The sequence below is a fragment of the Bos indicus x Bos taurus genome, chromosome 16 (assembly GCF_003369695.1).
Source record: "Bos indicus x Bos taurus breed Angus x Brahman F1 hybrid chromosome 16, Bos_hybrid_MaternalHap_v2.0, whole genome shotgun sequence".
Lineage (NCBI taxonomy): Eukaryota > Metazoa > Chordata > Mammalia > Artiodactyla > Bovidae > Bos > Bos indicus x Bos taurus.
The window spans coordinates 71,194,856-71,316,751 of NC_040091.1; the positions used below are offsets into that span (position 1 = coordinate 71,194,856).

Genomic DNA, 121,896 nt, shown 5'->3' on the forward strand with positions numbered 1-121,896 from the left:
AAATCTTTCTGCTGCCACTAGAAAGACTGATTTTCATGTTCCCAACAAGTTCTTTTTTTTTTTTCGCTTTACTGTGAAACATGTAGGATCTTCATTCCCTGACCAGGGATCAAACCCACACGCCCTGCATTGGAAGCACAGATTCTTAACCACTGGACCACCAGGGAAGTGCAAGGCATTTTCTTAACAAACAATAAATGAACAGATTAATGAATGACATCGGTTATCTGATTTGCACCCTATAGCAACCCTTGGAGGCAGACCAGATGGTTATCATTAACGGCATTTACAACTGGGGAAACTGAGGCACAGAAACTACATGTCATCACACAAGTTTGCAGCGACCAACCAGGGTCAGAGCCCTGTTCCCCCATCCCCCCGACCCAGTGCTGCACCGACACCCACTGCTTGCCCCTTTCACTCACCTGCACCCTCTCAGCTACCCCTTGGGGTTCAGCGGATCAGACCAGGGGAAAGCACAGGGATCACATGGGCAGATTTGCCCCCCACAGGCTCAGGAGTGTGGGGACAGTCATGGGCTTGTCTGTCCGGTTGCTGCTGTGGCCTCGTCCCTGGGATCACAGCCTTCTGCGGGGCCTCTCCCATTTCACTCCACTCCACGCAGTGCAGGGACAGCACCAGGGGTCAGAAGTCACATCAGAGCCTCCACTGCAGGTAAGGTAAGACCTGTGGGACACGCACAGTGACCTTTCACCTGCAGTAGGTTCGGTTCAGTTCAGTTCAGTTCGGTCGCTCAGTCGTGCCCGAATGTTTGTGACCCCATGGACTGCAGCATGCCAGGCTTCCCTGTCCATCACCAACTCCTGAAGCTTGCTCAAACTCATATCCACTGAGTCGGTGATGCCATCCAACCATCTCATCTTCTGTCGTCCCCTTCTCCTCCTGTCTTTAATACTTCCCAGCATCAGGGTCTTTTCCATTGAGACAGTTCTTGGTATCAGGTGGCCAAAGTATTGGAGTTCCAGCTTCAGCATCCATCCTTCCAGTGAATATTCAGGACTGATTTCCTTTAGGATGGACTGGTTGGATCTCCTTGCTGTCAAAGGACGTGGACTGTGGGGGCAAATCTGCCCACGTGATCCCTGAGCGTTCCCCCGGTCTGACCCGTTGGACCCTAAGGGGCAGCTGAGAGGGTGCAGGTGAGTGAAAGGGACAGGCAGTGGCGTTGGTGGAGCACTGGAGTCGGGGAGCTGGGGGAACGGGCTGGCAGGTAGGGCCCATGTTAAACGTTAAGTGCCCTCCTTGACCTCATGACTGGGGAATTCGAGAAAGGAGAATTCCCTGGGATTTGGAGATGGGATACACCAAAATTCTGGAGCATCTCCACTGATGGTCTGATGATCAGAATTGGGGGAGCTCTCCTGACACCCATGAAGGCTTTAACCTCAGGAGTGGTTTCAAGGCCTTGAGATACTGGGAGAGCGCCCTGCCCCCTGAACCCTACTACCAGTCTCTGTGCAGCTGTTGCTTTAGCGTGAAGTCCTGACCCCGAGGAGGAAGGGCAGTGCTGTTTTGTCGTATATTAGTTGTTCAGTCGCTCAGTCACATCTGACTTTGCAACCCCAGGTACTGCAGCACACCAGGCTACCCTGTCCTTCACCATCTCTGGGAGCTTGCTCAAACTCATGTCCATTGAATCGGTGATGCCATCCAACCATCTAATCCTCTGTCATCCCCTTCTCCTTCTGCCTTCAGTCTTTCCCAGCATCAGAGTCTTTTCAAATGAGTTGGCTCTTCGAATCAGGTGGCCAAAGTATTGGAGTTTCAGCTTCAGCATCAGTCCTTCTAATGAATATTCAGGGTTGATTTCCTTTAGGATGGACTGGCTTGATCTACTTGCAGTCCCAGGGACTCTCCAGAGTCTTCTCCAACACCACAGTTCAAAAGCATCAATTCTTCAGTGCTCAGCCTTCTTTATGGTCCAACTCTCACATTCGTGCATGACTACTGGAAAAACCATAGCTTTGACAATACAGACCTTTGTCGGTAAAGTAATGTCTCAGCTTTTTAATATGCTGTCTAGGTTTGTCATAGCTTCTCTCTCAAGGAGCAATCATCTTTTAATTTTGTGGCTACAGTCACCATCTGCGGTGATTTTGGAGCCCACCAAAAAGAGGCTTGTAACCACATGTTAGTTACACACCTCTTATTATCCTTAATTTAACTGATCTTTCCCAGAACAATTTGTTTTTTGGGGAGGGGCTAATGGAGGAGTGATGGGGGCATGCCTAGAGCTACTAGCCACCTGTGGTTGTTTAAATTTCAGTTCAGAGAATTCCCTGGAGGTCCAGTGGTTAGGATCCCTCACTTCCACGGCTGGGGCCCCAAGTTCAATCCCTGGTTGGGGAGCTAAGTTCCCGCAAGTCACTGGTGTGGCCAAATAAATAAATTTAGGTTTATAAAAATAAGATGAAATTTAAAAATTCCTCACAAGTTAAATGTTTGGAGTGCTCCCTAGCTACTGCATGGCGCCTCACAGATATGGGACATTTCCATCATCACAGAGAGTTCCACTTTCTGGAAGGCAAGAGGCTGACCTTCTCTACCTCCTGACCTTGGTGAAACTGGGAGGTTCAGGACAGGAAATGGGCTGTGTGTGTAGGGGGGGGGGGTGAGTCTGAGGTGGCCCAGTCTTCTCAGTGGGGAGGGTTATGGTTTGGGGGAAGTTGTCACCTTCTCACTCACTCACATCTCACAGCATCACAGGCCCTGCACCCAGGGCCCAAGGAGCCACAGACACATGGGAAGCATCTGGGGGTGAGGGGTGCAGAGGATGCTGGGGGCCCAGGGCAGTGAGCCGGTGGCTGGGGGAAGGTCACAGTAGGGGGGACTGCAGAGGCCCAGAGGATGCTGGGGGCCCAGGGCAGTGAGCTGGTGGCTGGGGGGAGGTCACAGTAGGGGGGACTGCAGAGGCCGCAGTGACTTAACACCCAGCACCAGCACCCTGCCAGCACAGTGCAGAGTGGGGAGCTGCAGGGGGTGGCCTGTGCCCCTCTCCCCCCCCACCCCAGGGTCACCAGGACTGGGAGCAGCGCCCCACTGCCTCTGCACCCACCTGCTCCATTAACCTGGTGGTTAATAATTAATTTCTCCTCCTGTCACACAGGACGCAGACAGGGAGGCAGCTGGGAGGTGCGTCCAGCTGCTCCTTCTGCCAGGGTAGGTGAGGACAGGGCAGGGAAGGTCAGGGGTGCCCGCCTGGGTAGGGGTGGGTGTGTGGAATGGGAGGTGGGAGGATTGGGAGGATGGGGAGGGATGGGGGTGGGGAGGGAACCGTTCACTGCTGGACACCTCACAGCGCCTCCCTCCTGGGTGCCCTCCCAGCCTGGCATCCGGATGCCACGCACTGGCCTCCTCTGATCCGGGGCTCATCCAGGGCCGCCTCCCTATGCCAGACTCTGCAGGACACTTTCATGTAAGTGACTGGTTTCACCCCCACCCCCATTTTCCGGATGAACAACCTCAGTCTATCGGAGGTGAGGTGCCCCAGGCTCGCAGTACAGACGCAGGGCCAGGAATGAAACCCAGAACTTTCAGACATAAGCCCAGTGAGAATTTACTTCCCAACAACCGCCCAGCTCCGGAAATCCTTACACCCCAGTCTACCGGGTTAGCAGCTACCAGAGCAGAGGAAATACGGTGCGCACTGCCCAGGCCTACAGGCTCTCTTCTCCACCCACTCCAGTCATTACTGCAGCCTTAATCAGTTAGGAGATCCTGCCAAAGACCCATGCCAAGCTTCCAGGGATATTTATAGCTCGTGTCATAAAATGCTCCTTTGGGCTGAAAGCGATTGTTCGGTGAGGCATTTCGTTTCAGAAGTCAGTCTCCCAACAGCGGAGCCATCCCATGTGTGGCCGAGACTTCAGTATGTGGGTTCGTGGGCTTTGGCCTTTGGGGAGTAGAAAGACCAAGGGAAAAATTTATTGACAAAAAATCAAGATGGAAGTATTTGAAATGAAGTTGAAAGTTCCAAGAAACAAGATTAGGCCTCCCCGTCTCTAGGGTAAAATGAGGCATTCAGTGTCCAGCCCGCTCTGGAGCAAGGAGTGGGCCTACCGGCGTCTATGGGGCGGGCCTCACCATCCTGGACCCAAGGGCACCGCCGGGGCTGAGGTTCAGGGCAGGCAAGGTTCGTTTCCCATCCTCACCACAAGATGTCGCTGCCGCTCAAATTAGAGAGCACTGGACTGGATCAGTCCATCCTAAAGGAAATCAGTCCTGGGTGTTCGTTGGAGGGACTGATGTTGAAGCTGAAACTCCAATACTTTGGCCACCTGATGTGGAGAGCTGACTCATTTGAAAAGACCCTGATTCTGGGAAAGATTGAGGGCAGGAGGAGAAGGGGACGACAGAGGATGAGATGGCTGGATGGCATCAGTGACTTGATGGACATGAGTTTGGGTAGACTCCGGGAGTTGGTGATGGACAGGGAAGCCTGGCGTGCTGCGGTTCATGGAGTCACAAAGAGTCGGACACGACTGAGCGACTGAACTGAACGGAACTGGACTGGACCAACTTTTGGTCCCAAAGACAGAAGCTCTGGGTGTGGGCCCAGCAATCTGGGTTTTTGACAAGCCCTCTGGATTCTGAGGCAAGCTAAGTTTGAGAACTGTCGATATAGGTTCTGACCCTCTGCCAGCCAGCAGGGCTCCCCACCCTGCGCCCCCTACCAGCCCAACAAACGGTGCTCTTCCTTTAGTTTTTTGTTTTTTTTTTTTTTACAACCCCATGCAGCCCACCAGGATCCTCTGTCCATGAGATTTCTGGGGATCTTCTCGACCCAGGGATCAAATCTGCATCTCTTACATTGGCAGGCAGATTCTTTACTGCTAAGCCACCAGGGAAGCCCTCTTTCTTTAGTTCTACTTCAGCTCTGACCTGAAGCTTTTGTTTACCTAGAGAGTGCCCCCCATGCCTTTCCTTGCAACTCCTATAGAGGTGTGTGAATTCCTGACATGCCCTGACTCCCCCCAGAGAGACTCACCCCTGCACCAACGATGCAGCTTTCCATCCTTCGCATGAATCTGTCCAGATTCAAAGTCCTTGGAAAGCATATGTCCAATTGTCCAGCTGTGGTTTTGGGGACAGCCTTGGCTGGAGAAGAGCAGGATACCACATTGACTCTTGTCAATAATGACTGTATTCACAGGGGAAAGAGGTCATTGTCCAACAGAAGATAAATCCCAATTGATTTTTTTTTTTAAGTACATCATGGAAGGAGGAGCATTTATACTTATTTATGAACTCTAAGCTCTGGTTGTGGCAGACAAGACTCCAGGTGGACCCCTGCCTTGTCCCCACCTCCTGTGTTCACACCTGGAGCCCCGAGGGGAGGGCTGTTTGTTTTGGGGGATGCCCACGCTGAAGTACTTAAGGGTAATGGCGCATTTTTGTCTGAAGGTTGTTCTCAAATGACATAGGCAAAAGACCAATGACAATGGATTATATGGAAAACTAGAAAAATGGAGGAAGTGAGCAAATGAAATGTTAGCAGTTGTGGAAATCTGGGTGAGAAGGAAGGATATGGAGTTCTTTTACCACTCTTGCAACTTTTCTTTAAATTTGAAATTACTTTAAAAAATTATGAGCAAAAGAAACCATATGCAAAAGAGAGCACACTGTATGATTTCATTTGTATCAGTTTCTAGAAGAGGCACGACTAATCTATGGTGATAGAAATCCAAACGGTTGTTGCCTCTGGGGAGGGTGGGGAGTTAACTAGAAGAGGCAAGAGGGAACTTTCTGGGGTGATAAATGTTTCTATATATTGACTCAGAATGTTGGGCATACAGTGTAAATACAACTATTAAAACTCAGAGAATGGTACACTTAAAGTTTGTGCACTTTATTATGTATAAATTATGCTTTGATTAAAAAGGATGCAGGGAAAATACATACATGAGAGGACAAACAAATCTAGAAATTGGTCCTTGAAAAAACCAGTAAAAATGACAAACTTCTGTTGATGCTGATTAAGGTAAATAAGTCCAACCTCAAACTGACAGCCAATATCAAGAATGAAAAGGAGCATTCTTACAGATAAAGCTAACCTCAGATACGCAGATGATACCACACTTACGGCAGAAAGTGAAGAAGAACTAAAGAGAGTCTCTTGATGAAAGTGAAAGAAGAGAGTGAAAAATTTGGCTTAAAATTCAACATTCAGAAAACTAAGATCATGGCATCTGGTCCCATCACTTCATGGCAAATAGATGGGGAAACAATGGAAACAGTGAGAGACTTTATTTTCTTGGGCTCCAAAATCACTGAAAATGGTGACTGCAGCCATGAAATTAAAAGATGCTTGCTCCTTGGAAGAAAAGCCATGACAAATCTAGACAGCATATTAAAAAGCAAAGACAAAATAAATAAATAAATACATTTAAAAAGCAGAGACATTACTTTACCAACAAAGGTCCATCCAGTCAAAGCTATGGTTTTTCCAGTAGTCATGTATGGATGTGAGAGTTGGACTATAAAGAAAGCTGAGCGCCGAAGAATTGATGCTTTTGAACTGTGGTGTTGGAGAAGACTCTTAAGAGTCCCTTGAACTGCAAGGCGATCCAACCAGTTAATCCTAAAGGAAATCAACTGGGTGATGTTTTTGCTTTGGTCCTGTCTCTTCATTCTTTCTGGAATTATTTCTCTACCCTTCTCCAGTAACGTATTGGGTACCTACTGACTTGGGGTGTTTATCTTTTGGTGTCCTATCTTTTTGCCTTTTCATACTGTTCATGGGGTTTTCAAGGGAAGAATACTGAAGTGGCTTGCCATTCCCTTCTCCAATGGACCATGTTTTGTCAGAACTCTCCACCATGACCCGTCCATCTTGGGTGGCCCTACACGGCATGGCTCATAGTTTCATTGAGTTAGACAAGGCTGTGGTCCGTGTGATCAGTTTGGTTAGTTTTCAGTGATTGTGGTAGTCATTCTATCTGCCCTTTGGTGGATGAGAGGCTTATGGAAGCTTCCTGATGGGAGAGACTGACTGTGGGGGAAACTGGGTCTTGTTCTGATGGGCAGGGCCATGCTCAGTAAACCTTTAATCCAAATTTCTGTTGATGGGTGGGGCTGTATTCCCCACCTGTTGTTTGACCTGAGGCCAACTATGGTAGAGGTAATGAGGATAATGGCCACCTCTTTCCAAAGGTCTCAGGCACGCACTGCTGCACTCAGTGCCTCCAGCCCTGCAGCAGGCCACTACCAACCCACGCCTCCCCAGAGACTCCTGGACACTCACGGGCAAGTCTGGGTCACTCTCTTGCGGGGTCACTGCACCTTTCTCCTGGGTCCTGGTGCACACAAGGTTTTGTTTGTGCCCTCCAAGAGTCTGTTTCCCCAGTCCTGTGTAAGTTCTGGTGGCTCTGTGGCGACCTCCTCCAAGAGGGCTTGTGCCATACCCAGGTCTACTGCACCCAGAGCCCCTGCCATTGGGGCAGGCCACTGCTGCCCCGTACCTCCGCAGGAGACGCTCACACTCAAAGGCAGGTCTGGCTCAGACTCTGTGGCATCCCCTGGTGAGCACAAGGTTTTGCTTGAGCCCTCCGAGTGTCTCTGGCAGGAATGGGGTTTGATTCCAAACGTGATTTTGCCTCTCCTACCGTCTTGCTGGTCTTCTCCTTTGTCCCTGGACATGGGGTATCATTTTTTGTTGGGATCCAACATTCTCCTGTCGACAGTTGTTCAAAGCAAAAACAACACCCAGTTGTGGACATGACTGGTGATAGAAGCAAGGTCTGATGCTGTAAAGAGCAATATTGCATAGGAACCTGGAATGTTAGGTCCATGAATCAAGGCAAATTGGAAGTGGTCAAACAAGAGATGGCAAGAGTGAACGTCGACATTCTAGGCATCAGTGAACTAAAATGGACTGGAATCGGTGAATTTAACTCAGATGACCATTATATCTACTACTGTGGGCAAGAATCCCTTAGAAGAAATGGAGTAACCCTCATAGTCAACAAAAGAGTCTGAAATGCAGTACTTGGGATGCAGTCTGAAAAATGACAGAATGACCTCTGTTCATTTCCAAGGCAAACCATTCAATAATTCAGTAATCCAAGTCTATGTCCCAAAAAGTAATGCTGAAGAAGCTGAAGTTGAATGGTTCTATGAAGACCTATAAGACCTTCTAGAACTAACACCCAAAAAAAGATGTCATTATAGGGCACATAATGTCATTATAGATTTTCATTATGGGGGACTGGAATGCAAAAGTAGGAAGTCAAGAGATACCTGGAGTAATAGGCAAATTTGGCTTTGGAGTACAAAATGAAGCAGAGCAAAGGCTAACAGAGTTTTGCCAAGAGAGCACACTGGTCATAGTAAACACCCTCTTCCAACAACACAAGTGAAGACACTACACATGGACATCACCAGATGGCCAACCCCGAAATCAGGTTGATTATATGCTTTGCAGCCAAAGATGGAGAAGCTCTATACAATCAGCAAAAACAATACTGGGTACTGACTGTGGCTCAGATCATGAACTCCTTATTGCAAAATTCGACTTAAATTGAAGAAAGTAGGGAAAACCACTTAGGTATCACCTAAATCAAATCCCTTATATTATACAGTGGAAGTGAGAAATAGATTCAAGGGATTAGATCTGATAGATGGAGTGCCTGAAGAACTATGGACAGAGGTTCATGACACTTTACAGGAGGCAGTGATCAAGACCATCCCCAAGAAAAAGAAATGCAAAAAGGCAAATTGGTTGTCTGAGGAGGCTTTACAAATAGGTGACAAAAGAAGGGAAGCTAAAGGCAAAGGAGAAAAGGAAAGATATACCCATTTGAAGGCAGAGTTCAAAAGATTAGCAAGGAAAGATAAGAAAGCCTTCCTTGGTGATCAATGCAAAGAAATATAGGAAAACAATAGAATGGGAAAGACTAGTGATCTCTTCAAGAAAATTAGAGATACCAAGGGAACATTTCATGCAAAGATGGGCACAATAAAGGACAGAAATGGTATGCACCTAACAGAAGCAGAAGATATTAAGAAGAGGTGGCAAGAATACACAGAAAAACTATACCAAAAATATCTTCATGACCCAGATAATCATAATGGTATGATCACTCCCCTAGAGCCAGATATCCTGGAATGCAAAGTCAAGTGGGCCTTAGGAAGCATCACTACAAACAAAGCTAATGGAGGTGATGAAATTCCAGTTGAGCCATTTCAAGTCCTAAAAGATGATGCTGTGAAAGGGCTGCACTCAATATGCCAGCAAAGTTGGACAACTCAGCAGTGGCCACAGGACTGGAAAAGGTCAGTTTTCATTCCAATCCCAAAGAAAGGCAATGCCAAAGAATGTTCAAACTGCTGCACGATTGCACTCATCTCACATGCTAGCAAAGTAAAGCTCAAAATTCTCCAAGCCAGGCTTCAATAGTATGTGAACTATGAACTTCCAGATGTTCAAGCTGGATTTAGAAAAGGCAGAGGAACCAGAGATCAAATTGCCAACATCTGGTGGATCACTGAAAAAGCAAGAGAGGTCCAGAAAAACATTTTCTGCTTTATTGACTATGCCAAAGCCTTTGATCACAATAAACTGTGGAAAATTCTTCAAGAGATGGGAATACCAGACCACCTTACCTGCCTTCTGAGAAATCTGTATGCAGGCCAAGAAGCAACAGTTAGAACTGAACATGGAACAACAGACTGATTCCAAATCAGGAAATGAGTATGTCAAGGCTGCATATTGTCACCCTGCTCACCTAACTTATATGCAAAGTACATCATGAGAAATGCTGGGCTGGATGAAGCACAAGCTGGAATCAAGATTGCCAGGAGAAATATCAATAACCTCAGATATGCAGATGACACCACCCTTATGGCAGAAAGTGAAGAGGAACTAAAGAGACTCTTGATGAAGGTGAAAGAGGAGAGTGAAAAAGCTGGCTTAAAACTCAACATTCAGAAAGCAAAGATCATGACATCCGATTCTATCACTTCATGGCAAATAGATGGGGAATCAATGAAAACAGTGAGAGACTTTATTTTGGGGGGCTCCAAAATCACTGCAGATGGTGACTGCAGCCATGAAATTAAAAGATACTCACTCCTTGGAAGAAACGTTATGACCAATCTAGACAGCGTATTAAAAAACAAAGACATTACTTTGCCAACAAAGGTCCATCTTGTCAAAGCTCTGGTTTTTCCAGTAGCCATGTATGGATGTGAGAGTTGAACTATAAAGAAAGCTGAGCACCAAAGAATTGATGCTTTTGAACTGTGGTGTGGGAGAAGACTCTTGAGAGTCCCTTGGACTGCAAGGAGATCCAACCAGTCCATTCTAAAGGAAATCAGTCCTGAATATTCATTGGAAGGACTGGTGCTGAAGCTGAAATTCCAATACTTTGGCTACCTGATGCCAAAACTGACTCATTTGAAAACACCCTGATGCTGGGAAAGATTGAAGGCAGGAGGATAAGGGGATGACAGGGGGCGAGATGGTTGGATGGCATCACCGACTCGATGGACATGAATTTGAGTAAGCTCCATGAGTTGGTGATGGACAGGGAGGCCTGGCATGATGCAGTCCATGGTGTCACAAAGAGTCGGACACTGAGCGACTGAACTGAACTGAGGACAGAACAGCAGGACCAAAGGAGAAACAAAAGTAGGGGAAAAATAAAAGATAAAGCCAAGAGAGAGGATAGCTAGCAGAGCAAGAAAGCGTTTGTTGTTAAAAGTTGGTGAGCTGTTGGTTTGAGGCTGAAAACGTTATATTTATTGTTTGTTCTGTGCCAGGCTCTTTGTTCTAATCTCTTTTAATTCTCATAGTAACCTACAAGGTAGGTAGTTTTATTATGATTTTGTTTTACAGATGAAGAAATTAAGGTTTAGGGAATTCCCTACCATCCCAGTGGTTAGGGCACCACACTTCCCTCCTGGTCAGGGAACTAAGATCCTGAACGCCCTGGGGCACGGAAACACTGCTCCATCCCTGCTCCCCAGCTGCCACACACCCCTCTCCCTACCGGGGGGTGGGGTGCTGGGGGGGTGGGGGACGAAAGATCACAAAGGTAGGAAGACAGACCTGGGTTTCAAACAGTTGGGCTAAGAGCCTATGAAATTACCCCTAGGCCAAGTGTGCAGGGCTGAGAGGTGGCCCTGCCAGCATTAGTGAGCTTCCATTGAGATACCATGACATCAGAAGCACTAGAATGGTACTGCATTGATTAAGAGCTCATTCATTCACAAATAATTCTTGGAGGCTTGCACTGTGATGCATGCTCAGGGAAATAACCATGAAGGAGACAGATAAGGCTTGAGTTTGCATTCTAGTGGGACAAGTAGGGACAGATAATAGCAAAAAGAATACATAGCCACTTCAGATGGTAGTGTTGTGACGAAAATAAAACATGGTCGTGGAGCTATCTGGGAGGGGGCTGCGATTGGGTACGTGCATTAGAGAGTGTCAGGGAGGAAATGGCCTTGTTTTTCTTTTTGGAGCAGAGAAACAAGAACAGCTGTGAACGTCTGGTGGAAGGATGCCCCAGGCTACAGGAAGAGAAAGGGTGGAGGCAAACCCCAGGGGCTGGAGGAGGAGGCTGGGGGGAGCCTCGTTCAGCTTCCTCATCCCCCACCCCCTCCTGCGAATTTTGGGATTCTCTACATTTCATGACTCTTTCCCCATCTTTCCCCAGTTTGTCCAGAAAAGCTACGAGTGGCCTTGGCAGTCTTGCCTTGGAGAAGGGGGAGGTGCTGACCCATGTCACAGGCGCATGGTCTATCCTGGTCTGGTCCAACTGCTCATCTCCAGGCAGCCCCCGGCTTCTTCCTGTGTTCCTTTGAAGAACGATTCTGCTGTCTGTCTGTCTAGAGAGGCTGTGGCAGGTCGGCCAGCCTCCTGCAGGGAGGGGGCTTGAGGAGACATGAGCATCGTCTCATCTCCTCCGCAGTTCCTGGGTCCAAGCCGCCATGGTCCTCAGTGTTCACCTAGCTGGGAATACGTGTACTGGGACAAGGGTAGGTGGGAGAAGGGAAGGGAGGGTAGGAAGGGTAGGAAGTCCCTACCTGTGGCCTGGGACTGAAATGGAAAACTGTACTAGTGTTCTTTTGCTGTGTAACGGTAGTACCACAAACTTAGCTGGGTCCTCAGCTTAGAATCTCCAGGCTACCATCCAGGTGTCAGCTGGGATGTGTTCTCATCTGAAAATGTGACTGGGGAAGACTCTGCTTCCAGGCTCAATCAAGTTGCTGACAGAAGCATTTCTTTGAGGTTCTGAAACTGAGGGCCCTGGTTTCTTGCTGGCTGGAGGCCCCCATCAGCTCCTAGAGGCTGCCAACATTTATGAGAGTCTGCCCACAGATCCTTGCCATGTGCATCTCCCTAACATGGCTGGGTACTTCATAAACCCACTTAGATCCAACATTACCATCCAGTCTGTAGACCCTAGCCACCTTTGATTGTTTCCTTGCTACATACTCTACAAAGTTCTGGGTTCATTTGTATGTTTCCTGTCCAGACCTCTCGTTTGGTGGCTCAGAGGTTAAAGTGTCTACCTGCAATGCAGGAGACCTGGGTTCGATCCCTGGGTCAGGAAAATCCCCTGGAGAAAGATATGGCAACCAACTCCAGTATTCTTGCCTGGAGAATCCCATGGACGGAGGAGCCTGGTGGGCTACAGTCCACGGGGTTGCAAAGAGTCAGACACGACTGAGTGACTTCACTTTCACTTTGCCCAGACCTGGAATCAGCTTCTTTCCAAGAAACCATTCGTTTCAGGGATAAATGTAATTTTAAGACCATGGTCTGGTCTAAGAACTGTCCTTTTTTTTTTTTTTTTTGCCACACCACACAGGTTTCAGTATCTTAGTTCCCCAACAGGGGTTAAACCCGTGCCCCCTACAATGGAAGCCCAGAGTCAACCACTGGACCACCAGGGAAGTCTCTAGTCTGGGTCTTAGTATCTATTTTTTTAATTTAGTTTGATCTTCTATTGCATATAATTATGAAAAAGAAAGTGAAAGTTGCTCAGTCATGTCTGACTGTTTGCTACCCCATGGACTATACAGTCCATGGAATTCTCCAGGCCAGAATACTGGAGTGGGGAGCCTTTCCCTTCTCCAGTGGATCTTCCCAACCCAGGTCTCCCCCATGGCAGGCGGATTCTTTACTAGCTGAGCCACAAGGGAAGCCCAAGAATACCGGAGTGGGTAGCCTATCCCTTCTCCAATGAATCTTCCTGATCCAGGAATCGAGCCAGGGTCTCCTGCGTTGCAGGCTGATTCTTCACTGAGAATATCAGGGAAGCCATAATTGTATATAAATACACATGTATTAACCAATGTGTGTGGTGCCTACTGTGTATGAGACAGTCTCTGGCAGAAGATGCATCACCAACAAGCATCGTTTGATAGCACCAAATTTCAAGATCCCAAAGTGGGAAGCTGCCCTAGGACCCTGGGGGACTGGGGCCTCAGTGAACCTCTGGGGACACAGTGGCCCTGTGTGTGATGAGTACAATAGCCTGGTCTCCCAGCTGGAGCCTGGGCTTGAGTGCCTCTGTGTCTGCTCGGCTGTGGGGGAGGGCGGTCCGAGAGCAGGATGATGCCAGTTAACGGGGGCAGGTGGCTCTGGTTGCCACATGCACTGGCTCAGGTGTCCTGGGGACTGAGGCGGGCTGGAGGAGCTCCGCTGAGCTCTCTGAGCAGCCTCTCAGGTGTGGCACCTGACTTCTGTGTTAACAGGTAGGTGCCTCAGGGTTCAGCAGGGAATTCTGAGTGCTGCAGTTCAGGGCGTCCCTTGTCTGTTCCCTCAGATGAGAGATCTGGGGGTGGTTGAGTTTGCCCCCATGAATAAGGGTTGAGAAGGAGGAGGCAAGGAGGGTGACTGGGGGCAGCTCGCTGGACAGTTCTGTGGACCTGGGGCTCTAGGTCAGGTTGCATGGAGGTGGGCAGGATGGTGGTCATGTCTAGTGTTGGCTCCTTGTCTCACAAGTCATGGGAATGAGGCCCTGGCCACAGGTCCAGCCCCCTTAGGAACCAGGCTCCATCCCTGATCCATCACCTCGAGCAGGCCTGTGGTTCAGTGCAGCCACTGCCGGAACCACGGGTCACAGCTCCAGCCCCTGGTGTAACACAAAGGCTCTGGCCTTCAGAGCTGACCAGTTTCAGCTCTGAACCTTTCAACAGCCATCCCCTGAGCTTTCGTTTTCTCACTGGCAAAATGGGGAACAAAGAATACCATCGTGGGGCCACTGTGAGAATGCGGTTGCCTGAAATTCCATGGCCTTGCAGAGGCCAGTCGTGATAATGATAAGGACAGAATGAAGCGACAAAATAGGTGATTAATAGTTCATCCCACCTGGGGATTGTAAGTAGGAAAATACGGGAGACCCCTGTAAGTTAATGATTACTTGGAAAAGCAGTCTTGTGTAGCAACAAAACCATGCAACAGAAGCATGGGACATGCCCCCAAACAATAAAACAATAGTAGAAAACAAGGCCTACAACCTGCCCATGGTGTCATCAAGTAAGTGACCCCCAAAAACAGGCTCTGTGCACACAAAAAGCAGTCACTTATGAAAAATGACTTTTCAAAATGAAAGTCCTTCATTATAATGAGACCCAAAAGTATTTTCCCCAAGTGCTATGACAGTCTTGGCCAGACCATCTAGGGAGGGGTAAGTAAGCTTCCCTGCCCTTCCTGGTGGAGGAACTGATGGTGGAAACATGACGTCTCCTCAAGAAAGACAAGGAATGTCTTCCCCCTCTGCACCCCCTACTTTTCCTTTGATTATAAAACTAGCCCACTAAGTTCTCAGGGCGTGGCATTTCTTAACCGTCCGCTGATAAACCTCACAAGTATCCTACTCTAATAAATCACTTATCTACCTCTTTGCTCTTGTTGAATCTCCTCTGCTCTGAGACATAAAGGACCACGGTACTGGAGCTCTTCGGAGCCCCTCTGAAATGACACCAGTTGGTTTCACTAGGGTCTCAAAAAGGGCCCGGCCCTTCCTCCTGTTATAGTGTTAAAGAGACTGAGCACCATGTGAGCAGCCTTGGGTCTCTGCAGGAATTGTAAAGTCAGACAGCTCCGGGAGCAGGCAAATAACCCATGTGTGTGATGCAGCAGCCACAAGAAGGTGGGGGGACGGAGTGGTGGGAGCCTCACTAGGGGCATCCAGGACATGGCTGCCAGTCGCACTTCATTGTAACATCTGGGTTTGCACAAATAAACACCGGCCAGAGTGATGGTTCCCCAAGATTCAAGGAGGACACTGAGCCTCCCCCTCCCCCGAGTCTCACAGAGCCCCTGGGCTTCCCTGGTGGCTCAGATGGTAAAGAATCTGCCTGTATTGCAGGAGACCCAGGTTCAATCCCTGGGTTGGGAAGATGCCCTGGAGAAGGAAATGGCAACCTGTTTCAGTACTATTGGCTGGAGAATTCCATGGACGGAGGAGCCTGGTGGGCTACAGTCCATGGGGTCTCAAAGAGTTGGACATGACTGACTAACACTTTCACTTTCCCAAATACACATGGGCCAGAGATGAGTTTGAGTAAGCTCCAGGAGTTGGTGATGAACAGGGAAGCCTGGTGTGCTGCAGTCCATGGGGTTGCAAAGAGTCGGATATGACTGAGTGACTGAACTGAACTGAACTGAGAGTGATGGTTCCCAAGATTCAGGGAGGATTCTGAGCCTCCCCACCCCAAGTCTCACAGAGACCCTAGGTCAGGCCCTGAAAACAGCCCAGGGAGCAAAGCCTCTTTCTGTATATAGTCTGGGACCTCAGGGGTTGGCCTAGGAGTTTAGTGGGAGAAAACAGGATCCCAGCTGAGTCCTCCACAGCCAGAAGCTGCCCCTGGGGACAGGTCTGAGTTCTCTCCAGTGGCACCTCGTTGTCCCGAGGGCTCCGGCAGAGTCTGGGGAGGGGGCTGGGAACGAGGGAGCCAGTTCACTGCCCTGCTGCTCCCCCCAGAACTAAGGTCTGTACTGTTGGGGTGTATGTTGTTAGAGTTAAGGAGATGGGCTGAGGACTGCTCCTGAACACGCCAGTGCAGTGACGCAGAAACTGATCTGTGGCAGGCAGAACCTCCCCAACCAGGGATTGAACTCATGCCCCTGAATTGCAAGTGTGGAGTTTTAATCTCTGGACCACCAGGGACGATCTAGCTGCTGTTTACTTAGGAGCTATTCTAAGCAGAGCAATGCAGAAGATGCTTTTCATACACATTTCCTTTTAATCCTCACAGCAGCTCTACAGGGAAAGTATCAACAATTCCCAATTCTAGTTGAGGCTCAGAGAAGTTGAGACACAAAGCTAGGCTCACACAGCCAACAAGTGCTCAGCCTTGGTTTGAACCTAGAGAGAAAGAGACTTTGAACAGGCCCCCATGGCTCACCGGAGGATATCCCAGGAGAATGAGAATGGTTCTGGGTGATTTATCCCAGACACCAGGGAGAAAATGGTTACTGAAACTTCTTGAACTCAGAGGGTGAACCCTGAGAGTTCCTGACGGCTCCAGCACGCAGGACTCTGTCTGCCCTCCTCATCAGGCTCTGTGAGAGAGGAGCAGTATTTGTTAGTAAAATGAGACCGAGGACGGTGAAGTGTTTTGTAAATTTCCAGGTGCAATGTAAATTGCAAGATGATTGCAGCTTATTTTCCCTCATGGGCATAATTACTGTAACAATGAATTATGAGATTGGATTTCTTTTTTTAAAATACTTATTTATTTACTTGGCTGCCTCCCGACCAGGGATCACACCCACGTCTCCTGTGTTGGGAGGTGGATTCCCGACCCGTGGACTACCAGGGAAGTCCCTGAAGTTGAATGTCTATGTTTAGTCCTTCTTTGGTGAAGTCACAAAACAAATAGTCCTGTAATCGTGGTCTTGTGCAATTTGTTTTCACCCTGTGTAGTGTAGTCCAGATAGTTGGCAGTACACATTACCCAAGAGAGGTTTCCTGAGTTTAAATACAGGAAGAGGCTTCAGTTCCTACCAGTTGAATGATTATGTGCATGTCCCTTTTCAGCCTGCTGAGAAAACCAAGTAAGGCAGGCAGTCTGAATACAATTACCCTTTGAAGAAATGAGCAGGCTCAAAAGAAGCTCTTCAGTTTTCTCTGAGCTTCATGTATGTCAATAAAATATGTGAACTCAGTGGAAACAGAGAAGCTACCAGCTAGGAAATAAATGGATAAAGTTCTTTTTTGCTTCAAGAGTCCTTTTTTATGTAATACTCTGGGCCTGCAATTTGCATCTTCTGAAAAGAACTCTAGCACATGCGCAGTCCCTATCCTCACCCAGGCTAATAATGTAATTCCACCTTGACACGGGTGTCTCTTCCACGCTCTTTACCTCCTTTCTCCATCCCTGGGCACGCCCACCATGATCGGGTCTGCTGTTTCTCACAGGGTGGGAACCTAGAAGCATGTTTTGTCATCATGACTATCATGACTGGATCAAGCCTGGGATACCGAGGTACCTTAATTTGTACGTAGCCCCTGCCCCCACAATTGTTGGACAGCTAGATTGCTTCCGCTGTGCAAGAGTCTAAATCTTAACTTTTCCAATCCTTGTTTCCGGTTTCCTCTCCATGAAGTGTCCAGAGACTCTAGGCATCTGGCAGCTTCAACAAGGCCCTTGGCCTCCACCCAGAAGAGAAAGCAGCCTCTCAGCCCAGCGAGGAGCATGCTGGTGCCTCAACACACAGTTGCCACTCGCTTTGCTTCTCTTGGGGTGGATTGGATAGCTCTGGTCTTTCTGCTTTCCTGACTGCTTTGGCAGCAGGAGGTTAAAGCACCTTTGGCTTATCTTCTGGGAAAAGATCCCTGAGCACTGGAGAGCCTGCTGCTGCCTTCTGGCAACTTCCAGCAGCCAGCACCGGGTCTGCTACAAGACGGGTGCTCAGCCTCAGCTCACAGTGATACCACATGTCCTGGCTCCTTCATCAGCCCCAGATTTCAGGTTCTATCCCACCCCTCCTGTCTCTAGGGGCCCTCCTTCTTCAGCCCAACAAGTAAATCTATAACTGGGAGATGGCTGAAATATTTCCTCTTCTAAGCAGGCTTCCAGGATTATGAGAAGAGTAAATAACATGGATTTCCCTGGTGGCTCAGACGGTAAGGGAACTGCCTGCAATGCCGTAGACCCAGGTTCGATCCCTGAGTGGGGAAGATCCCCTGGAGGAGGGCATGGCAACCCTCTCCAGTATTCTTGCCTAGAGAGCTCCCTGGAAAGAGGAGCCTGGTGGGCTACAGTTCAGGGGGTCACAAAGAGTCAGACACGACTGAGCAAAGAACACTTTCACATAATATGGAATTCTAGTCCACACACATACCACCTCACCCTCTCTAGATAAACACACTTGTTACACGCAGAAAATGAGATGCGTCTGGTGGCCATGGCTGAGGCTTAAGGTCTACATGCCCACAGGCTTCTGCCTGATTTGTGGATACACCAAGGCAGCAGCGGGCAGGGCAATGGTTTGGAAGAGAAGAGCCTGGTTGTTTGTGGGATTTGCTTTGTTACTCACTTGCTGTGCTGTCTGAGCTAGTCGCTTGCCCTTTCTGAACTCAGTAGGTGTGGGAGGGCAGCCAAGCCCCCTGCTGCTCTGGGATTCTCAGGAGAACAGCCCAGGGTCAAGAGCGAGGTGTGGATGATATGGGAGAGGCAAGGGAGCCGGGAAGCCAGGGGTTGCTCTAGGGGCGGGAGGTATATCTCTGAGTCTCTGCAGCACCCCCAGCGCAGCAGCACATGGCCTGGCTCCCTCCTCCTGCTGGGGGCCCCTGAGGACACCGATGAGCCTGCCTACTGCATCTCCACCCTTGGCACACAGCCCTGGTGCCAAGTCATCCTTTGTTGGGGAAGTGGATGAGGGCTGGGATGTGCAGGGAGGGGCAGAGGTGGTGAAGCAGAAACCGAGTGCTTGGAGTTCCTAGAGGGAATTCTAGCCATTTATGAGTCTATCGGAGAACATCTCGGGGGAAAGTCTTCCAGAGAGAACTGTTCTCAGCCCTTCAAGAGCAACGGCAAGGCGTCCACTCTGATGGGCAGGGAAGATTGTATTAGATCAGCCTTAATCTTGTCCTTGGCATGTCTTCTCTATAAAAAGCTGCTGTGGGAGGAGATGCATCACTGATGTGGGAACCCCAGGAGGACAGGGTCACTCAGTGCCTCAAGCCTCACGCTGGGCTTACCTCCCAGCATCCCTGGATATGTGAGCCCAGCCCTCCCAGAAGCGGCTCCTGAGAGAGGCAGCCTGGTTGTGTGGAGGTGGGGTGTCCAGGATTCAGAGACAGGATCCAGCAGAAAGGGGTGCACTGGTGGTGGCTGGAAAGACAGGCTGAGCAGAGTCAGTGTCCAAAGGAAACTGACAGAGTTTGCAGTGCAAGACACAATGAAAACTCCCTGATTCATCTTGTCTACAGAATCTTCTATGAAGAAGACTATAAAGAAAGCTGAATGCCAAAGAATTGATGCTTTTGAACTGTGGTGTTGGAGAAGACTCTTGAGAGTCCCTTGGACTGCAAGGAGATCCAACCAGTCCATCCTAAAGGAAATCAGTCCTGAATATTCATTGGAAGGACTGATGCTGAAGCTGAAACTCCAATGGCCAAAATACTTTGGCCACCTGATGCAAAGCACTGACTCATTTGAAAAGACCCTAATGCTGGGAAAGATTGAAGGTGGGAAGAGAAGGGGACGACAGAGGATGAGATGGTTGGATGGCATCACTGACTCGATGGACATGAGTTTGAGTAAACTCTGGGAGTTGGTGATGGACAGGGAGGCCTGGTGTGCTGCAGTCCATGGGGTTGCAAAGAGTTGAACATGACTGAGCCACTGAAGGAAATGATAGAATCTTCAGTAAACTCTGGTTTAGAAGTTTAGCTTCTTCCTGGAGACTGAGGGAGGCACTGAGCCCTGGGTTGAAGCTCTCACGGAGCGAGAACAGCCTCTGCACCCTGGGGTGGCAGCTCTGGGGGTACTGCTCCCAGCCCAGTGCTCCAACGGCAGCATCCCCCAGTGACCTGCGCCACCTCCCTGCTGCTAATGCTTCTTCTTTGGCATCATTCTGCTTGAAGTCTTGGTGGCATTTAACGTCACAAACCACGCCTCCATTCTTGGCTTTTCCTCTGGAGCCATCCCGGAAGCAGAGCCTGAGATCTCGGTGCAGAGCCCAGGATTTGGGAGGTGACTTGGGAAACAGGAGTGAGGAGGGCACAAGGAGAGTGAGACAGGAAGGCGGAGAAACCACCTAAGAGTGTGTTTTCAGGGCCAATCCTGAGGAAAACAGGGTGCAAGCCCCAGGAAGCCCCGGGACTTGGGACGGCCTGCCTTCCAAGGACCGTCCCCCTGGTGGGTGGGGATGTGGGATGTTTCTTTGCCCGCTCGCATCCCCCACTGGTTGAAAATCATCCCCAGTGATACTGAGCTCCTCACACTTGGGAACAACACTTGTTGGTGGGCTCAGTGTGCTTCCCAGGCCTCAGGGGCTTGTGAGCCTGGGCTGGGGCCTTGTCAATTAAAGGAACCTCTGAGTTCAAACAGAACTGCCTGCCAGAACTGCCCTCTGAGTGGATGGGGCCCAGGGGGACGCAACGTGGATGCGGGCTGCAGAGGACCGACACCGACCTCGACCTCCCATCCTCAACCTCTCTGGGGTGTTTCCCCTGACCTCCTGTCAGTAGGCACCTGCTAACTCTGCATGATCAGCACTTTCTTTCTTTCCTTCTTCTTCTTCTCCTTTTATTTATTTTTAAAAATTATTTATTTATTTGGCTATATTGGGTCTTGGTTGTGACATGCGAGATCTTTGATATTCCTCGCAGCATGTGTGATCTTTAGTTGTGGCGTGTGGGATCTAATTCCTCGACTAGGGATTGAACCCAGGGCCCCTGCCTTGGGAGCGCAGAGTCTTAGTCGCTGGATCACTAGGGAAGTCCCCGCACTTCTAAAAGTTCACAGACTTCCTATCACTTGGGCCATCACAGGATCATGACTGGACACTAGGGAGACACATGGGAGAAGGCAATGGCACCCCACTCCAGTACTCTTGCTTGTAAAATCCCATGGATGGAGGAGCCTGGTAGGCTGCAGTCCATGGGGTCGCTAAGAGTCGGATACAACTGAGCGTCTTCACTTTCACTTTTTACTTTCATGCATTGGAGAAGGAAATGGCAACCCACTCCAGTGTTCTTGCCTGGAGAATCCCAGAGACGGGGGAGCCTGGTGAGCTGCCGTCTATGGGGTCGCACAGGGACACGACGTCTATGCCATCTATGGGACACGACTGAAGCGACTTAGCAGCAGCAGCAGCAGCAGCAGGGAGACACATTACCAAACAATGCCCACTTAGCTCTCCGTGGTTCCTTAGAGCGCTGCGGTGGGAATGCAGCAGAAACAAGTGCACAGGGTTAGGTTCCCAAGCCCTTCTCAGCCCGCCCCTCTGCTGGGCCTGTAAGTCAATCCCAGGCTCTCTTCCAGTCCCATGTGAGCTGAGTCAGTCCCCTGTGTCCAACATCGAGCGTCTCCCTTGACGCAGATGACCCCCAGATCTTTATCTTCAGCCAAACCCATCCTCCCTTGTGGCTCAGTTGGTAAAGAATCCGCCTGCAATGCAGGAGACTTGGGTTCGATCCCTGGGTTGGGAACTTCCTCTGGAGAAGGGAAAGGCTACCCATTCCAGTATTCTGGCCTGGAAAATTCCATGGACTGTATAGTCCAAGGGGTCTCAAAGAGTCGGACACGACTGAGCAACTTTCACTTTTTCACTAAATCCATCCTCCATGTGTGGGGCTGGTCACTGGGTCTGTCTTCCTGGGAGTCATGAAGACACCTTGTCCTCCCCATCCACACAGCCAGGGGACCCCGAGTCAGTTTCCCCTCCTTTCTGCTCCTCCCCTAGGGTATTGTGACTCCCCACCATCAAGTCAGGATTCCCAGACAATTCCACCCTCTCCATCATCCTCCATGCCAGTCAGGGCACTATTGCGGGAGCCAGGCAGTGTACTAACTACCAAGCTGCTACTATTGGTCTGGACTCACCAGCATTCTTCTTTGGAAACTGATTTCAGAATCTACATTCAGATCCACATGTGACAATTTGTTTCACCCTGCGCATCACAGCGGCTCCTTGTCTTTCACTAACACCACCTCTTTTCCTTCCTGGGCCCGAGGCATCCCTTCAGGCCCCACGTCAGTACCCACCCAGAGGGCCCGCACCAGCTCGTGTCATTTCAGGTTTTATCTCTCTAACGCAGGACACATCCTGGCTCCCCTCTCCTGTTGATTTGCTGGTACTCAGCCTCCTCCCAGAAGCATTTCCGGGTTGAGCAGAAGTGGCTTTCCTGCTTTCTTACCCCTGGACCTGGACTGGCTTCCCACACTGTCGAGTGCCCAGGCTCCCAGACCACCCTCCCACAGCCCCCACATCACCTGCTTCCGCTGGCCTCTGCACATTCCCACCTGTGGGTGACCTCAGCCCCTCACAGTCCACTCCTGTCTACTTATGTCTGTGGTCTGTGGGTCCTCGAGCCTGTGACAGCTCATCTCAGGCTCAGGAGGACAGAGGCAGGTCCAGGGCATTTGCTGGGTGCAGACAACAGGCTCAGGGTGCTCTGGCTGCCACCTTCTCTAAATGCATTGACCTCTCACCACACGCTGGGGCTTGGGCTCCTAGCCCTCGAGCAGTCCTTATTCTGCAGGGAAGTTCAGCCAACAATGTGATGCTCCACTGATTCTCATTATTTGCAGTAGTCATGTTCTGAATGTCACTGCCAGCCCTGAACCACCGCTTCTAAGGGAAACACACGGTTAGGTTCCTGTGAGCCTCTGGTCAGGACATTTTCATCAGCCAGTCAGTACACAACCTTGTCTTCTGTGTATTTCTGTTCAAAGACTCCTTATTTTTGTGCACTGTTGATTCATTAACATTGAACTCACAGCCAACAGCAATATAACTTGCAACTTAATGCCTAAATGAAGTGCATCTAAGCCATGCATTCTCTCCTTCTTGTACTTGGTAATGGCAGACAGCACTTCAGCACTGCACCTGGGGACCATTTTAGACAGTGAAATCACCAGCAAAAGGCACAAAGTGGACACTAAATAGGCCAGGGGAAGGATATTTATTGACTGTCTGAGAGCTAAAACAGGAAGACAGGAGATGGCCTCGTTTCACTTCAGTTGGGAATGTCGAATTTTTAACACTTTGCACATGTCCAGAATGGCCGCAAAAGTGCCTCGAGTATTGATTTGGGGATTACAAATACATTTTAGTGAGTAGACAGCTTTGCAACTGTGAGTAATGAGGATTGATTGTATACACAGAGAGAAGAATGAAACTTTGGAGACTGGAGAGGAGGGGAAGCTGGGCAGACAGGAGGTTCACTGAGGCTCACCACTGGGGTAGATTTTCAGGGATGAGTAAGACAGCCCCCCGGACCCCCAGCGTTTGGAACAGAGTGTGCACTGCGCACAAAAGCATGAGACAAGATGGGGTAGAGTAATTGTTTCTTTGGGATGAAGATGGAGTAACCAGAGGGGACCCATCAAGAAGATCTCTGATGTCCAGGAACCAAGGAAGGCAGAGAGTTTCCACATCCATCTCTTCCTACAGGGTTTGCACTAATCATGAGAGCGCCAATCACTGTGAGAGAGAAACCCAAAGTCTTAGTGTTTGACCCGATACACTGCTTGCACATAGTAGAGCTCAACATGGATGACTGATGGGTGGCCTGCCACATAGTAATTTAGGGACCTGGGCTCTTTCAAAATTGGGGCTCTACCACCCTCCGGGGCCTCAGAGTCCTTACGGACCATCAGCAGGTGGGAGAAAGAGGGGCGGTGGAAAACTGCACAGAGTGTTTCATAAGTCAGGCCTTCCATCCACATTTCATTGTCACGTGGTCCTGTATGGATGTGAGGGAGGCTGGGTAATGGGGTCCCTGGTTGGACAGCAGCTTCCCCAAAGCATGTCTCACTCTGGAAGAGGGGCATGAATCTTTGATGGACAGCCAGTTTTGCCCAGGCTCTCAAGATCAGTCAAACCATAGGGCAGAACCTAAAAGAAGTCAGTGGTGAGTGAATTCCATAGAAATCGGGCGTCAAGGTACTGTCTAGCACAGGGTAGATGGTCAATAGACACCTAGTGAATAAATGAATGAGAGATGTATTATGTCTCTCTCCTTAGTTCCCTTTCATTATTTTAGATAAATAGTTAGATGATACAGATTAAGGGAAAAAAAAACACAACAGTGTGAGGCAAGATGGAGAAGAGGGGCAAGAAGGAGAGAGTAAGGAAGCAGGGACTTAAGCAAGCCAGCTGGGAGAAGGCGAGGTTCTCATTTGCCTGCAGTCATCCGCAATGCTTCCTCCGGCTGGAGAAGGAAATGTGGCCACAGGAGTGGAAAGAGGGCTGCCCAGAGGGAGGAAAGAGAAAGTGTTAGCCGTTCAGTTGTGTCCAACTCTGCGACCCCATGGACTGTAGCCCGCCAGGCTCCTCTGTCCATGGGATTCTCCAGGCAGGAATACTGGAGTGGGTAGCCATTCCCAGGGAGGCACAGGTAAATGTGCATCTGGTCTGTGCCTGTGACTACTATGTCACTTTTATCTCTCTGTTGGCTCTGAAAACCCAATGCATGACAGAGCGCATAGAAATGGTTTGGACTGGCGCCCACTGCCTGGAAGGAAGCCAGGGAGGAGGGAACGGGAAGAGCAGCCCACGGCACAGCCTGACATCTGGGATCAGCGCTCTCCTCCAATCTCCTTGCAGGTTTTAATCCAGTCCTGCACCCAATGGCTTTGTAATTCCACATCTCCAATTTATTAATCAAATGCCATCTGTGAGGCAATGTCACAGCCCTGCTGGTGTTTCTCCATTTGAATGGTTGCTGAATATTTAACTACACTTCAGCGACTTCGAGGGATGCCAAATGAGAAAAAAAACCACCACCACTTTCTCTCCCCAGTCAAACTCACACTCAGTGTGGATAATCACAAAGCCTCCACAGGCTAACGGGTGAAAAGAGATGAGCAGTCGGCACAAACACCACGCTGTCTTTGAGTTACGGTGTCAGGGCGGCGGGCGAGGGACAGAACTAGGAAAGCATAACCCCCCTCCTCTGGGCCTGTGTCTATGTCACTGAAAAGTAGAGGGAAGGGGCCAGCTGTGTCAGGAGGGGAGGACGCTGAGAAACTAGTCATCTGTGTGTGCGTTCCCCAGCGTCACAGGTCAGGAGTCCTTAGCACAATGCTGCAGACGGATCTTCCTTTAATGGCTCCGAGCTGGGATGATCTCAATTACATTAATTGTGTGCATGTGTATATGTGTGTGTGTGTGTGTGAGGGTGAGGTTTTAAGCCTAATCCATGGGATGAATTTTTTCATTCAAATAGAATGGTCTTTAGTTGACCCAAGATTACACAGCAGGAAGAAAAAGGCATTTAGCGCCGAACTCTAATTCTGTCCCTGCTCTGCACTCTCCTGTAAGAATTCTATGTTCTTCTTTTAAATAATTCTTTTTTTTTGGCTGTGCCTCAAGGCTTGAAGAATCTTAGTTCCCCAACTAGGGATTAAACACATGCCCTCAGCAGTGGACGTGGAGAGTCCTAACCAAGAATTTCATCTGACCCAGCCTCAACGGGCCTTGGCTGGGAAGTGTGGAGTGAGAGGGGTGAGGAAGGGAATTGTGAACCCTCAGCCGGCATCTGGTATCCTGGCTGCACAGAAGAGTGCTCTGGACATCCGTGCTGCATGAACGAATTTGTGACTTAGTCACTGGCCTCTTCTTACCGCTTCTAGCAACTTTTCCAAAGAGAAAGCAGAGCCTTCTCATCCTGCTGGTCCCCTCCCCACCAGCATGGAAACGCCTTGGAATTTTTGCCCTTGTGTCAGCATAGTGGTGGTATGTTCAGAGGTGGGGACTCCTGGTTACCTGCGCCAGGTTGCTCTGGCTGTGGCTTATCCTGGGTGTGGAGGCCACCATGGATCTGTGAGTGTGAGGAGGTCAACTTAAGCTCCTCAAAGTGTGGGAGTGTCCTATCCCCAAGGGACCTTCCCCATCACTGGGACTGTTGTGCTGTGAACTGGTCAAGAGAGGTGTATGACCCAGCTCCTGACTCCAGAGCCCTGCTTGAGCAACTGAAGAGAGGGGAAGGCAGATCTATCTAATGCATCCAGCCACAAAGGAAGAGCAAAGCGGCCTAGCACTCAGGGACAAAGACAAAACACGCAGGCAGGCAGGTGAGTGGAGAGAGGTGGTTCATCCTGCATGGCTTGGTTTCTTCTTGGTGACACTTTCTGCTTTGTTTTCAATACACTCAGGACTAGACATATCCAGAAGTCACTCTACTGCCTGGCACCTGGTACTACCTGGTACGGCATCACTTGAGATCTATTACAAGGCAGCTTAGTGCCCACTAGGGCACCCCGGACAGGGGCCGGCATGGGTTTCTAATTCTGATGGGGGCAGGCTGGCCCACACGGGGCCCATAGCTTGAAAAGTCTGCATGTGACAGTGTGCAGGGCACAGAGACAGGCAGGAGGCCCAGGGGTGAGTGTGGGACTCGGGAGAATAGCAACAGGAGGAATAGCAACGGGCCCACTCCTGCCAGCCCCCATCTCATCTCAAAGTCAATAATCACAGTCTACCCTCCCTCCTCTGCTGGGATTATTTCCTCAGCCTTGCCCCTCCTCCAGAGCATCAGAAGAAGAACTCTGTGTACTTGAGCTTGCCTTGAGGGAAGGAGAGAATTTTCATGAGCCAAGAGTGGGGCAGGTGAGGGGTGGTGATTAAAGGTGAGAGTTCCTGCCCTCGGCACCTGAATCACTCCTCAGAGGGAGTGGGTGGAAAGAGTGTGCTCTGGCCAGGAACCATCCAGCTGGTAGCTGGAGACATCTGCTCTGAGCAGGTCCTCCTAGGGCTCTACAGAGGGTGCAGCGAGCATGCCCTGGCTCCCCAGCTTGTGCCATCCCGAGCGCCAGCTGGAGGAGGCCGGGGCGGAGAAGGCCATCTGGACACGGGCCGCTCTCACCCCCTGGGTCTTCTCAGGTGACTGTCAGGTCAGATAGACTCCCTCTTCAGATAATACAGCTCAGGTGGAAGAGGCTTAGGTAGGTCTCCACGGCAACCACCAATCAGGAGCTGGGCTGCCTTGGGGTTCATCCGAGGAGCTGTGTGGTTCCAGCCTCTGGAGACACACACACAAATATTGCAAACACCAGCCCAGGGTGGATCCCTCCTCTGATCAGCATTGTTTTCTCTCAGCACAACTTCTGAGAGATAGAGGAGGAGGAAGCACAAGGCGGCAGCCCGCAGCACAAGAGGAAGAGGAGGGAGGTGTTTGGATGTAGTTTCCCTTGACCCTGTCCTCCCGTGGCCGATGAACTTTCTGTCTTTCCCTGAAAGGATCCAGACACTCTCGTCTCCCAGACAGGGAAGCAGAATCAGGACCCCCTGAGACCTTCACCTCCACAGAGCCTGACCTCAGAAAGCCAGGTAAGAGGGTCACCTTTCCAGGGGACAGAAGTTACAGCAGTGGCCGGCTGAGCTGAGCTGGGTAGATGGGGACAGTCCACCGCGCTGTCTGAGTGTAGGACCCCGACGGCCACAGGGAGGCCCCGACTGTCTTTGTCCCATAAGAGGCGGCAGACTCTGCAGCATCCTCCTTGCCATGGCCTGGTCCCTGCTTCACAGACTCACAGGAAGTCATGGCTTCTGTCTACTCTGGAGGCAGCAAGCCTGTCAGGGAGGACCCAGCCCAAGGCTTCTCCCTTCTGCCTTTACGGAGATGATCCACCTAGGGGGAAGCAAGTGTGTCAGCTGCTCAGTCGTGTCCGACTCTGCAACCCCTGGACTGTAGCCCACCAGGCTCCTCTGTCCATGGGACTCTCCAGCCAAGAATGCTGGAGTGGGATCTTCCCAACTCAGGGGGTCAAATGGATCTCCTGCATTGCAGGAAGAGTCTTTACTATTTGAGCCACCAGAGAAGCTCAAGAGGGAAGCGAGGGGAAATGCAAATTAGAGTTTCTCTCCTTGATTTGAGCCTGCGACTTGAGAACCACAAAGTGTGAGGCTCAGAGCAGACTCTCAGAACACGACAGTGACCAAGGTGATGTGGGCGATGTCTGGGCCTCAGTTCCTTTGACTGCAGAGCTGCCCGTGAGTCCCCAAGATATGTTTGGGAGAACAGGCCTGGATGGGGCTTCAGGGACAGGATCAGGCTTGGGAAGGAGCATCCGCTATGGGACCAGCCCTCTCCTACGAATCAGTTGGAGGGAGATTTCTATCATATAAAGAGCAGGGCCCTCCCCTCAGGCAGAGTCTGGGGAGCAGAGTGTCCCCCAAGACAGTGCCCAGGGCGTCTCCCCTGGGACAGTCACCAGGGTGACTCTTCACAGAAAAAGCAAAGGGCTTCTCTCCTAAGACAGGGACCAGGGCGTCTCCCTTCAGCCAGGGAGCAGAGTTACTTCTCTCAGAAAAAGACCTGGGTTCTCCCTTCAGATAGAGATCAGGGCAACTTGTCTCAGAGAAAGACCAGGGCATCTCCTCTCAGAAAGGGACCACAGTGACTTCTCTTAGAAAAAGGCCCGGACTGTCCCTTCAGACTGTCCCTTCAGAGTGTCTCCCCTCAGATAAGGACTGTGAATTCTCCTCTCAGACAGAGACCACAACAGCTTGTCTCAGAAGAAGACTAAGGTATCTCCTCTCAGACAAAGACCAGGGTGCTACTATCATATAAAGACCAGGGCTTTCCCCTCAGACAGAGTCCAGGAACCTCCCCTAAGACCGAGAGAGCATGGCGTCTCTCCTCAGAAAAGGACCAAGTCTTCTCCCCTCAGATGGAGACCAGAGCCCTCCCTTCAGACGCAGACCAGAGCCCCTCCCCTCAGATGAGGACCATGGATGGCATATCCTCTCAGATAGAGACCAGGGCAGTTTCTCTCAGAAAGAGACCAGGGTGTTTGCCCTCTGACAAAGACCTCCAAGGGGCGAGCTGGACCTGAGCACTCATCCCTCTCCTGTTTCCACTCCTGCCTCAGTCTGAGGAGGACTGACTGCCTCATTTCTTCATTCGTTCATTCATTCACTCAGAAACCACTCATTAGGGCCTACTGCCTCCCAGAAGTCTCAACAGACACAGCTCTTCTCCTCATAGAGCTCATAGCCGAGTCAGGGAACGAGAAATACAACCAAAGAAGAGAGATGTATATTTGTTAGAGATGCTGCGATGAGAGATCTGCTAGCCTCTGCAGGGCAGTGAGAGGCAGGCTGCAGCATCTTAAAAGATGAGCAGATGTTTCTCGGGTGGGCAGAGGCCCACAGGACTGGCTAAGTCCCGCCTGGCTTGGTGGATTACAGGCTATTTTTCTATGACGCCAAAGAGAAATAAGGTAATTTGTACTCTGTGAAGTTGGTCTTGGCAAAAATAAGGCTGGGAGGAAGGTGGGTCGGCAGAGGGAACACAGATTCTCTGCACGTGCTTCTTGGAGGCCTCTGCCCCGCCCTCGGGGCCGGCTTCCACAGATCCTCGCGGCCTACACTCCAGAGCTGCTGCTCTGGGCTCATGGGTTTTGAGGGGCGCACAGGGCAGCCCCTGCCCCAGCCTGCAGACGCCTGGCTCAGCTGTTAGGGCCAGCTTTAGAGACAGGACTGGGTGGGCAGTTTTGTCCAGAGAAAACAGCTTCCCGGCAGAAAGTGCACGGTCCTTCCCTGGATGGTGAGAGCCTGGAGGCCTCGGTCCCCACCAGAGGCAGATGGTCTCTACACCTCTGGTGGGGGGCGAGGGTGGGTCAGAGCCTTGTTCCCTGTTCCACAGGCACACCCTGCATTGTTCCCACCTCAGAGACACCCCTGGTCCCCTCCTGTGCTAACTGCCAGGAACCAGACTCCTCCTGCCCTCGAGGGATGGGGCTCCTTTCTCCAGCGTATCAACAAGCTACAGCTGGTGCCAGTGTCACCCAGGGAGCCACGGAAAAGACATTATCCTCAGGGATGTTCAAAAATAGGCTGAAGGGAAGGCTCAGAGCTTGTGAGGTGGGAGGATAATGAAGCAGAAAGGAAGGGAAAGGAAGAGCAGAGAATGGAAGACAAAGGACTTGGGGAGCACAGCCCCAGAACAGGTGAGAGGTTGCTGGGACACGAGACTCCACCCCTGAGTTCTCCCTTCAACAGCTCTCCCAGTGCCAAGGCCCAGCAAGTCAGGAGCTGGACTGGGGTCAGGTTTGCCCCAAGCCAAGGGTCCTTGACCCTTTGGAAGTGTGTGAAGCCTGTGGGTACATTCTCAGTGAAATGTTCCTCAATGCATACAATTAAATTCTTGCAATTACAAAAGAAACCACTGTATTGAAAGGCAGCTATTGAACATTTTTTCCCTGAAACTGGACTCCTATTGAAATATTTTTAAGCAATTTGAGATACAGTAATATATGTGCCTCTGTGAAAGTCACTCAGTCATGTCTGACTCTTTGCAACTCCATGATCTATACAGTCCATGGAATTCTTCAGGCCAGAATACTGGAGTAGGTAGCCTTTCCTTTCTCCAGGGCATCTTCCCAACCCAGGGATTGAACCCAGGTCTCCTGCATTGTGGGTGGATTCTTTACCAGCTGAGCCACCAGGGAAGCCCACAGATAACTGGAGTGGGTAGCCTATCCCTTCTCCCGCAGATCTTCCTGACCCAGGAATCAAACCTGGGTCTCCTGCATTTCAGGCAGATTCTTTACCAACTGAGCTATCAGGGAAGCCCTGTAGCCACACGTAAAATAGTAAACTCTAGTGGCAGGGCTAATGAGTATGATTTCACAGCCCTGACGAGCACAAACCATATTTCAAGAATAACAACTTTAAAGTATTATGAAAAAAGAATCTGACCTCTGAGGGAGATAAAACCGCCACAGGTGTACTGACACTGCCGTACTCGGGGGCCAGTATTCATAACTGACAAAAATATCACATTTCAGTTAAAGATAGAGGAGATAAAGATATTTTTTTTCCTATCCAAGTTTTAAAACTCTGAATTCTCCTGAAGCCCTTGCACCAAGAGACAGTCATAGACGCAGACCAACCAACTTCTTGTTAGTTTACAAAGCACTTAAAGGGACATTACCTTGCCTTTTTTGATTGGTTGTGAGAACTTTTACATTTATTTTCGACGGCACTGGGCCTTTATTGTTGCACGCAGGCTTTCTCCAGTTGTGCTGAGCGGGGGCTACCTTCACGGTGGGGGCTTCTCACTGCAGTGGCTTCTCTTGTCGCTGAGCCTGAGTTCTAGGTGTGTGAGCCTCAGCAGTTGTAGCACACGGGCTTAGTTGCTCCAAGGCATGTGGAATCTTCCTGGACCAGGGATGGAACACACGTCCCCTGTCTTGGCAGGCAGGTTCTTATCCACTGTATCACCAGGGAAGTCCACATTACCTTATTTAGTCTTCATAGTAACTTGAAGTAGGTACCTTATTACCCCATCTTACAGATGGGGAAACTTGGAGCAATGAAGGCAACTTGGGAAGGCAGTACAGAGTGGGAGCGGAAGGGCATAGGAGTTGAATTTAGGATTTCTCTGCTAAAACCTTGGCTCTCCTCACTACACCAGCCTGCCTCACCTGAGCTGGTGAGGAACCAAAGGGCAGTGGCCTGTCCCCTACTGGATGGCAGCACCCTTCCAGACAGCACAGAGATGGCTTGTCTCCTTGGGCTCACTCCTGCCTTGAATGCACGCTCCTGGAGGGAGCCCCAGACCTGCACCGGGACAGGTACACTGCACACACCCCCACCCGTGTTTACTGAGTCTCGAGCTCGTCATGAATCAGAATTCAGGCCTGGGCTTTGGTCTCGCCCACCCAGAGCCTCCCAGCACACGCCACCGTTCACTACCTCACCACCACCCCCAACTGTGGAGAAACACCACAGCACTACTCACGAGTCAGGTCTAAACTGTGGGCAGAGGTGCTGAGGGGCAAGTCAGCCGCTAGATAGAATAGACTGAGAAGGCTTCCTGCAAGAAGTGAGCTTTGAGCCAGATGTATTCCAACTTGTAAATTATAAATCGCTCAAACACGCAATAAAATTGGAATAATAGTGCAAAAAAACAGTCATAAATTCCCCCTGGACAAAGTGATTGTTAGTATTTTACCCTACCTGAATGCACGTGTGTACCTGGACATGTGGCATCATCTGAACGACTGGAATGTGAGACCTTGTAGACAATCGTTGACACTCAGCCAGGAACACTCCAGCATTGCCTCCCAAGATTGCACTATTTGTCAAGATTCCCCTAGAACCATAATTACCATTTTTTCCCCCTTCCTGCCGGAGAAGGCAATGGCACCCCGCTCCAGTACTCTTGCCTGGAAAATCCCATGGGCAGAGGAGCCTGGTAGGCTGCAGTCCATGGGGTCGCTAAGAGTCGGACACGACTGAGCGACTTCACTTTCACTTTTCAGTTTCATGCATTGGAGAAGGAAATGGCAACCCACTCCAGTGTTCTTGCCTGGAGAATTCCAGGGACGGGGGAACCTGGTGGGCTGCCGTCTATGGGGTCGCACAGAGTCGGACACGACTGAAGTGACTTAGCAGTAGCAGTTCCCTTCCTGCTAGGAGGTGCCATGTCATTTATTGAAAACAAAACAAAAACAAAACAGGGCAAACACATTTCTTAATAAGTGTCGTTTTTTAAAAGTTCTGTTAAAACATATGGGTCAAGGGGAAGTAAAAATAATCAGAGGATCACTGTAGGAAAAACCTTTAGGTCTGGCACTGGGAGACCTCTGGAGAGGAGCAGTGGGAGAAACTTCATGTTCTGAAGGGTAGGAGCCCCTCAACTCCCTTCTTCCCTCTCACCCGCTTAATCCCACCAGAAACTACCAAGATGCCCGGAATAAAAGGTTTCAAGTTCAATAGTCACACTCTCTCCAAATACAAAAAGCAGGTACAATTCAACTCAACACAGAAGCTTGTGTGCAAAGTTACGGGAAACTGAGACACTGTATAGAAAGTTAGGTTAATGATGATTCTGTGGTTTTGTTTTGTGTGTGTTTTGAGGGTGTGTCTCTTCCTCTGTCACCTGAACTCAGCAAAGAAATGGTTATCCTGATGAAATATCAACAGCTGACCCACAGTAAAAACGGATAAGTTCTAAAAATTAAAAAAAAAAGCATAATTACCAAAAAAATATCTGTCACTGTTCCTCCCTCTGCATTTTGCTTTTTTAAACTTTTGCTTTTTTAAGTTTTTGATTTTTTTTTTTTTTTTAATTCTGAAAAGTAGACAGTAAAACAGCTCCTGGAAGAATTTACAACCAACTGCATGAGAGTCTGGGAAGCTGAGGGGCTAATTATCATTTTTATACCCTAGAAAAGCAACACCCATTCCCTAACATACAGCTCACACTCAGATTTTCCCAGATGTCCTAATGTTTTAAAAACACAGATTCAAACAATGCTTGTGTGTTGGATGCAAATTGCAGGTGCTGTTCCCTGAACAGCAAGCAGATATTCCTCATGGGAAGGTTCTGGAATCACTTGGCAGGATTTGAGCGGGAGCGAGGGCTTTAGCTGGGAGTTTGGCTCTGCCATGTGGGTTAATCCAACGCAAGGGAGGGGCAGAATCCAACTGGGCAAGACCTCCTAACAGCAGTTCTGATGAACCTTCTGGGTGTCTTTAGTCTTAATCAGACCACAACCTGCCATCATGTGCTTCCCAACACAGACTCAGGTCACGGGGAGGCCCGGGGATAAGCCAACCAGCCACCTCTGGCATTGTCTAGTCTGCCTGCCTCTCTGTTTCTGCATTCCCTCCTTCCCTCTACCTCTCCACCTCTCCCTTATGTCTTCCCTCCTTCCCTCCATCTCCCCCTCCCTCTCTCCTCTGCCCTTAAGAGCTTAATCAGACCTGTTGGAGAGCCTCCAGGAGAACAGCTGGCACCAGTGACAGATATAGCTCCGGCAGAAGTCTTGTCTCTGTTACAGCCTCCAGCCTGGGCTGGGAGGCAGGGATTGGGAGGAGGAGAAAATTCAAAACACCCCACCCCTCTCCACCCTCTGAGAGCCCAGCCCCTGGGCCAGAGAACCTGAGAGCCCACCGAGCCTGGGACTCAGGCGGGATCCCCGCCCAGGCTCTGCCATCTGCCGTGGGCTGAGCACCCCATCTCTGGCAGCCAACTCGAGTCAGGCTTCCACCCGGGAAGAGGGCACCCGCCCCATCCTGGTCTGCACTCTGGCTTCCCCAACCCAGGGCAAGGAGCCTGGGGGAGTCCAGAGATGTGCCCACCCTGAGGTCACATCCCCTCCAGGTCAGGCCTTGGGTGCTGAGATCCAGAAATCCTTGCCTGGACAGTCACCCGCCCACTTCCAGAGCTGGAGCAGGACCCCTCCCTGGTGGGAGCAACATCATCGTGGGAGCAACCTTAGGTCTGAGGGAGGCTAAGAGGCCCTGTTGGCAGGGATGTGGGTGGGCCTGGACATGAAGCTTGGCATCTCCCTGCATGTCTGCAAGGCCCCTTGGGCTGAGACTAGAAAGAGGGGACCGGCTAAGGGCCAAGAACTGGCTCAACCCACATCTCCACGTACCAGCAAAGAACTCCACAGAGTCCAAGAATTCTCAGCTTGAATCAGACCCTCCCAGTTGTTATGAAGGTTTATTTGACAAGGAAGAAAGAGAACGTATTTTATTGAATAGTTCATTAGCTTAATTTGTAATTTGTGAATATTTAAACATATGGTATGCAAGCCTCTATCTGCAGCACTGCCCCAAGGCCCTGGCACATGGGAGCCATGGGCCTACTGCTCAAGCCTGGTGCCCTTACCAGGCCTGGAGTAGATGTTAAGAGGTCAGTTTTCCTGGAGACATAAGTTATCTCCAGGGTTTTCTCACCTCCTCTTTCTGTATGTTTCTCCCTGCTGCAGGAAGACCTTCCAAGACCAAACCATTCTCCTTTCAACTTAAATGTAATTCCAGACTAAGAAGAAAAAAAATGCCCTTAAGGAGGGCAGTGCTTGACCCAAAAATGAATCCTTCAAAATGGGCCTTAGGAAGGGGGAGAAATTTTGGAATGGGAAGGGATTGTCTAGGTAGATTTCTAGCCCAGCTACACACACACCCACACACACACACACACACACACACACACACCCCCACAGCAAGGACTAAAGCCCCACAGGGCAACTCTATCCATTACTCTGGTATTTATTCAAACAAGTTAGAAAGCAAGTGTCACTCCATTTATTATGGATGTCTGCTGAACACTGGGCTTCCCAGGTGCTGCTAGTGGCAAAGAACCCACCTGCTAATGCAGGAGACGTGGGTTCGATCCCTGGGTCAAGAAGATCCCCTGGAGGAGGACATGGCAACCCACTCCAGTATTCCTGCCTGGAGAATTCCAAGGACAGAGGAGCCCGGCAGGCTCCAGTCCATGGAGCTGCAAAGAGTAGAAAAGGACCGAAGCGACTGAGCACACACTGAACACTTGCTACAGGCCAGACCTTGTGCCTGGCTCTGGGGCCTGGGTAGGATGATGCTCAAGACCTGGGTCCTCGCTCTGGCTGGAGAGGGACACACAGGCCATCATGGTTCGCTGTGCCATGTTGGACTATGCCATGATGGGGTAAGCACAGATTACCTGGGAGCCTGGTCAGGGAGGATGGGGAAGGCTCCTAAAGGAAACAGAGTATGAGCTAAGAGCTGAGGTGGGGCTCATTCAGGAATTGAGGATGTGCAAAGCCCTAAAAGCAAGAGGCAGCAGGGTGCATTCAGGGAATGGAGGGTGGGGTTGGGGAGGGTGTTAGGGGAGCATAGGGGTAAGGAGAGGTTTGGTGAGTCATGAAGCTGAAGATGTAAACAGGAGCCACATGATAAAGGGTCTTGAAGCCACTTAAGGGGTCTGAATCTAATCTGGAGGATAATCAGGAATTGTTGAAAGCCTTTAAGCACCCCAGGGTTTAAATCTAGGATGATGCAAAGATCTTCAATCTAGACCCCTTTGCTATTGAAGGCCTCGCTCCACATCACCTCAAATATCATCAAATGAATTCACATTATAATTATTTTTTAATAAAAATGTAGAAAGGAGTTTCATTACTTAAATTTGAAATTTTTATTAATTTCAATTTTGTAGATCTCTACTTATATTTTGAGGCCAGTGACATTTTGGGGGGATGGGGGAAGACAGGTCCTTATACAGCTCAGAGACCCCATGCATGGTGTTATGGTATCTAATTGATCTCAGGTGGCCTCGGCCTGCAGTGACTTGAAGCAAGCCTTCGGCTCCTGGCCAGAGACTGAAGTCAGGCCACAGACATGAAAGCACCGAATTCTAGCCACTAGACTAGTGGTCAGTGACAAGGCCGTGGTTCTTCAGCTTTGCAGAAAAGAACTCCCTCCAAGATGGAAAGTAGTGAAATAAGTATTTATTAGGAGGAAAAGAGTATAGTACATATGTATAGACACAGACTCAGAGAGAGTCACTGAGGCGCACCCTTGTGGTAGTTTCAACTACTTTTATGGGGCATTTCTTCCAAGTTTCCTTTGGCCAGTCATTTTGGTTTGCCTGGTTCAGAGTCCATATTTAGTATATCTCAGGATCCTCCCAACCAGGGATCAAAGCTATGCCCCCTGCAGTGAAGGCGCAGCCTCTTAATCACTGGACCATCAGGGAAGTCTTGTGTTCTTTTAAAAAAACACAAGCACTCCAGGAAAAAATTACACATTCAGTTACAACATCTCTGCCTGACTGATCAGATCCCCTGGCAGAGAGATTCCTGGGGCCTCAGGGCTCTCAGGACAGAGCAGAACCCACCCCCATCTCTCAGCCCCTTCCCCACACTATTGCCCAACTACATGATTCTGGACATATAAAGCAGTGAAGACCAAGAAGAAAAAGTGCTAACTGCCCCTGATCCCAATAGCACAGTCTGATGGTCTCTTCTTCCCTCCCAGGCTCCCAGAAAGGCATCAGGATATGTAATCTGAGGCCTCCATGATGGTGATACACTCAGACTAAGTGGAGGATGAACACTACTATATTTCCTAATTGCTAAGAGAAGTCGTTGTTTTCTGCATGGGCAGATAGGAAGCTTGATTTGTGCCACTCCCAGAAGCTACTGATACCCCACAATCATTTTCCTATTTGTGTTTGATTCCCCAACATCAACAATTCATTTCTTTGGGCCAACCCTCTCTGGTGCAGGGTGGCAGGAAGGCTGCCTAAAAAAAAAGATGTGAGTCTTCAGGAGGTGACGCGTGCCTCATCCCCATGTTCTTGTGAGTTCACTGAACCTCTTTTGTCTGCATCTAGAGGGTCTAGGCAAGAATAAGACCATTGCTGCATGCAAGGGGGAGCACCTTGGAGGGGAGAAGGGCATAGGAAGGGGAAGCGAGCCTCCTCAAAGACCCAGTTCAGGTTTTAGCCCAGGAATGGAGCTCACCTTCACTGTTGTCAGAGGCATGAACCCACTTCCAGCAGGCAGCAGGGCATGCCTGAGATGGCAGTCCATTCACTCATTCACGTGTTCATCCATCATTCACTTATCCATCCATCTAGTCATTCAGTCATTCACCAAACCTATACTGAGCAAGACCCTGTGGGAATATGATGAATTAGGATCCCCTGTCACACCTGATGCTTCTTGCACACATCTCACCTTGTACCATGGCAGGATCTTCTATCTGGGATATCTGCTCCATCAGTCCATGTGTCTTAAGGCTGCACTCACCATTCAGCCTTCTCTCATCCACAAGGCTTTTCAAAACCCCTTTCATTATCCAGAGTCACTCCTTCCCCATCCCTACCCCAGCAGTACTGACTCCATGCTTCACCAGTCACATTTACCTCTTTCCACTTAAATTATGGCTTTTACTCATCAAGTCTTGTATCTGCTGGAGGGCAGGGTCCAGACATGCTATCATGCTTGTGTTCCTCCGCAGATGTGTACACTGTGCTTGATTAATGCTTCTGCCTGATGAATGATGAATAAGTGAATGAATGGTGGGTAAGTTGTATCATTTACAGGACAATATCAGTCCCATACAATCTTCAGCTTTTTTCAGCAACAGATTGGGGGCATTTCCTGTTATGAAAACATCTGTTCTGAATGTGTGTGTTTATTTCCCTTTAAACCACAGGGATAAGATTATGCTCAGCCATACAGCATTGTTAAAAGGTAAACTGAGGCATATTAAAATTTTTTAAAAGTTTATTTGAGCAAAAAAAGTCTGTTGAAATCTAGCAAATATCAAGGAGCTCTGAGGAGCTGTACCAAATGAAACACTTTTATAGTCAGAAGGGAGCGGGAACAAGGATGTTAAAGCAAAAAAAGCAAATTGGTTGCTGCAAAGTTATTGTCCTTTAGGCACTGGCAGAGGGCTATCAGGCAGATTACTTAACTAGTGCTGATCAAGTGATTCCTGTGAGAGGCGAAACTAAGTCTAGGTTTGGTGACGTGGGGGTTAGCATAAGGACTCCATTTGGGGCCTGTTGCCTTATTTTTAACAGTATGTTTCCATCTTTGTTTGGAGTGACCAAGGATCTGGAAGCTCAATCATCTGGACGCTTTAGAGACTTTCATGGCCATGAGATTATCTTACTTTTATGCGGTGCTTGGAGCTTCCCAAGTTAATTCACAACTGCTTCTCACAACACCACGACTTTGTCTTACAGACTTAGAAACGATTGCTCAGAGAGGTTAAGCGTCTTACGTCTTACCCGAGGCCGCCCAGCTGTGAAGGGGGAGGTCTTCTCACTCGGGCCTCAGCTCTCCCCGCCTCACCCCGTTCTCCCCACCTTGGCTGACAGAGGGGCTGAGGAAGACGCACTCCTGCCCCGCCTCGGCAGGGCCTGGAGGCCATGTCCCTGCTCCCGTGGCTCCGGGGGAACGAGGCGCCGCCACGGCCGTCGCCGCGGAGCCCGGCGGAGATGGTGCTGGAGACGCTCATGGTGGAGCTGGCGGGGCAGATGCGCGAGGCTGAGCGGCAGCAGCGGGAGCGCAGCCACGCGGTGAGGAAGGTCTGCACCCGCGTGGACTACAGCTGGCTGGCCAGCGCGCCGCGGCCCGCATACGACCTCAGCCCCGGCGAGAGGCTGCAGCTGGAGGACGTCTGCGCCAAGATCCACCCGGCCTACTGTGGGCCCGCCATTCTCAGGTAACTCCAGACATCCTCAGACAACTCCAGACATCCTCAGGTAACTCAGGTAACTCCCCGCCGTCCTCAGGGAACTCCCACCACCCTCAGACAACTCCAGACATCCTCAGGTAACTCAGGTAACTCCCCGCCGTCCTCAGGGAACTCCCACCACCCTCAGGCAACTCCAGACATCCTCAGGTAACTCAGGTAACTCCCACCATCCTCAGGTAACTCCCCACCATCCTCAGGTAACTCCCCACCATCCTCAGGTAACTCCAGACATCCTCAGGTAACTCTAGACATCCTCAGGTAACTCAGGTAACTCCCACCATCCTCAGGTAACTCCCCACCATCCTCAGGTAACTCCAGACATCCTCAGGTAACTCCCCTCAAGGCACCGGGCAGGGATGCTCCGCTCCCGGAGGTGTGCGGCCTGGAGCCCCAGGAACTAATAATCTCACGGAAATGGAGCCCGGGGCCTGGATGAGCAGGGATCCGTTAGAAGGAGCAAGGCAGGAGGAAGAAAGAGGCCATGGTTGCCAGGTCAGTGCTAGAGGCTGAGGGAGGCAGGAGGCAGCTCCCAGAGACACGTGAGCTTTTGAGGTGTTTTTCAGAAAAGAACCCACGTTTATTTGCAATAGAAACCACGGTCTGGAAAAAAAAAAAACTATTAGCAAATGTAGAGTCTTTGTTCTGTTCGGGGTCACACCAAGAAACCAGGTATTACATGAACTTGCTAGCGGTGGTTCTTTCTGGAGCTCCAAGCCAGAGACCTTGGAGACAGAGGAAACAGCTTGGGAACATACGCAGGAATCTCCGAGAACCTGGGGCCCTGGGGAACCGCACTCCTGGCTGCAGCGCAGACAGGAAGTAACCAGGAGACTGATGAGCAGAACCAAACAGCTCGCACCCTCAGCCAGGAGGTAGCGGGGAGCTATGGAAGGACCATCACAGGGCGGTGAAACCATCGGATGTACATTTCAGGGAGATCACGCGGGCCAGTGAGGCCAGAAAAACCCCAGTGGGCTCCCCTCACTACATCGATAACCCGAAGCAGCTACCAGTATCTTTCCCTGTGTTAGTGCATTAATCTCACCAAAAGAAAAAAATAAATAAAAAGTAGCTGTGACCCCAGTTTACAGATGTGGAAGCTGAGTCTCATGGAGGCCAGGAGTAGCAGAGGTGGACCTCAGTATGGGCTGGAGCGTTAGGAGGTGGGGTGGATTTCTGACTCAGAAGAAGTGGGCAAGTGGAGAAGCTGGGAATTTCCCACTGTGGAGGTGGGGGGGGGGGGCGCGCATGGACGCCCTTGGGGTCGCGCGCTGCCACACCCACCGCAGCCCTGCCTTGTCTTCCGGCCCCCCGCACCCAGGTTCCGGCAGCTGGTGGCGGAGCAGGAGCCGGAGGTGCAGGAGGTGTCCCGGCTCTTCCGCTCGGTGCTGCAGGAGGTCCTGGAGAGGATGGAGGAGGAGGAGGAGGCGCAACGGCTGACGCGCCAGTGGAGCCTGCGGGCCCCCCGAGGCACCCTGACCACCTTCAGGAGCCGTGCGCGCATCGCCCCCTTTGCCAGCGACATCCACACCATCTCCGAGGACGTGGAGCGGGACACGCCGCCGCCGCGGGCCTGGAGCTTGCCCGAGTTCCGGGCACGGAAGGAGGACTGATCCTGCCTCCCCTGCCCGGGGCGGGGCCCCCTCTGGGAGGATGTGATAGACTTGGACCATCCCGCGTCCTGGAACCTCCCCACTCTGCCCCGACCCCGACGTGGGGCCAAAATGACTGCCCATCCCAAGATATGCCTGTAAGACAGAGCAACCCCTCCCCGCCCGGCCTCTCCCACTGACCGCCAGGCCTAAAGTCAGGGATCGCAAGTCGGCTGGAGCAGCCCTTTCCCTGCCCCGCAGAGATTTTTGAGGGTCTCAGCAGACAGACCACCACCTCTTCCCCATCTCCTGCTTCTGTCTAGAATGGAAGAGTGGCCCTGCCTTTTGCCAAGTCACGAGTTCTCACTCCAATTTAAGGATGTCCCATCACCCCCACTCCCTGGATAGTGATGAGGGATGACGCGTTGGCTGGTGGTTATTCTCTGCTGGTGACTGTCGTGCACCCCACCACAGCCAGTGGGTCCCAGCCTGGTGGGTGGGCAGAGCTGGAAGGGACCACCGGTCCACTCTCCTCAACTAGTGAGTGAGGAAACAGGCTCAGAAGCGGGCGGGATTCTGCCACCGTTAACTGCAGCCTGATCCCCTTGGGCCGTGAGCTTGTTCCCTTACACAGGTATCTCTGCCCCTGAATCTGTGAGTCCTGGACTATAATGCGACAAGCCCAAGGGCTGATCTCCACCTGCCTGTGGTCTGACCCATCTTTTACCTTGGCACTGGTATGGGGGTCTGAAGTAGCTGGGGGCAGAGGTGGGTTGCTATTACCCCACCCCACAGTGTCATCATGTGGGAGGGGCCAGTCCCCAGCAGAAACTTCCAGAAGCTAAGCTTCAGGGCCTTTGGACTTGCTGCTCCAGAAAGTCAGGTGTTTGACTCCAGGGTCCCTTCTCTACCTGGTTGTGCCTGCTCTTTGACTTTCTTCAGAGAAGTGATGTCCAGACTTGTAACTGACCTCAAGGTACCCAAGTGAAATATTCCAGAACCTCCCCACAGGCTTCACTGTCCTTCCATTTCTATCCCAGTTAGATCTTGGTGATGGGCATATGATTATCCAGCGTGTGGATCAACAGTGGCAGACGTGGAAGTCCAGGCAGCCTCCCCACATACTCTGGGCTGAAGTTGGGTGGGTGGGGGATGGGTGGGAACATGTCTGGCCCCAATTACCAGTGTGTGCTCAGAAAATCCAAGTGGGTTTTAATATTGTGTGCACTAAGTCACTGCAGTCGTGTCTGACTCTCTGCCACCTTATGGACTGCAGCCTGCCAGGCTCCTCTGACCAAGGGATTCTCCAGGCAAGAATACTGGAGTGCGTTGCCATGTACTTCTACAGGGGATCTGCCTGACTCAGGGATTGAACCTGTGTCTCTTTTGTCTCCTGTAATGGTAGGCAGGTTCTTTACCACTAGTGCCAACTGGGAAGCCCAGGTCTAAATAAAATGCCAGAAGGAGACAGTTCAACAGCGGGGGGAAATCTGTATATTCCCTGACCACACTTAGTGGGAAAAAAGTTCTTTTTATGATCTGGTTTTGGATATTTTCACTCAGATCTGGACAAGAGAATTATAGGATGGTGGAAAACCTCTCATCCAACGCTAATAGGATGAAAGAGTTAATTGACTTGTGAACACGATTGGTGAAAGTTGAGAATCACTTAAATAAACATACACATCTAAAATATCTTACATATTCTAAGACATAAAGATGTTCGTTCAATTGCTAAACTTTTAATGTAGACTGAAGCTGCGTTCACTTTTTTTGGTGACATGTGTGGGTTGTCTGATGGGAGTTCTGCACTTACGTTTTATTTTTTGTGTGTACTTTAATCATAACAACAAGAACAACTGGTATAAACAGATTTTGGCCTCTCATGAAAACCCTTCCTGCCCACCTCAATCAAGACAGACTGACCCCCACCAGCTTCAGACCCCAGTCACCTACTGGAGGAAGTCCCAGCTGGCAGCACTCAGACCCATAAGTTACTCCTCTGGATTCAGGTCATTAAATGGAGTAGTGAGACCTAAATTTCTGGTTTTATAAACCCAGTGACAACAAATGAAAGAACAAAATAGTTTGAGAATCTCCTTTTGAGTGTTGTATCCGGAGGAGATGGGTTGAGTCTGCTCCAGACTGGGTAGTTTCTTTGCATTCAGCTCAACACCACTGGCCACTAGAGGGAGTCAAGTGGGTGTGGGAACCACTTCCTGATAACATTTTCTTTTGCTGAGCTGTTTGTTTCTGTTTTTCACTTGTTGCGCCTTATGAACATTTTCAGATACAGAAATGTAGAGAGGAAAGTGTATGGAGTTTCCATATGCCCATCACCAAGGCTTAAAAGTTAATAACATGTTGCCATATTTGCTTTTCTACTTTTTGGTGAAGTATTTAAAAGTAAATCCTAGACATCATAATATTTTACCCCTGAATACTTCAGGATGCACTGCAAAGGAATAAGAAAATTTCCTGTGTAACTACAGTAGAATACTATCACCCTTCCCCAGATTAACAGTAATTCTTTAGTATTATCTAATGCCCAAACCACATTGAAATTTCTCTAGCTTTTCCCAACCAATGATCTTTGCAGTTTATTTCTTTGAATGAGGATCTGATTTGTTTTATTCTTGGTCATATAGTGTTTATTTAATTCCACAATAAAGTGTTGGTTAAAAAGAGTGCTTATGAAACATGAGTGTTAGTGTGTGGTAAGTTAATGACGGCACATAAATGATAACAATTCTGCAAATTAGCCTACGGATGCTCTTTACTCAGATACTGTTTTATTCTTCTGATTAAAGTTCTTCCAGAGCAACCAAGATTTTCTAATATCTTGAAAAATAACATCAAAAATAATAATGACAATTATTTGTCAAAAGTAATTTGACTTTCATTTGGTGAAAATACTCTTCACATTTATGTATCTTATTTTTTGAGACATTCATGCAAATGGCAACTGTAAACCTTATCCTCTTTTCTTGCCATTTAGAAACAAAACACTAAAATTTGTCAAAATAACTTGAGGGAAATCTCAAGAATTCTAATAGTAGGTAATGAAAAAACTATCTTTTGATGCCATCAACACATAGTGAAATTCAGTCTGTCATTTTTTTTTTCAGGATAAAGAACTATTTGTATATTTATTTAATAAATTCTTGTATAGCTAAATATTGTCAGTCTGTCTTATATTCATGTGTTTCTCTAACAAAACACAGTATGTTATTTGAAAATTCATTCAACCTAAATGACAAATCATTTTTAGACAGTTATTTAAAATCAGTTTAACACCTTGCATCATTTGTTAAATAGAGAAACTGGCATCTGTTTCCTTATGAGTATTATTACATATTATATTAAGTTTGCCTTATTATATTAAGATGCTAATCTAAAAATAAAAACCATGACTTTATCATAATCAAGGCAGAAATAGCAAGATTATTTTTTAAAGTTTCTAAAAAATGTCCAAGCGTTTTTTTTTTTTTACAAAGAAAGGCATTCACGAGCTGACCAAAGTTGGGGAGTGTTCTCTAGCACATCTGATTGTGTTGCATTCCAGTTCCAGTTCCCTTGCTGGAACAAATGCAGCATTCCCAGAGCCCAGCAGTTGGCAGTCCTCCAGCCGTCTCCCCTCCCAGCTAGCATTCGGTGCGGGGAGGATTCCACTCCAGGAACAAGCCATTCCTCTCCACCTAGCCAGAATCCTGAGGCTAACAGCTTAGAACTGCTTTCGGCTTGGGCTTGCTGGTAGGGAGCCGGGGGCCTCTGAGAGGCTCTCATAAAGTATCCAGGATCTGGAACACAGGGCAGCGTGGATCGAGGTCAGCCTTTCCTGGGTAGAAAAGAAATCAAGCCAGCAGGCAAAGAAGCTGTTCCAACATGTGGCTTCATGGATGTGAGAAATACATCTTTACCCAAATGAGCCAGCCCAACAATATTGCTATGAGTAGAAATGGCTTCTTCATCAAGAAAATTCCAAAGGTTAATCCAGGGCTTCCCTGTAGCTCAGATGGTAAAGAATCTGCCTGAAACACAGGAGACCCACGTTCCATCCCAGGGTCGGGAAGATCCCCTGGAGAAGGGAATGGCAACCTATCCAGTATTCTTGCCTGGAGAATCCCATGAACAGAGGAACCTGGTGGGTACAGTCCATGGTATCGCAAACAGACACGACTGAGCGACTAACACCACTACTACTATTAAGCTTTGAATGGTTTACCTTTACCATTCACCCACCTTATCTCATTTGTCTGTGACCCTGAGAGGAAGAGCGTTATATTTTGTCGCAGGTTACAGGCAAGTGGCCCGCCTGGAATGGAAGCCAGAGTTCTCAGGATTACAGATCCTATGTGCGCCTAGCTCCAGCTGATGGTATTATGGATGAGAAAACTAGAATGTTCCTTCAATTATCTAACCTTCTGTTGCCATATCAATCTTTTGCCCTATATACACAGGAGAAAATAAAACAATAACCACTGCTCTTTGTCCCTAGTAGGAAGATAGCTCCTTGTTAATCTGCCTTCTGAGGAACTTTCCATTTTGGTTGGTTTTCTCTCCGTCACTTCATCTCTTCTTAAAATAAGATTTCCTACCTTTTACCCATGAACAGATTTTGCTCTGCCTCAGAGAGGACAAAGGCATTTGATAGTGCAAATGAACTCGTTGGGACTTTTGGGCTGCTGGAAACTGGATGATGTTTCTCCCAAAGTGATTCTCCCATTTATGTCTTTGCAAATCCCTCAGCTCTCTGAGGCTCTTGTTTCTCATCTAAGAATGTTGTCCTGTCTGCTTCCCAGAATTGTGGCGAGGTTAAAATAAGATCAAATACTTTGCCAACTATAAAAGAACTTTCAAACGTAAGATCTGCCAGTTGCTCATGACAGTCCTCCCTTCAGTGAGCACAGATTCCAGACAGTTGATGGAACACACACCGAGGAGCAGTTGTCATCGTCCTTCCTCTGAAATAACCAGACCCGGCCCTTTAATCATTGTTCCTGAGCCCTATTTCCCTATTCATCTAGATCTCTGGTTCTCAAGCTTGGCTGCACATTAGCCCACTGCAAAAGCTTTTAAATATTCTGGCAGCAGCTGCCCTCCAAGGCAAGTAAATCAGGAATTCGGGGTGAGGCCCAGGCGTCCATCTAAAGCTCTCCAGGTGATTCCATCACGCAGCCAGGGCTGTGAACCCTGACTGTTGTTAGGTTACTCTTTCTGGGGGTCTCAGGACATTTTCTGTTGTCACATCTTGAATCTATCTGAATCTACCACATGCCTGAATGGTTTCATCTTAACAGGAGATGGAGGCACTTTGGAGCAATTGTTATTACTAAGACCATGTGTTATCTTATGTTTGAGACGGATGGTTGCAAGGTTGCTTATCACATAGATGTCTCTCATCTTTGCTTAGTAGTATCAGGAGATACTTGGAGGTGAGATGAGATGTCTCTTGTAGAGAGTGCTGCAAGTACCATTTTATTGCAGCTGGAAAGATGCAGAAGATGATGGAATCAGTGCTGTTTCTTACCAACCGGAAAGAATATAATCATGTAGGATGACAATTATCTGGTGTCTGTTGTAGAAACTATTCATGAGGTTGTATGAGAGAGACACAGAGAGACAGCGTGACAGAGAAACAAAGAGTTAGAATCCACTGTGTGGAAGGGTGGTGGGGAGAGACACTACTCACCCTTTCTTCCCTTCTTGTGCCTAGTGTCTTGACCATGAGGCAGCTGGCCAAGGTGAGCGAGCGGGGAGAGGTGCGGTCACCGGGTCACGCTTTCATCCCAGGGCCATCTTCGCACACAAGCCAGTGCTGGAAACCAAGCCCCTCATCTGCAGAAGGCCCCCTGGTGGTCACGGTTGGGCTCAGCTAAAGAGTCCATCAGCTGGCTGCAGGGTCCCCAGGGGTGAGCCCCGCAAAGGTCGTCCTCAGCCCCAAGCAGCCAGCAACACCCACCATTAGCAAGTCTGCTCGGAAGGACAGGAGGCCTGGGCAGCAGCTGCTGCAGCCCAGCTACCCAAGTGGGGCATCTGCTCTGTTATCTACAAGCTGTGTGACCTTGGCCAGCTATTTAACCTTGTGGAGTCTGTTTTCTCATTTGAGTAGTAATATTTTCATGATGCTGGGGTGGCAGGGATGAGCTGGGACGAAGGCACGTGAATGAAGCACTGCAGCCCAAGGGGCTTATTTCCTGCCTCCCTCCCCATGTGTTCAGAGGCCCCTGGCTGGGGCAAGAGGCACATGTGTTGCTCTGCACCTGCTCACCTGCCCTCTAGATGGCCAGGGGCCTGTCCCCTTGGCATCGGCTCTGTGCCCCAGGCTCTGTTTTGGGCACCTTCCTTTAAGAGCACATCACACTTCCTCCCTTCCGCCCGTTTTCTCACTTGACCTCCACACTAACCGTGGGAGGTAGATGAGGCAACAGCGTTGTGTCCAGTGTACATCCAGGAGCTCAGTGACTTGGCCAACTTCACACGGCAAAGCACTGCCCAGAGCAGCGAGAAAACCACCTACCGTCTCGGAACACCTACACTGTGCACCAGGCCCTGGCACCTCACTGACCCTCACAAACGATACAGCCAAGTAGGCACTTTTCTCCCCACTTCAGAGATAAGGAGGCAAAGGTCTAGATCATTCGTGGCTTTCCCCAGGTTGCACCAGAACTTGAGCCCCTCTCTCATCGGCTGCAGAGGCCACCCTGTCTCTTTGGCAGAGACTTGAACCTACTTCTCTGGATTTCTGGAAAACTGCTTTCTTCCCAGAACAGTCCTATCCACCAAGCACAGCCTAGCAAGCTCAGAGCTGTGGCCAGAAGCACAGCCCTGGACATTTCAGTAACGCCTTCTCTTTGGAGATTTTTCTGCCTAAGATAACGCATTGCCTGATGCTGAACAACCCAGAACGTATATCTCCCATGACTCAGTCCTTTGATGGTCATAATCAGTTAATCTTCAGAAAACTAGCAACACAGCCATGTTCTCAAAGGAGTGCTTCAAGGGAGGAGAAATATAAGACTCCCTCTTCCCTTGACCTTTCCTCTTCATGTGTATAGTTATCAGCCCTGGAAATCTATATTTTTAAGTGTTTTTCAAGTGGTTCTAATGCTCAGCCAGGATTTTCAGACTTCAGGAATCAATAGGTCCTGACCTATTGAGTGGTTCATGGAATCATGGAATGTGTTCATGGAATCATGAATCATGGTTCATGGAATGTGTTAGATTGTGACCAGGAACTTTTAGAAGAAAAACAACTAAGTAGAAAATAGTGTGCAGACACAACTGAGTGTACACACACACACACACACGAATAAGAATTACTTCATGAAACTTTTGCCTTGATTATGCATCTGTGTATATATGTATATGCACATGTATATGTTTACTGGCCCACCACATAAACTGTATTTCTGTGGGTCACAAAAGGCATTTGGAAAATTCCAGCTATTTGGTGTTCATAATCTGTTTGCCATTGGGATTGATTATATTAACAGTTCTCCTAGGACACTTTACACTGTTAAAAATCTATTAAAGAGCCCAAAGAGCTGTTGTTTATGTAGATTATGTCTATCAATATTTACTTTATTCGATACTAAATGGAAAAAAAAAAACCTAATTCCGTTAAAATAACAACTAGAAATCCATTACATTTTAGCATAATAACATGTTTTTAATTACATGTTTTAAAAAGGAAGAAGAGAGGAGAGGTTGCGAGAGGGCTCGGTCCCGCGGTAGGGTGGACCTGAGGCCGGGCACCGAGCCGCCTTCCCCGCAGCTGCTCGGCCCCCGCCCGCATCATGATTTGCAGTCCCATTAGTAGCACCTCCGAAAAGGAGACACTAAGCCTGCTCTGGGGCTGTGAACTAAACCAGGAGCGGCCGACTTGGACCTTTTTTTAAAAAAAAAAAAAAGGAAGAAGAGTGCTATTGTTTTTATTTTATATGTCTGTATGTATCCTTAATGTCTGGGATGATGGGCACACCCTGAGGTGACCCAAATGAATCAGGTGAATGAGGGAGAAACTGTTACTTGCTGCTGCTTCTTTTTTTTAAAATTACGGTATAGTTGGACTTCTCTGGTGGCTCAGTGGTCACCAGAGAACCTACCTGCCAGTCACGAGACACAAAAGATGTGAGTTTGATCCCTGGGTTGGGAAGATCCCCTGGAGTGGGAAATGGCAGCACACTGCAATATTCTTGCCTGGGAAATCCCATGGACAGAGGAGCCTGGCAGGCTACAGCCCATGGGATCGCATAGAGTCAGACGCGACATTGCAACAGAGTGCACACACAATGGGAAGCTAATACAGATTACTTCTTATATCAGCTTCTGCATTCACTCTGCTGTGGTAAGTTGTTTTCATTGAAGTATATGAAGAAAATCCATCCTCACACAGACATTTAGATAGAAAAAGGAACCATATTTTAATAGCTTCTTCAGATCCTCTCCTGTGGAAGAGGGGACTAGAGAATTATTTTTTCATGGGAACAGTTTCAGTATGAGATGATAAAAAAGTTCTGGAGATACAGAGTGGTGATAATTGCGTAACTAATGTAAATGTACTTCATGCCACTCAACTACGCACTTAATAATGGTTAACAAATTTCATGTTGTGCATATTTTACCACAGTTAAAGATAGAAATAAATTGCCCATGATTCAGAGACCAAAAAAGAGTTAGTTGCAATGTGGAATCTGAAATCATATCCATTTTCATACTCTGTCATGCTAAAATCCATTAGTCTATCTTGTACTTTAAATGGCTCTTTTGGGACTTCCCCAGTGGTCCAGTGGTTAAGAATCTGCCTTGCAATGCAGGGGACTCGGATTAAACCTCTGGTCAGGGAACAGAGATCCCATGTGCCAAGGAGCAATTAAACCCGTGTGCTGTAACTATTGAGCCCATGCACAATGCACTCTGGAGCCTTCATGCCACAACTAGAGAGCCCGCCTGCTGCAACGAAGACCCAGAGCAGCCAAATAAACAAGTATTTAAATGGCTCTTTTACCTGTGCATGACTGTGTAACATCACGCGTTGGTAATCTGAAAAGTACTAGTTTACTGAATCAGGCAGATCTTCAAAAAGTTAATTATACAATATAAAAAGCTCATATTTGTTAATATCACTAGTAATCTCATCAGGAAAGTCATTAAGTCTGGAGAAACTGTCAAACTCAGTGTAAGAAAAAAACGAGGAAAATGAGTAGCGGATACAGGTTTTCCAAAATCCTCATTTTTTTCCTGAGTACTCAAATTTTGTCATTGGCAACAATTACAGTCAGATTACATCCTTGAAGTGACAAGCTCACTTCATTTATTCTAGAGAAAACATCTGCCAAATACTCATCTGGATAATCATATTTGTCAGTCCTCTTTCTTCAAGTAACAGTAGTGTTCTGTGAAAAAAACCAGCTATTTCAGCTCAAAACTCCCAACAATCACATGGGGCTTTTCCCTGAAAAACTATTGTACTTCAGTACACAGTACGCTGTGCGCAGTTCCTATTTTGTCACACAGAATACTGGAGATGAATACTCAAGGGTTGAGTTTAGTAAAATGAATGACTTTTACTGCCTCACCAAGAGCATTCTTTTTGAAACTGGCTGGCTTTTCTTCCTTCCTTTCTTCCTTCCGTCTTTTTCTTTTAGTGCATGACAGAGAAGAACACATTAGCACTGTTCGGTGCCACTGCACTGATTCACGCTAAGGTCTCAGCAGAAAACTGCTGGTAAATAAAAACCCACCACTACTTTTGTACCATCACTGCAAATGTTAACACAGTGAAAAAGTAAAATAACCTTAGTATTTTTATGGAAGCATGTTTGATCTCTCAGACCCCCTGAAGATGCCTTGGGCCCTGGAAGTCCAGACCACACTTTATAGAGCTCAGCTTTTTCGCATGAACCACAGCTGTTCCTCCACCCCAGCGGCAGTGCCCATCCCCAGAGGAAGTGCTCCAAAAAGGGACCAATGCATTACGTTTCTCAGATTAACCTCTGATGGGGCTCTAGCAGCAAATATTCTTTAGCTATCTCTTGCCATACTTTCTCTTGCAGTTCAGTTCAGTCGCTCAGTCATGACTGACTCTTTGCGACCCCATGGACTGCAGCATGCCAGGCTTCCCTGTCCATCACCAACAGCAACTCCTAGAGCTTACTCAAACTTATGTCCATCAAGTCAGTGATGCCATCCAATCATCTCATCCTCTGTTATCCCCTTCTCTTCCCACCTTCAATCTTTCCCAGTGTCAGGGTCTTTTCTAGTGAGTCAGTTCTTCGCATCAGGTGGCCAAAGTATTGGAGTTTTAGTTTCAGCATCAGTCCTTCCAATAAACCTTCAGGACTGATCTCCTTTAGGATGGACTGGTTGGATCTCCTTGCAGTCCAAGGGGCTCTCAAGAGTCTTCTCCAACACCACAGTTCAAAAGCATCAATTCTTCAGCACTCAGCTTTCTTTACAGTCCATTCTCACATCCATACATGACTACTGGAAAAACCACAGCTTTGACTAGATGTAGATGGATCTTTGTTGGCAAAGTAATGTCTCTGCTTCTTAATATGCTATCTAGGTTGGTCATAGCTTTCCTTCCAAGGAGCAAGCATTTTAATTTCATGGCTGCAGTCATCATCTACAGTGATTCTGGAGGCCCCCAAAATAAAGTCTATCACTGTTTCCATTGTTTCCGTATCTATTTGCCATGAAGTGATTGGACCGGATGCCATGATCTTAGTTTTCTGAATGTTGAGTTTTAAGCCAACTCTTGAGTACTCTTTCTAAAACATAGATTGGTTGTTCTCATGATTCAAAACCTCTAAACAGTGTAAGATAAAGAGGGCATCTTAAATCAACAGGAAAGGCTGGATTATTTGGTAAACAGGATACTTGGGTAAACATTTGGGAAAGTTTTAAAAAATTATCTTTCATATATATCAAAATAAGTCCAAACTGATTATTGCTCTAAATATTAAAAATCATAAACTAAGAAAAAAGATAATATGTATCTGAGCAGAGGATGCAAAATGTTTTTCTACCTAAATATACCCAAGTAGAATCCAATGGGAAGACCTAGCTTCCAAAGGCCATAGCCAAAGTCCATTGAGAAGAGGGTGAGGAAATGGGAGGGGCAAAAAGGTACTTTACCTTGTTACCCATCCCAAGTCCCCCAGGAATAAAAGGACTGAGCTGAGGGGGCACCTCAACCTGACCACTAGTTTTCTTTGATGTCATAGACCTGTCTGCAAACATTCTACTTTGTGGCCTTGGCTGGGTGCAGGCCATATTTCCTATTTGCTCTGCTGCTGGCTCTTAGCTCAAGTATGAAAGACCAAATTCTTCAAACAAACAGTGATTAGGGCTGCATAACATATGAAATGTCAGATTGTAGGAAAATTGAATGCTGCCATGCTCTAAGTTGCTAACAGTGACTGGTTTTTATTAGACAGTGAGATGGTTTTTATTTTCTATGCGTTTTTAAGTTGGTTAATCCACCACACATTTATTGAGGCCCCAATGGCACCCCACTCCAATACTCTTGCTTGGAAAATCCCATGGACGGAGGAGCCTGTTAGGCTGCAATCCATGGGGTCGCTAAGAGTCGGACACGACTGAGTGACTTTACTTTCACTTTTCACTTTCCTGCATTGGAGAAGGAAATGGCAACCCACTCCAGTGTTCTTGCCTGGAGAATCCCAGGGACGGGGGAGCCTGGTGGGCTGCCGTCTATGGGGTCGCACAGAGTCGACTGAAGTGACTTAGCATAGCATAGCATAGCACTGTACCAGGTGTACAGTCCCTGTGCCTATGACAGCATCTGAAAGTGAAAGCGAAGTCTCTCAGTCATGTCTGACTCTTTGCAACCCCAAGGACTGTAGCCTGCCACGCTCCTCTGTCCATGGGATTCTCCAGGCAAGAATACTGGAGTGGGTTGCCATTTCCTTCTCCAGGGGAACTTCCTGACCCAGGGATCGAACCTGGGTCTCCCACATTGTAGGCAGACGCTTTACCATCTGAGCCATAAGGGAAGCCCAAGGAAGCATAAGCATATAGTAAAACTCAACATTCAAAAAACAAAAATGATTGCATTTGGTAACATTACTTCATGGCAAACAGAAGGGGAAAAAGAGGAAGCAGTGACCGATTTTCTTTTCTTGGGACTCCAAAATCACTACGGACAGTGACTGTAGTCATGAAATTAAAAGACGCTCACTCCTTGGAAGAAAAGATATGACAAATATAGACAGTGTATTAAAAGCAGAGACATCATTTTGCTGACAAAGTTCTGTATAGTCAAAGCTATGGGTTTTCCAGTACTTATGTACAGATGTGAGAGTTGGAGCATAAAGAAGACTGAGCACCAAAGAAATGATGCTTTTGTACTGTGGTGTTGGAGAAGACTCTTGACAGTCCCTTGGACTGCAAGGACATACAACCAGTCCATCCTAAAGGAGATCAACTCTGAATATTCATTGGAAGAACTGATGCTGAAGCTGAAGCTCCAATACCTTGGCTACCTGATATGAAGAGCCAACTCACTGGGAAAGACCCTGATGCTGGGAAAGACTGAGGGCAGGAGGAGAAGGGGGCGACAGAGGCCAAGATGGTTGGATGGCATCACCAACTCAATGTACATGAGTTTGAGCAAACTCTGGGAGATGGTGAAGGACAGGGAAGTGCTCATGGGGTCACAGAGAGTGGGACAGGACTTAGCAAATGAACTACAGTAACAGAGCACAGGGTCAGTCAGTCTGTTCAGTTGCTCAGTCGTGTCCGACTCTTTGCGACCCCATGAGCTGCAGCACACCAGGCCTCCCTGTCCAACACCAACTCCCGGAGCCCACCCAAACTCATGTCCATTGAGTCGGTGATGCCATCCAACCATCTCATCCTCTCTCGTCCCCTTCTCCTCCTGCCCTCAATCTTACCCAGCATCAGTGTCTTTACAAATGAGTCAGCCCTTAGCATCAGGTGGCCAAAGTACTGGAGTTTCAGCTTCAACATTAGACCTTCCAATGAACACCTAGGACTGATCTCCTTTAGGATGGACTGGTTGGATCTCCTTGCAGTCCAAGGGACTCTCAAGAGTCTTCTCCAACACCACAGTTCAAAAGCATCAGATCAAAGGAGAAATAACTTAAAAAAGAATGAAGGGATGGTGCCAAAGCAAAAACAACACCCGGTTGTGGATGTGACTGGTGATAGAAACAAGGTCCAATGCTGTAAAGAGCAATATTGCATAGGAACCTGGAATGTTAGGTCCATGAATCAAGGCAAATTGGAAGTGGTCAAACAGGAGATGGCAAGAGTAAACGTCGACATTCTAGGAATCAGTGAACTAAAATGGACTAGAATGGGTGAATTTAACTCAGACGACCATTTTATGTACTACTGTGGGCAGGAATCCCTTAGAAGAAATGGAGTAGCCATCATGGTCAACAAGAGAGTCCAAAATGCAGTCTAATGTCTAAGTCACTTCAGTCGTGTCCAACTCTGTGCGACCCCATAGATGGCAGCCCACCAGGCTCCCCCGTCCCTGGGATTCTCCAGGCAAGAACACTGGAGTGGGTTGCCATTTCCTTCTCCAAGGCATGAAAGTGAAAAGTAAAAGTAAAGTCGCTCAGTCATATCCAACGCTTAGCGACCCCACGGACTGCAGCCTACCAGGCTCCTCCATCTATGGGATTTTCCAGGCAAGAGTACTGGAGTGGGGTGCCATGGCTTGGATGCAATCTCAAAAATGACAGAATGATTTCTGTTCATTTCCAAGGCAAACCATTCAATATCATGGTGATCCAAGCCTTTGCCCCAACCAGTAACACTGAAGAAGCTGAAGTTGAATGGTTCTATGAAAACCTACAAGACCTTTTAGAACCAACACCCAAAAAAGATGTCCTTTTCATTATACGGGACTGGAATGCAAAAGTAGGAAGTCAGGAAACACCTGGAGTAACAGGCAAATTTGGCCTTGGGAGTACAGAATGAAGCAGGGCAAAGGCTAATACAGTTTTGCCAAGAAAATGCACTGGTCATAGCAAACACCCTCTTCCAACAACACAAGAGAAGACTCTACACATGGACATCACCAGATGGCCAACACGAAAATCAGATTGTATTCTTTGCAGCCAAAGATGGAGAAGCTCTATACAGTCAGCAAAAACAAGACCGGGAGCTGACTGTGGCTCAGATCATGAACTCCTTATCGCCAAATTCAGACTTAAATTGAAGGAACTGGGGGAAGCCACTAAACCATTCAGGTATGACCTAAATCAAATCCCTTCTGATTATACAGTGGAAGTGACAAATAGATTTAAGGGACTAGATCTGATAGACAGAGTGCCTGATGAACTATGGACAGGGGTTCATGACATTGTTATGAAGAGGAGACAGGGATCAAGACCATCCCCAAGAAAAAGAAATGCAAAAAGGCAAATTGGCTGTCTGAGGAGGCCTTACAAATAGCTGTGAAAAGAAGAGAAGTGAAAAGCAAAGTAGAAAAGGCAAGATATACCCATTTGAATGCAGAGTTCCAAAGAACAGCAAGAAGAGATAAGAAAGCCTTCCTCGGCGATCAATGCAAAGAAATAGAGGAAAACAACAGAATGGGAAAGACTAGAGATCTCTTCAAGAAAATTAGAGATACCAAGGGAATATTTCATGCAAAGATGGGCACAATAAAGGACAGAAATGGTATGGCCCTGACAGAAGAAGAAGATATTAAGAAGAGGTGGCAAGAATACACAGAAGAACTGTACAAAAAAGATCTTCACTACCCAGTTAATCACGATGGTGTGATCACTCACCTAGAGACAGACATCCTGGAATGTGAAGTCAAGTGGGCCTTAGAAAGCATCACTACGAACAAAGCTAGTGGAGGTGATGGAATTCCAGTTGAGCTATTTCAAATCCTGAAAGATGATGCTGTGAAAGTGCTGCACTCAATATGCCAGCAAATTTGGAAAACTCAGCAGTGGCCACAGGACTGGAAAAGGTCAGTTTTCATTCCAATCCCAAAGAAAGGCAATGCCAAAGAATGCTCAAAGTATGGCACAATTGCACTCATCTCACATGCTAGTAAAGTAATGCTCAAAATTCTCCAAGCACATGGTGGGGATGCAAAATATTACTAAGCTCAGAGTCTAGATGCCTGATAAAATGGAACACTCAAGGGTCTGCCTGAGGAGAAGCTCTGAAAAAGTTCTTAAAGGTCACATTTCCATAAACAGGGACCTTTTAGAATTCAGAAAAAATTCTCAGAAGCAACTAAAGGGAGAATGATCAGGATTTGTGAAAGAGGAAGGGGTGAGTCCAACAGCTTTGGAGCCAGCTACACAATGGATTCAGATTTCAACCCCAGGCAAACTGTTACCCAGAGCAAATTAACTTTCCTCTTCCTCAGTTTCCTCTTTTCTCAGTTTCCTCTTCCTCAGTTTCCATCGCATCCTATTTGCGATGATTAAAAAAAGAACGCCTGTTAAACACACAGATCAGTGGCTCTTAAGATATTCTTTTCGTTAATTGTTGCTATTAGTTAAAAAGGAAGGGGTTTTTTAGAGGGGAGGAGGGGCTCTGCGCTGAGAGGGCTGGTCCCTTGGTAACCGATTTAGTTAGAAAACGGGAAGATTCTGAAGCAGAAAGTAAGATCGCATTCCTCGGGGCAAGAAGGGGTAGAAGTGATGGTGGGAGCCTTCCCACGGTGTATAAGCAGGACGAGGAAGGGCTGAGACGAGTGTGCACAAAGAACACACCCTCCAGAATACAAGTGAGAGGCTGGCGACCGTTTCAGATCACCGAAGAGCTCACGGAAAAGGACACAGCTTCTGGGGAAACCTCGAGCGCTGGGAGTGGCGGCAGACAGACCTGGAGGGGCCCAGACGCCAGGGAGGGACTTCACAAGGAGGTGATGGAGGGGGAACCTGCGACCTCTTTCCCGCCGCAGCTCCGACTGGGACAGTCACGTACTGGAAACTGCAGGGGGCGGGAAACGACCTTTCTGGGCGGGAAGGGCAGCCGCGACGCAATGAAGCTGAGGAGGCAGGACGGCGGCGCCGCGCCGTGCCAGGGGCGGCCCGCGGCGTCTGGGGCGCGCACGCGTCAGGCGGCCGGAAGCGCCCCGCCCACCACGCGGAGCGGGGCGGAGCCAAAGGGCCTCTTCCGGCCTCTGGGCCCCCTGCGGGGGCTGCTCGCGGGCTGACTGGAGACTGTTTGCCCACTCGTCAGGAACCTCAAACCGGGGGCGGGTTCTGTCACAGGTTGTCACCAGACGGCAACGTTTCCCCGGAACTTGCTTGGGATTCCGTTTCAAATCTGTAATAGACTGTCGCCAGATGGCAAAGTTTTCGGTAGATTTGCCCAGATACGGTACTTGTATAATATGGAGACGTACCATTGAGAAAGGTGGGGTTATTTCTCCGGGAATTCAAGGCTTCCCTTGTTGTTCTGGTTAGTCTTAGTCTGTTAGTCTTAGGTTTTGAAGAACTGATGTTTAAAGTCATCAAGATGTGGTGACTTTTTAAGGGATAAGTTTGTTTGTTTTTTTTCCCCTCTGGAAAGTACCCATTTCATCTACATTTTCAAACAGTATTAAATTGTATATGATATTAAAATTTTTGATCTCATATTGTTCTTAATTCATTCTTACATATTGATGTCTTTTTTTCTTTATCAGGTTTATTGAATCAACTTTATTTTATTGATAACCTCTATCGTAGAATATTTTCCTCTTTCATTAATGTGCTTTCTTTAAGTTCTTCCATCTTATTTCTTTGGTTTATTTTGTTCTTTGTAGAAAGCTCAGTCTTTATAATGTTTAATATGAAATGTTACAAACATGTATAAAGTTACAGGGAATAATATAATGAACACTTATATACCAGCCACCTAACTACTGCATTTTAGCACTTTTCCATATTTGCTTCAGATTTTATCTTACCTATTCAGTTAGAGCCTCCTGGGAACCTTTCTGCAATTTCATTCTCCCTTTCTTCCTCTCCAAAGGATGTTCTGTCATTCCCATGAAAGCTTATATTCATATATATATATATATGTATATATATATATAATATAGTATTATTTCATATATATATATGAATATAAGCTTTCATATATTTCATATATATTTCATATATATATATATATGAATATAACATACAGTATTGTATGGGAAAAGCAAGAGAGTTCCAGAAAAGCATCTATTTCTGCTTTATGGACTATGCCAAAGCCTTTGACTGTGTGGATCACAATAAACTGTGGGAAATTCTGAAAGAGATGGGAATACCAGACCACCTGATCTGCCTCTTGAGAAATCTGTATGCAGGTCAGGAAGCAACAGTTAGAACTGGACATGAACAACAGACTGGTTCCAAATAGGAAAAGGAGTTCGTCAAGGCTGTATATTGTCACCCTGTTTATTTAACTTATATGCAGAGTACATCATGAGAAACGCTGGACTGGAAGAAACAAGCTGGAATCAAGATTGCCAGGAGAAATATCAATAACCTCAGATATGCAGATGACACCACCCTTATGGCAGAAAGTGAAGAGGAACTCAAAAGCCTCTTGATGAAAGTGAAAGTGGAGAGTGAAAAAGTTGGCTTAAAGCTCAACATTCAGAAAATGAAGATCATGGCATCTGGTCCCACCACTTCATGGGAAATAGATGGGGAAACAGTGGAAACAGTGTCAGACTTTATTTTTCTGGGCTCCAAAATCACTACAGATGGTGACTGCAGCCATGAAGTTAAAAGATGCTTTCTCCTTGGAAGGAAAGTTATGACCAACCTAGATAGCATATTCAGAAGCAGAGACATTACTTTGTCAACAAAGGTTCGTCTAGTCAAGGCTATGGTTTTTCCTGTGGTCATGTATGGATGTGAGAGTTGGACTGTGAAGAAGGCTGAGTGCCGAAGAATTGATGCTTTTGAACTGTGGTGTTGGAGAAGACTCTTGAGAGTCCCTTGGACTGCAAGGAGATCCAACCAGTCCATTCTGAAGGAGATCAGCCCTGGGATTTCTTTGGAAGGAATGATGCTAAAACTGAAACTCCAGTACTTTGGCCACCTCATGCGAAGAGTTGACTCATTGGAAAAGACTCTGATGCTGGGAGGGATTAGGGGCAAGAGGAGAAGGGGACGACAGAGGATGAGATGGCTGGATGGCATCACTGACTTGATGGACGTGAGTTTGAGTGAACTCCGGGAGTTGGTGATGGACAGAGAGGCCTGGCGTGCTGCGATTCATGGGGTCACAAAGAGTCGGACACGACTGAGCGACTGATCTGATCTAATCTGATCTGATTATTTCATATGTTTTTTAAACCTAACATAAATGATACCATTGTGTAAATTTTGTTGTATTTGTGAAAGTTATTCATGTTGATTCATGTGTTTCTAGTTTTTTTTATCTTAAGTGCTGAGCATCATAGGACTATAAAGCAATTTATCCATTCTCCTGTTGCTAGTAATTTAATGATTCCTGATTTATGCCATTATGGTATGAATTAATGGCCATACTTGTACACGTCTTACTGGGCCCATGGCAAGAATTTTTTGGTACATGTTTAGAAATGAAATTGTACAATTCAACTTTCTTTGAAATTGCCATATTGTTCTCCAGCACTAGCAGCAGTTTACCCTTCCACCAGCCATGTGATGCTCCACGCCCATGGCATCCCTTGTTTGCTGGGAGCTTTTCCTCCCCCTTGTTCTTTGCTATTATAGACAATCCTGGAGGAAACTCTTATATGTGGCTTCTGGGCTTGTGCAAGAGCATCTCTGAATATATACCTAGTTGTTCTGCTTTGTTTTAGATGAATATTTAAAAGCATATACCTGTGTCCCCCATGTTTGAGATATTTCCTCTTTTAATAGTAAAACTTCACTCGTTGTTATTTATGTGTTTGGGTTTAATTCTAACTTGTTTTTTCTGTGTATCATACTTCCTGTTGTGTTCATCTCTTCTGTGTTTGGTTTGATGTTTCTTTTTCCAGTTTATTTTTTTCTTTAATGGTTTGGAAGTTAAACATTCAGTCTTTATCCCAGTGGTTATTCTTATTATATTTTAACTCATTTAATTTTATATATTTTTAGCAGCATGTAGAGTTAATCAGTACCCATATGAGGCAGCCTTGCATAGTAAGAGTGGAGCCTCTGAAGTCAGACTGCCTGGATTCAGATCCTGGCTTTACCATTTGTTAGCTGTGTAAACTAGAGTTTATTACATAACTTCTCTGTGTCCATTGCCTCATCTGTAAGCAAGGATAAAATTGCATATACCCAATAAGATTGCTGAGAGGATTTGCATGTTAATACATATTGGGTGTGTAAAATTCTTAGGACAGTACTTAGTACATAGCACATAGCTCTCTCTAATCATCAGTTTTTTTCAACTATGAAATGGGCATTATACCTGCCTAACAGATTTGTTACAAAGATTCTGTGCATTAGTGTTTATGCACAATTCTGTGTAATACACTGAGCACTTTTCATGCACTTGAAATAGACATGGTGTTTGCCTTCAAGGGGTTTGTGATCTAGGAAGGGCACAGACTTGTGAAAAGAACTGCGGTATGGTGTAACCTTAATACTTTCCCTGTGACCTCTGTGTCCCCTTCTTATCTGTGCTCTACACAGAGCATTTTTTTAGAACACGTCAATCAGATCATGCCTTCCCCAGCCCAAATCAGGTCAACTTTCACTGCACTTCACATAAACCACAACCTCATCACCGTGACTTCAGCACTAGATTCTGGGCACTGCCTCCACTTCTAACCTCGTCAGGTGTCACCCTTCCCTCTTCTAATGGGCTCCCACCACACTGGCCTCATCTCAGCTCCTTAAAACAATTCTTTATTTATTCCTTGGTGCCCTCTGCCCCGAATTCTCATACCATCTGCTCCCCTCAGGGCTCACTCATCTTTCAGGTCTCAGCTTGATTCAGTTACAAACTGAATCAAGTTACAAACTTGGTTAGTTACAAACCACAGGATCCATTCTGAATGTGACAGGGCCTTCCTTAACATTATGTTGCCCACAGAAGCTCCAGGAAGACCACAGAGGCCGGCTGTGAATATAGCACAGCCAGGTGTGACACCAAGACACACAAGAGGCAACAGCAAAAATCCATCACAGTGGCCACAGTCATTTGACAGCAACAACACAGCTTCTAGAAACACAACCTACAGAAGTAAGGACGGGCTTCCAGAAACTCTGCCTCCAGTCCACTCACCACTGGGAAGTCAGAATCTGGCAAACCTTAAAAAAAGAAGTTGAGTCTTTCCAACTTCATCTTTCAAGTTGAAGTTTTGCCTCACTGCCTGATGGTTGGGACCTGGGCCACTTTCCTGTGCTGCAAAGGAGGTCAAGGAGGCAAGCTTCCTCACAGGAAATTGCTCAGATTTTATAAGGGTGTTCCAAAGTGCTAAGCAGCCAGGAAACATGTCACCCGAGCACTGACTATCATGTTACCTTCCCTGACAACCCAGAGTGTGTACATATCCTCCCCATCCAAAGCCATTACTCCTTCACTGTAGTCTGTCATTTTCTTGAGGGCATTTATCACAACTTGTATTGTTCTATACTTATCCTGGAGCCAGAGTCTAAGGTCTAAGGAGTTGTATTCAAGCAAGTGTGACTCAAACAGCCAAAATAACTTAAACATGTATTTTCAGTTCAGTTCAGTTCAGTCACTCAGTCATGTCCGACTCTCTGCGACCCCATGAATTGCAGCATGCCAGGCCTCCCTGTCCATCACCAACTCCCGGAGTTCACTCAAACTCATGTCCATCGAGTCAGTGATGCCATCCAGCCTTCTCATCCTCTGTCATCCCCTTCTCCTCCTGCCCCCAATCCCTCCCAGCATCAGAGTCTTAACATGTATTTTAGTCTTTTTTTAAAGTTAAATTTTATTGGAGTATAGTCGCTTACAACGTGCTGTTAGTTTCTGCTTTATAGTAAAGTGACTCCATTATGTGTGTACACATATCCACTCTTTTCAGATTTCCTTCCTACTCAGGTCACCACAGGGCACTGAGTAGGGGTCTCTGTGCTCTACAGTAGGTTCTCATCGTGCTGTGCTTAGTTGCTCAGTCGTGTCTGACTCTTTGTGTCCCTGTGGACTGTAGCCCGCCAGGTTCCTCTGTCCATGGGGATTCTCCAGGCAAGAATACTGGAGTGGGATGCCATGCCCTCCTCCAGGGGATTTTCCCAACCCAGGGATTGAACCCAGGCATCTTGCAGGCGGATTCTTTACCCTCTGACCCACCAGGGAAGCCCAGGTTCTCATCAGTTGTTTTATACATGGTAGTGTATATGCGTCAGTCCAAATTTCCCAATTTGTCCCATCCTGCCTGTCCCCCTTTGTAACCATACGTTTGTTCTCTACATCTGTGACTCTATTTCTGCTTTGCAAACAAGTTCATCAGTACCATTTTTCTGGATTCCACATAGACGCGATATTACACAACACTTGTTTTTCTCTTTCTGACTTACTCTACTCTGTATAACAATCTCTAGGTCCATCCACATGTCTGCAAATGGCACTATTTCATTCCTTTTTATGGCTAATATTCCACTGTATATATACCACATCTTCTCTATCCATTCCTCTGCTGATGGACATTTAGCTTGCTTCCATGCCCTTGCTATTGTAAATAGTGCTGTGATGAACTCTGGGGTGCACGCATGCTTTTGAATTATGGTTTTCTCCAGATACACGCCTAGAAGTGGGATTGCTAAGTCATATGGTAGTTCTATTTTTGTTTTTTTTCAGGAATTTCCATTCTGTTCTCCATAGTGGTTGTAACCAATTTATATTCCTGCCAACAGTGCAAGAGTGTTCCCTTTTCTCCACATCCTCTCCAGCATTTATTGTTTGTAGATTTTTTGATGATGGCCATTTTGACTGGTATGAGGTGATATATCATTGTAGTTTTGATTTGCATTTCTCTAATAATTAGTGATGTTGAAAATCTTTTCATGTGTTTGTTGGCCATCTGTATGTCTTCTTTGGTGAAATGTCTATTTAGGTCTTGTACCCATTTTTGATTGGGTTGTTTGTTTTGATATCGAGCTGCATGAGCTGCTTGTATGTTTTGGAGATTAATCACTTGTCAGTTGCTTCCTTTGCAAATATTTTCTCCCATTCTGAGGGTTGTCTTTTCGTTTTATGGTTTCCTTTGCTGTGCGAAAGCTTTTAAGTTTAATTAAGTCCGATTTGTTAAGTTTTGTTTTTATTTTCATTATTGTAGAAGGTGGATTGGAAAAGGTCTTGCTATGATTTATGTCAAAGAGTGTTCTGCCTATATTTTCCTCTGAGAGTTTTTTAGTATCCAGCCTTACATTTTGGTCTTTAATCCATTTTGATAAACATGTATTCTAGTCTTTAACATGGGTCTCTTGGAAGAATAAAAGCATCAGTTCCCATTGAACTGTTCTTTAATTCTCCCCAGTCCCACTTAAGTGGGCTGCTTTGGCTTTTCTTTATAAATTTCACCTTGGGCTCTCCCTTCAAGTGTTTTCTGCCTATTCTCTTATTTAGCATCATAAATATGCAGAATGGTCTGAGAGATACATGTTTCTGGCAGTGAGTGGAGGCGGGGGAAGTTAGGAGGCAAAGTCTATCCGGACAACTGGGAACATGCACACAGTGGGCATTTTGGTTCACTGCTGTGATGATCTCCAGATTATGTTTTATGAGGACAAGGATGACATCTGTTTTATTTGCAGCTAAAGTAAAATCTGACAAAAATATAGTCAGTTAACATTTGTTTTCTGGGAAAAAAGAAAAGTACAGGAAGTGAGTTATAGACAAGGAGGTATACAGCTCAGAGCAAGGGCTCCTGGCCTAGTGGAGGGTAGGGGTTGAGTGCAAGGGAGTAAGGGCTAGTTTGAGAAGGCATCTTGGAGAGGTGAGGCCAAAGCAGAATCTTAAAGAGCAAGAATCCACCAGGCAATGGAGGAGGTGAGGATGGAGAAGAATATTCTAGATAGAAATGAGCACAAGCACAGACAAACGTCAAAATGGCTTAGTATGCTGTTGCTAAATCAAGGCAGAATGGTCAGGAGGTGAGGCTGGAGAGGCTGAAGCAGGTATGCAGGGCCTTGCCTGCCAGGCCAGGGAGGCTGGAGTCCTGTGGGTGATGGAGCCACAGTGGGTGGGTGAGGTGGGGAGTCACCCTTGAATTTTCATTTTAGAGATTATTGGGTGTCAATGTGAGGCTGGATCTGAAAGAGGCAAAAGAAAATATAGCGAGAACAGTTGTGAAGCAAAAACTGTAGGCCAGCAAACAGGGCAGTAGTAGACAGGAGGGATATGGAATAGTAGAAATAGTTTTAAGACATTGTTTGGAGGTTCAGTTGGCACACTGGCTGGGCGACTGGATGGGGAAAGTCGGGGGGAATCCACAGTGTCCAAGCTCTGGCATGGATGCTTACGTCACTCCCCGAGGGAGAACACACACGGGAGTCATGGGTTGGTGGTGGTGGAGAGTGTGGAGACCTCCCATTCAGTTTTGGTGAAGTGTACTTGAAGGTACTCACGCGACCTCTGTGCTTAGATATTCAGCAGGTACTTGGACAGAGGAGTCTTCAGGGAGATGAGGAGTTCAAGGATGCTGTGGAGTGCCCTGGAAGTGACTGCTGTTCTCAGCGGGGATTTGGCCCTGCTGACATTCACTTCTCTTCCCATCTCCCTTGGTGTCTAACTCTGATCTCTGACCTCTTCTCCAAGTGCTTGGCAGGCTGCTCTTCCTCCTCCCTAAAATGTGATGTTTCCAGGGAATTTCACCACCCAAGTCCTCTTTTGTGCATCCATCAAAGCTTTCTCAGAATTCTTATGTAAGGTGAAGGCCCATGTCTGCAACCACTTTCAAGAGAAAAGAGGTTGTTGCAGCGTGGACTGATTGTCCAAGGGCCTCCACAAAGGGTTCGTGGCACTCTGTTCCATTTGTGTGTGTTCAAGATAGGTGCTGGGAATGGACCCTGTGACTATTTCTTGTTTCTCTGAAATCATCATATTTGGAGACCAAGCGTCAGAATTCAGATCTGTTGAGGTGTGTGAGTGTGTACTCCACCTCCATACCCTCCTTGAATCCTGCACGCACCTTTCTCAAGGTTGTTAACTCCCCGTTTATGCCTGCTGTGTCGTTTTCTTTTCATCAGAAACTGAATCAGGCCAAAGTGGAATAAATTTAAACCTTACAGATACAGAATAAAAATAACTGTTTGGATCATAAAAATGGAAAAATAATTTCCGTGGATCAATTTCCTTACAACAAAATTCACAACTCTTATTTTGTGAGAGAGAAGTGCTTTTTATTATAGAATACCTTGTTCTGTGTTCACTGTTTGAATGATGAAGGGACTCTGAGCTTATAAGCAAACCATGCCATAAGTCATACTTTTCATGTAGAGAAGTTGGTTAAAACACAAAATCAGTGTTTTGATAAATTCACTTTGAAATGTTTTTCACATCAAAGGCTTAAAACTAGTCACAACAGTGTGCTCTTCCTGCTCCTCAGAACACAAGGATGACTTTGGACCAGATGAGAAACACTGCGGACCAGCACACAGAACCACCAGCATCCAGCTGTGTGGTCTACAGAAAGACTTGCTGACTTTGCCTGAGAGGATGGGCTGACCGCCAGCTGCACCCGAGTTCACCAGCACCTGCAGGGTGGTTCTCTACCAGATTTCTTCTGTGAACTCAGGGCTTTGAATTTAACCCTTTGGGAAGATTTGTGTAGTATGAGTCTTTGATATCTTGAAAATTTCACAGGGAGAGAGGAAGAAAGTTCCAACTATTCCAGAAGTCACTGGTATCAATCATGCTGCTTCTGTGAGGTCAACTGATCAAGATTTGTAACGTGTGTGCTTGCCTGTACACGCTCAAGGGAGCCAGCCTAGTGTGGGTAGTGCTCAATGGCATAACAAGAGTGAAGGCCCAGGAAAACTGGGTAGTTTTGGGTTAAGCTCAGGCTTATCAAGAGTCTAGGCTTCCCTGGTTGCTCAGGCGGTAAAGAGTCTGCCTGCAGTGCGGGAGACCCAGGTTCGATCCCTGGTTCGGGAACAGCCCCTGAAAAAAGGAATGGCAACCCACTCCAGTATGCTTGCCTAGAAAGTCCCATGGATGGGAGCCTGGCAGGCTACGGTCCATGTGGTTGCAAAGGTCAGACATGACTGAGTGACTTCACTTCAGGCTTATCAAGAGTCAGGGCTTCCCTGGTGGCTCGGTCACTAAAGAATCCGCCTGCCAATGCAGGAGACGCTGATTTGATCCCTGGGTCAGGAAGATCCCCTGAAGAAGGAAATGGCAAGCCACTCCAGTATTCTTGCCTGGGAAATCCCACGGACAGAGGAGCCTGGCAGACTCTGGTCCATGGAGTTGCAAGAGTCGGACACGACTAAACTACTACCACCATGTCAAGAGTCAGGAGGGCTTTGTGTAGACTTGTATTTACACTCTCAGACCCATACGGATAGACATAGAAGAACACGTGCTTTCTGTTCTTCACAAAGTACTCAGGGCTCTGACAAGAAACATCGTAAGTTTACATAAACGCCAATTTTCAAACCAATTTATGAACTCAAAATTCTACTCAAAAAGAAAAAGACACTCTTCTTAGCCATCGATTTCAGATGGGAGTTCTGATTTCCAGAGGAAATTTTAATGGTGTTATCCCTAGGTTTTAATTCCTCTTATCCATATATGACACTTTCTCCATCATATACTAAATTCTGCCCATCCTAATATTAATTTGCTATAATTACCAAAATATCTGTAAACTATGTTTAAACATGTATGTATATATTAAGTTGAATCTTCTGAAATTGCTAACACTTGATCATTTTGTTTGTAAATAGTTCTGTCATGTGGTTTGACCTAATAACTTTAGCTGGATGGCTGTATCTCTCTATATATATACTATGCAGTGTTTTCTGCTTTACTTCAGCAGGAAGAATGAAAATACTTACTTTATTCACAAGTTCTTATGCAGCCTTGCAAAACTGTGCTTGCTGACTACTGGTAAATTTCATGAAAGTATTAAAAGTGTAGTAGCTTCCACAATACAGTATTTAACCCAAAAAAGTCTGATCCAAACTGGGTATACTGACTTTGAAGTACACTACCCATCTACTTGGGCTTCCCTGGAGGCATAGGTAAAAAAATCTGCTTGCCATGCAGGAGACACAGGTTCAATCCCTGTGTTGGGAAGATCCCTTGGAGGAGGAAATAGCAACCCACTCCAGTATTCTTGCCTGGAGAATTCCACAAACAGAGGACCCCAGTGGGCTGTAGTCCACAGGGTCGCAAAAAGTTGGACATGACATAGTGACTAAATAACAACAACCACCCTACTTAACTACTCAACTGAAATAGCCTACCCTAAAAGATAGCTTTTGTAGGCTTAAGGTCAGTTCTAGAATCCACAGGCCAAATATAAAAATACCAAAACACTTTCGATTAGAAGTTCTACTAATACATCTGTGTCCTCAAAGACATTTAATATTATAGAAGACTGAGACCCTGAGACCCCACACTAAGCACCAGTTAAAGAGGTATGCTTCAGTCCTTACGTTTAAGGAAGTTAACGTCTTTGAAGAGATATAAAAATATAAATAATGAGAAGATAGTCTGAGTATTATAAGTTTCAAACTGGGACAATAAAATGTAAAAAGAAGACAGCACTTGAGAAACCTTAAAATGACTTCATACGTTAAGGACAAAAAGCCAAGTACAAATATGTACTGAGCCCAGATTCAGTCCCTACATTAACCACAGGTTCTGGATTCAAGGAGTCCTTTTATCCCTCCAGAAGCAATGATTAGAGATCCTCCAGGTCAGTTAAGTCCACAGCCACTTTCAAGAAGAGGGTATCATCCTTAATGTAGGTGTTCTTGGCATTCTCCAGAGTGGAATGAGCCACAAAGCGAGGACAGCCGGAGGCGATGTTCATCTCCCCGTCGGGTCTCTTAAAGCTGCTGCTGTTGGGGTCCGCCTTGAAGGTCTCCATAATGTGGTTCTTTTTGCCACTCTGGTCCAGAAGCATAAGGGTCACCCTCTGCCTGAACGGCCACTGCAACAGTGAGTCAAACTCCCCTCGCATCACCACAAAGTACAGAGACAGGTGCGTCCCCTTCCCAGACCCGTCCCCGTTCAGGTAGGCTCTAGCGCAGAGGCGGTAGCCACACCGGCTGGTGTAGAAGGGCTGGCTGAAGATGGATACTGTGTGTCCGTCCAGCGCCTCCTTCTTCTTCAGCTTGTAGTCTGTCACCTTCCAGATGAGCTTTCCGTTATAGCAGGCGCTTTCTAGCAGTTTAAATCGCTCTTCGTTTTTATTCAGCTGTGCTTTATGAATATTAATGTGGGCATCATGTTTGTTAGTCTCCCCTTCCAAAACAACTGCAAAGAAAAAAAGATTCTGAAGGCCTTAAAGCTGTCTTTCAAATATGCCCAAAATGAAATTTGGTTATCCAAAGAGAATCAATAGAATTCTGACATTCCCAAAACGAACTGAATTCAATGTCCACCAATGTGACATCCATGTTAATAATACTGACTCCATGATTCTCATGTCTTGGAAAGACTGGCCCCAAGAAAACCCCAATGCGTCCTCTTGAACTGAAGCTCCCTGAAGTGTAGAGAAGACCCACTCAGCACGCGTCTAGCAGGCTTTGGCATGGTAAGCCCCACTACATTCTAACTGGGATGCTTTCAAATAGCCAAACGTGTCTCTGCTTTTCTATACTTGAAACAATGTTCCCTACCACATCTTTCCCCTAGCTTTCTCATTGTCTGCTCTCCTTAACAAACCATCATTCCCTATTCTTGGAATTTCCTGGCCTGTTTCCACCCTGTCCTTGTTCCAGTTCCCACTCAGGGCCCTTCATCATTTTTGTCTGAGTGCCCAGAACCTCATATTGTTCTGCTTCACAAATACCAGACTCAGCACTGTGGACCCTGGATGGCTGTGCCTCTCCACTGGCCCATTTTCTTGTTTCTGTGAACACATGCAGAAGTCATGAAGCACGAGAAGGGAAGCAGAAGACATTAGACATACCTAGTCTTTGGTCATTGGTTTCCAGCAGGGTGATTTTCTGTTTCACTGTATCAATTGCTTCCACCAAAGGCTTCAGATCAAATTTACTCTGTTGCTGGTTAGCCATTTGTAGTAACTGACGCACCTGAACTTCTAGCCAAGCAGACTTGTCAATGTGACTGGCAAGAACCTTTCAGTACAAAATAGATCAACACGTCAAAAAAACATGAATGATTCTTTGAGATCACATTTTTTCATCTCAAACATTTCACCTTGAATTAACCAATTAATGCAGTGAAAAAAATGCACGGTTCAGAAGAGAGAGGATAGGATGTCAGAGAGATGAATCACCTAATACCTTCCTCCCCGCTCTACAGTATCTTGGCTCCTGTTTCAAATCTTTGAACTGTTCTTCACCTGAGTCTTACTTCTCCCTTGGATTTTCCCCTCTTGGTTCTTTAGCCTATCTTTGTATTTATGTTCTCCCTGTCTGTCCTCTTGCCTTATCACTTCCTTCTCCGTCACAACGCTTCTGATTCACTCCCGCTCTGCGAGAGGGCAGAGAATGTGCTGGAAGAAGGCCCATCTGTTCTGGTCTGAGCACGGCAGGTGGTACTCAGTGCCCCAAGATAAGGCCTGAACACTTAGTTGCTCTCTTTAGATGGAAGGGATTAAACAAAACTACATTTCTCCCGCCCTCAGTGTCTTCACTCTTGACTGGTTTTTGTGTTAGAAAAAGGTCAGAATTAAGATAACAACAATTGATGGATTTCCTTTTTGCTATACGCAAACACACACACATCCATACAGTATGCGGACAAAGTATGGAAATGACATGGCCTACATTTTCTGGTATAATCCTCAAAAAGATTGCCCATATCACATTATGAAATATTTTGCACTATAAATTTTAAAATCACAATAAAGACATTATTCTTTAGAAATCTGTTTATGGTTACTTAACAGTCATGATTTACAAAGTAATTTTTGCTCTATTTTAGTAATGTGTAAAGCATTTTCTTCCCAAAGGAATTAATAGTTTTACTTTGTTGACTGCAAAATGCAGAACTACAGATGTGCTCAATAAATCTGAAGTCAAGTGACAAATATTGGGTCAATAGTGACAACCCTCATAAATTGTGTAAAAGTACCGTACCAGTGCAAACGTGTACTGGCATGGCTAAGTGCACTGGGTTATGTAAAAGATCTCTATTCTTAGGAAATACATTGCGAAGCGTGTAGGGGTAAAGGGCTATAATAGGCGGCTTACTCTCAAAGGGTTCAGAAAGAACACCCACAAAGAGAGAGAGACAGGGACAGGATGGGGGCTAAGGACAGGGTTGGGATGAGGCAGGGGAGACAGGATGAAGGAAGCAAACGGGACAGAACACTGTCGACGAGTGAATCTGGGTGCGGAACACACAGGTGTTCTTTGTACTGTCTTAGCTTTGCACCTTTGGAATTATCTCCATTTAAAAAGTTAGTTTCTCCATTTAAAAAGTTAGTTAAAAAGCTAACTGGCTGTGAGGTTAAATCTGGGTTATGAATAGAAAGGCCATTTCTCACCTGCATATTTGAGAGGAAGCTTCCATTTTTGCCAAACAACTGTGCAAATTGCTTGAACTCCTTTTCGAATTTCTTTACCATTTCTGCTAGCTGCTGGATTTTGCTTTCTTTTTGTTCTAGGCTCTTATATAAGTCAGAAATCTAATAACAGGAATATAAATGAAGTAATTTAAATGCATGCAGACAAGTTAAAATAATTTGAATATAGTTCTAGGAAAAGACTACAGGTAAGAAAGTATGTTAAGGAAAAATATATATACATATTTATAGAAAATATTTACAGGTAGATTACTATATAATTCTAAGAAAACGTTTGAAGGTACTTCAAAAAAAGAGAGATCCACAGATTTCTCGCCAGCCTCTGCTGTGTGTAACCCACTTTGAGGGATCATCCCATGCTAGTGACATCACTTGATTAAATTTGCTGAACTGGTTCTTGTCTTTCATTTAGTACGTACTTACTAAACACCTAGGACTTCCTGTAGCTCAAATGGTAAAGAATCTGCCTGCAATGCAGGAGACCTGGGTTCAATCCCTGTGTTGGGGAGATCCTCTGGAGAAGGGAATGGCAACCCACTCCAGTATTCTTGCCTGGAGAATCCCACGGACAGGGGAGCCTGGTGAGCTACAGTCCATGGGGTTGCACAGAGTCGGACATGACTAACTACTGCTACTAAACAACCACAGAGTTCGGATCACCACACCACGTTAGATGCTGTCTGCACGGTGTCAACAGTAATAGCTGCAATTTACTATCCAGTTATTATATTCACTAGCTCTTTTAATCCTCAAAGAACCCCATGAGTTGGATACAAGGGTCAGCCTCATTTCATAGATAAGGAAACAGAGCCAGAGAGTTCAACCTGCCTAGTATACTGCTGACAAGTGGCAGGCAAAACACACCGCCTGTCCGAATTTGTAATCCCTTTGAGGGAAACAACTAAAAACCTCTGAGTGATCCTAGACAGCCTTCTCTTACCCCTACATCCATTCAGTCAGCAATATCTGCCAACTTTAACTCCTGACACAAAACGAAACAACTCTTACAACCACTTCTCACTGTACCTGTTTCAGCCTGGACTGTTTCTCACCTGGGCTGCTATGATAGCCTCTTAGCCAGTCATACACTGTCCCTCACATACACACACCTGAAGAGAAGCTCTACGGAGCTGGACTGGCATGGGTCCTATAGTCCACTGGAACTCCAGCAACTGGTTTGGTGCCTGGCACCAGTAGGTGCTTGTAAATATTTATTAAATGAATGAATGAACATTCCCCTCTGTCTTTAGCCTTGTTTGCCTCCAAATCATACTTCATACTGTGACCAGAAGAATACGAAGTGACAAATCTGGTCTTGTCATCCCTCCTACTTAAGCATCTCTAGTGGACTTCTTTACAGCCATACAGGGCCCTGTACAATCTGCCCAGGTCACCCTTTCAGCCTCATGCCCGTTCACACACTACACACCTTCTATTTCAGGCCGTGTGCTCAGTCACTTCCTCCTTCATCTAGAAACAACCACTTTTTAAGCATCACTCAAGGGGATATCCTCCCAGAAAGTATTTCCACACTAGTACCACCTACCTAGGCCACCTCTTAAGTTACATGACATCCTGACCATATTCCAGTATATAACTTACCCTCATGATTCCTATTGCCTTTTTGGTTATTTTGGTCATTTTTTCTCCACTAAATTGTTGAGGCTACATGTCACCAAAGCCCCTCACAGTGGCTGGCACACAGCAGGCATTTGATACGTGTTTTATAAACGAATGCACAAATGGCCACGACAGCCATCTGGTCTCTGGCTCCAGAGTCTTCTGCTTATAATCTCCGCCCTCATCCCATGCGCACCAGACCGTCCTGACCAGAAGCGAGCTCAGTGTCTCCTCCTCACCTCTCCTCCCCCACCTCTAACCCACTCCTGTTTGTAGGGCCCATCTCGGTTAATAACACTGCTGCGTTCCCTGACTTAGCTACAGCACATGACTCCAACCTGCAAATGTCTCTTAGCCCTCCCTCTCTCTACCCACTGACAGAGCTATGGTCACGCCTTCACCTTCACCTTCACCCCCACCCACCACCACCTCCAGTACCTTGCTTCCACCTAATACTGAACTGCTTATTATGTGCCAGGCACTGTGCTAAGAGCATATAAATATATGTTCTTGTTCAAGAACATATATAATATATGTTACATGTCATATAACATATATATGTAATATATAACATATATTACATATATATATATATATATATATATATATATATATATATAATTTGACCCTCACTACAACCCCATTTTACAAATGAGGACACTGTGGAAGAGAGAGGTTAAGTACCTTGCCCAAACTCATATATGCTGAAGCAGGTCTCAAACCCAGGCATTCTGGCTCCAGGGCCCTCACTCAGCAATTGCCAGGCTCTTCTGCAACATCTTTCTGCCTGCTTCTCTGTCTTCATTCTCTTCTCTCCTTCTATCCATCTTCCTTGCTACCAGCAGCTGTCTTATTCTTAACCAAACAATTAACTGGCCAAGTATCTTCCTATTTAAAAATACCTGTTGACTCCTTATACTGGCAAACATTAGTTCCAACTCTGGCCCTTAAATCCTTTCTGAAATAGGGCAGAATATGAATAAATTTTTAAAATCACTGAATGCATAGTTTTCTAAACTTCTTGGCTTACATGGAAGGCCATTTCAGTCTGGACCCAGCACACCCAGCCTCCAGCCCTTCCCTCTCTTACACTCCGGTGTCTCTCCACCCCCTGAACCGCACTTCCTTGAACCATCATGTCTCTCTGTCTTCACATAAACTTTCCCCTTCTGGACTATCCACTTTCCACAACATTTTAACTGATAGACCGTCTCTTTCTTCAAGTCAGTACAGCTCAGATGTTTACCTTGAAAAGCCTTCCACACTCCCACAGGGCAAACTGCTACAGCCTCTGTACCCCAGCACGGGGCACCCCCATCACATGTGCTATGGGGACAGCACCTTATACATTTACATTTTGGTGAGATCTTCAAGGGTAGGTGCTGGTTCTCCCCTGACCCAGTGTCTGCAGCAACTAGCCTTGTGCCTGACACATGGCATATGTTTGTTGAATGAACGGATAGGTGAAGGAGGCACCTGTTACAGAAAGAACTTGGGAATGGCTCAAGGCAGCATGCCTTCTACCAAAGTTACAGTGTAATCAGGCTTTCTATTTTTCTCCACCATCTGACCCTGAAACTCATATACCTACTTTAATATGGAATCAGATAACATAAAATAACCTGTAGCAATAAAATTTAGCACCCTCTATGCAGATGGACGGTTTCCTTCCCTACCAGGGTTTTAAAAGTCTGATCCTCTGTGATGCCCTAACAAAATGATGAACTGTTGGAATAATTACTCAATAGAATCAGCATTGAATGTTGTCCACTATGAACATACCAGGGACTACGGCTGGCATTTGCATACATAATTTCACTTAATAATCATAATTCAGTGAAATAAATATGTACGTATGCATTGATTAGGTTGCAAAGTTAGTAAGTTAAGACTTATTACAAAATGTATAATACCCACAGTGCCCAGAACAGATAGTCAAACGTTGTTTCAGGGTAATACTGATTTCATTTAAAAACGCCAAACACCTACTAGGCTCCTACTAGGGAATAACCAAGAGGTGTGTGGGTAGGCTGCAGAGAGGCAGTGTGGAGTACCCTGGGGAACACTGGACTGACAATCAGGGGACATGGGTTTGAGATTGAATTCTGCCCCTCAAAGTCATAAACACACCAAAATTTCTTTGAATTTAGTTATTTCATCTGTTGGTTGAGGGGGCTGGACCCAAAGATCTCAAAGGCACTTTCCAGCTTGATGTGCTCTAATCCCAGGAGTCTGTCTGGTCACTTAGTAGAAAAACATCTACCTCCAGTGGACTTCCACTTAAACAGAGGAGACTATAAAAATGCCAACAAGTACAAATCCCAGCAATTCTGTTGCCTCCCTTTATAGTTGAACCCTTGATTACCTGCTCCTCTAATTGGAAGTTCTTTTCTAAAACCAGAAGCATGTGGTCCCGTAAGGCCGAACGCTCATGTTCCTGCAGGTTCCCCCGTTTATCCTTTAAGACAAAGAGAAACGTGAGTCAGGTTGTTGAAAGGCTTCCAACATGAGGGTGGTGGCAGGACATTCTGCTAAAGCTGAACTTTAACAACTTTGCTGACTTGTCTCAAGGTGGGTTTCAGGGAAAAGGATCCCTTCCAGGCCCCTTTTACATCTTTACGATTCTTTGGTACCCAGAAGACACAGAGAGTCAGGCCACTATCAAAATTCTCAGTGCTGCTTTCCTTCCTTGCCCTGTGCTGTGTTCAGACATTCAGTCGTGTCTGACTCTTTGTGACCCGATGGACTGTAGCCCGCCTGGCTCCTCTGTCCATGGGATTCTCCAGGCAAGAACACTGGACTAGGTTGCCATTTCCTCCTCCAGGGATCTTCCCAACCCAGGAATTGAACCCAAGTCCTTGTATCTTCTGCACTGGCAGGCAGATTCCTTACACCAGTGCCACCTGGGAAGCCTTTCCTTGCTCTAGGAGCACATGACTGAGGGCTGAGTGTAGTTATCATCAGCTCTCAACTATTCCATATAAAACCTGTCTCCCTGGTGGTGGGTTACCTACTGATCAGCCTACCGAGCAAACTTCTCTACCACTTTTTACCACTGTCTTGCTATTGTGGGCAGAAGGTGAACTGAACTGTAGTTTCAGCCCATGCAAATTTGTTGCCCTCAAAATAAAAGTATATGTTTGCAAGAACAAATGGTTACTTTTTCCCTGATCCTTAAAATTTCATTGCAGGTTGCCTCTATAACTAATAAAAGCAAATGGTACAGGTGACCCATAGAGTCTAAGTAAACATTTATCATCAATTTCCCTTCAGTTGAGGGTTGGCCCTCTTCCAGAGCACAACTCCCCCAGCCATCCCCAGCTCTGGCACTAAGGTAAGTCCTCAAATAGAATCCAAATGGGAGATGGACCCTAACTGTAGAGAAGAATCCTTTTAGAGCTGGAAAGCAATTCTGTGTTTCATGTGTGAGGAAGATAAACCCTATGCTTTCTGCAGCTGAGACAATTGTGGTTTGATATGTGACACATTTATGGACTCTTCACTGATTTTTTAAAGGTGTTTTTCAAATAGCTTAAAAAAAATAAGAGAAACATATGCTGGGGTCAAGGGCTTCTCCAGTGGCTCTGTGGTAAAGAATCCACCTGCAGTGCAGGAGACACAGGAGTCATGGGTTTGTTCCCTGGGTTGGGAAGATACCCTGGAGGAAGGAGGGCATGGCAACCCACTCCAGTATTCTTGCCCGGGGAATCCCATGGACAGAGGAGCCTGGCAGCTACAGTCCATAGGGTCACAAAGAGTTGGACAGGACTGAAGCTACTGAGCATGGTGCAGCATGCCTGTGTCAAACAACACAGCAAGCAGCAGAATGAAAAGTAGAAGTCCCCTTTTCTCTGTCCCCACATCCAATTCCCTAGTCTCACTCATCAGAGTCAGCAAAGATATACATACATTTTCAACACAGTGAGGTCATAGTGTAAGTAATTTAAAAAATATATACCTCATGCTTTTTATCAGATGCATAGTATTCCAAAATATGAATATATATATATATATTTTTTTTTTCACTTCTGTGGATTTTTTTGCTAAATACAGTAGTTCCAGCTTAGCCACAGTTTTGATATCTGTGGTTTCAGTTACCCATGGTTAATCATGGTCCGAAAATAAGAAATAGACAATTTTAGAAAATAATTCATACTTTAAATTGTGAGCTGTTCTGAGTAGCATGATGCACTCTTGTTTCTTCTTGCTATATCCTGCCCCAGAGGTGAGTGATCCCACTGTCCAGGTATCCAAACTATACATACTACCCACCCATTAGTCACTTAGTCGTCTCGGTTATCAGATTAACTGTTGCAATATCAAAGTGCTGTGGTCAAGTAATCCGTATTTATTCAATAATGGCCCCAAATGATGCTGGCAATTCAGGTATCCTCTTGCTGTGCCTAATTTATAAATGCGTAACTTTATCATATGTATGTTATAGGGGAAAAAACATAGTATATATAAGGTTTGGTACTATGGTTTCAGACATCCATCGAGGCTCTTGGAATCTATCCTTCATAGACAAGATATATTTGCTGTGTATGTGTGTTTGTTTAGGTGTGTGATCATTGCATACTTATGAAAGGATATCTGTGAAATAAATTCCTAGCAGTAAAATTGCAAGGTCAATGTGTCAGGTCACATTTTTATTTTCACAGATATAAGCAAACCTCAAAAAGTAGGTATTATGAACTTTATGTATATATAAACTAATTGTTGTGTTTCTCTGGAGAACCCTAATACCATTGCCAGTCTTTTTTTTTCTATTCCATATATAGTTATTATAAAACATGGGCTGTATTCCTTGTGTGCATTATATATATACTTGTAGCTTATTAATTTTATACATAGTATTTCTTAATTCCCTACTCCCATCTTCCCTCTCCCTACTGGTAACCACTAGTTATTGCCAGTCTTACAGTTTCACAGACACTGAATGTCCTGCATCCTGAATGGAATCAGAGTAAAATGAATGATACAGCAGAAGGCAGACAGACACAGTCACTCCATACCTTTACAGCACAGCCATAGTTCTTAAAAGGACAGTCTTGTTCAGCTTCAGGACACACGGCCAGGTGTTCATCCACCTGTGAAACAGACAGCCTCAGGCTATAGAAATGCATCCTGACTCTCCAGCTACCTGGTATAACTGCAGTCAGCAGGGAGCCAAGGGTAGCTTGAGGAGAAAACAGGAAACAGAAGGCAAAAAAGCCAAGCTGAGGCTGCCTAACATGGAAACAGAGAATTCTCAGGGAGAAGAATCCTCAGGGAGAAGGTGAGGGAAGACAAAACCATGGCCATCATGAGGATAAGGTAAGCCTCGGGCCCCCGCCTATGGGATTTTATCAAACACACACTGTAATGAGTACTGAACTTTATCTTACGTAAAATCACTGAGAGAATTATTTACACTTACCTCAGTTCTTGGAATGGTCTGCAAACACTTGTTGGGACAAGATACTGGGTAGTCAGGACACAGGTTTTCCTCGTGATTCTGAAGCAATGAAAGGGTGCTGAAATAAAGCCAACCTGGCTTCCAAAGGCTCCCTGTATGCCCTCAGAGTGTGTGCACATATAACCCCTTGGGGACCTATGCAGTGTGGCTCATCCTCTACAAGAAGGTACAGCCTAGCAGCAAAAAGGTTCCTGACGGTTGTTTTCTCAGTATAAACGAGTTCAGTTTTCCAATTATTCCAAAGAAGGGCAGAGGCCATGGGGCCGGCAGAGGACAGATGATGCACGTCACTGGCATGGCTTCTTTGGCACATGTAAAAGGTACCCACACTTTCTTCTTACGCCTGCATCCTGCCTCGCCAATTGTCAGAGCATCCTGAGGACAAAGAGTGTGGTCCCCTCCTTGTGACTCAGCTACTAGTGTGCACTTGGCCCACTCACACTCAGCAGGTAATCAAACAGCATTTTTGCCAATGATACATGAAAAGAGACCTACCAAGAAGGCTTTCAGCTTTTTATAGAACCCTCAGATAAGTTATTCTTTAGGCCTCTTTCTGCACAAAAATAAATTCAGAAAAGTGCTTCTGGTACCCCATCTGATTCACTGTGACCACTCAGGCAGAATTCAGTCCCATAAAGATGCCTTTTTTTTTTTACCTGTAGATTGATGACTACCACATCCTTTTTGCAATAAAGGCATTTTTCCTCTCGAAACTGGCAGTATGCGCTCAGATGCTCTTTCAGATCTTTGCGAAGGACTGGCTCCCGACAGTTTTCATTAGAACACTGCACAGGCTGGAACAGGCAGTGCTGAAGGTGGTCCTGCAACAGGCAACCACAGGCCAGTGGGGCACTGAGCAGGGCACTGGGAAGGGGAGCAGCTGCCAGGCCTGGGGAGGGCGGAGGTGGGGAGGACCTTGGGCCAGCAGGAGGACAGCTGGGAGGGCTGGTGGGGGAACCACCTGCTGCCTCTGCTGAGGACAGGGCATGGAGAGGGCTGTCTGCATGGAGGCTGCGAAAGCCAGCCTGGTCTGGAGGACAGGGCTTCGAAGATGGGTGATGAAGGAAGCATGCTGAGTTTATCTTAGGTCATCTACTAACCTGATCACGTTCTCAGGTTAGTCTTTGAACATCCTCCTTAGCGCTGCCAATTAATTTACCAGCTCCTCAAGGTCATTTCTTTTTTCGCCCTCCATGCCCACCCTCAGCACCAAGTCCAAATCTCTGCACTCTGTTGTTGTTTAGTCACTCAGTTGTGTCCAACTCTTTGCGACCCTGTGGCCTGTAGCCCACCAAGCTCCTCTGCCCATGGGGATTCTCTAGGCAAGAACACTGGAGTGGGTTGCCATGCCCTTCTCCAGGGGATCTTCCCTACCCAGGGATCAAACCTGCATCCCAAGCATTGGCAGGTGTTTTCTTTACTGCTGAGCCACCAGGGAAGCGCTGGGTGGTAAAAGCTGAAACAGAGGGCTGAGAGGGAAGAAGAGAAGGCCAGCTCCTAAGTAAGTGAAGGAAGGGGAAGGACTGGAGGAAGGAAAGCGAGGGAGAGGGAGCTGTCCCAGAGGCAATAAAGCAGAGCAGTGAGAGGAATTCAGGAATCAGAATCCCAGGCCCAGGAGAAGCTTGGGTCAGCCCTGTCAAGTCGGGAGACATTCTTAACCAGCACTTTAGAAAATGATGACACGGACAACGTTCGGTCCAGTGTTGTTCATGTTACAGATTTTTACAAGCAGGCCAGTCTTAACAAGACCTGGGGATAACACTGCAAGTTCCTGTGATGCTGACAAGGTGTCAAAATCCTAGTGGGCTTGTTCCCTACCACAAGATCCTTTAAAACAGGGCTGACAAGCTACAGCCCTTGGGCCAAACCTGGCCCACCACTTGTTTCTGTAAATAAGGTGTAACTGAGAACACCAACAAGTATTTCTTCCCATGTTGGCTATGGCTGCTTTCCCTCCAAGATGGCAGAGTCAGGCAGCTGGGACAGACACTGGCTGGCAAAGTTTAAAATATTTTCTATTTGGCTCCTGAGAGAAATAGTTTGCTGACCCCTCTTCTGAAGGAAAAAAAAAAAAGGGCACATAGTTTTTCTACAGGAGGTAAATAAACATTATAGCTATTCTCCTTTGCCTCTAGTAATGACAGTGACAGCTGAAATCTACATCTCCAAAATTCATGGATGCTACCCCTCAGCTGTCACCAAAACAGTCAACATTCATCAAGACTCTGCACCCTGTGAAATCCTACAGCTTACCACACAGGTGACGGAGAACAGGGAGTAAGAGGAAATATTAATACGAAAGAAACAGGTGAAGAGAAACCATCCACTATTCTCCAGAAGGTGATGATCTGGTCACGAGAGCTGACCAATGGCCATTTGAGCCTCATTTCCTTCTCAGGCTTAATGACAACCAAGTTGGTCAAAGGACTCTACTATAGGACCTGACTATCAAAACAAGTGGTGAGGGACTGTCTCAGGAAAACACAAAAACCTTTCGTGAACTTCCAAAGAAATTCTTGGGTTAACAGGGAAATCATCTACGCATTTCTGAGCTCAGTGCCTGGGGGTTTGGAGGAATGCTGGGAAAAGGACTGAATCACTAGAAATACATTCCACAGCATGGTACGGGAGGGTGGGAGGGGAAACTTGCAGCAGTCTCCAAGCAGTTCCCTGGAAGCTAGAGACGTCTGCCTCACATTCATTCATGGCGTGATGGAACCTGACCTGGGCCTGCTCTGGCAAAGCCGTGTTTCCTGCTTCCCATTTGACGGCTTTCCGCTGATGGATAGGAGAGTAACGGAGGGCAGTTTCATCTGAAAGGAACTTGACAACCTGTCACCTCCCCTATACCTTGCTTGTCCGCATCTCTTACCCACGTTTCACCTTCACACTGCATCCCAGCTCTGTTCTGGTCTGCGTCATCTTCGTTTAGATCATAACTTCTAAGAGAGCAGGGCCCATAGCAGCCAGGAAACACCCACCCCAGCACCTGCAATGCTTCCAGGCAGGGGACCCCTTACAACTATGTCTTTCTGCAGTCATGCCCTGGAATCCCAAGTCCTTCACAGTTTTCCAAAATGACGTGTCCTTGGCTCGACCATTTCTTTTGCCCAGCATGTGCCATTCTCTTTTGAATCAATGAACCTGGACCTGTAATTCAAGGTCTAGCACACATTGTTATGTTCTCCATGTGTTCCATACAAAATGAATCTCTTCTTGTGAGATTCATTTCATACCTTAGCCCTTGGCATGCTACACTGTAGCCAACTGTATTGCTAGACAAAAATTTTCTGAGGGCCACCCACCAAAACCATGTACCACGCTTAGCCCAGGAACTTACACATAAAAATGTGTTTAGTACATGACACTGGAAAATGGCAGACACTGTTCATGAATAATACCAACCTGGTATCGTCCCAGAATAATCTTGGCATTACATCTGGGAGCATTTTTGCAAAACACATACAAATTGAGGACTTCCCTTTTGCAGCAATTATCTTTAAACACCTAAAAGATAAACATAATAGATTCACACACTCCAAAGCTTTAGAGCAACATGAAGGAATCTATTATTAATTTGGTCTTCAGTTCATCTCAAAAGTTGGGTGGAAACTTCCAGTCAGTGGTTGGAATGGAAATACCAGATTCGCCACCATATAAGAAAAGACCGTCTCAGATACATCTGACAGGCCACCAGACATACAAGCCAGGTAATTCAATGCTTACTGCAGTAGGCTGAAGCTGGGGGAAATCTGGTGATGAACTTGACCCCACATGCTCAAAGGTCAGGAGGTGGGGCTGTGGATGGGGGCGATGCTTTCCACTTCCTGTCCCAGGGTAAACGTTGTATTAGTCATCAGGTGGTATCACTGAAGCTCTGCTGACTTATGTTTCAGCACAAGCCAGGGGCTGGCAAACTTTCTCCATAAAGGGTCAGAGAGTAAATTATTTTCAGCTTTGTCAGCCACGTTGCAATGTCCTCTGTTGACACTATTCAGCCTGCTATACACAATACTTAAGTGAATGGGCATGCCTGTGTTCCGATAAGATGTTATTTACGGGCACAAATGTGAATTTCATATGATTTTCACATGTTACAGAACATTGTTCCTTTGATTTATAAATTTTTACTTTGAAATAGACTCACAAGAAGTTGCAAAAAACAGTACAGAGTTCCTGTGTATCCTTCTTTTGATTTTTTTCAATGATTTAAAAATATAAAAGCCATTCTTAGCTCACAGGCCATACAAAAACAGGTGGCAGGCTGGATCAGTCCCAACAAATCCCACGTTGTAGTATGCCAACCCCTGGCTAGTGGGTGAGACAGACACAAGTACAGCTAGGCTTATGGAAAATGCATTATAAGAGCAAAGAGAAGGCACACGTACCTTTACTAAAAAGACAAATAACCCACTTAAAAAAATGGGCAAAGGATTTGAATAGAAATCTCTACAAAGAAGATATCCAATCAGCCAAGCACAGGAAATAATGCTCCATGTCATCAAACACTAGAGCCTCAAAACCATGAGGTATCTCTTCATAACCACTGCTGCTGCTGCTGCTAAGTTGCTTCAGTTGTGTCCGACTCTGTGCGACCCCATATACGGCAGCCCACCAGGCTTCCCCGTCCCTGGGATTCTCCAGGCAAGAACACTGGAGTGGGCTGCCATTTCCTTCTCCTTATAACCCCTAGGAAGGCTATAATAAAAAAGATGGATCACAACAAATTTTGTCAGGGATTTAGAGAAATTAGGAACTCTCACACCTTGCTGGAAAGAATACTGCTTTGGAAAACAACCTAGCTGGTTCCTCAGAATGTTAAACATAGAGTTATCACGTGACCCAGTCATTCCGCTCCTAGGCACACACCCCAGAAACATGCACACTTTAAAGGAAATTTTACAGCATATGCATTGTATCTCAATAAAGCTATTATTACACTTAATAAAAGAAAGTTTGAGAGACTAAACAGATGAGAAAGTGAATTGCAGGAAATAGGATGTTTCATTTCTGCAAGCAACTCACAGTAACTGGAGCTCGGATAGAAAGAGGGTAAAGAGGATGTGGGTAAAAAGACCTGGGGATTCAGTAAGGACCCAAAACTCCTCTCTCGAACAGGGGTGGGAGTGGGGTCCAACCTGACCACACAGCAGAGGAATCTGGACTCCAAGGAAGGGTCCCCCTCCTGCCCTCTTGCTTCAACTCCTCTGTCCAGTTCAACCTAGGACACTGGCTGCTCCATCCCAAACCAGGGATCGTCTTACCTCCTGAGATTTGATCACCTCCTTATCTACAGGGCAGAGTGGGACTGTGTCCAATTCTCTGTAAAGAAAAGTCAAAATGAAGCCAGAGTTAAGGGTTGACCTCAACAACCTTTCTAAGAGCAGCCCCAGCACTCCAGCCACACTTGACCCCTTGAAGTCCCCCCTGAGCAGGCCAGGCCCCATCTTTACTCATGCTGTTCCCTCTTTCCAGAAGGCGCCCTCTGGCACCCCAATTTCAGCACCTCCTCAGTGAAAGTCCTGAAAGTCCCATTCATCCTCCAGGATGTGAGTCCAAGAGGGAGTCCCGCAGACAGAGTCAAATGTTCTCTGCCAATGTTCCCTTGGCGGTCCTATGCTATCACACTGTACCACCACCTGTCTCCTCCACTAGAACAGAAGATTCTAGAGGGTCCTGTTTCACACTTAACCTCTAACACTTCACCTCTGTGCCCTGCCTCAAGGCAGGGGAAGGTCAGGGCGCCTACAAGAAAGACCCTCTTGGGAGACAGGTCCTTCCCGGTGTAGACTGTGCACAGAGGTTGGCCCTCGCGTGCAAAACAGGTGTGGTCTGAAAAGGTGACGATCAATAGGATAGTGGGAAGAAAATGAAGGTTATACTCCTCAGGCTCTCAGAGAAGGGCCCTGGGAAAGCCCGTCTCCAAATTTGTGGTTCTGTGGGCAACCACAGCAATTCCCGAAACCCTGATCTTAGTTGAGCGGCCACAGATGGCCGCTCCCGGGAACACGCTGGCCGCTTCTGGCGGGAGCGGAGGCCCCGCCGGCTCACCTCAGGGCCAGGATGCACTGGTGGCAGAAGCGGTGCCCACAGCCCGTCTGGTGGGGGTTGTGAAGCACTGAGTGGCAGAAGGCACACTTGTAGCGCTCTTCCAACCGCTCCACAAACTGGTACTCCGCGTCGGGCTCGAAGTCCAAGGAGATGGAGTTGCCAGAATTCTGGCGGGTGAAACCACAGGGCACTCCTCCTTGCTCCTCAAAATAGGCCATCCTGGGGGTCAGAAGAGAAGGAAAACTCAGTGTACGAGCATCAAAACCGCCAGAGCCATCGGGTGTTTTAATTATTTTTTCCCTAATTGGTGAACATCACCCACAGGGTCCTTCTGTCGTGACTGTGGAACAGTGACAACCTCCTGCCACTGGAGGGCTCCCGCAGAAGGGAGCCAGATGGCTTTGGGGTGCTCGGGTGAGAGTCTAAACCAGATGACTTTGAGCAGGGTTGTATGAGACTTCAGCTCTTTGTCCATCAAAGAGCTAAATTATCCTTCAGTGGGGCTACATGCTTGGACAAAATACAGCCAAGTGTTAACTACATTCTGAGTAAACTCATTATGGATTTTGCTTCCACTCAGTTGAGAAAACTGAAACAAATGTTGTGTTAACAAGCAAGAATCTTGCATGCCAATATATTTCTTGCAAAATATATAGATATATCACCACCACCAAGCCATACCGTTTCTCACCTGAGCTGAATAAAAGCCCATTAACTGCTTTTCCTTCCAATCTATTCTCCATACTATAGCCAGGGTGATAGTTTCCCAAAAACACTATGAGGGAAGGTTATCTCTCTTCATCATTCCGTAGCTTCCCAGGGCTTCTACGTTAAAGCCAACAATGCAAAGCATACTCCTCACTCAGTAGCTTCCTGGGTGTCCCCTCCCCTTGCTTCATGACTCCAGCCACACAGGCTTTCTTTCTAATATATCATGCTGTCTCTAGCCCCAGGGCCTTTGCACAAGCTGTTGCCTCTGTGCTTCCCCCTATCCCCTTCCATTCCTCTTCACTTAGTTAACTCACATTCGTGTTTCAAATTTCAAGTTTCATATTCTCAGGTAAGCTTTCTCTTCTTCCCCTAATCTGTTAGGAGGCCAATTCACTAGTCTGTAAAACACTTAAAGCTTCCATGGAGTAGCTGGAGGTATGAGTAAGGGTATTTGTGAGGGGTGGAATTTTTGCTATATAATCCTACTGAATTTTTGAACATGAATATATTACCTATCCAAAAATTTAAAAATATACAAAACCAAAACGCTATTCACCCACTGTTGTATCTATCATAGAACTAGGTTCTTTCCCTTCAGAGCAATGCTTGATTTGAGACTGGATATGCATTTGTGTGGTTATTTTATTTATATCTATGGTCCTCTGTGACAAACAGATAGCATCTGGTCTTGCTCACTGTTGCATTTCCAGCCCATAGCACCAAGCCAGGCGTGGAGAACAACTCAGCTATTTGCTGAGTTAATATTATTGAATAGAATTTTTTTCAAAACCCTCAACAGGGCAGCTATAAGCAGTGTTGGCCTCTAACACAGTGATTCTTTTTTTTGGTGGGGTGGGGGAGTAATAGAGGAGGGAAATTAAGAAGTACAAACTTCCAGTTACAAAAATAAATGAGTCATATCACAGTGATTCTTAACCTTTTCTGAGCAAGGACTCCCCCCACCTTTGAAAATCTGATGAAAACTCTAGACCCTTCTACCTATGAAATAGCACAGACACCTCACACCTGGACCTTTAAGGACCCTGGGGACCCCCACTTGTGGCCCCCAGGTTGACAAGAGCTCTGCATGCCCGGCATGCTGCTCCCCTTGGCCCAGTGCCAGGAGTGATGCTCTCTGTGTCCGCAAACGGTGAGAGTATGGGTGGTCCTTGGTGAAAGGACAGAAGTGACGTCCTCCTGTGCGGTTGTGGTACAGGAAGGCCTGGCCTTCAGGCTTGCTTGCTTTGGCCTGTTCTCGGGATCCCTCATGAGTCTCCTGTAGCGGATGAGGTCAGCTGGGCCTGGGAGCAGCTGTGTGTGGCCTGACCACATCGGTGGGAGAGGACCAGCCCTATTCAACCTTCAGCTCTGCCCAGGTCAGCTGCGGCCCTGTCCCACTGCTGCCATGGTCTGAAGCTGGGCTGTGGCCCGGGCAAATGGAGCAGAGAAAGCAACTGACCTCTTTCAGCAAATCAAGCTTTCTCTCTGGACAAGCTTGGCAGACGAGGGGATTTTTTTTTTTCCTCCCACTTATCCTGGGGTTTAAGACCAAAATTCCACCTTTCTCCTCTCTGTGTTTCCTACAGAACTTCAAGGGTGGCAGGTGAGCAGACCAAGATGTGGTTGTTCCCCTTTTAACGTGGTTTACTCTTGAGATTTAACAAAATTTTAGTTATGAAGATAAAGAGGCACAGACCTTGATCTACACACATGACCTGATCACCAAGACTGGAGAACCTATCCCAACTGCCCTGACCTGCCCTGTGTCATCTAGTCCCAAGCAGGAGGACAGCTCGCATTCTCTGCCCCTGGAGGACACTCTCTCGAGACCAGACTCATGTCTGAGTCACAAAGCATTTAAATTTGGGCCCTCACAGAGATACCCTAGAGCAGCAGGCCTGTTTAACTCCAGAACAAGGCAGGAGGATGTACAAAACGCAGTTAGGGTTCCCCTCCACCACATTCTCTCCTCTTTCTCAGCACAAGAATCTAATGCACTCATCTGTGTGTCTGTCCATCTTTCTCTATTTTCCACGCAATTTTGTTAGGAACCCAAAGCCACTCCACAAAATAAAATCCCTTAAGAAATTTGAGGACACCAAAGAGATTTTGTTTATGTGGGTTATATGTATTAATATTTACCATATTTGAGCTTAAAATTGAGAAACTAAAAAAAAAAACTCTTTATTAATTAATTCACTTTAAGATAGCAATGGGATTTCCCTGTTGGCTCAGATGGTAAAGAATCTGCCTGCAATGCAGGAGACCTGGGTTCAATCCCTGGGTCGGGAAGATCCCCTGGAGAAGGGAATGGCTTCCCTGGTGGCTCAGTGGTAAAGAACTTGCCTGCTAATGCAGGAGACATAAGAGATGTGGGTTTGATCCCTGGGTTGGGAAGATCCCCTGGAGGAGGTCATGGCAACCCACTCCAGTATTCTTGCCTTGAGAATCCCATGGACAGAGAGACCTGGTGGGCTACAGTCCACAGGGTCACAAAGAGTTGGACACAACTGAAGTGACTTAGCACCCAAGCACACAAGATAATAATGATCCAGTTACATGTTAACATAAATCATATTTTTATGAAAAATAATCATTTTCCAAAAGAAAAAAATTAGTAAGAGTGGCATTTAAAAAAATATATTTTTGCACATCTCTGTTTGGGCTTAAGAGAAGATAGCTGGATATTCATATCTACTCTGCATTCAGTGTTGCATTATCACATGTCACGTAGCTTCTGCACACTCATAAAAGGAGAGTAAAAATGGAAAATGACATCTTAGTATTATTATGCAGACAATTTGCCCATGCAGATCACCTGAAAGGGTCTCAGGGAGCTCCAGGCAATGGTGTAAATGCCAAACATCTGCTCTCCGTGGGGAAAAGTTGCAAGTGAAAGTTGTCAATTCTATGCCAAAACATACCTGAATGACATATGAGCCCACTGGCTGTAGGAAGCCCACATCCTAGGAACAGCCGCTCCAGTACCCTCAGGGCCCCTCAAGTCCACTTTGGGGACCACTGCTCTATCAGGCTGCCCGTTGGCCTGCCCCTTGTCAGTCTTTATTCCGACAGGCCCAGCATGTGACCCTCACAGATAGTCTCCTTCCACCTGCTGAATGGCCCACAGAGGACCACACTCACCCTACCACTGCGTGTCTGGCCCGGCCCTGGTCAGTATGCCTAGGTCATCCAGTGACCTTGTTCACTCTCCAAGATGTTGTCTTGTCCAATATATGTCCTTAAGCAATCAAATTTTCATCTCATTAAACACCCAAAAAAATAAGCACTTGTGTTCTGCTATACAATAAGGACTTGCGATGTTTCAGGGCAATGTTCTTAGCCAAGCAGAACCAAGCAGTAAATTTTCCCAGAGCAGGGTCTGTCTCCTTCCTTTGAAGCTCCATCAGGCCTGTGACTCAGCTCCAAAAATGGAACCGATGCACTGTGCTTGCTGACGTTAGAGAGCCCCAATAATAGAACTATAAAGGCTGATGTTTCTTTGTCTAACAAATACATTTCTCTAACCACTTCAACATTTCCAGCTGGTACTCTGTCATTCCTAGGAGGTTATTTAGTGGAAATGAGTAAGAGCTCCATTTTATTAAAATCTTTCCCCTCTGGGTATAATAGCTTATGTAACAGGAACAGCCAAAGATTTCAGTTCTTATAAATAAGAAAAAAAAATCATCAAAATTACTTTTAGAGCTTGTATATCTCCTTACTGCAGTAAACAGTGCCTTATTCCTGCCATCAATGGAATTATAATGGTCCTCCTACTAAAGAGTTATTAACTCAAACCAAAAAAGACAAGAGAAAATGACACCCCATCTGCTCCCTAAGAACTCATACTGAGTTCCTTTTAAATGTTATTTTTAAGCTTCATAAACTGATGCATCTTTTAGCTGAGAATTTTCTAGAAATTCCAAAGAAAGTCTGTGATGTCGCTATTTAAATTATTTCCTCCCTCTTCCCCTTCCTCCCTTCCCTTCTTTCTTCCTTTCTTAAGACACTTTGTCATGCGCTTTAATATCTGGTAGATCCCGGGCCTCAACTTGACCCCACTGTTCTTCTTCACTTAGATATTTCTTCTTATTCATTTTTGGGGAACACATAATAAATAAACTAACATTCTGAAACAGCATTTGGCTTTTAGTTAGAGTCAAAAGGGCACAAGTCTAGCAGAATTCAGTCTCAGGTGAAAATAGGAAGGTCTGTGTCTGTCTGTCCACACTACCTCCACAGTCTCCCAGCATATCATATAGATTAATGAAGGTTTGGAAAACTGAGGAATGCTTCTATATATCATGTTTTACTTCATAATACATAAGCCCAGGAACTGTCTTCAGGGTTTTCAATTTTTAATCATTGAAAATTCAAGATCAAATCCCAGAGTGAAAAGGGCACTGGACCAGAGACCTGGGCTCAAGCCCTGCTCCGCCACTCACTTGCTGTGACATGTGGGGAGACATCCCAGGGCTTCCTTGTTTGTACATGCCTGCATGGACTCAGCACCTACGTGCCCCAGGCCAGGTCCTGAGAACACGTAGACCTGTGACAACACGTCTGCCCTTGAGGGTCTCTAAGAGGAGCAGCGGAAATCAGACCCGGGAATGATACATGACAACACTTTGGAGGCAAGTCCCATCAAGAGAGATTTAAACAAGCTGCTGGAGCCCAGGTAAGGGGTAGCCCATGTGAGTGGTGTAGCATCACACACCACTTTCTGAGGTGTGTGATGATTCCAGAGAGAAGAAAACATCCCCACTGGTCTTGCAGGAGGAGGAGGCATTTTCTAAAATGAAGTAGATAGAACCATTTCCCAGAGGGTATCACAAAGTTCTGGAGCAGTTTAATGATTAACTGTAGCTGAACTTGGAATTAGGGGAACACACCATTCACCTGCCTGTTGGCTCTCAGATCCACCCTCTGCCCTGATCTGCACTGTGAAGAGAGCTGGCCCCCCAAAACACTGTTCGCAGGGTTCCCTGGCTTCTGGCTCGGTTCAGCCAAGGCGAGACACTGGCAGGAGACTGCAGGGTGGGAGGAACGGAGACCTAGACGGTTGTCCCCTCATCCCTCGGTGCTAGGCAGCATCTCAACAGTGACTGGGCTCCTCCTCGGCTTTCATCCCCACCAATGGCCGCCCTCTCTGTGGACGAGCTCCAGCAGGCAGGTCCCCAGCTCCTAAGCTCTGGAAACACCATCTCCTCTTTTCGTCCCGTCCGTTCTAGAGCGGGTGGGCAGCTTCCCGCCGTGAGTCCTCTTAGAGGGGCCTCACTCCAGGCTCCGTGTGGCTTCCCAGATTCGCCGTCCCCCGTGGTGGAGCCGTTTCCTGTGTAACCGAATCCCCTTCCGGGAGCGCCTCGCGAGGCGCCTGTGAGAGGCGTGTGGTGAGGGGGCAGGGCACGCCGTGAAGGCTGAGGGGGTGCCGGTAAGGAGTCCGGGTTTTCACTCCATGGTTTTCAACTTTGGGGGGATGACAGACACAGAAGACAGGCCCAGGCGGGGAGCTGAGGGGAAGAAGCACCACAACGGGCCAAAGGAGGATGACGATGGCCTGATCTAAGGCAGGAGCGGAGAGGAGCCATGTTCGTGAAGCGTTTCTGAGAGAAAATGCTAGATTCCGAAACGGGTCTGATGGAAGGGCTGCGGGAGAGGACACGGAGGAGGACCCGCGGGTTCCAGTGCGGAGGACTAAGTGACGAGGGCACCAATGAGACAGGAGGCCGGACGGGAGCAGAGCAAGTGGAGAATGTGGGGAGAGGCAGAGCCAGGGCCAGCCTCAGGGCAACGGGGATGACTCAGACCAGCCGACCGCTTTCCACCATAAACTACATGGTTCCGAGGAATGGCGACATTTTCTTTGGGCTAAGGACAATTGTTTTATAATTGCACAAGGATATAGATATATATATATATATATATATGTATATATATATACCTTTGTTTTTTTGTTTTTTTTTTACCTTGGCTGTCATTTTAGTGATGACATTTGACATAACAGGTTTATAACTATGTCAGGAACACAGGATCTGGAGAGATAAGACATTCCAGAGCAATAGCTGCGGGGGAGCTCCAGGAAGCTAGTGCGGGAGTCTGCGGTCTGGTCCTGCCCCAGCACAGCCCCTGCTCCCTACTTGGGACCGTTTATTTATTATTCTTGCCTGTGCTGGGTCTTTGTCGCTGCATGGAGGTCTCTCTGCCCATGGAGGCAACTGCTCCATAAAGGGCTTTTCTTCTTCTTCCTCTTTTGCCGCCTCCTCCTTCCTCCTCCTCTTCCTCTTCTTTTTCGTTTGGTTTTTAGTTCTTGTTTAATTTCCCTGCTAGTCACTCTTCTTCCTGGAAGAGCAGCATCTCAGAACACAAGGGCCAGCAAGTGGGGCTACTCTTCAGTCGTGATGTGCGGGCTTCTCATTGCCAGGGCTCCTCTTGTTGCGGAGCACAGGCTCTAGGCATGAAGGCTTCTGTCCTTGTGGCTCCCGGGCCCTCGAACACAGGCTCAGTAGTTGGGGTGCACGGGCTTAGTTGCTCTGCGCCATGTGGGATCTTCCCAGATGGAAGATGGAACCTGTGTCTCCGGCATTGGCAGGCGGATTCTTCACCATTGAGCCAGCAGGGAAGCCCCCTGTGTGAGATTTAATAGGTGCGGCTTCCCCCCAAGGTAACCCCCATTCAGCTGGTATGACCCCCCCACCACCCCTCTGTGAGATCCCTAGAACCAATGACTGGATTTGACAACAGTTCCCAGGGGCCAGGGATAGTTGTTAAATGTACCTCGGTGCCTGGGGAAGCAGGGTGGTCTGGGGAAGGTGGGAGAGGCCTGCAGCCCCTCCTGAGGCCTCTTTGTAAGACAGGGTTCTGAGAGTTGAGACACTGCTTCCTGTGGGAGGTGAGACCTGCAGGCCCAGGTGACGAGATGGGGGCACAAAGGCTGGCCAGGTGCCAGGTGGTCCCTGAACCGTGGGCAGCGGATGGGTAGCACCACACTGGCCCATGAAGCTGCCAGTCACAGGATGGGCTGCTGGACGGCAAACTGCCCGTTTCTCAGCTCTGCTCAGGCCTCCCCGTGACCATGAGAAGCCAACCCCCTGAGGGGCACATTTGGCAACAGGGGGCAGGTGCAAATACCTTATTTCCCCAAACCCACCCGAGACCCAGCGACGGGTCCTGGGCTTAAGTTAAGGGAGGGGAGATGGCGGTTAGTGCTGAGGAAAAGTTAAAATGTGGACTCCCAAGATGGGGTGACTCAGGGACATGCCAGAACTTGTGCCCTGGGCAGTGATCTAATAGAATAAAGCCACAGCAGGGACAGCCAGACACCCACCCGTGGGAGGACAGGCGGTCCGCTTTCTCAACGTCACATCTGACCCTTGAATTCTGAGATACTGCTCTTCCAGGAAGAAGGGTGACAAGCAGGAAAATTAAAACAACAACAATAACTAAAAACCAAACAAAAAAGAAGAGGAAGAGGAGGAGGGAGGAGGAGGTGGCAAAAGAGGAAAAAGAAAAGCCCTTATGGAGCATGCTGCCTCCACAGGGAGAGAACCGAGATGGGCCCCAAGCTATCCCCAAAGCCTCTGTCTGCAATGGCCCAGAAATCTGCTCCTCTGAAGGCAAAAGCCCTCAAGACTACCGCCAGGTCTCTGCTCCAGCCCGCCACCTTCTCTGCCTCTCTGCTGTTCCCACAACCTAACACAACTGCACCACCACCACGTGACCTCTGGGACAGACTGGGTTTCTTTGTTTTTAAAGATTTATCTATTCATCTATTTATGGGTGTGCTGCATCTTCAATGTTATGTGCGAGCTTTTCTCTAGTTGCGGTGGGTGGGGGCTACTCTCTAGCCGTGGTGTGTGGGCTTCTCATTGTGGTGGCTTCTCTTGTGGAACTCAGATTCTAGGGCTTGAGGGCTTCAGTAGTTGTAGCTTCTGGGCTCTAGAGCACAGGCTCAATAGTTGTGGCTCACGTACAAGCTTAGTTGCTCCCAGGCATATGGGGATCTTCCTGGACCAGGGATTGAAGCCATGTCCCCTGCATTGGCAGGAAGACTCTTAACCACTGGACCACCAGGGAAGCCCAGACTGGGTTTATTTTCATTAACCTTGAACCATGAAGGTTAGACCCAGAAGAACGGCCTTGGAGAAACGCAGGCAAAGCGAGGTCTTTTTCCATCAGGTCTAACAGGATGGGAAACCACACAGGAGACCACATAGGAAGCAGGTGACTCCTGCCTGATGACACATGACAACTGGCCCTCAACCCGAGCCGTCCACCCACAGGATGGCCAGCTCTGATGTCACAGAGGCAGAAGGAGAGTGTCTTTTCTTTTCCTTATACTTTTGCAGAAGAGGCTTTTCTTGGATGCAGGATGAAGGATGACGTGGGCATGGTTTTAATTCCTTTGAAGAGAAGTGTGATTTCTCTCCAAGTTGTCAGGAAACCTCTGGTTCCTTATTTTCCTGGCAGAGCAGCAGAGCACCGTTGGTGGAGAGAAGCCAGTGGTCAGGGGCTGAAGGGCACTCCCACCCGGCTCCTGGTTCTAAGGCAGCTGCTGCTTTCATATCAAGTCTCTCTCAGGGAAGCCTTGAAGGGAATTCTCTCTCCTGCTCAGAACCATCCAGAGTCTACCTGCTCCACGTGATGCTGCAGGAGACCTTTGGGATGTGCTTGCTCAGAAGTTAGAACAAGAGGAGAAAGGACCGCTGATCTTCCCACAAGAGCTTCCTTTAGAAGAAACTTTGACTCAGGGATCCTCAGCTTCAGCTCCATGTCCATTGCTGTCCCCACTTCTAGGTCTGGGGTTCGCTTGATGAGCTGCTGGGAGAGGGGGCTGTCCTCATTAGTCTCCAGGCCCCAGAGTCAGCCAAGAGAGCGCACAGAGCCCTTCATCAATGGTTCCTTTTCTGAAGGCACTCCTTCCTTCAGGTGAGAAGACAACTACCTCAGCCCATGGAGACTTGCCTAAATATTCCCAAAACCTTCCTATGTTCTTCTCCTCTTCTCACGTTTCCTCACTCACCTGTTTGCTGTGAATGGACTTGGCTTTTTCCCTTGTAGCTCAAGTCGGTAAAGAGTCTGCCTGCAATGCAGGAGACCCGGGTTCGATCCCTGGGTCGAGATGATCTCCTGGAGAAGGAAAGGCAACCCACTCCAGCATTCTTGCCTGGAGAATCCCATGGACAGAGGAGCCTGGCAGGCTACAGTTCATGGGTTTGCAAGAGTCGGACACAATTTAGCAATTCCACCACAAGTACCCACATTACTACCCCCATGCGCTCACCCAGAAGTGAAAGTGATGAGTATAAGTCTGATGACAGAGTCCTGTGAGCCCACCTCTCCTCCCATGTCCTCTACTCTCCCCCCACACCCCGCTTCAGTCAGCCCTCTTACTAAGACCTTGATAATCTTGTGGGTGGGCACAGCTCATTGCTGACTCACCTTCCCATGCATGCACCAAGGTGGGTTTTCCAGAGACCACACCCCCCCTCCCACCCCACAAGGTGCTGCCCCTTCTCCCCTGGGACCCTTGACTAAGCTCACTGCTTCTCCTCTACCCTTTCTGTTGCAATTTTCTCATGTCTCCATTTCATCCTCCAAACACATTTTCCTCCTCGCTTCACCCAATGCACCCTTTTGAATTCCTGGTTACACTGAAAGGTCTCCCACTAAACACGGTCAATCAGTCACTTGTAAATCATGCTTTTGCTGAGAAACCACTACATGCAGACACTGATGGGGAAAAAGAAATGTAGCATGGGGCGGGGAGGAATCCTCACACCAGCACCACCACCTCATGGCAGGGAGCGGTCTCCAGGCTACTCAGCAACCAGCCCAGCAACACCAGCACCAGCCACCTTCTCCCCTCCCTTCCCCTCCCAACTCCAGAGCCGTCCCTTCAGACGCGTGTCCCTCCTCAGACATCCACCCACTGCCCTCCCTCTGCTCTTGAACAAGCTGGGGGCCCAAATCACCCGGGTGTCGGGCCCTACTACGTAAGCGGTTTGGAAAAGCACGTTGTGTTCAGTTGGTGATCTAAACTCTAAACCATAACCACAGAATCAGACCTGCCACCTGGCCTCTCCCAACCTGGAGCCCTCTTGCCCTTTATGTGGCATTTGGCACTTCCTTCTCAGAACTCCCCTGGGGACACTGTATTTTTGCTTCCCCTCCCACCCCAGACCACACCTCCGGGTGGCTCCCTGCAGGGCTCACCCTCTGCCCTTAGTTCCTGCCACAACTCCCACCTCTCCTCATTTGAAAGGCTCCCCCATCCTCAGCCAGACTGTACTTCCGAGTGTGGGTGAGGGTCCCTGCTTCAGCGAGTCACTGGGCTACCATCTCAGACTTAGCTCTCTCTCTCTCCCTTCCTGATGGTCCTTTTTCTCCTAAAGACAGGCAGGCAGAGCACACGCTCTCAGAAAGTGATGGAGACTTCCAGCGGCCCCACAAGTGAAGTGACACGGGAGCTTGGGAACAAAGCCAAAGAATAGCAGTTCAGATTTTAGCGTGGGACTTCAAAGCATGTTGAAGTGAGGACTGTGACAGGTCCTGCCCTCCATGGCCTAAGGGTTCTCTAAGGAAAGAGGAGAGACTGGGACCACGGCTCGTCAGGCTACAGAACAGACATGCCAAGAAGGATCCAGAAACCCTGACCTGACCTTTCAGTGACTTTTAGCTACCAAAAGCCAACCTCATTTGAGCTGGGCCTCAGCTTCCCACAAAGCTCATGCACATCTGCCATTGTATTCACTTCGTATCTCCAAAGCTGACCACAGACCAGTGACATTCTGTCAGCTGCCAAAAGCGCCCAGAGCTCTGGGAGAGTCTGTGGCTGGGGCATGAGTCAATGGCCTGGGAGAGGCAGACAGGCAATCCCCTGACCAGCGGCCTGGGGAGGAAGCAGATGGGACCAAATGTGGTCCTCTCGGCCCAGCTCCAGGGAGAGAAGCTTCCCGAGGCCCACCACCCCAGGTGCCCAGCCCACACATGAGAGTCCGCTCAGTTCAATGCTTGATGTCAGGCTATTGGGACCTATGGGCTTGATCAGGACGACAGAGAGGGGAAGTGGGTGGGGAGCCCGGAAAGGGGACCCAAGAGAAGAAGAAAGAATCTGAAGAGTGGCTTCCCACAACTGAGCCAGTCAGCTGTGGAGGGTACTTAAGGGTTATCAGATGAACAAAAGTGTCACAGTTTTTCAGAAACAGCGAACCTGTCAAACCAAATGTCAGGAAGAAACATCAATACATAAAGGATGGTATAGAGGAACTGGTCTGGTTAAACAAGGCTTGTTGGGTTTCCTACAGTCTACACCCCTCTGGCAGCTCTTACGGTAATCAGTCGTAGGGGTTCCACAGTTTGATCTTTTTTTCAAGTTAATAATACCTTACCTGCACAAGGACTTTGCAGTTTGTACTTTCACAAACAAGATCACACCCAGTCCTCATACGAACCCCATGGGGGAAATCACAGTCATGTTTCTGATGAAGTACTTGAGGCCCCAAGTTGTGAAGTACCTATGCCCCCAAATTACACAGCCAACATGTGATGCAGTGGGAATCTGAATCTAGGCTTTCTGCCTCCAAATCCAGTGCTGTTTACTTCATGTCATGGCTGGAAGAAAAGGTATCACATCCCAACTGGTACCAAAAAGGAGGTGTGGAATGACAGGCAGTGCAGCCTGATGGTTAGAGACCAGCTCTGGAACCAGACCACTGGGGTCCAACCTCTTCTGCCATTCACTTTCCTGTGTCACCTTTTCTTCATCTAGAAGATAGGACACTAAAGGCACCTGCCTTTAAGGCTAACTCTAATCCTGAGTTAGGATTAGATGTGTTGATCCACATAAATTACCAGCACACAGTGTCTGGCACAAAAATAAACACTTCGTATCCATGTCTGTCCATTCTTCACTCCTGGCCAGCATTTATTCAGTGCCTGCTGCATGCAGAGGTCTGACTCTCATTCTATTGTGGGAAAGGGTGCAGTGGGACAGGACCCCAAGTTCCTATTTCCAAGGGGTTTTCAATTCAGTGGGGAGCATACCTAGGTGCCAAGCACAGCAACAGTTTCCAGAGTGGCTCGGTCCCTGGATGCTCTGCTAAGAATGTGCCCTGGGGCATGATCAAAATGTTGGCTTGGGGAATTCCCTGGTGGTCCAGTGGCTAAGACTCCGTGCTCCCAATGCAGAAGGCCTGGGTTCGATCCCCAGTCAGGGAACTAGATCCCACATGCTACAACTAAGACCCAGCACAACCAAATAAATAAAATATTAAAAAAAAAATACTGGCTTGGACAGAAACAGACCTTTGTTTTGGGGTCCCATTTGTTACAATAATTTGTTCTGTGTTTAATCGCTCAGTCATGTCCAACTCTTTGCAATACCACGGACTGTAGCCCACCAGGCTCCCCTGTCTACGGGGATTCTCCAGGCAAGAATAGGGTTGCCATGCCCTCCTCCAAGGAATCTTCCCAACCCAGGGATCAAGCCCAGGTCTCCCGCATTGCAGGCAGATTCTTTACTGTCTGAGCAGCCAGGGAAGCCCAAGAATACTGAAGTGGGATTCTCCAAGGGGAAATCCAGGGATTGAACCATCATCTCTTATGTCTCCTGCATCGGCAGGCAGGTTCTTTACCACTAGCGCCACCTAAGGAAATCCACAATAGTTTAGAGTGCCCTAATTAACATGTTTTAGAATCAGGATCCCTCCGTAGTACCCAGAAGTCTACCTTTTTGACAAGTTCCCGGGCTCGATTCTAGCCCATTACAGTGTGACATGTGCTGGCTTCCAGATCACCTTCTCCTCGCTGGCCATGCCTCACTGCCCCACCTCTCGGGCACCTGGCCTGGTGCTTCCATCTACACTGGTGCTCTTGTGAGCTCATCGGGGCTCAGATGTCATCTAAGGCCGACAATTTCCTGGTTCCTATCTGCAGGCTGGGTCCCCATCCTGAATATGAGTCATCCCAAATGCCTAGTCCAGAGCTCCACATTTATTCATTAAGCATCTCAAACGTGAGACATCTGGCCTTCCTCCGTCCCCATCCAGCTGGCTCCTCCCACTACCTTCCCCCAGCTCAGTAAACGGGCACCACCAATCCCCCTGAAGCTTGGACCAAGAGCTGTGAAGTCATCCTTGGCTCCTCCCACTCTCCATCCCACAACACCAAATCCTATTGGCTGTTCCTCCAAACATACCTACCCATGTCTCATTACTGTCAGCATAACCATCCCGGTCTAAGTCACCGTCATCCTCACTGGATACAGCCCTTGTCCCCTGGCTGGTCTCTTCCTCTGCCTCTGTCCCTTCACAGTGTGTTCACAACCCAGCAGTCAGAGTCAGATATGTGTCCCTCCTCTGCCCCAAGGACCCCATCTTACTCAGGGTGTGAGCCGGTGTCCTCAGAGTTCTGTGACCTGGTCTCCATTCTCTGTCTCCATTTCCCAGGACACACTCCAGTCGCACGAGCCTGGCTCTCTCTTGAGTGGCAGATGCGCCTCCTGCATGCTATCCCCCTGCTGGAACACTTGCACCCCCGACCCCTGAATAGCGCATTCCTCACTTCCCTGCTCAAACATGAGCTCACAGGAGAGGACTTCGCAACCCACCTGGAATCATAACATCCCAGCAGCCCCCTAGCCTGCTGCATTCCTCCCCAAAGCACTTATTACCACGCAGCATGCCAGGTGCTTGCTCCTTTACTACCTTCCTGCCAGAATATAAGCTCTGTGAGGGCGGGAATGTTTCTTCTGCCTCCGGCAATGTTTCTTCTGCTTCTGAAGGTAAGCAATACTTAGAACAGGGCACATGCTGGGTGATCAGTAAGAACTCACGGGAAGACTGAACAACAGCCTCAAGAGTTTCTGGAGGAGGCAGGACAGGCTCTCTCCCACTGAGCGTGCTTCCCAGGGCCTGACACTCCGTTCTGAGTCCTGGCAGTCTACCGGTCACAGCTGGAGAAGGCAAAGCTGGCCGATGATGGGCACTTGGTGGGCAGTGGGGTAGTGGGCATGAGGAGGTGGGTGGAAGATTAGAGCCTCAACAGTGCTCCTTGGTCCCACCAGCATGAAGCAGCCCCTGGGTGGGCAGGTACGTGGGAAGGAGGGAAAATGCTGAGAAGGACGTTCTTGTTTTTGTTTATTAAAAAAATAGGTATGGGGTCCTCACCGAGGCATCTCACAAGGTTCTAGAGATTCAAAATCACGTTGGCTCGAGTCCTTCACCAGAGACTTCTTTCAGGAGAACAGGTCACAGGGCTCTGGGCCAGCTTGCCTTTCAGCTCACTCTCTTGTTTCCAACATCTGTTGCAAACCTCTCTTCTCTCCACAGACCTTGATCACATCTCCCTCCATCTCACCGGGAAACTTCTCTTCCTACTGCACAGAAAACAGACGTCTTCCGACCAAAGCTACCTCCACTTCCTGCCACTGAGCAGAGCCTGCACACTCTGTCCCCCTGTGTGGGTGGAGGGGGGCTGCTCCACGGCCCACACACCCTCGCAGAGGCGGCGTCTGCACCAGGCTCTCCTCATGCCCGAGACTTCAGCCTCCTCCCTTCAGCCTCTCTTGTTCAGCTGCCTCCTTCCTTGGCACTCACACAAGCACAGGTCTCTTCTCACAGGCAAGCCACCTTCCAAATTCCCACTCTCACATTTGCCTAAGAAGCTCGAGCTTGCCTTCTCCTCCCAGCCAAACCACCTGACACCGCCCCCACCCACCCACCTCATGCAGTGGAGTGACCATCCCCACCGGCCTCTGGTCAAACCGATCCATCCAATCCTCAGCCCACTCGGGCCTGGCTTACACCCCCACCAAGCACCCCATGCTGCTCTCACCCAGGGCCCAGGGACTTCCGGGTCACTTAAGCCAGTAGTCAATTTCCCATCTTTATCTCAGCTGGCTTCCCAGCTACATCAGATATTAGTGACCCCAACCCCCACCCTCACCCCAAATGCACACTTTAAAACACTCTTTCCCTTTAGCGTCCCCGAAACCAGTGTCCTGCCATCAAAGATCACAAACAAACTAACCGCTCCCCAGTGTCCCCACTGCATCTGGACCCACATGGGCTACTGCCCACCTGGCGTCTCCTTTTCAGTGTTTCACAGGCACCCCAGCGCCAACACACCTAAAACGGTACTGATGTCTCCTCTCTGCAGGGCTCCGTCTCCATGAAGGGCCACTTTTTATCCTGCTGTAGTGGCCAGACAACTGGAATCATCCCTGGCAGCGCCTTCTCTCCTCCTCCAACACCCAGTTCACACCACCCTCCCATCTGCACCGGTCTCCTGCTATGGACCTCCCCTCTTAAAGCGGGTCTACCCCACTCATTGCTCCCCGCCCCCCCCCCCCCACCCCAGGCATCCCCCACACAGCAGCCTGACGGGCCTTTGAAAAAGTCAAGGTGTTCTTACTCCCACAGACTTTCCACCGACTCCCATCACTCTCACGGTTCCAAACCCTTCATGGAGCTAACCACGGCCCCGCCCACTTCTCCAGGGCATCTCCCTCCCCACCCCTTATTCTCTAGCCTCTCTGGCTTTTTTTTTTTTGCCATTCCTCACAGGAGTGGAGACCCTTCTTTCCCCCAGCCCTCATCCTAAGACTGGTCTCCCTTCGTTCACGCTCTTGCCTCTGCTCTGGAAACATCCCTTCCCCGACCCCCACCTCTCACTGAACTCAAGTCATCCGAGCCCAGCTTAAGCCTCGCTATGCAGCGAAGCCTCACAGGCCCCTTTAGCCAGCTTGGCCCCCTTCTTCCTCAGCACAAACCCATCATCACACTGTACTTCTCCTTCATCGCACTTCTGAGTACACTCATTTTTAAGGTGATTATCTGTTCAATATCAGTCTGTATCCATACATGGAAAGCAGGGCTGGGACTGTGTCTCGAGCAAGCACTCGAATATCTGAGTAAATGAACAGCTGCCCCTTTGGGTGCCTGCAATGTGCTAGATACTGTGGCTAGCTGCTTCCTAGTTGCACGTACTCTGCACAGCAGCCCGGTGAAGGATAGGCACTACTTTCATGACTCATGCTCACCTTTTACAGATCAGGTCTTGAAGCTCAGGGAGCTCGAAGAGCATGATCAGGTGACACAGCTGCCGACTGCCGGGCCAGGACTCGACCTCAGGCTTGTCTCCTATCAAAGCCATTGCACCACGCTTCCCTCCATGCCCTCCGTGGTCACTCACAGCCCTGGACATAGCAGGCGCTCAACCAAGCAGGGTGGATACCTACTAAGTCATCACACTTGATCCTCACAGTCACCCTGGAAATCTACAAACAAGAACTACGACTCTCCTTTTCCAAATAGGAAAATGAAGTTTGCGGGATCCAAAGGGTCACCTAGCAGTAGGTGGCCATGTTGGGCTCGAACCCAGGTCTTCTGGCCCCTCACGTAGGGGGATTCTCTCTGTAGCATAATTATAGTTAGGCACTGAGGTGGGATTAGTTAGGGACCGATGCTGAAGCTGAAACTCCAGAACTTTGGCCACCTAAAGCAAAGACCTGACTCCTTGGAAGAGACCCTGATGCTGGGAAATACTGAAGGCAGGAGGAGAAGTGGACAACGGAGGATGAGATGGTCAGATGGCATCACCTACTCAATGCACATGAATTTGAGTAAGCTTCGGGAGTTGGTGATGGACAGGGAAGCCTGGCATGCTACAGTCCATGGTATCACAAAGAGATGGACAAAACTGAGCGACTGAACTGACTGAGGTAGGATTATGCAGGGAAGCTGGGCAGGAAAGGGTTAAGATAGTAGGGCTGCAACTGCCACCCCTAGAGAGCCCTTGCATGATGTCTGGGAAGGTGGATTTGGGGTGGGCTGTCCCCATCCTGAGTTGCTCATGGTACCTAAACTGTGCAAACAATATGGTTTGGGTTGAACATCTGCTGTTTTTGTTGCTGTGTTTTTTTTTTTTTGTTTTTTTCCTGGAAGTCTGGGATTTTCAGTGTATGCTATGCAGAAGGTGCCTATATGACCAGTCTCCAGTAAAAACCCTCGATGCTGAGTCTCCAATGAGCTTTCCCAATAGATGACATTTCACAGGTGTTACCACAATTCACAGTCCAGGATGAATCAAGCACGTCCTGTGTGACTTCACCGGGGGAGGACACTTGGAAGCACGCACCTAGTCTCCTCCAGACTTTGTCCCAGGTGCCTTTTCCCTCTGCTGATTTTGTTTTGTATCCTTTCAATGTGAAAAGCCTTAGCTGTATGACTATTCACTGAATCCTGTGAGTCCTCCTATTATATTATTGAACCTGGGCATGGTCTTGGGGCCAGCCTTTCTAATGAGAAACTAATTTTGAGTTTTCTTTGAAAAGAGTGAAAGAGGCATGAAATAGTAGATTAAAACAGGAGGCATTCCAGGCAGGAGAAATGATATGAAGAAAGTTAGGAACAGATAAGTCAAGTATAGAAGGCCATCAACTACAAACAGGTGCTTGCCAAGGGCATTTGCCATCTACTACTGCGGAGTCTGAACCTTGTGCTGCTGCAGCTGTTGACCTTCACCACACCCTGAAGGCAGATCAGGGTGGAGAGTGAAGCGCTCTGTGCTCCAGGGAAACTGGTGGAACAGATCTTTGGTTACTGTTCAGTCTCTAAGTCCCATCTAACTCTTTGTGACCCCGTGGACTGTCGCATGCCAGGGTTCCCTGTCCTTCACTATCTCCCAGAGTTGGCTCAAATTTGTATCTTTTGAGTCGGTGATGCTATCTAACCATCTCATCTTCTGCCACCCCCTCCTCTTGCACTCAATCTTTCCCAGCATCAGGGTCTTTTCCAATGAGTCAGTTCTTCACATCAGGTGGCCACAGTATTGGAGTTTCAGCTTCAATATCAATCCTTCCAATGAATATTCAGGGTTGATTTTCTTTAGGATTGACTGATTTGATCTCTTTGTTGTCCAAGGGACTCTCAAGTGTCTTCACCAGCACCACAATTTGAAAGCATCAATTCTTTGGTGCTCAGCCTTCTTTATGGTCCAACTCTCACATCTGTACATGATAACTGGAAAAACCATACCTTTGACTAGATGGACCTTTGTTGGCAAAGTGATGACTTTGTTTTTTAATACATTATCTACGTTTGTCATAGCTTTCCTTCCAAGGAGCAACTGTCTTTTAATTTTGTGGCTGCAGCCTCTGTCTGCAGTGATTTTGGAGCCCGAAAATAAAGTCTGTCCCTGTTTGCACTGTTTTCCCTTCTATTTGCCATGAAGTGATGGGACCAGATGTCATGATCTTAGTTTTTTTTTAATTGAGTTTTAAGCCAGTTTTTTCACCCTCCTTTCTCACCTTCATCAAGAGGAACTAAAGTTCCTCTTCTCTTTCTACCATTAGAGTGGTATCATCTGCATATCTGAGGTTATTGATATCTCTCCTGGCAATCTTCAGCTTGCCAGCTTGTGATTCATCCAGCCCGGCATTTCGCATGATGTACTCTGCATATAAATTAAATAAACAGGGTGACAATATACAGCCTTGACGTACTCCTTTCCCAATTTGGAACCAGTCCGTTTGTCCCATGTCCGGATCTAACTGTTGCTTCTTGACCTACATTCAGGAGGCAAGTAAGGTGGTTTGGTATTCCCATCACTTTAAGAATTTTCCACAGTTTGTTGTGATCCACACAGTCAAAGGCTTTAGTGTAGTCAATGAAGCAGAAGTACATATTTTTCTGGGAATCCCTTGCTATCTACAATTCAACAAATGTTTGCAATTTGATCTCTGGTTCCTCTGCCTTTTCTAAACCCAGCTTGTATATCTAGAAGTTCTCTGTTCACATACTGTTGAAACCTAGCTTGAAGGATTTTGAGCATAACCTTACTAGCATGCAAAATGAGAGCAACTGTATGATACTTTGAACGTTCTTTGGCATTGCCCTTCTTTGGAATTGGGATGAAAACCGACCTTTTCCAGTCTTGTGGCCACTGCTGACTATTCCAAATTTGCTGGCATATTGAGTGCAGTATTTCAACAGACTCATCTTTTAGGAGTTTAAATAGCTCAGCTGGAATTCCATCACCTCCACTAGCTTTGTTTGTAGTAATGCTTCCTAAAGCCCACTTGACTTCACACTCCAGGACATCTGGCTCTAAGTGAGTGATCACACCATTGTGGTTTTTCTGGTCATTAAGACCTTTTTCATATAGTTTTTCTGTGTATTCTTGCCACCTCTTCTTAATCTCTTCTGCTTATGTTAGGTTCTTATCATCTCTGTCCTTTATTGTGCCCATCCTTACATGAAATGTTCCCTTGATATCTCCAATTTTCTTGAAGACATCTCGAGTCTTTCCCATTCTATTGTTTTCCTCTATTTCTTTGTATTGTTCATTTGTGAAGGCTTTCTTATCTCTTCTTCCTATTGTCTGGAACTCTGCATTCAGTTGGGTATATCTTTCCCTTTCTCCCTTGCTTTTTGCTTCTCTTCTTTTCTCAGCTATTTGTAAAGCCTCCTCAGACAACCACTTTGCCTTCTTGCATTTCTTTTTCTTTGGGATGGTTTTGGGAACAGGTCTTTAGATAGTTAGATATTTTCAGGAACTGATTTCATAATCCCAAATCCTTGCCTCTTTTCATATCTAGAAAAGCACTAAATCCCTTCATGATGACAACTCCTTGTGACTAGCAGAAAGCCTCTTGTAAAGCAAACATTTGATTGCATTGAACTTCCCCTTCACCAAAATCTTATATATTGACCTCCCCCACTACCTCTTTGCAGCAGTCTCTCAGAACTATCTGAGGTGCTGTCTCCCAGGCTGCAGTCCTCAATTTGCCCCAAATAAAAGGGAAGTCACAACTCTCAGCTTGTGCATCTTTTTTTTAGTCGACAAGGCCTTGCAGCTGTTCAACCCAGCATAACCAGAGTTGATGTAACCCAGCAATATAGTCACAAGGTGGACGAGATAGGGGCTATAGAAGTCACACTTGTTAGACAGATCCAGTGTCAGTCAGTGAACCACTGAACTCACATATATGGAATTTTTGTCAGCATCGAGGAAAAATTGAAAGAATGTACCATCTGCCCATCCAAAGCAAAGACATGGCACTGGACATTTCAGAGGAGGGTCTGTGGGAATGCTATGGAGAGGTTGAAGCAAAGCCCAAATTATTGGGTGTTTTTCTATAACAACTAGCTCAATATCAATTCATTCTAGAATAATCTACTTTCCATCCATTAAGAACAACTATTCACCTGGCTCCCCAGGTGGCTTGGTGGTAAAGAATCTGCCTGCCAATGCAGCAGATGTAGGAAATGGAGACAAGGGTTTGATCCCTGGGTTGGGAAGATCCTCAGGAGGAGGAAATGGCAACTGACTCGAGTATTCTTGCCTGAGAAATCCCATGGAGAGAGGAGCCTGGAGGGCTACAGTTCATGGGGTCGCAAAGAGTCAGACCCACTGAGCACACACACATTCCTTCCTTCCTATGTCCTGCAGAGACGCCTTTGCCCACAGCCCAGTATTCCCCAGCCTCCTCCCAACTCTCCGTCCTCCCATTCCTCAGGAGGGGCTTCCTGGAATGATCCCACCAGCTTGGTCATTTCTTTTACTCTGCATCTACTTAGCATTCAAGCCTTCACTTTTTTGCCTTTAACCCAGGGAAGCATGGGACGTTATCTTAAGTTGTATCAGGGATACCTGCCCAGTCTCTTCCTCAGAGTCCCCACATCCTGAAGGCAAAAGACAGACTTTCATGACTGGTTCAGCTTAACTCCATGCCCACCCCCACCTCCATCCGCCAGCATCAAGGGCTCCTCTAATGGAGGCTCAGGGCACAGGTGGGGCTGTCCCGAGCCATCCGCTTAGGAAGGGAGCACAGAGAGGGCTCTGGCTGGCAGTTTGGCCCCAAGTCGACTCACTCCTCATTCTGCTGTGACCTCACAGTTGATTCCACCGAAGTGACGGCTCTGTTTCTGGTGACCAAGCCAGTGCCTGTATTTGGCTTCCCAAGTCCATTTTCTCTTCTGCTGGGTCCCCGTGCTGCCTCACTGCCCAGCACCACTATTCCTCCAAGGTTGCACTGCTCTGCCCACGAGTCTTTCTCAAGGACTGGAAATCTCCCTTTGACACCCACCCCTGGAGCTGGGCCTCCTTTTATCTGGGATTGGTAGCCCCCCTCTCTGCCCTCTGCCTGCTGTGGGCTCAGCACAACTTATCCACACCATGCCCTGCACTGTGCCAGTTCACCTACTCTGGCCCTTGAGGTTGGCCTGGTCTAGAGATTGCAGAGTGGAAGCAATAGGCTAGTTTAAATGATGGTCTACCCTGGTATGTGGCAGGTCTTGTGCTTGTCTGTTTTTAATTTAAATTTGAATGCTTTCAGGCTAGACAAACATTTTCCACCTCCCCAGAAACCCCACAAATCCCTATGCTGTCAAAAACATAAAAGAAGAAAGCCAGCTTTGTTGAATACTTGCCAGACACTAGGCTCTGTGTATATAATTGGCTCGTTTAATCCTTCCAGCAACCCCAAGTGGGTGACATTACTATCTCTGTTTACCTGTGGGAATACAGAAACTCATGGAAGTTGGGCAACTTGCCCCAACCATACAACAACAACTGGAAAGTCATAAATAACAGATCTGAAGTCCACACTATTTCTACCACGCCATGAGTGGAAGGAGTAGGTCTTGATTAGACTCTGCAGTAAGGAGGTCCCCCCTGCAGCAGTGTGGAGAGAAGACAGACGAGCAGGGAAGTGAGTGAACAGACAGCTCAGGGAGTACAGGAAGGAGGGGGCTGGACGGGGGAACTCAGGCAGCAGCCCCGGGGAAAGACAGCAGGTCAGGACCAGCTGGAGACAGGGCAGAGAAGATGAGGGCGCAGCAGGGATGTCTGTCAGGCTCAGGGAGAACGCGGGGGAAGGGGGCTTGGGTGAGTGTCTAAGGGGCTCCTATGAAAGTGAAAGTCGCTCAGTCGTGTCCGACTCTTTGTGACCCCATGGACTACACGGTCCGTGGAATTCTCCAGGCCAGAATACTGGAGTGGGGAGCCTTTCCCTTCTCCAGGGGATCTTCCCAACCCAGGGATCGAACCCAGATCTCCCACATTGCGGGCAGATTCTTTACCAGCTGAGCCACAAGGGAAGCCCAAGGGGCTCCTGAAACATCACAAATCGAACTGGCCAAGAAGAGAGCTGGTTGAGAGGCAGAGACTTGATCAGCCTTTGCCTAGGAGTGCTGGTTAACCTTGGCTGCACCGCAGGGCTCCAGGGGAGCCTGAAGACACAGCCCTAGCCCCGCTCAGGGCGGGAAGAGGACGAGGAGCTCCAGGTCAAGGAAGGAAACATCAGTGGGGACGGTGTGGCCCCCTTCCAGGAGCCGAGCAGCAGCTGCAGAGCAGGCTGGCGACTGAGGATTAGCAGCCCTGGAAGCCTGCAAAGGGCAACACGGGCAGAGGGGCAGGTGCATGGAGCCGACGAGGAAGAGAACGCCAAGGGCAAGGGCGAGTGCCAGCTGCTCTTTCCAGAATCTGGTCGGTGAAAGGGCGAGGAAGCTGGGGTCTTGTTTAACAGAGACGGAGCATGTGGTGGAGGGGAAGGAGTCAGTGGCCAGGGAATTATGAAGGGAATGGGTCTGTCTCCAAGAGAGGAGAGGGCGGGATCGGGGGTGTAGATGGAGAAGGTGCTCTCCCACTGGTCAAGAGAGCTCCTTTTCCTTGAGAGAGAGAAAAGCTGCAGAGGAAACCTCGGGGATGCTCTGGCTTGGAGAGGAGAGGTGATGATGGAGCGCGGGTCAAGGAAAAAGGTGTGAGGCTCTCCTGGAAGGAAGTGAGCTGGGTACTCCTTCCTGCAAACACGAACCCTGGGGCGGGGCGCTCCTCGGGCTCCCTCAGTCACCCCGGGGCCACAGGACTTGCACCAACACTTGGCTGCATCTGCTCTCTCTACAGCCCCGTCCCCGCCTGTAGGTACCACTGCCTGCCTCCAGGTGCCAATGGGCAGAAAGGACTTATCACTGCCACCGCAAAGGGACTTTGAATTTTTCTATGAGGACCGCTGAGTGTTTTCACTTTTATTTTCCCCCTGCCCCTCCAGCCCACTTCCTCACAAGACAGGGCCTGCTGGGGACCCAAGGGGAACGGCTGCTGTCTGGCCCTCCAAATGCAGTTTCGCTCTGAGCAAAGCAGCAAACTCTGTAGCCTGGCTCTATCCTCAGCAGCCCTGGGGGTGACTTCTGCCCTGCAGCTTGTTCCCTGACACACACACACACACACACACATGCACACACACACCCTACCTACAACACTACTGGGGTGACAGCTCCTGCCCCAGAGGAACGTCAGGAAAAGTCACCATCTGAACAGGCATCGCTATTCAGAGGAGGCCTCAGCTGCTGCCCTCCTCTCCCTGGTCTCCTGACTCTCATTAAAGAACCCGGATGGGTGACAGAGGTGTCAGGCAACCTTTGATGAACGCCCTTCGGGTCCCCCCACCCTCCTGCCCAGAATCCTGGTTTCCTCTAGCCACAAAACTATCAGAGCTCATGAACTCGAGTCAGAAGACATGCGCTGAGGTCCTGGCCACTCCCCACGCGCTGTGAGATATTTGAAGTCATGTCTGAGCCCAGCTTGCAGCCCACTAACATGCAAGAACAGCAGCTGCCTCTCCCTGCTCTCAGGGAGGCAGTGAGACGTTCAGCAGATGAGACAGCTGTTTGTCAACTGAACGGTGCTATGCTGACTCTGGGGTGCAGATGAGTCCTGCTGGCAGCACAGTGTCTCCAGAGCCCCACCCAGGATGCGTTTCCCAACCATCGGGCCCCGGCAGCTCGAAGCCCAAGGGAGACACACTTCCAGTGAATTCAACACCAGCATCTGTTTAGTCCTCCTCCGTGCCAGACGCCAGGCTACAAACAAGACCAGATACCCTGATTCTCACCCTGAGTTTGCTAGCGGAGGTGGAACTATCACAGGAGGTGTCTGTCCATGCTGTGGCCAGAGTATCCAGGAGAACCTGCTCTGTGTTACTGGGAACAGATCATCCAGGCATGATCAGAGTCTGAGTCTGCTTGTTAGTTGCTCGGTCATGTCTGACTCCTTGCCTGCCAGGCTCCTCTGTCCCTGGGATTCTCCAGGCAAGAATACTGGAGTGGGTTGCCATTCCCTTCTCCAGAATATCTTCCGAAACCAGAGATTGAACCTGAACCTCCTACACTGCAGGCAGTTTCTTTGCCATCTGAGCCAACAGGGAAGCCCTGGTGGCCCAGCAGTAAAGAATCCACCTACAATGCAGGAGACTTGGGTAGATGTGGGTTTGATCCCTGGGTTGGGAAGATCCTCTGGAGGAGGAAATGGCTACTCACTCCAGTATCTTGCCTGGAGAATCCCATGGACAGAGGAGCCTGGCGGGCTACAGTCCATAGGCTATAATTGCAAAGAGTCGGAGGCAACCAAGCATGGCAGGCATGCAGGCACCTCCCCTCATCACCCCTCGCTGAGCTTGAGGTGGGTGGATGTAGCTCTGAGAAACCAAGGTGAGGGGCCTGGGTCAGAGGAACCACAGTCCTTGGAGACCCAGTCCTGGCCCAGCAGTGGTGTCCAAAGGGTTATTTCACTCTCAGTGCTTCCCCCTCCCCATCTGGGCCATGTGGACAATAATCCTGCTTTGGCCTGACTCTCAAGGGTATCGTGGAGGACAAAATGAGAACAAAATGTCCAGAGTAATGGGAAAAATGCTTTGAAAGGGGAAGGGCTTTATGAACAAGGCTTTAATATTTTCTTCTTCAGGGTCCTCTCCAGTAAAGCTGAGATAATCACAGGCGGTCTGTTTCCCAGGCTAGCCTGATGGGACTGACTCAGAGACATCCAGCCCCCTCTCTCTGCAATTATTCCAGTGGCGACAGCAAGTACTTCCAGTGGATGGGACCCCATCACCTTTCCATAGTTTTTCCACTACTCTGCCACCCAGGGCAGGTGGATGATGCTTGTGGATCAATGGAAACCCTGCTTGTCCTCAGACCTCAGCCCAGAGGACCCGAGAAAGTCTCCCCCTCCACCACCACCCCTCTGGCGGGGCTTCCACAGTTTGGCTCAGACAGAAGGCTTTCTTCTCCCAGTGTCCAGAACCCAGGGAGAGAGAGATTCCAGCATCTGAGAGTCAGCCCATTCCACTGAGTCCAAAACAAGAACCAAAACAGCAACAACAACAACCTTGATAAATAAAGGTTGGACATTTTCTGCCTCCAACGCACCTTCATCTCTTCTGCAGCAACGTCTGTCTCTCTTGTTTAAATTGAAGTTGCAGGTGAGAGTGTTCAGATGATAAGGTTTTCACCCAAACCATCAATCGCGCTAACACCCCTGTCTTCAGCTGTCTGTGGGGAAGGCAAGGCAGGCAGCTGCATGCTCCATTTGAGAGGTTCTAGCCCAGGCTTTCCCTGCCTAAAATTATCTCACCCACCTCCGCCAGAACTGTTCTATACCCAGAAGCACTTAAACCAATTTTCATTTTATGTCTCCTTTTAAAATGCAAGTATCTCTGAAAGAAGGAAAGTATTCCACTGGCCCTTCCCCATTTCTCACCCAGCACTGGTGCCCAATAAATATTTACTGAATTCAGTTGGTTACTAGAGGCCTGTCCGGAAGGGACACGGGTCAGAGCCCGGGGCTGTGGAGGGTGGGGTGCGCAGGGGACAGTCCCCGCCGGGAGCCACGCCTCCTTTCACCAACCCCACCGCGAGCGCATAGCAGCCCTGCCTGTCACTGAGAGGTAACCGACTTCTGATGAAAGTAAATCTGAAATAGCCAAATATGGAAACTCTGCAGGAGGGGGCAGAAACAGCCCAGAAAGTCAGAGGAGACGCCCGGGGGTTAGTAGCAAGAGCAGTGGCCCCAGAATTCACTGAGAATTCTCAGAACTGCCAAAACCCTGCAGAGCAGTAACAAGGGCGAGGCCATCTGCTGTGGAGAACACAGTTTCCACCAATTCTCTGGGTGTTCTCTGGGCAGCTCGTTCCTACCTGAGTCTTGGGTTCCTGCAAGACCCCTTTGAGCTCTCCTTGGCTGGGGGTGAGGGAGGTTCTAAATGAGGACGCCCAATCGAACGGCTTCCCTGAGGTTCCATGCATGCCAGTATTTAAGCTTTATTCTAGAATATTCTGGCTGGAAAGTCCTGCAAAAGTGGAAAGAGGGGATGCCTCACGGCGCGATGGGGGAAGACAGGGGTTTGCAGGCGCGCGTGCCAGACGCGCCTAAAGTCCTTCCCCGGCCCGCACACCCCGACCTGCCTCTGGTCCGCGGAGTGGACACCCTCGCCCTGGAGGCGCTCCCCAGCTCGGGACCCCCAGTCTCCATTCTCGGAGTACCCCTTCTCTGCTCAGAAAACTCGCTCCGGGGCCCGGAACCCAACCGCCCCCCGCCCATACACACCGCACCCACTTGCCCGCATCAGGGGACACCTGCCCCGCCGGCTTCTCCCGACCCGGGGTCCGGGCCCCGGGGCCTCCTCGCGTGCACCCCACCCTCCCACCCCCGGCCGTCGGGGACTCGCCAGCCGCGAGCGGGGGACAGGCGGCCGGGCCGGGCTGCGGGGAGGCAGCTGCGGGGCTCCTGCCGCCGACGTGTTTTCGGTTTCAAAGTCAACGCGACGCGCTGAGAAGCGATGCTCGGTGCGCTCCCTCCGGCCCCACGCGGCGACCCACCCGGACTCACCTGGGCTCGGCGCGCTGGCGCTCGCAGGACGCCTGGCTGCTCCGAGGCAGCGTCTGCGAAGCAGGGGCTCGGCTCTCAGCCGCGGGGCCCCGCCCGCCGAGGGAGGGGGGCGGGCCCGGCCCCGGAGAGGCGGGGCCTGGGGGGCCAGGGAGCGAGCGCGGGGAGGGGCGCCGGGCCCTCAGAGAGGGCGGACGCCCCGGCAGGTGCTGGGCGGGATGCTGAGAGACAGGTAGAAAACCGGGCAGTTGGAGACCTAACCGACCCTCCCTCGAATCTCGAGTATCATCGCTGATTTCCCTGGGTGCATTTGAACTGTACCCTTCTTACCCTTCAATCAGGGACAACTAGGCTCAGCCAGCTCTTTCATATTTTGACGCAATGGCAACCCACTCCAGTACTCTTGCCTGGAAAATTCCATGGAGGGAGGAGCCCTGTAGGCTGTAGCCCATGGGGTCGCAAAGAGTCGGACACGACTGAGTGACTTCTCTTTCCTTTCCTTTCCTGAAAGCGTGTTAGTCGCTCAGTCGTGTCCCACTCTTTGAGACCCCACAAACTTTAGCCTGCCAGGCTCCTCTGTCCGTGGGATTTTCTAGGCAAGAATATTGGTGTGGGTTGCACACCAATGAAGGGAATGGCAACCCCTTCTGCAAGGGAATCTTCCCAGCCTAGGGATCAAACCCGGGTCTCCTGCATTGCAGGCTGATTCTTTAACATCTCAGCCACCAGAAGTCTGGTTCAAATCAAGCCCTCCTGACTTTCCTTTACAGCAGGACCAATTTGCCAGCCCCCTCCTTGCTGGCCTAGCAATCCCTTAGAGTTGTAGGGCTTGCCATTGTACCTAGGACTCTCCAGACATCTCCTGTGATATTAAAAACCTTGGGAAGTAGACCTGGGCATGCTCATTTTACATATGAGCCATCTGATGCCCAGAGAGGTGACATGAAATGATGTGCCCAAGGTGTAACACCCAGCAAGTGCCAGAGCTTCCTCTTGAGTCCAGGTCTCCCTACTCCCAAATATCAGACTCTTTCTTACACCACTTCTGTCCATGAGTATATATTCTAACTGATATTTGTATGCCACATAAATATCCTCTGTGAAGGTTGGTGGAGCATGAAGATCATGGATTTTAGAATATAATGGGCCAAAATTCCAATTCTAGTTCCTTCACTTTCAGTTAGGCAACCTTGGGAAATTTACTCAACTGCCTGGGCTTCAATTACTCATCAAAGAGGGTTAATAATAACGTGCACCATTCAGATATGCACAGGAGCCAGGCAGGAAACACACAGGAGAGGTGAAAGTTGCAGTCACGGGGAAGGGGAGGGACGCCGCTGCACTGAAGACCATGTGTGGAGTCCAGAGGAGCAGCCAGGCTCCCCGCCAGCCTGTCCTTATCTGATTGCTTCTTTTTCAACAAGAGCCAGAAATCCAGATTCAAACCTTTTGGTTGGCAAGTCAGATTAACGATTTCATGGAGAGATAGGGCCTGTGGTCACCTTCACTTATGCTTGCCTACACTCACCTCCTTTCTCATGGTCCACCCTTCACCCCCACACTCCCCAGGATGCTTACAAATCAATATGCTTTTGTAAGCTTATATCTCCTTTCACTGGCTAAAATCACTATGTCTTGAATGCATATATGCAGGTATGCTCAGGGCCCTGGTACTGTTACTAAATATGATTCAATTGTCTCTCTCCATCCCTCTTGCCCATCAATCGAATAAAGCAGCCTATTTGTCTCAAGAATGATATCCAAGCTTTAAATATGATGAGATCAGATTCTGGGATAGAAAGTGAATCTTTTAGTGGTGGGAAGGGGAGGCCACATAACTCCAGGGCTGGGAGTCTCAGTGTGAAGATAGAGGAATTTCACATAGGTAGTAGTCAAAACTCAAGGACATGTTCCCAGTTCCCCTTGTTGATCACATAGCCCTGGGCAAGGTGTCTGGGAGAAGACAGAAAACCAATCCTGGGACATAGCTGATGAAGGAGACATTATCTCTCTCCTCAAGGACCTTGAAGATGGATGGGAAGAAGAGGACATAAATACACATTAAACAGTAGAAACACACATTAAACATTAGAAGATGATAGCTCATATTAAGTTTTATTATACACCAGGTACTGTGCTGAGTATTTTATCTATATTTACCCATTTAATCATCAGCCCTATTTTAGAGTTTGAAAAGCTCATCTCTTGAACACTTTGCCCCAAATTGTAAAATTCTTAGTTTTGGGGGAGGTGGGATTTGAATTTGGGGAGTCTGGTTCTTGTGGGCTTTTGGCACAGATGGTAAAGAATCCGTCTGCAATGCAGGAGACCTGGGTTCAATCCCTGGGTTGGGAAGATCCCCTGGCAAAGAGAACGGCTACCCATTCCAGTATTCTGGCCTGGAGAACTCCATGGACAGAGAAGCCTGGTAGGGTTGCAGTCGGACATGACTGAGTGACTTTCACTTCACTTCAGTCACTACACCACATTGCCCCTCAAAAAAATGGTTGATGTGACATCAGACAAAACAGCTGAGGAGATGAATTTTAGCGGTTTTAGTGTTCTCAAAATATTTGCAGTATTCTAAACACAATCCAGTTTTCAAGCTAAATTCATCTACCAAAATAAGGGCAGGATTGGACTATACACTAAATTTTTGCACAGAAGGGATAAACTTTTAGTCTGGATAGGTTCTAAACACCCTAAGATTACTTCCCGACTTCAGACCAGGCCTTCAGCTGTTTAATTTGCCGGGTAAATTGGTAAGGATATGGGATGGCAGCCTTGGCTGTCAGCGGAATGAGGATGGAGTGGAGAGGGCGCCACCTGCTGGAATGATGGATGGATGCATTATTTTCCTCAGGCTGCCCCTTTCTGCAGAGGGATCAATATTGTGGGTTAGTTCAGTTCAGTTCAGTCGCTCAGTCATGTCCGACTCTTTGCGACCCCATGAATCGCAGCACGCCAGGCCTCCCTGTCCATCACCTACTCCCGGAGTTCACTGAGACCCACGTCCATCGAGTCAGTGATGCCATCCAGCCATCTCATCCTCTGTCGTCCCCTTCTCCTCCTGCCCCCAATCCCTCCCAGCATCAGAGTCTTTTCCAATGAGTCAACTCTTCGCATGAGGTGGCCAAAGTACTGGAGTTTCAACTTTAGCATCATTCCTTCCAAAGAAATCCCAGGGCTGATCTCCTTCAGAATGGACTGGTTGGATCTCCTTGCAGTCCAAGGGACTCTCAGGAGTCTTCTCCAACACCACAGCTCAAAAGCATCAATTCTTCGGCGCTCAGCCTTCTTCACAGTCCAACTCTCACATCCATACATGACCACAGGAAAAACCATAGCCTTGACTAGACGGACCTTTGTTGGCAAAGTAATGTCTCTGCTTCTGAATATGCTATCTAGGTTGGTCATAACTTTCCTTCCAAGGAGTAAGCGTCTTTTAATTTCATGGCTGATCACCATCTGCAGTGATTTTGGAGCCCAAAAAAATAAAGTCGGACAATGTTTCCACTGTTACCCCATTTATTTTCCATGAAGTGATGGGACCAGATGCCATGATCTTTGTTTTCTGAATGTTGAGTTTTAAGCCAACTTTTTCACTCTCCTCTTTCACTTTCATCAAGAGGCTTTTTAGTTCCTCTCCACTTTCTGCCATAAGGGTGGTGTCATCTGCATATCTGAGGTTATTGATATTTCTCCCGGCAATCTTGATTCCAGCTTGTGTTTCTTCCAGTCCAGCGTTTCTCATGATGTACTCTGCCTAGAAGTTAAATAAGCAGGGTGACAATATACAGCCTTGACATACTCCTTTTCCTATTTGGATCCAGTCTGTTGTTCCATGTCTAGTTCTAACTGTTACTTCCTGACCTGCATACAAATTTCTCAAGAGGCAGATCAGGTGGTCTGGTATTCCCATCTCTTTCAGAATTTTCCACAGTTTATTGTGATCCACACAGTCAAAGGCTTTGGCATAGTCAATAAAGCAGAAATAGATGTTTTTCTGAAACTCTCTTGCTTTTTCCATGATCCAGCGGATGTTGGCAATTTGATCTCTGGTTCTTCTGCCTTTTCTAAAACCAGCTTGAACATCAGGAAGTTCACGGTTCACATATTGCTGAAGCCTGGCTTGGAGAATTTTGAGCATTACTTTACTAGCATGTGAGATGAGCGCAATTGTGCGGTAGTTTGAGCATTCTTTGGCATTGCCTTTCTTTGGGATTGGAATGAAAACTGACCTTTTCCAGTCCTGTGGCCACTGCTGAGTTTTCCAAATTTGCTGGCATATTGAGTGCAGCACTTTCACAGCATCATCTTTCAGGATTTGAAATAGCTCAACTGGAATTCCATCACCTCCACTAGCTTTGTTCGTAGTGATGCTTTCTAAGGCCCACTTGACTTCACATTCCAGGATGTCTGGCTCTAGGTCAGTGATCACACCATCATGATTATCTGGGTAGTGAAGATCTTTTTTGTACAGTTCTTCTGTGTATTCTTGCCATCTCTTCTTAATATCTTCTGCTTTTGTTAGGTCCATACCATTTCTGTCCTTTATCGAGCCCATCTTTGCATGAAATATTCCCTTGGTATATCTAATTTTCTCGAAGAGATCTCTAGTCTTTCCCATTCTGTTGTTTTCCTCTATTTCTTTGCATTGATCGCCGAGGAAGGCTTTCTTATCTCTTCTTGCTATTCTTTGGAACTCTGCATTCAGATGCTTATATCTTGCCTTTTCTCCTTTGCTTTTCGCTTCTCTTCTTTTCACAGCTATTTGTAAGGCCTCCCCAGACAACCATTTTGCTTTTTTGCATTTCTTTTCCATAGGGATGGTCTTGATCCCTGTCTCCTGTACAATGTCACAAACCTCATTCCATAGCTCATCAGGCACTCTATCAGATCTAGGCCCTTAAATTTATTTCTTCCTTCCACTGTATAATCATAAGGGATTTGATTTAGGTCATACCTGAATAGTCTAGTGGTTTTCCCTACTTTCTTCAATTTAAGTCTGAATTTGGCAATAAGGAGTTCATGGTCTGAGCCACAGTCAGCTCCTGGTCTTGTTTTTGCTGACTGTATAGAGCTTCTCCATCTTTGGCTGCAAAGAATATAATCAATCTGATTTCGGTGTTGACCATCTGGTTATGTCCATGTATAGAGTCTTCTCTTGTGTTGTTGGAAGAGGGTGTTTGTTATGGCCAGTGCATTTTCTTGGCAAAACTCTATTAGTCTTTGCCCTGCTTCATTCTGTATTCCAAGGCCAAATTTGCCTGTTACTTCAGGTGTTTCTTGACTTCCTACTTTTGCATTCTAGTCCCCTATAATGAAAAGGACATCTTTTTTGGGTGTTAGTTCTAAAAGGTCTTGTAGGTCTTCATAGAACCATTCAACTTCAGCTTCTTCAGCGTTACTGGTTGGGGCATAGACTTGGATTGCTGTGATATTGAATGGTTTGCCTTGGAAACGAACAGAGATCATTCTGTCGTTTTTGAGATTGCATCCAAGTATTGCATTTCGGACTCTCTTGTTGACCATGATGGCTACTCCATTTCTTCTGAGGGATTCCTGCCCTCAGTAGTAGATATAATGGTCATCTGAGTTAAATTCACCCATTCCAGTCCATTTGAGTTCGCTGATTCCTAGAATGTTGACATTCACTCTTGCCATCTCTTGTTTGACCACTTCCAATTTGCCTTGATTCATGGACCTGACATTCCAGGTTCCTATGCAATATTGCTCCTTACAGCATCGGACCTTGCTTCTATCACCAGTCACATCCACAGCTGGGTATTCTTTTTGCTTTGGCTCCATCCCTTCATTCTTTCTGGAGTTATTTCTCCACTGATCTCCAGTAGCATATTGGGCACCTACTGACCTGGGGAGTTCCTCTTTCAGTATCCTATCATTTTGCCTTTTCATACTGTTCATGGGGTTCTCAAGGCAAGAATACTGAAGTGGTTTGCCATTCCCTTCTCCAGTGGACCACATTCTGTCAGATCTCTCCACCATGACCCGCCCATCTTGGGTTGCCCCATGGGCATGGCTTAGTTTCATTGAGTTAGACAAGGCTCTGGTCCTAGTATGATTAGATTGACTAGTTTTCTGTGAGTATGGTTTCAGTGTGTCTGCCCTCTGATGCCCTCTTGCAACACCTACCGTCTTACTTGGGTTTCTCTTACCTTGGGTGTGGGGTATCTCTTCACGGCTGCTCCAGCAAAGCGCAGCCGCTGCTCCTTACCTTGGACGAGGGGTGTCTCCTCACAGCCGCCCTTCCTGACCTTCAACGTGGGATAGCTCCTCCTCTGTGGTGCCTGCGCAGCCACAGCTCCTTGGACGTGGGGTTGGGTTAGTTAGAGTAGGGTAAAATGTCCTCTCTTCTATCACGGAGAGATCGGTAAGATAAGATAAGGAGGAAAAATCCTCTCCTTGGGCCATAGATTGCACATCTGACATCATTTGCAAGTTACAATGGAAAGTTCTTACCCACAACTGAACCACATGTGGAAAGCGTGATACAGCAGCAAAACACCTCCCAGGCAAAAAGCAAAACCGCAGGGTCCTAAGCACATAGAATGCTTCCCTGCTCTTTAAACAAGTCCTGCCTTGAGACAATAAGTGAATGCATGCCTGTGGATTTTCTGTGTTTAATTTCTTGATCCAGTGATACGTGGTCCCTTTGCTTTCATCTGGAGAAGGCAATGGCAACCCACTCCAGTACTCTTGCCTGGAAAATCCCATGGATGGAGGGGCCTGGTGGGCTGCAGTCCATGGGGTCACTAGGAGTCAGACACGAATGAGCGACTTCACTTTATTTTTTCACTTTCATGAATTGGAGAAGGAAATGGCAACCCACTCCAGTGTTCTTGCCTGGAGAATCCCAGGGACATGGGAGGCTGGTGGGCTGCCATCTCTGGGGTCGCACAGAGTTGGACACGACTGAAGCGACTTAGCAGCAGCAGTTGCTTTCATCAAATAACCTTTACCCACTGACTCTGCTTGTCAGTGTGCTGAGCACCGCAGGGAGAGAGGGAGGGAGTGCTGGGGGTGGGGGCTTCAACCAGGACCAGCGTAATTGTTTTAAAAAACTCCTTTCCCAAATGTACATCCGTTGTCTGGATGTATCACAGTTTGTTTATTCATTCACTTACTGAAAGAACATCTTGGTTGCTCCCTGATATCTCAGTTGGTAAAGTATCTGCCTGCAATGCAGGAGACCCCAATTCAATTCCTGGGTCAGGAAGATCTGCTGGAGAAGACAGCAGAAGACAGGCTACCCACAACAGTATTCTTGGGCTTTTCTTGTGGCTCAGCTGGTAAAGAATCCGCCCACCATGCAGGAGACCTGGGTTCGATCCCTGGATTGGGAAGATCCCCCCAGAAATGATTTGATTTCCCAGTCCTGATGGTTGCTCCCAGGTTTGGGCAATTATGAATAAAAGCTGCTATAATAATTCACGTGCAGGTTTGGTATGAACACACATCTCCTAAATACATGTATCCAGCAGCTGCTCTTTTAGCATAGTAGCTCAAGAAAGGCCCATACTTCTTTTGTTCTACTTGCTTCACTCAGTTCTCATCTAGGTTCACTACCAACTGAAGGAAAACAGACTTATACTGTACCTGTATGTTCTGTCTTTGTTCCGGGGGGTCTCCACTCAGTACACACACTGACCCACTCCCCTCTCTGTTCTGTAGAAGAAATGAGATTTTTATTATTTTAAAATGAGGCCTGCTGTCTTCATCGTTGTTGTTTGCTGGTTAGTTGCTCAGTCGTGTCTGACTGTTTGCAACGCCAGGACTGCAGTTCGCCAGGCTTCTCTGTCCGTGGGATTTCCCAGGCAAGAATACTGGAGCAGGTTGCCATTCCCTTCTCCAGTCTTCATCATATGCTTGGCTAAATGTGGATTCTGTCCATTTTGACAGTTCCTTTAATAAGATTCATACATACAAATTCCCATCAGTGCTTAGAAAGACATTTTAATGTATTAATTCTGCCTAATCCCTGTAAGACATTAAACTATAGGTTTTAAGGTTATTATATAACACTTAGGAAGTATGAAGTAAGATCAGGGGTTTGATTGGCATGATTTGGTTTTGTTAGACTTTGTAATAAGTTAGTAACAAGGAAGACTTTTTTAAAAAATATTTCTTCTTTCTGAGAATTGTGGCTACTCTATGTGAAGAGATTTTAAACAACACTCGTGCAAACTTTGTTGACCGTATCCTCTGTTTTACAGAAAATAGGACAGAAGAATTAATAAGGAAAGGCAGAAGCTGAGGAAGGGGGTTATCCTGGGAAAATTTGACAAAGTTCAAATATCTTTGATTCCAGCCACACCTCAGTATTCTGTGACCTGCCCCTGTGTCCTGAGAAATCCCATTCGATCTTCTGTGGGCCCGATGGGGCCTCTCACTATGGAAGCACTGGGATTCCTGCACATATTTTTGTTTTGTACTTTTCCCAGTTTTAAACAACTTTACTGTTATATTTTCAATACCATTCACCCAGTCAATGAATTTCATTAGATGTATACAGTTATGCAATCATAACCATCATGAAATTTTAGAACAAATCCGTCAGTCCCTGCTCCCAGCCCTGGACTAAGGCAAGAGAAATCTGCTTCCTGTTTCTATAGGTTTGTATTTTCCGGAAATTTTCTGCAAATAAACAGATTGCACTTTGTGCCAGCTGGCATTGTGTTTCTGAGGTTCATCATTTTGTTGCATTTATCAGTAGTTTCTTCATTTTAATTGCTGCATAGTATGCCGTTGTAGAGATACACTGCATTTTGTTTATCCATTCACCAACTGATTGATATTTGGATTATTTTCAGCTATAATGCTGCTACGAATAAAAGAAGAAAAAAAGAATGCCACCGTGAATATTTGAATACTAGTTTTTGGGTGGACATAAATTTTCTTTCTCTTTAGGCAGACCTAGGAATAAAATTACTGGGTTGCATTGTACTTGAACATTTAATCTGTGGGAAATTGCCAAACAGTTTTGCAAAGTGGCTTATCACTGCAGCGTATTACATTTCTACCAGCTATGTGAGGGGTTCCAGTTTCTCCACATCCGTAACAACAGTTGGTATCATGTCTTTTTAATGAGCCATTCCCGTGGGCGTTATTCGTACCTGGTGGCTTTACTTTGCATTTCCCTTGTGACGAACAACATCTTTGCAGGTGTTCATTTGCCATTTGCGATCTTCTTTGGCAAATGTCTATTCAAATCTTCTGCCTCTATTTTTTGTTCTCTTATTATTGACTTGTAAGAGTTATTATTGTTTAGTTCCGAGTTCATATGTATTCTAGGTACAAATCTTTTAAACTTTATGTTTTGTAAGTATTTTCTCGTGGTCAAATGACTTCCCTTTTTAATTTCTTAGTTGCATCCTTTGAAAAGATCTTTTAAAATCTTGAAGAATCCAGTTTGTCAGTTTTTTTTCTATTATAGATCATGCTTTTGGTTATATATTTTCTCCTAAAAGTTTATAGTTTTAGGCTATACACTCTGGCATATAATCAGTTTCAAGTTAATTTTTATGCACAACTTTTTTTTTCTTTCCATACAGATATTCTACCCTTTCTGCCATTGAATTACCCTGGCACTTTCACTGAAAATCAACTGATCAAACATTTGTGAGTGATTTCTGGACTCTATTCTGTTCCATTGATCTATGTTTCCATCGTTATACCAATTTCACATTGTCTTCGTTACTATAACTTTATAACAAGTATGGAAATCACTTAGGGTTAAGTCACTCCGTTTTTCCCTTCTTTTTCAAAAATTTTTTGGCTAGTCTAAGTTCCAGGTTGCCACTTCGTCTTGTAAATAAAGTTTTATTGACATATGGCAAAACCTGTCCATTGTGAATATTCTATGACTGTTTTTGAACTAGATTGGTAAAGGTGAATAGTTGCAACAAGGATAGTGTGGAGTGAAAAGCCTATTTACTGTCTGGCCATTTAGAGAAAAAGTCTCCTGGCTCCTGGCTTAGCTCCTTGTGTTACTATATAAATTTTGGAATTAGCTTATTAATTTGTACACAAGTCTACTACAATTTTGATAGGGATTGGGTTGAAGATATAAGTCAATTTGAGAAGAACGGCCACCTTAACAATATTAAGTCTTCCAATTCATGAATATGGTATGTGGTTCCCCCTCCCATTTATTTAGATCCTCACTAATTTGACTCAGGACTACTTAATGTACTTTAGTGAACAGGTTGTTCCCATTTGTGGTAAAATTTATTCTTAGATATTTTATTCTTTTTAATCAGTTCAGTTCAGTTGCTCAGTCGTGTGTGACTCTTTGTGACCCCATGGACTGCAGCATGCCAGGTCTCCCTGTTTTTAATACTATTGTAAATAAAATTGTTTTCTTAATTCTATTTTCAGATCATTCATTGCTAGTACATAAAAACATAACTGATTTTATGTTAATCTTGTATCTTGTGACCTTCTTGAATTCATTATTCTTTAAGTGCTTTAGAGGTATCCACCCAACATGGGAGCACCGCAGTATGTAAGACAAATCCTAACAAGTAATATCATAAAAAACAAAGAAAGGCTGTAAAAGTGTTCCAGATTAAAAGAGACTTTACCAACATGACAATGAAATGCAATACCTGATCCTGGACTAGATCTTGTACTAGAAGGAAAAAGTGCTAAAAAGGACACTGAGGGTCAGTTAACAGTATTAGAATACAGACAGTAGATTTAATAAAAGTATTTTATCCATGTTAAATTACTGAAGTTGACAACTGTACTATTACAGTTATTAACCGAATATCCCTATTCTTAGGAAATTCAGAAATATGTACTGATGTGGGATACTTCATGGGAATAAAAACCATGATATCTGCAGCAGGCCTTCCAAGAGTTTAGAAAAAAACTTTTTGGGTGGGGAGCAGACAAATAATAAAGAAATGGGGTGAAATGATAAGAACAAGTGAAAAATCTGGGCAGAGGTTATATGGATATTATTTGTATTATTTTTGGAACT

General features: G+C 47.5%; 2 protein-coding genes across 3 annotated transcripts; one reads left to right on the forward strand and one right to left on the reverse strand.

Annotated features, from left to right (window-relative positions):
• Positions 1-27,138: 27,138 nt before the first annotated feature.
• Positions 27,139-43,101, forward strand: RD3 (retinal degeneration 3, GUCY2D regulator). 2 transcript variants are annotated; one of them, XM_027565670.1, is made up of 3 exons: positions 27,139-27,490; positions 38,778-39,124; positions 40,479-43,101. In XM_027565670.1, exons 2-3 carry the CDS (start codon positions 38,829-38,831, stop codon positions 40,768-40,770), a joined length of 588 nt encoding a protein of 195 aa, XP_027421471.1. In that variant the 5' UTR covers positions 27,139-27,490; positions 38,778-38,828; the 3' UTR covers positions 40,771-43,101. The 2 variants fall into 2 exon arrangements, with proteins under 2 accessions (XP_027421471.1, XP_027421470.1); XM_027565669.1 differs by having other exon boundaries at positions 27,141-27,490; positions 38,643-39,124.
• Positions 43,102-65,037: 21,936 nt separating this feature from the next.
• TRAF5 (TNF receptor associated factor 5) lies at positions 65,038-110,977 on the reverse strand. The gene is made up of 11 exons (XM_027565671.1): positions 110,892-110,977; positions 83,514-83,732; positions 82,727-82,784; positions 80,868-80,969; positions 78,119-78,283; positions 77,424-77,501; positions 77,020-77,094; positions 74,370-74,462; positions 70,346-70,486; positions 68,801-68,969; positions 65,038-68,142 (listed from the first exon to the last, which is right to left on the reverse strand). Exons 2-11 carry the CDS (start codon positions 83,729-83,731, stop codon positions 67,565-67,567), a joined length of 1,677 nt encoding a protein of 558 aa, XP_027421472.1. The 5' UTR covers position 83,732; positions 110,892-110,977; the 3' UTR covers positions 65,038-67,564.
• Positions 110,978-121,896: the final 10,919 nt, after the last annotated feature.

Coding starts and splice junctions, on each gene's coding strand:
- TRAF5 (XM_027565671.1), bottom strand. CDS start 83,731: ATGGCCTATTTTGAGGAGCAAGGAGGAGTGCCCTGTGGTTTCACCCGC. Junction 70,487..74,369: donor ACTTCCAATTAGAGGAGCAG/GTAATCAAGGGT, acceptor TCCTGTTATTAG/ATTTCTGACTTATATAAGAG. Junction 68,970..70,345: donor GCTTCCTCTCAAATATGCAG/GTGAGAAATGGC, acceptor TTGTACTGAAAG/GTTCTTGCCAGTCACATTGA.
- RD3 (XM_027565670.1), top strand. CDS start 38,829: ATGTCCCTGCTCCCGTGGCTCCGGGGGAACGAGGCGCCGCCACGGCCG. Junction 39,125..40,478: donor TGTGGGCCCGCCATTCTCAG/GTAACTCCAGAC, acceptor CCCCGCACCCAG/GTTCCGGCAGCTGGTGGCGG.